The sequence below is a fragment of the Dendrobates tinctorius genome, unplaced genomic scaffold (assembly GCF_039654945.1).
Source record: "Dendrobates tinctorius isolate UK_male_01 unplaced genomic scaffold, ASM3965494v1 ptg000098l, whole genome shotgun sequence".
Lineage (NCBI taxonomy): Eukaryota > Metazoa > Chordata > Amphibia > Anura > Dendrobatidae > Dendrobates > Dendrobates tinctorius.
Genome location: NW_027361766.1, coordinates 24,556,149 through 24,700,327, shown reverse-complemented (window position 1 = coordinate 24,700,327; position 144,179 = coordinate 24,556,149). Strand labels below are relative to the sequence as shown.

The 144,179-nt window shown below is 46.0% G+C and overlaps 1 protein-coding gene across 1 annotated transcript; it reads left to right on the top strand.

Annotated features, from left to right (window-relative positions):
• The first annotated feature begins 48,346 nt into the window (after positions 1-48,346).
• On the top strand, positions 48,347-134,208 carry CTSE (cathepsin E). Its single transcript, XM_073587241.1, has 9 exons — positions 48,347-48,412; positions 95,728-95,875; positions 96,163-96,280; positions 99,625-99,743; positions 101,078-101,277; positions 106,949-107,071; positions 107,837-107,978; positions 122,365-122,466; positions 130,162-134,208. The coding sequence occupies exons 1-9, from the start codon at positions 48,348-48,350 to the stop codon at positions 130,339-130,341; spliced, it is 1,197 nt and encodes a 398-aa protein (XP_073443342.1). The 5' UTR covers position 48,347; the 3' UTR covers positions 130,342-134,208.
• Positions 134,209-144,179: the final 9,971 nt, after the last annotated feature.

The following is a 144,179-nucleotide window of genomic DNA, read 5'->3' as shown; positions in this document are numbered from 1 at the left end:
TTGTGTTTATTGTTGGTGATTTCCTAACAATGTACACAACTTTTGTTAAAAGGTGAAATACTTTGCATAAAACACAACCAGGTACACACCTGTGGCCTAAAGCTAAAATTAGAGACCATGACAAGATAGCCAACTTTGGTTGGCAAAGGTATATACTGTTGGTACAGAAGGTACACAAGTTTGGGGCACAAATCTTTCACACTCTGTCATCCTGCCAGTGTACTCTGCCTTGAGGTGACATAAAGTATAGTGCAAAATTGTCCCTCATTACTGAAACCGTCACAGAACTTCTAGTGGTAATGTCATGGTAATCTTGCAAGGTGGTTTCTTCAGAGGTGTCCTCAATGGAAATGGGTTCCTTGCAGATAACAAAATTGTGGAGTACCACGCACGCTTTGATCACCTCGTCCACAGTTTCTGTCTTGAGGTTGATCGCAGTCAATAGGACCCGCCATTTGGCTGTCAGAATACCAAAGGTACATTCAACCATTCTTCTTGCTCTTGTGAGGCGGTAATTAAAAATGCGTTTTGGTCTTGTCAATCCTCTGCTAGAGTACGGTTTCAAAAGGTGTTCTGACAGCTGGAAGGCTTCATCCCCTACACAGACAAATGGCATAGGTGGACCAGATGTTTGCGGCAGCGGTCTAGGTGGTGGGAACTGGAAGGTGTTTCCATACAGTTTACGCCCCATGGCAGACAGTTTGAAAACTTGAGAGTCATTGGAGCGGCCATAGGCCCCAATATCAACCGCAATAAATTTGTATTCCGCGCCAGCGATGGCCATGAGGACAATTGAAAAATATTTCTTGTAATTTAAATATTCCGATCCAGATCCAGCTGGCTTTACAATGCGGATATGTTTCCCGTCCACAGCGCCCAAGCAGTTTGGAAACTGACATATCTGTTGAAACTTGTCAGCAATTTCAATCCACCTCTCTGTTGTGGGCTCTGGTAAAAACTCTTCAGCTAAGGAGTCCCACAGTGCACGGCATGTGTACTTCACAATTCCAGATATGGTGGAAATCCCGAGTCTGTACTGGAAATGCAGTGACGAAAGTGATTCTCCAGTTGCAAGAAATCTGTGGGGAATTAACAAACAATAAATTAGTTTTAAATCACAGCATTACATACCAAAACTGACCTAACACTTGGAGATACAAATTACCACCAACAAGATTGCAGTGAAAGTGTGCTCTGATGCGATCATATCCAATAAATGTGGCTTACCTTAAAGTCACCATCAGATGCTCTGCGGGTGAAACGGAGAAGCGGCAATAGGTGTCCGCTTTTCTTATGAGGTGTGCAATGCGCTCCACCAAGTAATCAAAATTCTCCATTTTCATCCTAACATATCCAAAAAATTTATCCGGGTTTCGTCGAAGGTCCATGCATAGTGTAGAATAGACCCCACGCGTCATTCTCTTGGCTGTGATGGGGTGGATCCACAAACGTCGTCTACGATGCCTGATGCGCTGCTGTCTCGCTCTCTCCTTCTCCAGAACAATCACCCTCAAACGATTTGCCTCCGCTGTAAAATCCGCCAAATTCTTCAAAATATTTCCAATGACAACATCCATCTTCGCCAGTACTTGCTCTTCTCTCCAACCTGCACTTTCTCCTCTACAACCTGTCAAAGAAGGGCTGTAGGAACATGCTATATATAGTTTTCCAGTAGCCAATCCCGTTCGGAAGGCCACAAGGGTCAATTTTAAAAACCGGATCCGGCGTAATCCGTCGAAAAACGGATAGAAAAATGGATGAACCGGATGAGACGGATCCGGTTTTGTCTGTCAAGAAAAAGACGGATCCGGCAGAAAACCGGATCCGTCACATCCGGTTTTACTAAACATTTGCCGGATCCGGCGTTCCGGCACGACGCCGGATCGCGCCTGACGCCGAAAACCTGATGTGTGAAAGTAGCCTAAGGTGGGTTTGCCTGAATGTTTTTCTGGTAAAGGGCAGGAATTTTTTTCGTTTAAAAATGCATGTTGACTTTATTTTCGGCTTAGACCCAGGTCTTCAGGGGCTGAATTACAGTGTGTGGGATTGTTATGTCCTTATTCCGAGGGGAGCCGCAAGTTTGGGCAATTTCATTGCGTCCAGATGACCCTTGTTTGGTGTCAGTAGAAGCGTTTTTTTTCTGCTATGGGGTTAATATATGACGATCCGGATCGGGTCGCTACAGCCAAGGCTAACCTCAGACGGCTGATACAGGGTTCTGGTGATGCTGAGGGATATTGTACCCAGTTCAGATGATGGTCTACAGAAGTCAGCTGGAATGACCCAGCACTCAAGAGTCAGTTTTTAGCAGGTTTGAATACAGGGTTAAAGATTTACTAATTGCATACAGTGCACTTGCTACACTTGAGGCTGCCATGCAATTACAGTCATATGTTAAAGTTTGGGCACCCCTATTAATGTTAACCTTATTTCTTTATAACAATTTTGGTTTTTGCAACAGCTATTTCAGTTTCATATATCTAATAACTGATGGACTCAGTTATATTTCTGGATTCAAATGAGGTTTATTGTACTAACAGAAAATGTGCAATCTGCATTTAAACAAAATTTGACCAGTGCAAAAGTATGGGCACCCTTATCATTTTCTTGATTTGAACACTTCTAAGGCTGGAGTCACACTAACCAGCGCAAAATACGGTACGTAGTTTACATGCGTAATACGGATGAATGACCCCTAAATAGTGCTCCGTAGTGCTTGCTTTCACGAGGTGTGTTGGTGTTCTTTGTGCAACATGGCAGAGGGTCTGCGATTCAATACAACTGAGCAGGTTCTCTTTACCTGGCTTTTGTCACGGCGCTTTGGGCCACCATACCCAGTGATAGTGGATCCGCGGAGGAGGAGACGCATGTGGGTACATCCACTTTTGAGGCAACGACTCACAAGAGGTCATTTTCACTGCCTCTATTCTTCTCTGCGGGAGCATCCTGAGAGATTTTACCAATACTGTCGTATGAGCATTTCCACATTTGATCGACTCTTGGAGACCGTGCGCTCTGGGATTACCTTTCAGGACACAAGGATGCGCAAAGCGATATCTGCAGAGGAGCGACTTCTACTCACAATACGGTATGTACTACACAACCACATTCTCTATGTTCACAATGTGTGTGCTAAAGTATGTTTTTTTGCCTTCTTCGACAAAGTTTTATGCCCTCATCTTACTCCAAAAATGTTTCAACTTACACACCAGAATGTTAGATCTAATATGTCCTGCATATCACTTAGTCATTGTGCAACCAAATATGTGTGTGTAATTCTATCTCAATTCCTACCAAGTATGGTCGGCATGTAACTGATGTTTTTGGACTTTATGCATTCTAAAATTATCAATTTATGTTGTTCTACAGCTTCCTGTCCACTGGCCTGTCTTATGCTGCCCTCCACCATGAGTTTCTCATTGGAAGATCTACCATTTCTGGCATAGTGAGGTCTACATGTACAGAAATCTGGACAAGACTCCATCAAGTGGTCATGCCCGAGCCCAGGATGGAAGACTGGTTGAGGATATCAAGGGACTTTGAGGAGGACTGCCAGTTTCCAAATTGTATTGGGGCCCTGGATGGCAAACATATCCGGGTGCGTAAGCCGCCAAACTCTGGCTCCCAATTCTTCAATTATAAACAATACTTTTCTGTTGTATTGTTGGCTCTGGTAGACCCTCAATACAAGTTTATAATTGTTGACATTGGGGCCTATGGAAGGACGGGAGACTCTAGAGTCTTCAATACTTCCATAATGGCTCGGCGGCTACGCACCAACCAGTTGGATCTACCACCACCACGCCAGCTACCAGGATCCCCTGAAGAATCAGTCCCTTATGTCCTTGTGGCAGATGAGGCATTTCAGTTATCGCGCAATGTCATGAGGCCATATCCCCGACGCAACCTTGACCACAGGCGCAGAATTTTTAACTTGCGCCTATCACGTGCTAGGCGACTGGTGGAGTGTTCCTTTGGGATTCTTTGTGCCAAATGGCGGATACTCCAGTCTGCCATTTAGTTGAGTGAACAAAATGTGAATGAAGTTGTGAAAGCCTGTGTTGTTCTGCATAACTTTACCAGGATACATGATTGTTCCTCCTCTGATGGTGTTGTGCGTAGGCCGGACAATGTGCGCAGGGTGAGACCACCTATGAACCCTCAACGTAGACCGCTCTCTGGCCTCAAAGTGCGTGATATTTTCACTAATTACTTTATCTCACCTGAGGGGGCAACTTCTTGGCAAGAGCATGCTGCGTCTATGTTATAATTTGTTTCTTTAAGTGTGTCTAAATATATATTACTCAACCCCTTATGATTCTATGACTGTTTCATTGCATTGGTTAGTGTATGTTAGTATGTTGACAGGGTTTTTGAAAAATCACACAGAGACGTTAACTATAGTAGACAAATTTTTAGTTTTGCCTTTTTTTTTGGTTGCTTAAAAGGCAAACATAATATTGCCATAAGAACATTTTGGCAATGGGCAAAATGACCCTTTGTGCCTTCTTAAACTTTTTTGAAAAGTAACATTACATAACATAACCCAAAAAAACATTAGGCAATAACAACATTGCTGCATGAGAATATTAAACTAGAAAGGAAAAAAATAGGTGTCTCCATCAGCAAAATTAATGCTAAAAGATAACACTCACATTTCTTCAGAATGTTTTCCAATCATAGAAATATTCCACCATGACAGGCAAGGCTACCTCACGGCTTTCAGACAGATATTACCTGTCTGTAGAACAGAGAATATTTAACCATGCTATACTGGAAAGGATGAAAAAACAAAACTCACTTGTTAAGACATAGAGAGCGTGATATTCTGAAGGCTGGACGCCTTGATTTGTTCCTATAGATTGCTAGCAAAAAAGGTGACTACTTCACTAAGGACAGCACGCCTTTCCTAGGCATTAGCAAGTGAGTAGTGTATTTTCATCCTTTGACTTTACAGTATAGCGCGTTGAAATATTCTCTTTTGTACACACATGTAATATCTGTCTGAAAGGCGTGAGGTAGCCTTGCCTGTCATGATGGATTCTTTAATATGATTGGAAAACATTGTGAAAAAATTAGAATGTTAAATTAGGTAACAAAGTTTGGTGATGGAGAACACCTGTTTTTTCCTTTGTATTTGGAGCACCAGTTAAACCGCACTGGACATCTACGGCCATCAGACTTATAAATCCTCATAGGTTGGGGAAGGGGAACGTGGAAGAGCAGCCTGTGGGTGCTGCTGGACACTGTGGCCAACATCGCCCTGTGTGGGGCCATACTGTTGCCCATGATGCTGGAATTGTCCTGCCTCCTGGGACTGTTGGGGATACTGGCCAGAGTAATGATGATGGTGAGGGGCATCTTGTTGGCTGTGGTAGGCACGTGGCTCATACCCACCAAGATAGCCAGATCGTCCCCAACCAGGTTGGGACCAGCCTCCAACACTGGGTGGGTACAAGTGGCCATATTGGTGGGGTTGGCTAGAGGCTGACATTTGTGGCTGCTGAATAGAAGTTTGGGTAGTGGGAGGAAGGGGTTGAGGTGTAGGCCCACGTGTTAGGGGATGTTCGGACCCTGCTTGAGCAAGCATCTGTGTGGATGGTCTCATGCGCATTAGATTTCGGGGGGAGAGCTGCCACCTCTCCAGATATTCGAATAGCTCATATGGGGTATTGAGGGGGGTGCTTGCATCAAGCAGGATCTGAAAACATCCCCTAATACGGAGCCTGACCTCACGGGTAAGGGCATGGAGATAAAGGGTGAGGCTACGTGAGTAGGCCTCCTCCCCATCATCTGTAGTTACTCTTGATAAATAATCGAGCACCCCTGTGTCCACATTGGTCCTGCTCTCTTGAATAGTGACCTGGCGCCTTCTTCGTGTTCGCCGTGATGTAAGAGCAGCCTGTGGGGATGCTCTGATCTGGCCAGTTGGGCTGCTGCTCAAGTTGCCCGGCTCTTCCAGGATGGGTGATGGGGCAGCAGCAGACCGTCCTGGTGGTGTTGTGTGTTGGGCAGCCATTGGGTTGTCCTGTGATGCCTCATCTTCTGCCATCCTTCTGGTAGGGGGAGAAGATGGGCCAGCCACCTCATCCCCTACAGGATCTATTATGGGCTCTGCTTCTCAGGCCGTTCCTCGATCTGTAAGGTTGGATTGAGTTCTGTTATGAAATAGAACAGAGGCAAAAATACATCAATATTTTTGGCCCTGTAAAGTATTTGTGTAATGTGGTGTGAGGTATCTACTTACGGTCTCAGATCCAGAATTGGGGCGAGGAAGGAGAGACGGTCATAATAGATGTACTTCCTTTTAACATATCCAGCATCCCCACTCCTGGACCGCTGCTGGCGTTCCCGGCGGTACTGGTCCCGGATGCTTCGCCAGTGTTTCATCACATCTTCCACTGCAATGTGACAGGAAATATTGTCAAATTCACATATTTGAGAGGTCACATTTTCTACAAGTAGTCTAGGCATGGGGCCTTCTGGGGTGTGGTTTCTACCCATGGTGGCATATGTAATTGGGCAGATACACAGGGTCTCTTTAGCTACACTTAATAATTGTTTTGTCTAGGAGGATGAGGAGCTTGTGGCCTAACCCCAAATTATGGCTGTGTGAAGCCACGTGTCACATCCAAATCTAACGGCCTCATGAGGCAAAAAGTACATGCACAGGAAGGGGGGGGTGCTGATTCTATATTCCTTTTTTGTTGCGTGCTAAGGTTACTCATGTTTTGCGTTGTACTTACGAATTTTATGCTGTTTCTCACGTGGTCGGTCACAAAAGTCATGGTACATCTGGCGACAGATGCGACTCCATGACGCCTCCTTTCTTGCCCGGTTTGCATAATTTGCATCGCGTTGGTCCCAGATTTCGGGACGCTCCTGCACCAGGACAATGAGCATCTCCACATTTATGTACGTGGACGCCATGCTGCTGCTGTACTCCATGGAGGCGTACTTCCTGGATGTCTGGAGCGCTTTTTGAGCTCATTTGCATGTCTAGGCTTCCTGATGATGGATTGGCCCATTTCCTGTCACCAGCCAAAAGACCTGCGTATTGCTCACAGGTCACATGTCTGGTCTGTGTGTAATCTGCATTTTTTGCGCGCCCATAGACTTGCATTGGCGTACTACGGGCGTAGTACGCTGACAACCGCAGCATGCTGCGATTGGCACAGAGCGTAGGATACGGATGAGAAATATACGCCTGGTGCGAGTGACCCCATAGAGAATCATTTGTCCATGTCTAATGCGTGCTTTTAGCGCCTCTCACTCGCCCGTATTCCTCGCCAGTGTGACCCTGGCCTAACTACTTTTTACTGACCTCCTGAAGCACTGAATTGGTTTTGTAACCTCATTGAGCTTTGAACTTCATAGCCAGGTGTATCAAATCATGAGAAAAGGTATTTAAGGTGGCCACTTGCAAGTAGTTCTCCTATTTGATTCTCCTATGAAGAGTGGCATCATGGGCTCCTCAAAACGACTCTCAAATGATCTGAAAACAAAGATTATTCAACATAGCTTTTCAGGGGAAGGATACAAAAAGTTGTCTCAGAGATTTAACCTGTCAGTTTCCACTGTGAGGAACATAGTAAGGAAATGGAAGAACACAGGTACAGTTCTTGTTAAGCCCAGAAGTGGCAGGCCAAGAAAAATATCAGAAAGGCAGAGAAGAAGAATGGTGAGAACAGTCAAGGACAATCCACAGACCACCTCCAAAGACCTGCAGCATCATCTTGCTGCAGATGGTGTCACTGTGCATCGGTCAACAATACAGCGCACTTTGCACAAGGAGAAGCTGTATGGGAGAGTGATGCGAAAGAAGCCGTTTCTGCAAGCACGCAACAAACAGAGTCGCCTGAGGTATGCAAAAGCACATTTGGACAAGCCAGTTACATTTTGGAAGAAGGTCCTGTGGACTGATGAAACAAAGATTGAGTTGTTTGGTCATACAAAAAGGCGTTATGCATGGAGGCTAAAAAACACAGCATTCCAAGAAAAACACTTGCTACTCACAGTAAAATTTGGTGGAGGTTCCATCATGCTTTGGGGCATCGGGAATCTTGTTAAAGTTGAGGGTCGCATGGATTTAACTCAGTATCAGCAGATTCTTGACAATAATGTGCAAGAATCAGTGACGAAGTTGAAGTTACGCAGGGGATGGATATTTCAGCTAGACAATGATCCAAAACAACGCTCCAAATCTACTCAGGCATTCATGCAGAGGAACAATTACAATGTTCTGGAAGGGCCATCCCAGTCCCCAGACCTGAATATCATTGAACATCTGTGGGATGATTTGAAGCGGGCTCGGCGACCATCAAGCTTAACTGAACTGGAATTGTTTTGTAAACAGGAATGGTCACAAATACCTTCATCCAGGATCCAGGAACTCATTAATAGCTACAGGAAACGACTAGAGGCTGTTATTTTTGCAAAAGGCGGTTCTACAAAATATTAATGTCACATTTATGTTGAGGTGCACATACTTTTGCACGGTCAAATTTTGTTAAAATGCAGATTACACATTTTCTGTTAGTACAATAAACCTCATTTGAATCCAGAAATATAACTGAGTCCATCAGTTATTAGATATATGAAACTGAAATAGCTGTTGCAAAAACCAAAATTGTTATAAAAGGTTAACATTAATAGGGGTGCCTAAACTTTAACATATGACTGTAACTATCAGTGTGGATAGAAGATTGAGAGACAGACAGAATGAGGAGAAGGCCTCAATTTTGCTGGGTCCTTTCTCTCAAGAGACCCCTGTGGACTATGGGGAACCGATGCAACTTGGGGTGACGTACTGTCGTTCCCAGGAAAGGGAGAGAAGGTTCTCTGAGGGGCTATGCCTTTATTGTGGTAAGACTGGCCATTTTAATAAGCAATGTGAAGGTCGCATAAATCAGGAAAAGAAAAAAAAAAAGGGTCAGAGTAACCTTCCCGTTCGCATTGCATTTTTACGGTCCGCAGGAGTTTCTTTTTCTGGTAGTTCTATCTGTCATGGTCATACTATGGATTTTCAAGTGATGGTGGACTGTGGGTCTGCACTGAATTTGATAGATCAACAATTTCTAGACAAGTATAAGATTGAGTCTGTACCTTTATGATCCCCTTTTCCTGTAGTGGCGATTGATAACACTCCGCTAGAGCATGGGTGCGTTTCTGGAAAGGTCACCGGTAGAGATGAGCGACTTTGCCTTTTTTAGGGTCGATTCGGGTTTCATGAAACCCGACTTTCTCAAAAGTTGAGTTGAACGAAATCGGCCGACTATCGGGAAAAGTTGAAGGTCCAACTGAAACACGAAACCCAATGCAAGTCAATGGGGAAGCAAAGTCGGCAGGGAGTGGAGGACAGTAAACACACCTACATGCCGGACCGCTTTTTTAAAGTGCGCAAAATATCTCTCTCTTTCCCTCTCTCTCCCTGGACGAGGGCTCAATGGCTGATAAAAGTCAGGTGAAAGCATTCTGGGAAATCCAACTTTGGCGCTCGTTTTGCCGACCGCATGGCCGACTTCACACTGTGGTTGGGTTTCGGTCGGCAAAACCCGACTTTGCCATAAGTCGGCGACTTATGAATCTGGCCGACCTGTTTCGCTCAACTCTAGTCACTGGGTTTCCACTCACTGTGAATATGGAGCACCAGGAATCTTTAGATTTGTTTGTACTTGATAAATTGCCTTTTCCAGTCGTCCTGGGGTTACCCTGGTTAAAAATGCACAATCCTGTACTGGACTGGTCGTCAAGTACTATAAGATCCTGGGGTCAGGGGTGTTATGGGAAATGTTGTGATGTACACATTGCTGCTGTTGTGAAAAATGAGATACCTGAAGTCATTCAGGAATTCTGGAAAGTATTTTCTGAAGTTGAGTCACAAGCTCTACCACCGCATAGAGATTGCGATTGCGCTATTGAGTTCGTCCCAGGTGCTACTCTCCCTAAGAGTCGTTTATTTAATCTGACGATTCCCGAGAGGGAGGTCTTAAAGGAATACCTGCAGACTAGTCTTGCTGCAGGTCATATAAGACCTTCCAAGTCCCCTGTGATGGTGGGATTCTTTTTTGTAAAAAAAAAAAAGATGGGGGTCTTAGGTCATGTCTGGATTTCAGGGACATTAATAAGATCACTGTGCGCAATCCTTACCCCTTGCCGCTAATTCCAGATTTGTTTAACCAATTAGTTCGAGCCAAGTGGTTCTCTAAGATTGATCTCCGTGGGGCATATAATTTGCTGCGGATTAAAGAAGGCGATGAATGGAAGGTAGCCTTTAATACCCCAGAAAGTCATTTTGAGTGTCTAGTAATGCCTTTCGGCCTTATAAATGCTACGGCGTTCTTTCAAAATTTCATCAACGACATTCTGAGGCCGTTGATCGGTAGGAGTGTTATTGTTTATTTGGATGATATTTTGATCTACTCACCCGATCTGGAGTCGCATTGGCAGAGAGTCCGCGAGGTTCTGCAGATTCTGAGAGAAAACACACTCTTTGCTAAACTGGAGAAATGCGAGTTTGCGGTACAGAAAATTAGCTTTTTGGGGTACATTGTTTCCCAGTCACATATATCCCTGGGACAAAGAATATAAAGCTGATGCTTTGTCTCGAAGTTTCTCCCCAGCAGTTAATACTGAAAAGGAGGAATCTATTCTACAGAAAGGGGTGGTGGTGGCAGCATTAGGTTCTGAGTTGGAAAATAGCATTCTTAAAGCCCAGGATGCGGCACCAACTAACACTCCGTATGGGAAATTATTTGGGCCTAAAGCCCTGAGGAGAGCTTTGTTTACTGAATGTCATGAGTCTCTTTTGGTGGGTCATCCAGGAATTGCCGAAACTAGAAAGTCGTTCGGTCGGTTTCTGGTGGCCGGGGTGGCTTAGAGAATTCGTCAAGAGGGTGCGTCAGTGTACCGTGTGCGCTAGGTCTAAGGCTTCTCATGCTCCAGCGGCATGGTTGCTGTGTCTGTTAGAGGTTCCTAGTTCCCCATGGACGCATCTTGCAATGGATTTTATCACAGACCTGCCGGTCTCTGAGGGTTTTTCTGTTATCTGGGTTTAGTAAGATATGTCATCTGGTCCCGTTCAAAAAATTACCCGGCGCTAAGACACTTGCCAGGGTATTTGTGAAAGAGATTGTCAGACTCCATGGTGTTCCCACAGACATTGTCTCTGATAGGGGACCACAGTTTGCAGCTCGATTTTGGCGTGCCTTTTTGAACAGACTTAAGGTTCATTTGTCATTTTCTGTAACAGAAAGAAAGAGGGGAAAGAAATAAAGAACAGAGAGAGAAAGAAAGAGGAAAGAAAGAACAGAGAGAGAAAGAAAAAAAGGAAGATTAGCGAGAGAAAGAAAGAAACAGAGAAAGAAAGATTCTATAAAGATACTATAGCAGCCTGGCTCAAATTGTAATGAACCTGAGCCTCCCGATGCAGGACGTATCATGATCTGTTCACATGGCCGATATCCCCGAGTCCAAGGCGATCCCGCTGTCTGCGCTGTCGGAGGAGGACACGGTGATGAATCTGAAGCATTCCCTGAAGTGCCTCCATGGCTCTGTCACAATCTCCTCCCGAAATTACCTATTTCCGGTCAGCTTCTAGCACGTCACTTCCGGTGGAACGTTACGCGTGAATTTTAAGGTGTTCCTCGGGGCTCCGCCGTGTACTCCTGTGTCCGCGGAAAAGTAAGCTCCCAGCCGAGGCAGTGGGGCAGACTCTCAAAATTGAGACTGTCCCGCTGAATCCGGGACGGTTGGGAACTCACCATGGATGCTCCCCACCATACACCTTGTACACGCATGGCTCCGCACACCTCATACACACACGGTTCCGCTTTGTATGCCTCCTACACACACGGCTCCGCTCCGTACACCTCGCACACACATGGCTCCACTCAGTACACACATGGCTCCACTCCTTAAACCTTGTGCACATGCGACTCTGCTCCGTACACCTTGTACACACGCCACCAAGCTCTGTATACCTTGTACACACATGGCTCCACTCCGTAAACCTTGTACACATGCGGCTTTGCTCCATACACCTCTTACACATGTGGTTCTGCTCCGTACACCTCGTACACACGTGGCTCCGCTCTGTACACTCCATACACACACGGCTCTGCTCGTAAACACATGGCTCAGCTCCGTACACTTTGTACACACAGCGCTCAGTTCCGTACACCTCGTACACACACGACTCCGCCCCGTACACCTCGTACACACACGGCTCCGCACACCTCAAACACACGCGGCTCCGCTCCGTACACCTCATACACACACGACTCTGCTCCGTACACCTCGCACACACGTGACTCCGCTCTGCACATCCCGTACACACGCGGCTCCGCTCCGTACACCTCGTCTACACGCAGCTCCACTCCGTACACTTTGTATACACACGGCTCCACTCTGTACACCTCGTACACACATGTTTCCACTCCGTAAACCTCATGCACATGCAGCTCTGCTCCGTACACCTAGTACACATGCGGCCACCCTCTGTACACCTTGTACACACATGGCTCCACTCTGTAAACCTTGTACACATGCGGCTTTGCTCCATACACCTCGTACACATGCGAATCCGCTCCGTACACCTCGTACACACGCGGCTCCACTCCGTACACTCTGCTCTGTACACCTCGTACACACACAGCTCTGCTCCGCTCCGTAAACACATGGCTCAGCTCCGTACACCTCGTACAAACAGAACTCCATTCCGTACACCTCGTACAAACAGGGCTCCGCTCCGTACACCTCGTACACACATGGCTCCGCATTGTACACCTCATACACATGCGGCTCCGCTCTGTACACCTCGTACACACGTGGCTCCACTCCGTACACACACGGCTCCGCTCTGCACACCCTGTACACACACGGCTCCATTCCATAAATCTCGTACACACACAGCTCTGCTCTGTACACCTTGTACACACGCAGCTCCTCTTCAATTCATACACCTTGTACACATGGTGCACCGCTCTGTACACCTTGTACACACGCGTCTCCATGCCGTACACACACATGGCTCCGCTCCGCACACCCCGTACACACACAGCTCCGCTCCACACACCCTGTACACACACGGCTCCATTCCATAAATCTCGTACATACACGGCTCCGCTCCGTACACCTTGTACACACGAGGCTCTGCTCCGTACACCTTGTACACACGAGGCTCCACTCTGTACACCTCATACACATGCGGCTCCGCTCCGTACACCTCGTACACATGCGGCTCCACTCTGTACACCTCGTACACAGGCGGCTCCGCTCCGTACATCTAGTACACATCTCCGCTGCGTACACTTCATACACATATGGCTCCACTCCGTAAACCTCATGCACATGCCGCTCTGCTCCATACACCTTGTACACATGCGGCCACGCTCTGTACACACATGGCTCTGCTCCTTAAACCTTGTACACATGCGGCTTTGCTCCATACACCTCGTACACACACGGTTCCGCTCCGTACACCTCGTACACACACGCCTCTGCTCTGCTTCGTAAACACACGACTCAGCTCCATACACTTTGTACACATAGGGCTCTGCTCCGTACACCTCGCACACACATGGTTCGCGTCTGTGCACCTCGTACACACACGGCTCCGCACACCTCAAACACACATGACTCCGCTCTGTACACCTCGTACACACACGGCTCCGCTCCGTACACCTCGTACACACGCGGCTCTGCTCCGTAGACCTCATACACACGCGGCTCTGCTCCGTACACACATTGCTCCGCTCCGCACACCCCGCACACACACGGCTCCATTCCGTAGATCTCGTACAAACACGGCTCCGCTCCGTACACCTTGTACACACGCGGCTCCGCTTCGTACACCTCGTCCACACGCAGCTCCGCTCCGTACACCTCGTACACACACGGCTCCACTCTGTACACCTCGTACACACGCGGCTCCGCTAATTACACTTCATACACATCTCCGCTCCGTACACCTCTTAGGCTGAGTTCACACGTGGCGTTTTTTTTCGCGTTTCCGCGGCGGTTTTAACTGCGCGATTTTGCCGTGAAAACGCAAAAAATAAGCATCCCATGCATTCCTTTGGGATTCCGCAATGGTGTGCTAATGCTGCGGTTTTTACCGCGGCGGAATCGCTTTGCGGTAAAAACCGCAGCATGCTCATTAATTTTGCGGAATCGCTGCGATCCCGCACCCATAGGAATGCATTGTTCCGCTTACTTCCCGCATGTGGCTGTGCACACCATGCGGAAAGTAAGCAGAACAGTTGCGGATGGTACCCACGGTCCGGAGGAGAGGAGACTGTCCTCTGGGCTTTGGGTACCATATCCCTGTAAAAAAAGAATTTAAAATAAAAAATATTGTTATTCTCACCTTCCGGCGTCCCGCGCAGCCTTCCCGCTTCTCTCCACACTCTCGTTCCCAGTAATCCTTTGCGAAAATGCCCGCGATGGCGTCTGTTCTCGCGGGATCGCGAAGTCTCACGGTCATTTGCGCGACGTCATCGCGAATTACCGTGAGACATCGCAATCCCACGAGAACGGACGCCATCGCGGGCATTTTCGCAAAGGATTACTGGGAACGGCTGCGCGGGACATCGGAAGGTAAGAATAACACCATTTTTTTTTACATTTTATCTTTTACTACTGATGCTGCATAGGCAGCCTCAGTAGTAAAAAGTTGGTCACACTTGTCAAACACTGTGTATGACGAGTGTGACCAACCTGTCAATCAGTTCTCCAAGCGATGCTACAGATCGCTTGGAAAACGCTAGCATTTTGCAGGCTAAATACGCTTGCAAAATGCTAGTTTTTCCGCGGGAAAATCACGGGAATTTAAAATGCGATTTTCCCGCGGAATGGAATTCCGGAATTCTCGCGGTAATTTCCGCGAGAGTTCCGGTACGTGTGAACTTAGCCTTACACACGTGGCTCCCCTCCGCACACCTTGCGCACACACACAGCTCTGCTACATCCAACCTGTAAACCCCTCCTGACCCCACACATAAACTTCCCCCATCCAGCATGATGACAACCAGCACAGCAGAGTCCTGCATACACGGAAGCCCCTGATCATGTGACCCCTGACTCCTCCCCTCCTGTGACCTCATCATAGGTCCTGTGCGCAGTGCGCACAGAGTAGCCCAGTGACGTCATTGCTGGGATTTATCAGTGAGGGACTGCGGTGGCCGGTGGGTTTGTCTGGGAGAGCGAGAATGGGGTCGGTGCATGGGGGGGGCGTGCAGCTCAGTGCAATGCGGGAAAAATAAGCTCCCGGGCGGGACAATGGGGCAGGCAGTCAAAAACGGGACTGTCCCGCCAGATCTGGGACGGTTGGAAGGTATGCAGAACTGTGTGAGTACCTCGTACCTGTCACGACCAAGGGGAAACCCCGCAAACCGGCTGTGCCAGCTAAACTTACTGACTTTTATCCAAGGGACAAACTAGCTTCTCCCTCCAGTAAAATGGCCCTGCCCTCATCTGCAGCTGCCTCCCACACATCTTGCTCCTCGCTGTGAATCTGCACAGAAGGGAAGCTCCTCTGACATCCCCCTCACAGAACAAACAATGCAGAGAATGCTATCTTCATTAAGAGCATCCTTACAAGACGATTTGAGGGACATGGTAAAACACATTAAAGGAGACATTTAGGAGCTGGGGGGAGCGGACCTCACACATACACTACCGTCCAAAAGTTTGGGGTCACCCAGACAATTTTGTGTTTTGTATGAAAACTCATACTTTTATAAATCAAACGAGTTACCAAATTAATTTAAAATCTAGTCCAGGCATTGACAAGGTTCGAAGAAAAGATTTTTATTTGAAATAATAATTTTCTCCTTCAAACTTTGCTTTCGTCAAAGAATGCTCCCTTTGCAACAATTACAGCATTGCAGACATTTGGCATTCTAGCAGTTAATTTGCTGAGGTAATCTGGAGAAATTTCACCCCATGCTTCCAGAAGACCCTCCCTCAAGTTGGTTTGGCTTGATGGGTACTTTTTGCGTACCATACGATCAAGCTGCTCCCACAACAGCTCAATGGGGTTGAGATTTGGTGACTACACTGGCCACTCCATTACAGATAGAATACCAGCTGCCTGCTTCTTCCCTAAATAGTTCTTGCATAATTTGGAAGTGTGCTTTGGGTCATTGTCCTGTTGTAGGATGAAATTGGCTCCAATCAAGCGGTCCACAGGGTATGGCATGGCATTGCAAAATGGAGTGATAGCCTTCCTTATTCAAAATCCCTTTAAATCTCACACTTTACCAGCACCAAAGCAACCCCAGACCATCACATTACCTCCACCATGCTTGACAGATGGTGTCAGGCACTCTTACAGCATCTTTTCAGTTGTTCTGCGTCTCACAAATGTTCTTTTGTGTGATCCAAACACCTCAAACTTGGATTCATCTGTCCGTGACACTTTTTACCAATCTTCCTCTGTCCAATGTCTGTGTTCTTTTTCCCATATTAATCTTTTCCTTTTATTATCCAGTCTCAGATATGGCTTTTTCTTTGCCACTCTGCCCTGAAGGCCAGCATCCCGGAGTCGCCTCTTCACTGTAGACGTTGACACTGACGTTTTGTGTGTACTATTGTGAAGCTGCCAGTTGAGGACCTGTGAGGCGTTGATTTCTCAAACTACAGACTCTAATGTACTTGTCTTGTTGCTCAGATGTGCAGCGGGGCCTCGCACTTCTCTTTCTACTCTGGTTAGAGCCTGTTTGTGCTCTCCTCTGAAGGGAGTAGTACACACTGTTGTAGGAAATCTTCAGTTTCTTGGCAATTTCTCGCATGGAATAGCCTTCATTTCTAAGAACAAGAATAGACTGTCGAGTTTCACATGAAAGTTCTTTTTTTCTGGCCATTTTGAGAGTTTAATGGAACCAACAAATGTAATTCTTCAGATTCTCAACTAGCTCAAAGAAAGGTCAGGTTTATAGCTTCTCTAATCAGTCAAACTGTTTTCAGCTGTGCTAACATACTTGCACAAGGGTTTTCAAGGGTATTTTAACCATCCATTAGCCTTCTTTCACAGTTACCAAACACAAAGTACCATAAGAACACTGGAGTGATGGTTGTTGGAAATGGGCCTCTATACACCTATGAAGATATTGCATTACAAACCAGACGTTTGCAGCTAGAATAGTCATTTACCACTTTAACAATGTATAGAGTGTATTTCTGAATCATTTAATGTTAGCTTCATTGGAAAAAACTGTGCTTTTCTTTATAAAAAGGACATTTCTAAGTGACCCTAAACTTTTGAACGGTAGTGTAGAAGCTAAAATGGCACAGTATGCAGAATCATAGATGCTAATGCAGCACTAGAGGAAGAGGTCTTGCGCCTGAGTAACAAACTCTGTGCTCAAGAGGACAGAGCAAAGCGTAATAATGTTAAAATCAGGGGTATTCCTGAAGCCATTGCTGACAAAGATCTGTATGATTACCTTCAAAAGTTGCTAAAGTGGGCGCTGCCTGACTGGGATACTAGGGATCTTATTGTGGACAGGATCTAGAGGGTCCCAAAGCCCAAAAATAAAGACCCAGCTCTCCCACATGATACATTGGCAAGGATTCATTTTTTTCGGCTAAAGATGCATTCATGCAGAAATTCAAGGAGGATCATCCACCTCCAGACCCTTTCCACAACCTGAAAATCTTCCCTGATTTGTCTGCCGCTACTTTGCCCAAAAGGCAGGAATTTGCGGGGCTGTCTAGGATCCTCCGTGAAAACAATATTCCACACCGGTGGGGATTTCCAGTTAAAATGGTGGTCACCCACGATGGGAGACTGCACATATGCCACTCTCCTTTGCAGCTGGTGAAACTAATGAAAGAATGGAACCAAATTGCTCCCCAAGCCACTTCAATGGTGAGGCCTGGTCTGGGTCATTCACGGAAAAAGCTTACTCCTGACTGGTATAAAGCTTGAACTTAATCATATATGTCCTGTGCTGTAATTTCCAATTCTGGGCTAAGATAATATAACCCCCCTGCATGTTTATGGACCTAGAGCTTGTCGTCCAACCGTGGCTTACGTGGGAATATAGGGAGCTGGCATGGTAAAGATCTTGCTTATGGGGTTAATTAGTGTAGGATGGGGAGGAGTTTGAGTCATGGGTATAGGCGGGGTTTGATGTGAGGGTATAGGGACCATATAAAAGGGGTGGCCATTTTAGTGGGGCAACATCTTAGGCCCTCACCGGCCCAGTTAAGGCCTCTTTGACACTTCAGTTTTTTGGCATCAGTCAAAATGCGCCATTTCCCGGAAAAAACGGTACTGACAGATTTGCCTGGCAGATCCGTTGTTTTCCCCATTGACTTGTATTAGTGGCGGATTGTGACGGATGGCCTTCCGTTGTGTCCGTTGTGCGGCGGATCCGTCAATCCGCTGTCTGGAATTGTCGGACTTTGTAACGTTTTTTGTCTGCGTTAAAAAGGCGGACAGTGACAGATCCGCCGTCAGCCGTCGTTGGCTAGAATGGAAGCCAATGGGCAGCGGATCCGTCCCTGTCAGTGAAACAACGGAATCCGTCAGCGGATTCCGTGTTTTTACACTGAGCATGCTCCAAATCTGTCTTTAGTAGCCAATTGGCCAGACAGCCCCAAAACCTATATAAACCAGCCATGTGGCTTCAGTCCTCAATGTGTCAGCAAGACAGCAAGAAGCATAGAAGGAAGAAGACTGCCAGCAAGACTCCTGCCATCCCGAAGCCTGCCGTCCAGCCTGAAGCCTGCCACCAACCTGCCTGCAAGCCAGAAGCCTGCCAGGAACCTGTTTGCCAGCCAGTCTGCCAGCAACCTGCCTGCCAGTCAGAAGCCTGCCAGCAACCTACCAGCCATCCAGCGTGATTTGCGGTGAGTGTGTGCGTGTCCAGCCATGTTTTTTTGGATACTGTACATGTATTTTAAATAAAGTTCTGCAGTGTGTGTGGCTTTTTGCTTGTGTGATGGCAGTGTGTGTGTGTGCTTTGACTGTGGGGTTTTTTTGGTGTTTATTATTGTCATGCACTCGTATTTCAAATAAAGAGCTGTGGAGCTCCTACTTTTTTGAAGAAAAAAAAAATTATAATAAAATTTTATACCAAAAGTGTCCGTATTATCATTTCACCAAGTTAAACTTTGAAAGTGTGGTATATGAAAAACAGGAAAGCACAACATGCAATACAGCGTTGGCGGGGAAATCGCCGCGGCAGTCAGCAAGGAGTAAGTTTTCATATATATCTTTTTTTTTTTAAATTTAGATGTCTTTTGCAGTTTAGTAATTTCTTTTTTTTTTTTAACTGTCTCCACAGCGTGCTCCTGAATTGGATGTGGAGGAAGGCGGTCTGGACGTGGACCGCCTCATTGAAGAGGTACGAGAATGGGAGCCGCTGTGGAACATGGCTGACCGCAGCCATGCTGATACATATATCACTCGTCAGCTCTGGGAGCAAGTCTGTGAAATCGTGGTGGAAAACTGGGAGCACCTCGAACCTCTGCAGCAGACTCAAGCATGTAAGTATTCACAGATTTGGGTTTCAGGTTGCAGAATGGAATGTGTTATAACCCAATTGTGTTTTTACTTTACAGGTGAAAGGGTAGTCACGCGGTAGCGGTCACTTAGGGATAGCTTCAAGAGGAACTTCAACAAGGAGATGCAGGCCCCGAGTGGCTCTGGAGGACGCAGGACCAAATACAAATATTCAAGAGCCCTGTCGTTCCTCCGGGCAGCGATGGTGACCAGAAGGTAGATATTCCACAAACCATCTAGGAAGTCACAATGTTTACATCTCTAACCTTATTTTGTTTTTGCAGCCAGGGCAATGCATGAACAATATATTAATTTTTGTTTTTTTTCCTTTCACAGCACCATTTGTAGCACTCGGGAGCCTGCGGCACAGTTTGAACCGTTGGCCACGTCGAGCGACCCGACCCCTCTTACCCTTTGTCTGCCCCTTCCCTCACTTCTGGTCCCTCTGCCACATCCACCAGCGCTGGAGCATCTGGGCAGACTTCGCTACATGAAGCTGCAGGTGACGAGTTAGCTTTCCCTTTACCCCACCCTTCTGACACTGCCGCCACCTCAAGAACACCTTTGAGTTCTGGCAGCGCCTGAGGGGTCAGGAAAGGAGTTATGCTCCTGAGTTCTTACATCTGAATGCATCCTTCCAGAATGCATTTAAACTTTTTGCCGAGCAAGTTTTGGCCGAACATGTTGAAGATCAGCATCCTTGAATTTGGCAGTCGTATGGATAGGCTGCATTCTGATGCACGTAGACAGCCGAATCACCTACATTTTCAGTCGGTACTCGCGAGCATGGAACATCTAACTCCTTACCTGCAGATGCATGTAATGCAAGGCTGCCAGGCTGCTCTAGCGCAGGCAATCTCCCAATCCCCTAGACCTAACACATTTGTTCCTTAACTCCATATAGAGCTTTCAATAGACCCCACGTGTCATTCGCCTTGCATTGATTGGGTGGATCCAAAGACGTCTCTGCCGCCGCTGACACAGGATGCTCTTTCTTGCTTCTTCCTCCTTGTCATGAACAGTCACTGCCAACCGAAGGGCCTCAAAAGCAAAATCAGAATATATTCTCGCAATGTTCAACAGAACTTCCTCCATCTCTACCACTTGCTCTACAACCTTTCAAAAATGGGTTGGTGAAACAATCACGGCTGTACTTTATAAAATGTGAAGCCCTTGTGGGTTCAAAGTTCTCACCACATAGATAGATAAGTTCCTTGGGGGGTCTAGTTTCCAAAATGGGGTCACTTGTGGGGGGTTTCCACTGTTTAGGCACATCAGGGGCTCTCCAAACGTGACATGGCGTCTGACCTGAATTCCAGCCCATTTTGCATTGAAAAAGTCAAACGGCACTCCTTCCATTCTGAGCTCTGCCATACGCCAAAACAATGGTTCCCTCCCACATATCAGGTATCAGCGTACTCAGGACAAATTGCACAATAACTTTTACAGACCAATTTCTCCTGTTACCCTTGGTAAAATAAAAAAAATTGGACCTGAATAATTTTTTTGTGAAAAAAGTTAAATGTTCATTTTTTTTAAACATTCAAAAACTTCCTGTGAAGCACCTGGTTTTGAGCACCTTGAGGGGTGCAGTTTTTAGAATGGTGTCACTTTTGGGTATTTTCTATCATATAGACCCCTCAAAGTGACTTCAAATGTGATGTGGTCCGTAAAAATAAAATGGTGTTGCAAAAATGAGAAATCGCTGGTCAACTTTTAACCCTTATAACTTCCTAACAAAAAAAATTTTGGTTCCAAAATTGTGCTGATGTAAAGTAATCATATGTGAAATGTTACTTATTAAGTTTTTTGTGTGCCATATCTCTGTGATTTAAGGGCATACAAATTCAAAGTTGGAAAACTGCGAAATTTTCAAAATTTTTGCCAAATTTCCATTTTTTTCACAAATAAATACAAGTTATATGAATGAAATTTTACCACTAACATGAAGTACAATATGTCACAAGAAAACAGTGTCAGAATCAGTGGGATCCATGGAAGCATTTCAGAGTTATTACCTCATAAAGGCACAGTGGTCAGAATTGTAAAAATTGGCCCGGTCATGAACGTGCAAGCCACCCTTGGGGGTAAAGGGGTTAAAGAAGAATTTAAAGTCAGCATTTCAGTTTCTGGATGTGGTTTCTGAGAAGTTACAGAAAGAGGTCGCTTTGGGTAGGATGGCGGGCTCTTTTGCAACAGCTCCCCTCCGTAATTTGAGGGTATCGCCGCTTGGGGTGGTTCCCAAAAAAGAACCCAATAAATTCAGGCTTATTCACCATTTGCCTTTCCCTAAGAGGTCATTGGTAAATGACGGGATTGATCCACAGTTGTGTTCGGTTTCATACACATCGTTTGATGCAGCTATGGATTGGGTGCGGTTATGCGGAAAGGGGTCATTGCTTGCAAAGAAGGACATAGCCGCTGCTTTTCACTTGTTACCAGTGCACCCCAGTAGTATGCAACTGTTGGGCTGTTTTTGGGATGGGATTTTTTTTTGTTGACCGTAGTCTTCCAATGGGTTGTTTGCTATCGTGCGCTTATTTCGAGACCTTCAGTACGTTTTTGAAGTGGGTCATTAAAGATGTGTTGGGCTTGAGTTCAAGTATACATTATTTGGATGATTTCTTGTCTATTGGTCCGGCTCAAGCCTCGGATTGTTCAATTTTATTGCGGACAATGGAGAGCGTGGCAAAGAGATTTGGGGTTCTGCTAGTGGCAGAGAAGACTGTTGGGCCTGTAACTTCACTAACCTTTCTTGGTATAGAGATCGATACTGTGGCTATGGAATGTAGATTGCCTGATGACAAAGTGATTGCTTTACGAGAGGAGGTTCAAAAAGCATGCAGTTCACGGAAGATAACTCTACACGATCTGCAATCATTGTTGGGTAAACTGAATTTTGCCTGTAGGATTATGCCGATGGGGCATGTTTTTTGTGATCGGTTATCTTTGGTGACGGCGGGGGGGGGGGGGTAAAATCTCCCTTACATTTTCTCAGACTGAAAAAGGAATTGAAGGAGGATTTAAAAGTGTGGGCACTCTTTTTAGAGGATTACAATGGTAGATCCATTTGGATTCAGCCAGTAGAGAGTGCGGACACTTTGGGCTTTTCATTAATCCTGTTGCTGATGCTCTTTTTCATTCGCAGTGGGACAAGTTTTTGAAGTCAGGACTTCACACGGATTCAGTGGGCCTGGAGTTTCCAGCGAAATTATGGAACCTGCCCTTCGGGCTGTAAAAGAGCTATTTTCTAAGTCATTGTCTGATAGGTCTTGGAAGCAATATGATCAAGCCTGGGCGGCGTGGCAGGCTTGGAGGGTGTCGTTAAGCGATGGAATGGAGTACAAGAGTATGCAATTGTTGCTTGTGGCTTATTATTGGGAGGTGGGCTGGTCGGTGTCCAAGGTTAGTAAGTTTCTAGCGGGTTTATCCTTTGGTTTTAAGGTTAGAGGGATTATGGACGTGACAAAGTCGTTTTTGGTGCTTCAAGCGGTTAGGGGCTGGAAAAAAGGGTGGAGGTCAATGGATGGTAGGAGGCCGCTTTTTTACGAGGTTTTATTGGTCATTGGAAAGCAATTATTGGGGGTTTGTTCTTCTGAATGGGAGGTGGATTTGTTTCGTGCAGCTTTTGCTTTAGCGTTTTTTGGGGCATTTCGTTTAGGTGAATTGGTCAGCCCTTCCAGGGTTAAAAAGGGGGGTTTGTTGCGGGAGGATGTAGACGTTTCTGACGATAGGGTGATAGTGTTCATTCGCTCCTCCAAGACGGGTGTGACGGGCAGGGGGTGTAAAGTAGTGTTGTTTTGGGTTCAAGGTTCTCCTTTGTGTCCAGTGGTTTCTGTGAGTAATTTCATGAAGCGGGGTGGTGTTATGGGTGACCCGCTGTTAGTCCATGCAGATGGGTCTTTTCTGTTACGCTTCCAATATATCGCGATTTTCAGGCATTGTTTGGAATTGGGGGGAATTTTGTCGTCAGATTACAGTGGACATTCTTTTTGGATTGGGGCTGCAACAGAAGTTGCCAGGATGGGATTATGCGAGGAAGTGGTGAAGAGGATTGGGCGGTGGGAATCAGAGAGATTCCGGTCATATGTTCACCCGCGTTTGGCTTGAGTTAGCGGCATATGTGCTTGTCATGATTCTTAACGATGTTGTTGTTTTCTTTCTGTTGCAGAACATGGTTATCGGCTGGTGTGGATTATGGGACACTCATTCGTTTTCTGGGCCGTGCTGAGGGCAGCAGTTCGTCCGGACGGAGGACAGTTTGGTTTCCCGTGGGAATTGGTAACCCTGCATTGGATTGGTAAAAGGGGATAGTATGGAGACAGCTTTTACCAGAATTTCATCGCTTTGTGTGCTTAGATCGGGTCCCTGATATAGTCGTAATACACTTGGGAGGGAATGATTTGGGGAAGAGGCCTTGTAGGGAGTTAATAAAGGACATTAAATTTGACATGTTGAGGTTATGGGCGATGTTCCCAAAGGTTATGGTCAGACATTGTTTTTCGGAGAGTTTGGAGGGGAGCGCAGTCGGTGGAGGGGGTGAATAAGGCAAGGATCAAACTGACTAAGGTTGTTTCTCGCTTCATGGCAAGGAATGGGGCGGTAGTAGTGAGGCACATGGATTTAGAGTCAGGTGTAGGAGGTTTTTGGAGGTCAGACAGTGTGCATCTGAATGCGGTCGGTACAGACATGTGGTGCTTGGCTATACAGGAAGGCACTGAAACAGCTTTAAAAGTTTGGGGGAACATAAATGTTTGAGGGGTCAGAACATTTATGATCATGGCGGGGGGAGGTCCTCGAATTTGGTGGAATTGGAAAATGGAGGATTGGGGGGGGGATCTCAAGAGGTCCTGGACTCCCCTCGGTGAATTCAAGTGGACGGGGTATTTACAATCCCGCGGAAGGGATAATTAGGGGGCCTGTTAATGGGTTTATGGTTTTGGCCAGGTTGGTTGTTATCTACCCCCGAGCTGGTGCATAGCGGCTGGGGGTAACACTTATCCTGGGGCCAAGGTGGATTTTTGGTTATTACGGTTTACAGGGTTCGGGCTTCAAGGACCATCCCCCTTTCTGGGAGGATACTGATTAAATTGTTGTATATTAAATGTTAATAAATGGCTGCTGTGGCCAATTAATCCAATTTATAGTTGTTATGTTTTATTTGGGATCGGGGTTTAAATACGGGAGTGTATTGTTGGGATCTGGGGTTGGTAGTGAGTTATCATCAGAAGCTCGCTTGAATCACGGATACCCTTTGTCATGTTCCCTTCCTGTTGGACGATGTAAGAGTGCTGCAGAAGTTAAGCTGATGTGCTTTACCCTGATCGGGGGTTTCAAATGCGGTGCCTTTCACTGTGTGCAGGAACAGGTACATGACCAGATTGTGAATAACATTAGTCAGGGTCCAGACCACAGGAATGCTGAAGAAGGAAAAGCTCAAAAGGATGATGTGAAGAAATCCTACAAGAATGATGTAGGCCAGCTATATCCCTCGACTATTCAGCACCCATGTATTGAGATTCACCTCACTATGCGCCATCCCAACATTCATCCTGTAGCTGAGGCCTCCGCCTGTCACTGGTCTCCTGGCACAAGCTTTTAGGAACCAGTTACACTAAACGACTAGAGTTGAGCGAAACGGGTCGAAAAATTTCAAAAGTCGCCGACTTTTGGCAAAGTCGGGTTTCAGGAAACGAAACCCGACCCTAGGATGAGGTCGGCCACGAGGTCGGCGACTTAAGCGCCAAAGTCGCGTTTCAAAAGTTTGTTTTGTGCTCTTTTTCAGCCAATCAGGATCCACGGACACTGTGGGCAACGTGATGACATAGGCAGGGGTCACCACCATCTTTCAGAAGGGCATGCAAGTGATTGGCTTGCTTTGGTGGGCGTCACAGGGGGTATAAAAGGGCGTGCACGCCGACCGCCATGTTACTCATGCTGATCTCAGAATAGGGAGAGCTGCTGCTGATGATGATTTTGTAGGGAGAGCGTTAGGCAGGGAAGAAGACACCAAAAACTGCTTCTGCTGCTAGCGATTTTGCCTGTACAACACACCAGTCACTATGTGTGCACTGCAAGTGGAGGCTATATTTTGCTGGATCAGCGGTGTTGGTTGTTAGGCTGCCTTCTAAGGCTGAGTGCACACATACTTTTTGGCCCTGCGAATTTTTCCACGCAGAATGGAAGAAATCCGCAGGTCAAATGACCTGCATTTTTCCTGCGGATTTCTTCCATTTTTGATGCGGTTTTCTTGCGGTTTTTGTGCGGTTTTCCATCGCGGTTTTCCCCCTGCGGATTTGGTGACAGGGGAGATGGAAAACCGCACAAAAGTAGTAACATGCTGCGGATTTTGTACCGCGGGAAAACCGCACGGAAAAATCTGCAGCGTCTGCACAGCGTTTTTTTTTACATTGATTTTAAGGCTACTGTACATCACAATGCAGAAATGCAACGTTTCTGCGCGGTAAAATCCGCTGCGGAACCGCTGCAAATCTGCATCGTGTGCACACAGCCTTAGGCTTCCTGACGGCTGCATTGCTGTTTACCCACTGCTCTGCAAACTGCTCTTTTAAAAGCAATCCCAATTTTTTTTTTTGTCCTGGTGAGGTACTGAGCGTGCATTTTTTCACACCATACAGCGGTGCACACTCCTCACACAGTACCGTGTAACGGCTGTTATCACAGCCACAGTGAAGCTATCTGTGTGTCACTCTGTAAAGATAAGTCGAGGACATGTTCCGTTCTTACAGACCTGCACCTTCTAGTTTTGTCTAGCTTTCAAACAGTTAAATATATTTGCTGTTTGATCACATTCAAAACTATAGAGAGACAGCGTGTGTCAGTCCCTATACTTAAAAAACACGGAGCTTGACAATTTTACGTACACCGGACAGCCGTGTACGTGCACGCTCCTCTCTCAGTACCGTGTAACGGCTGTTATCACGGCCATAGTGAAGCTATCTGTGTGTCGCTCTGTAAGGATAAGTCGAGGACTTGTTCCGTTCTTACAGACCTACACTCTAGGGAGATTCCTATTCTGCCCAATTCTATATACACCTTGTAGTTTGTCATACACTAGCCAATTTCTGCCTGTGACATAGCGCTGTGATATTCAGTGGGCCTCACACAATCCAAAAGTGTCCAGTGTCCACAAGTGTGTGCAGAAATTCAAAATCTCCGTTATCCTCTAGTGACATTTTTCACACCTGCGACATCGAGCCTGTGACATAGCGCTGTGATATTCAGTGGGCCTCACACAATCCAAAAGTGTCCAGTGTCCACAAGTGTGTGCAGAAATTCAAAATCTCCGTTATCCTCTAGTGACATTTTTCACCCCTGCGACATCAAGCCTGTGACATAGCGCTGTGATATTCAGTGGGCCTCACACAATCCAAAAGTGTCCAGTGTCCACAAGTGTGTGCAGAAATTCAAAATCTCCCCTGTCCTATAGACACCTTGTACCTTGTTTTGCATTGCTATATAGTTTGTTGGATTTTGTCTACATTTCTACCAAAAATGAGGAAGGCTGGTGGAAGAGGCCGTGGAATTGGGCGGGGGTTGGCAGCTGGTAATGATGGTGTTGGTGGTGGATCTGATGGTAGTGGCAAAAGCAAAATAGGACCGAATGCAGGAGGTGTTGAGCCTGCGTCATCGTCTGGCTCCACAAGGCCTCGAAGGCTTAGTTTTCTAGGAGTTGGCAAACCGCTTTTAAAGCCAGAGCTTCAGGAAAAAGTTTTGTCTTACATTGCTGACTCAGCCTCCAGCTCTATCGCCTCCTCTTCTGAAGTTGTAAAAAATAAAAGCACTGAGTCGTCATTGGAGGCTCATGTTCATGAACCACACCTTTCCTTGTGTCCTTCGCCCCAACCAAGATTGAAGGATGACGCAGGCCATACTACTTATTACTCCATGGAGCTGTTTTCACATACCATGCCTGGATTATCAAGTGAAATGGTGAATTACCCAGGCCAAGATGAATCTGACATGGAGTGCACTGATGCACAGCCACTGATAGATGATTCTGCTGGTACATTCACTCAGAGCACTTCATTGTCCTCGCAGTGTACAGAGCCAGATTCTGACCCTGATGAGACTCAGGTGCCCCTTCCCGCACACTATACCACCATACACGGTGACACAGAGGAAGGTGCACATGACATTGAAGAGGAGGTGATGGATGACCCAGTTGTTGACCCAGATTGGCATCCATTGGGGGAAGAGGGTGCTGCTTCCAATAGCTCAGATGAGGAGGAGGAGCATCCACAGCAGACATCGACATCGCAACAGCTGTTATCTGGCAGGCCCGGAGCACTCCAAAGACAGGTTCCAAAAATCAAAACGTTGCTGGACAGCTTGTCCAAAGGGTCAAAATATCACAGCGTGCTAGGCCGCAAAATGTCTGCCAAAGTAGGAAGAGTGCAGTGTGGCACTTTTTTGAACAAAATCCTCATGATCAGGCCAAGGTTATCTGTAAGAAGTGTGCAAAGACCTTTAGCCGAGGGAAAAATCTGAAAAATTTGAATACCAGTTGCATGCTTAGACATTTAACCAGCATGCACTTGCAAGCGTGGACACAACACCAAACCTCAAGTACCACATGTGCAACTGATCACAAAGAAGGTAGTCAGCAACGCTACATTGTTTCCCCCACTGTAAGCCCACCGGTTAGCACAGCAGCAAATGTTGAGGTGTTGTTGCAAGGCCACAGCAGTCAGGGAATCCCAACTGAACTGAAAGACTGAATCTAGGCCATCAGAAAGAACACCAACTCCATCACCATCATCAACCATCTCTAAGTCCGCCGTGTCCACCGCTACTTCCACCATATGCAGCTCTCAAGTCCAGCTCACCCTCCCAGACACTATGAGTAGGTCAAGAAAGTACTCAGTCTCTCATCCGCGTACACTGGGTTTGAACGCCCACATTGCCAAACTAATCTCGTTAGAGATGATGCCCTATCGGTTGGTGGAAAGCGCAGCTTTCCGCGAACTCATGGCCTATGCAGTACCATGCTATGACCTACCCAGTTGCCACTTCTCTCACAAAGCCATCCCAGCCCTCCACCATCATGTGAAAGACCGCATTGTCCATACACTCAAGCAGTCAGTGAGTGGAAAGGTGCACCTCACAACTGATGCATGGTCCAGTCGGCATGGCCAGGGCCGTTACGTGTCCATCACTGCGCACTGGTTTAATGTGGTGGATGCAGGGTCCACAGGGGACAGCGGTGGTGGGACAGTGCTGCCTAGCCCACGGTATAGGAAACAGTTGGCTGTAGGCGTTCGACCCTCCTCCTCCTCCTCCAGAAGCGAAAGCTCATCCACAGAGCGCAGTCGTACGAGCACTCCATCTGCAGCTGCCACTGTTGCACATGAGGTTTCCCCCTATCGAGCAGCTAGTGGAAAGCGTCAGCAGGCTGTGTTGCAGATGATGTTTTTGGGCGACAGACACACCGCCGAGGTGCTGGCCGAGTACTTTCAGCGACAAACCGAGTCATGGCTGGGCAGTGTACATCTTGAGGCAGGCAAGGTAGTTAGTGATAACGGCCGTAATTTTGTAGCAGCCATAGCCCTTTCAAAACTCAGCCACATACCTTGCTTGGCTCACACCTTGAACCTGGTGGTGCAGTGCTTCCTCAATAATTATACGGAGTTAACAGCCCTGCTCCAGAAGGTGTGAAGACTGTGCGCGCACATCCACCGGTCGCCTGTACACTCCATTCGTATGCAGAAGCTGCAGCGATTGCTCCACCTTCCCAACCACCGCCTCATTATCGACATTGCAACAAGGTGGAACTCCACCCTGCACATGGTTGAGCGGCTGTGCGAGCAGAGGCAGGCCATAATGCATTTGTGGGAGGATACACGGCCAGGCACTTTGAGAGCAGACATGGAGTTGACAGGTGTGCAGTGGTCGAAGCTGAAAGACCTCTGTAAAGTCCTTCAGTGTTTTGAGGAAAGCACACGGCTGGTAAGCGCAGACGACGCCATCCTAAGCATGAGCATCCCACTTATGCGTCTGCTCATGCAAACTTTGACGCACCTTAAGGAGCAGGCGTCTGCAGCCAATGTTGACGAGGAGGAAGAGGTGGAGGGAATCCTTGATGACATTCAGCCATTGTCTGCTCAGGGACCTCTCCTGGACGAGGTGGAGGAAGAAGAGGAGGAGGAGGATGATGATGGGGATGATTACTTAGGGGAGGAGGATGCATCTCGTGGGGCAAGTGAAAATGTTGGCGTGGCAAGGTCTGGTACAGGGTTTGTGCGTGACTGGAGGGATGTGGATTTGCCAGAAAGTGCTCCTCCACCCAGCACTCGCAGTGCATCATTGACACCGGGAACATTGGCCCACATGTCAGATTATGCCTTGCAGATCCTAAAAAGGGACCCACGCATTGCCAAAATGATGAACAATGACGACTACTGGTTGGCCAGCATCCTGGATCCACGCTATAAAGGCAAATTACAAAACATCATGCCACAGGAGAACCTTGACCTAATATTGGCTACTAAACAAGCAACTCTGGTTAACCGGTTGGTTGAGGCATTCCCAGCACACAGCAGCGGTGATGGTTCTCACATAAGCCGTACGGGCAGCTTGGCAGAGGTGTTCGTGGTGCACACAGCAGAAGTGGCGTTGGAGACATGGGTTTCATGACAATGTTGTGGACTGATTTTTCAAATACCGCTCACACAACTGGTAATACTGCATCGATGGAAAGTGACAGGAGACAGCAGTTGTCAACTATGGTTAACAACTACTTTTCCTCCCATATCGATGTTCTCCCGCACAGGTCATTCCCCTTTGACTATTGGGCTGCTAAACTGGACACCTGGCCTGAATTGGCACAATATGCCTTACAGGAGCTCGCTTGCCCAGCTGCAAGTGTGCTATCGGAAAGAGTCTTCAGTGCAGCTGGATCAATCCTGACAGAAAAAAGGACCCGTCTGTCAACCCAAAATGTGGATGATCTAACCTTCATTAAAATGAACCATGCATGGGTTTCCAAGGATTTTGTCCCACCTTCCCTTGATGACACATAGGTTGCCAGAAAAATGGCTTGCTTTGGTCCTCCTCCTTTTCCGCGAACTTGACCTATTTCGCCTTTTGCAGCAGCTGAATGACCCACATCTACATATGCCACTTTGTAAACCTCCTTAAGTGGGCGGCCCCCCCCATGGCCGGGGTCACCACCTAGCACACAAAACCGTGCGAGTGCCGTTGCCCTGGACAGGTGGGTAGGCCGACTCTTGGGCGTGGGCACTGGCATAGGGTCCCTCATAGTGCAATCAAGTGTCTCTGACAGTGGTGGTGCACACCCGCCGTCAGACACACCGCCATACTATGAGGGGCCCAGTGCCAGTACTGACGCCCACGAGTGTGCCCCCCTTGCTTGGGCAGGGCCCCAGCATTTGCAATGTTTACCTCTCCCTGCTCCTCCGCTGTGTAGTCTGGGCTGTCAAATCCTTCACTGGGACTGCCACTACAAATTGATTGAACTGAAAGATGATGGTTAAGATGTAGCTATGCCCTGTCCTGCTGGCCGGGCTCTAGCTCCAGATGATCAGTGGCTTCCATTTCTTATGGACGTCGACTCACAATTACATGCAGTGGTGGTTTATCATCAGCTTTCACAGTTTTCCTACTCACAAACGTGTGACATTCCGGCGCACATTTCAAAATGTGCCCTCTCATGCCAATCATATAGAATCGCCTACGGCCTGTAGCTTCAGTCTTTTGCACTCCAAAGTTACGTGACAGATCATGATAGCCAGTGAGCACCATGTTTACATCGCTCCCTGTCATAAAAATTGGATTGAGATGAGTAACAGTGATGGAATAAACGGAAGTGCGATACAGCAAGACTTTATTCACAAAAAAATGTTTTCACTGTCTCAACACACAAATTAATTGAGGGTCAGCATCGCCTATGAGAATTGTGATGGAAGTTTTTCCCGTGAATAATAATTCCTAGATTTCTGCAATCAATAGCCTTTATGTCACTAATTGTATGCATCTCATTTCCTATTGCGGAGAGGATGGACTGTATTACTGAGGCAGAAATATATATGAAGATTTAAAAATAACACCAAAAGTATATAGTTGTGTACGCCTCAAATGCATTTCCTTTTTCCACTTTTTAGATTGCTGTGTAATCCATACTGAGAACACGGAGATTTTACATGTTTAAACTATGCTATATATACCTGCTATCCAGTGATAAAGTACCCTTTCTCAACTTTTTACAATATTGTCAAATCCATACTGGGCCTGAGAACATCTGAGTCTGCCTCCTGATCTATAGACATATATTTTTAATGTGTAAACTAGGCTACATATATACGTGTTAACCGGTGAAACTGTACCCTTTATCAACTTTCTGCAATGTTGTTGAATCCATACTGGGCCTGAGAACGGCTGCCGAGCTGTTAAGCAAGCTACATCACCTGTGGTTTGGACACGTAATTTTTTCAGGAATGACGGTTAGGCCTAACTCCGGAATTGCGGTTGACCTGAACTTACTGGGAAATCATCGTTCGCAGGGAATAATCTGAATCCCAGATCCCCATCACTAACGGAGTTCAGCAGGTTATCTGCACCTGTAAGCGACAAAAGCTGGTCCTTTCAGTGTAGCGTGCATGCAGCCCCGGACATGTACTGGAATGCTAGACCTGTTATTGTTCGATCTCACATGCCACAGCCTCGCGTATCCCTCTAGTAAGCTGAACGCGTACCGCGGGGCCATGCCGGAGTCTCGGTCGTTAACGGAATAAAGCTAAGAAATCGCTAGCACAACTACAAACGGACATACCACACCACACACAGAATCGACAAAGCTTGAAATCTGTCCATCTTTTCTGTAGCTTGTATGGTAGTGGTTTCCCGGGTGCAGTCCAATTAAGCCACAGGCTCCACTCCTGGTGGTGCCCTTTTGGACATTCCTTTAAGGTTCAGCTTTGCAATCATACTGCCCCCGAAAACCAAAAACTTTGCCTTCAGGGACGCTGTTTGGAGGTTCGTGGGAATAACGTCGCCCTGTCAGCAGTCAGCATATGGGTCGCCCTCCCAGGGCTGTGGGGTACTCGGTACCGGGCCGGAGTCAGTGGGATGTGTCACAGCAGCGGTGACCCGGACGGTGGCCCTGGGCGCCCATGTAAATGGCGTGGTATAATGGTAAAGAGTTTATATAGATAGTTTGACGCCACCTGTGGTGTTCGGCAACATAGATGTTAGGCCGACGCTGCATGCAGATCCTCTGGGACTGATTGTGTTGTGCAGCAAAGATGGTGAAGCTCCCCACAGGTGGAGCTGGAGTCCCAGGGAAGTGTACATGTAGTGATGGGGGAAAGGCACAGGTGGTGTAGGTGCTGGTACCCAGATGTAGCGGTGCTGGAATAACTGTAGGACACCAGAGCGTGCAGTTCCAAAGCTTTACTCACAGTCTGCAGGTTACACAGATGCCTGCCTCCGTGCTGTGTCCTCCGGGTCAGGACCTCTGCCAACCTCTGGGACCAGAATGGAAAGCTCCCTTCCAACACTCCGCCAACATGTACCTTCCTGAACGTCTCCTTTCTAGCGCTTGCGGGGGAAGCACTCACAGGACCGTGGTTCACTGAAACGCCTCCTGTCTAACAGATGTTCCTCAGACTTTACTTGTATGGTAGACAGCTGTAGCCTTTTCCTTCTGCCTCGCACACGTCGATGCTGGGGCCTCCGAGCCTTAGTTGGGTACAGAGCATTTATAGCTGCTACTTCCCCCGGTTTCTGCTGCAGGAACGTCAGTGTCCCTACAAACTCGGAGACCGGAATCCGGACCATGCGCTCCAGCTAGGAGTGAGCCTTAACTCTGCTCATCCTCCAGCTCCCCTTCTCACGTCCACACACTTCCCCTTCCCTGCACAGAGTGCCCTAACTTACCTCCTCCCGACGACAGAGAGCAGCTCCTCAGCAGTCAGGTTCAGAGGTCTCCCTGCTGGCCTGGAGTGGGAAATGTGTTGTGTGTTGGTTTCACTGCTAGAGAGATCCTTCGTTGCTCCCAAGCTTGACAACACACTCTCTAGGAGGAAGGCAATGCCACAGTGGCGACCGTACTCTTGGGGACACCATAAGTGCACTGAGGCCCAGCCACTGCTGGGTGATGCTGCTGGTACATTGACGCAGACGACTACATTCCCCTCGCACGCTACACAGCCAGAATCTGACCCAGAGGAAACTCAGGTTCCCCTTCCCACATACTATACCACCTTACACGGGGACAAAGAGGAAGGTACAGATGAAAGTGCAGGTTCCTTGAGCAGGTGGGGGGGGCATACTCATGGGCGATGGCACTGGCACAGGGCACCGCATAGTACGCAAAAGTGTCTCTGCCGGTGGGAGGGCCTAAACAGCCAAGTGGAGTGAGATGGAAGATGGGGACGACAAGGAGTTCAGAGTAGTGCAGGGATTCCCTAGCAAGGAGACTTATGTAATTGTTTTCTATGTTGGGACAGCAATTTTTGGGGAGCACTATACTCTGGTGAATGATATATGGGGCCCACCATACACTGGAGCATTCCAAAGGTGGACATCAGACACTGGAGCAGCATTTACAGGGCCCATTATACACTAGAGCAGTAGAAATGGGGCCCATTATATATGGAGCATTATTTGGGCCCATAAGACAGTGGAGCTTCATCCATTGGGACCAACATATACTGTAGCATTATGTGGAGCTCATCATATACGGTTTGAAACATTATATGGGAATAATGATTCCGTATGGAGAAATATATGGGCCTCATTACTCTGTATAGCGCACTAAGCGCTGGCCATAATACTGTATGGAGTTATATACTGTCCGTTTTTGGAGGTATTGGAGAATTTAAAATGGATATCAGTCATGAGATGTAAGAAGTGAAGTATTTTTCATTGTACTATACTGCTATTTCTCTGCTGTATCGGAGCATCATGAGTTGTGGTATGTGTTAAAGGGGCGCTCTTTGGCCCTAGGCCCACGAAAACCTGGAGCCAGCCCTCCCCCCCCCACAACGGTAGCAAAATAACCACCATTTTTCAGTGCGTAACTAGTATTATGAAGTTAATTAAGGTTGACAAGCTTCAGTAACAAGAATTTATGCTTTTGGCATTCAACTGGGCACTGTTGGTGTGTTTCCTGTCCTCCTTTCACTGTCGACTTTAATTCTCCATTGACTTACATTGGGTTTCGTGTTTCGGGACGACCCTGACTTTTCCCTATAGTCAGCCGATTTTGCTCGACCCGACTTTTGGAAAAGTCGGGTTTCATGAAACGAAACTCGACCCTAAAAAAACAAAAGTCGCTCAACACTATAAACGACGCACCAGCAATCCCTACAAAGATACGACCTGGTCAGGATCGCTGGTACGTCGCTACATGATCGCTGGTGAGCTGTCAAACAGGCAGACTCACCAGTAGTGTTGAGCATTCCGATACCGCAAGTATCGGGTATCGGCCGATATTAGCGGTATCGGAATTCCGATACTTAATTCCGATACTTTTGTCATATCGGATTCCGGAATCGGAATCGGAATAGGAAGTTCCCATCATGCTATGAGCCTGCTTGCTTTGATTAAGCCAATGGGAATCCTCCGAAGTGTGGGCACATCCTGTTAGGCATGTAGGCATGTTAACTATTGGCATGGCTGTGATTGGCTGCCGAAATGATGTCATGATGCACTATAAAAGCCACCGCAGCCGCCATTTCTGGTCACTCTGCTGTGAATTCAGTTAGGGACAGGCTGCTGTAGAAGACTGTGAGGGACAGTTAGAAATAGCGATTCCACCAAACATCTAGTGCTTTACCCAGGCTACATAAACCACCACTGTAGCCTTCTTTGCCCTAGCAGCAGTGTTCACAGCTGTCTGCAAGGGCTGTGTGAGTGCAGCTCACGCTGTGGAGTGGGTCCTGCAGCCACGTCAGGCTGTAGGCCACCCAGTGTGATCACTGCTGCCTCATACATCTTTTATTTTTTGAGCTGCATTTTTTACATAATTTCAATCTAGTGTGCTTCCATCCGTATCCATATACGTTGGTTGCAAACACTAGTAGTAGACAGCGGAGCCTTTCTGCAGCCTTTCAGTGCTAGTGTCCACTTTGCTGCACTGTTCACGGCTGTCTGAGAGGTCTCTGACTGTGTGTGAGTGCAGCTCACGCTGAGTAGTGTGTCCTGCAGCTACGTCTGGCTGTAGGACGCTCAGCGTGCGTCAGTGCCTCACACATATTTTTATTTGAGTGCAGCTCATTTTTTCTTCTATTAGTGTGCATCCATCCGTCTCCATCTACGGTGGTTGCAAACACTATAAAGGAGTACACAGCGGAGCCTTTCTGCAGCCTGTCAGTGCCAGTGCCCACTTAGCTGCACTGTTGACGGCTGTCTGAGAGGCCTCTGACTGTGTGTGAGTGCAGCTCACGCTGAGTAGAGTGTCCTGCAGCTACGTCTGGCTGTAGGACGCTCAACGTGCGTCACTGCCTCACACATATTTGTCTTTGAGTGCAGCTCATTTTTTCTTCTCCTATTAGTGTGCATCCATCCGTATCCATCAACATTGGTTGGTTGCAAACACTATATAGGAGTAGATAGAGGAGCCTTTTTTTCTGGCTTGTGCCCTGCCGGCGCAGCCAGATTAGTATTACCCAATTTTTTTGGAGCCTCATCTTTTGCATTGTAGGTTACCTGCCTGCATTGTAATAGCTCCAAAAAGTTGGTGATACTATCAGTTTCAATTCTTTGTTCACATACTTTGAGTTTGTTTCCAACAAAGAAACCACAAAAAAAGTTCACCAAACACTACATTTTGAACTTGTGTAGGCCACATCAGCTCCTATTAAAGTCTAGTCCACACACACACACACTTCATAAAATTAGTGTTTCTTGTACCTGTAACCAGCTGTTCAGGAATAAGCACACTAAGGCCCCCCTTTGTACTTTTTTGCCTATCTTAAGCAGTCTTGCAAGATGAAGAAGGCAGGGAGTAAGGCGCGTGGGCGTGGGCGTGGGCGTGGAGTTTCAGCAGGGAGAGGACGTGGGGATTCTGCAGGGAGAGGACGTGGGGATTCTACAGGTAGAGGACGTGGGGATTCTGGGCCTGCTGCGGGCACCAGTGGATCAGCATCCCCCAGTTTTAGCAGGCAACAGTCCTTTATGCGCAGCTTTGTAGGACCTCAACGTACCCCACTGCTGCGGGAGGAACAAATTGAAGCCGTTGTCGGATGGATGGCAGCTAACGCATCGACTTCAATTACTTCCGCATCCTCTCAGGGTCAGAGCACCGAAGAGCAACCATCTGTCTCTTCACCACCTGCCAAAGTGACCAGGCAGTCAGAGAGACATGGACAGGAGCCATCACAGTCTCTACTTCTGTTCTCGGAATCTGTTGGCTTGGAAAGAGGGGGCCAGCCAAGCAGCATTCCTGAATGTGAAGAAGAGGGAGTATGCAGTGATGCGCAACTTCTTTGTCCCTCTGAATCTGAAGAGGCGAGTGGGCCAGTGCCTATGGTCAGCACACCTCAGTACGCATCAGATGATGACGAGACTCAGTTGCCACTTTCTGGTGCGTACGGTGCTGGCGAGACAACCCCGGAGAAGCAGCTGTTTGAAGAGGGGAGGGAAGATGATGAGGTCCTTGACCCATCATGGCGTGAGCAACAGGAAGGTGGTGGGAGCAGCTCGGAGGAAGAGATTCCCCTACCGGCCAAAACAGGAGGCAGAGGGAGGGGGAAGACTTGGTTGCCTGTACCCTCCACTTCGGCACCCGTTAGGAGCATTCCTCCTTCCAAAGGCAAACCGGGCGCTCACAAGAGTTGCAGTGCGTGGTCCTTTTTTGACACAGTTGCAGATGACATTTGCTTTGTCAAATGCAAGCTGTGTCATCAGAGAGTCAAAAGAGGGAGAAATGTCAGCAACCTCAATACCACAAATATGTGGAAACATGTGCGCACCAAGCACGAGTTGGAGTTGCAGAGACACCCTGAAGACGTAGGCCAACGTACAGCACCACCTACCACCTCTTCAGTTCGTGTTGGGCCCTCTTCCTCCAGCTCACACACTGCTGGTTCGGCTTCCTCACAGGATCGCCAAGGAAGAACCTCTGCCACTGTTGTCCGGAGACCCTGTCAGATTACACCCATAGCAGCACGTTCCCATCCATCACAGCCATCGGTAGCACAGGCATGGGATAAAAGGCGCCCTTACTCGGCAAACCATCCCCGAGCACAGTCTCTGAATGCTGGCATTGCCAAACTTCTGGCAGTTGAAATGCTGTCATTCAGGCTGGTGGACACTGACACCTTCCGGGACTTAATGGCATTGGCAGTCCCCCAATACAACGTGCCCAGCCGCTTTTATTTCAGCAGGCGAGCCGTCCCTGCCCTGCAGAAACATGTTGAGGGCAAAATAAAACATGCGCTACTAAACGCCGTTAGTAGCAAGGTCCACCTGACCACCGATGCGTGGACCAGTAACCATGGACAGGGACGATACCTTTCTCTCACTGCCCACTGGGTCAATGTTGTGGAGCCGGGTACGGATCTGGAGAGTGGAGCTGTACGTGTTCTTCCAACGCCACGGATTGCAGGACTCCAGTCTGTACACATAGACTCCTCCTCCTACTCAAGTTCCTCAGAAACAGCAGAGCAGGAGCCTGTTACGACCGATATGAGCACAGCCGTGGCCAAACGTCAACAGGCTGTACTCAAATTAATTTCTTTGGGGAATCGAAGCCACACAGCGCAGGAGCTCTGGAATGCTATCAAGCTGGAGAGCGATGTGTGGTTTGGGCCAGCGAATCTCCAGCCGGGCTTGGTAGTGTGTGACAATGGCCGAAATCTGGTGGCAGCTCTTGGCCTAGGCAACCTCACACACATCCCATGTCTGGCACATGTTCTTAACTTGGTCGTGCAGAGCTTTCTGAGGGACTATCCGGATCTTGCTGCACTGTTGCACAAGGTCCGCATAGAGTGCGCTCACTTGCGACGTTCCAGCACGGCAAGATCGCGCCTCGCTGCTCTGCAGCGACGATTTGGCCTTCCGGAACATCGCATCATATGTGACCTACCCACCCGGTGGAATTCAACGTTACATATGTTGGAGCGGTTGTGTGAGCAGCAGGCAGCAGTCATGGAGTACCAGCTGCATCAGGCGCAAACAAGTCGCACTGTGCGCCGTTCACACTTCAGCACCATTGAGTGGGCCTCTATGAAGGACATCTGCCTCGTTTTGCGTGCCTTCGATGAATCCACGCGGATGGCGAGTGCAGATGATGCACTAGTCAGCATGACTGTCCCCCTTATCTGCCTGCTTCAACAAACACTGCAAGCACTAAGGGATGAGGTTTCAGAAGAGGTGGAGGATGAGGAGTCCCAAATGCCATCTGCTTCTGGACAGTCTGCGCTACGTGTTTCCTCACAAAGGCCTAGGCAGGGGACACTTTGTGAGGAGGATGAGGAGGAGTCGATGGAGGAGGAAGACATCTCTCCAGAGGAGGGAGGTACACAAACCTCTACTCAGTATGTACAGCGAGGGTGGGGTGATGCAGAGCAGGCCGAGGTCACGCCTCAAACAGGGGACAGCGGTTCTTTGGCAGTTGGGAGTCTGCAGCACATGGTTGATTTCATGCTGCAGTGCCTGAGAAACGACCGCCGCATCGCCCACATTCTCGTCTCGGCTGATTATTGGGTGTACACCCTCCTAGATCCTCGCTACCGGGATAGCATACAAAGGCTCATACCAACGTTGAACCGGGAGCGTAAAATGCGGGAGTACGAAGAGTCACTGGTGCAGTCCATAATGTTTTCCATTCCACCCGACAGCATTGTTGCTAGTGCTTTACAAAGCAGCTCTGTGCGTCGAGGCAGTGGAGGAAACTCTGCACAAAGAGGGAGCAGAGGCAGCGCCGCAGCACAAGGCAAGACCACTATGGCCCAAATGTGGCAAAGTTTTGTGTGTCCACCACAATTGTCTACACCATCAGCGACGCCTCGAGTCAGCAGGAGGCAACGCTTCCGTCAGATGGTGTCAGACTACATGTCTTGCCCTGTCGCTGTACTCCCAGATGGCTCTTCCCCCTTCAAGTTTTGGGTCTCTAAGCTGGATACATGGCCAGAGCTTAGCCAGTATGCATTGGAGGTGCTGGCTTGCCCTGCTGCCAGTGTATTATCGGAACGTGTCTTTAGTGCCGCAGGTGGTGTACTAACAGACCGTCGCACGCGACTATCTTCCGATAATGTTGACCGGCTGACTTTTCTGAAAATGAACAAGGCCTGGATCTCCAAAGACTTTGCCATTCCTCTTACAGACTAAATTAGTGGTTGGCAACTGTATCCAGGTCTGCTGGTGTGTTCATTTTTCTACCACCTGAACTATAATCCCTTTGCTTCAACACAGCCAGTTGTCGCTCAGATGTGTCGTCTGCACAGAGAAACACACTAGCTCCTGTGTTAGTGGGGTTCAGTAATGCCAGCTGATCCCCTGCTGTGTGGACGGCAAAGTCACCAGCTCCATCAACATTCAAACCACTACTGATTTTTAACCGTGCCCAACTTAGGTCTCTGGCTCCACTGTCTCTACTATTTCCCCTGACCTCCAACCCCGCCATCTACATCTCTGAAGTGGCGTCAGCACAATCTACACTTGTTCCTGTGTTCCTGTGGCTCAGTCCCATCAGTTTATCCCCTGATGTGTGTCCGGCAAGGTCTCCTGCTCTGTCCACATTCCCATAACCAGTAGTGGGAATGAGGACAGAGCTGGCGAACTTGCCGGACAAACATCAGGGGATCAACTGACGGGACTGAGCACCAGTAACACAGGAACAAGTGTAGATTGTGCTGACGCCACTTCAGAGATGTAGCTGGCGGGGTTGGAGGCCAGGGTAAATAGTAGAGACAGTGGAGCCAGAGGCCTAAGTGGAGCATGGTTAGAATCAGTAGTAGTCCACAACCTCCATAAAAACCGCTGCCCATTGGCCTCTGCATGCGGCATGCGTAATCCTGGGCTCCAACAGCTTCAGTTGGTGTTCAGAAGTGTCGTCTCCACAGAGCCAAACACATTCGTTAGAGTGTTAGTGGGGTTCAGCACTGCCAGCTGTTCCCCTGCTGTGGAGATGGCAAGTCTCCTGCTGCCTTCACCTGCCAAAATCCAGTAGGCCCCAGCCTGCTCCTCGCCTAATCCTGGGCTCCAACAGCGTCAGTTGGTGTTCAGAAGTGTCGTCTCCACAGAGCCAAACACATTCGTTAGAGTGTTAGTGGGGTTCAGCACTGCCAGCTGTTCCCCTGCTGTGGAGATGGCAAGTCTCCTGCTGCCTTCACCTGCCAAAATCCAGTAGGCCCCAGCCTGCTCCTCGCCTAATCCTGGGCTCCAACAGCGTCAGTTGGTGTTCAGAAGTGTCGTCTCCACAGAGCCTAACACCTTCGTTAGAGTGTTAGTGGGGTTCAGCACTGCCAGCTGTTCCCCTGCTGTGGAGATGGCAAGTCTCCTGCTGCCTTCACGTGCCAAAATCCAGTAGGCCCCAGCCTGCTCCTCGCCTAATCCTGGGCTCCAACAGCGTCAGTTGGTGTTCAGAAGTGTCGTCTCCACAGAGCCAAACACATTCGTTCAAGTGTTAGTGGGGTTCATCATTGCCAGCTGATCCCCTGCTGTGGAGATGGCAGTCTCTCCTGCTGTCTCCGCATTACAAAGACAGTAGGCCTCTGCCTACACCCTCCTATTTCCTGGGCTTCAACACAGCCAGTTGTAGTTCGGAAGTGCCGTCCACACGGAAAGAGATACTTGCTCCCGTGTCTCAGTGGGGTTCAGTAACGTCAGCTGATCCCCTGCTGTGTGGATGGCAGTCTCTCCTGCTGTCACCTCATTCAAAATACAGTAGGCCTCTGCCTACACCCTCCTATTTCCTGGGCTTCAACACAGCCAGTTGTAGTTCGGAAGTGCCGTCCACACGGAAAGAGATACTTGCTCCCGTGTCTCAGTGGGGTTCAGTAACGTCAGCTGATCCCCTGCTGTGTGGATGGCAGTCTCTCCTGCTGTCACCTCATTCAAAATACAGTAGGCCTCTGCCTACACCCTCCTATTTCCTGGGCTTCAACACAGCCAGTTGTAGTTCGGAAGTGCCGTCCACACGGAAAGAGATACTTGCTCCCGTGTCTCAGTGGGGTTCAGTAACGTCAGCTGATCCCCTGCTGTGTGGATGGCAGTCTCTCCTGCTGTAAACTCATTCAAAATACAGTAGGCCTCTGCCTACACCCTCCTATTTCCTGGGCTTCAACACAGCCAGTTGTAGTTCGGAAGTGCCGTCCACACGGAAAGAGATACTTGCTCCCGTGTCTCAGTGGGGTTCAGTAATGTCAGCTGATCCCCTGCTGTGTGGATGGCAGTCTCTCCTGCTGTCACCTCATTCAAAATACAGTAGGCCTCTGCCTACACCCTCCTATTTCCTGGGCTTCAACACAGCCAGTTGTAGTTCGGAAGTGCCGTCCACACGGAAAGAGATACTTGCTCCCGTGTCTCAGTGGGGTTCAGTAACGTCAGCTGATCCCCTGCTGTGTGGATGGCAGTCTCTCCTGCTGTAAACTCATTCAAAATACAGTAGGCCTCTGCCTACACCCTCCTATTTCCTGGGCTTCAACACAGCCAGTTGTAGTTCGGAATTGCCGTCCACACGGAAAGAGATACTTGCTCCCGTGTCTCAGTGGGGTTCAGTAACGTCAGCTGATCCCCTGCTGTGTGGATGGCAGTCTCTCCTGCTGTCACCTCATTCAAAATACAGTAGGCCTCTGCCTACACCCTCCTATTTCCTGGGCTTCAACACAGCCAGTTGTAGTTCGGAAGTGCCGTCCACACGGAAAGAGATACTTGCTCCCGTGTCTCAGTGGGGTTCAGTAACGTCAGCTGATCCCCTGCTGTGTGGATGGCAGTCTCTCCTGCTGTAAACTCATTCAAAATACAGTAGGCCTCTGCCTACACCCTCCTATTTCCTGGGCTTCAACACAGCCAGTTGTAGTTCGGAAGTGCCGTCCACACGGAAAGAGATACTTGCTCCCGTGTCTCAGTGGGGTTCAGTAATGTCAGCTGATCCCCTGCTGTGTGGATGGCAGTCTCTCCTGCTGTCACCTCATTCAAAATACAGTAGGCCTCTGCCTACACCCTCCTATTTCCTGGGCTTCAACACAGCCAGTTGTAGTTCGGAAGTGCCGTCCACACGGAAAGAGATACTTGCTCCCGTGTCTCAGTGGGGTTCAGTAACGTCAGCTGATCCCCTGCTGTGTGGATGGCAGTCTCTCCTGCTGTCACCTCATTCAAAATACAGTAGGCCTCTGCCTACACCCTCCTATTTCCTGGGCTTCAACACAGCCAGTTGTAGTTCGGAAGTGCCGTCCACACGGAAAGAGATACTTGCTCCCGTGTCGCAGTGGGGTTCAGTAACGTCAGCTGATCCCCTGCTGTGTGGATGGCAGTCTCTCCTGCTGTAAACTCATTCAAAATACAGTAGGCCTCTGCCTACACCCTCCTATTTCCTGGGCTTCAACACAGCCAGTTGCAGTTCGGAAGTGCCGTCCACACGGAAAGAGATACTTGCTCCCGTGTCTCAGTGGGGTTCAGTAATGTCAGCTGATCCCCTGCTGTGTGGATGGCAGTCTCTCCTGCTGTCACCTCATTCAAAATACAGTAGGCCTCTGCCTACACCCTCCTATTTCCTGGGCTTCAACACAGCCAGTTGTAGTTCGGAAGTGCCGTCCACACGGAAAGAGATACTTGCTCCCGTGTCTCAGTGGGGTTCAGTAACGTCAGCTGATCCCCTGCTGTGTGGATGGCAGTCTCTCCTGCTGTAAACTCATTCAAAATACAGTAGGCCTCTGCCTACACCCTCCTATTTCCTGGGCTTCAACACAGCCAGTTGTAGTTCGGAAGTGCCGTCCACACGGAAAGAGATACTTGCTCCCGTGTCTCAGTGGGGTTCAGTTAAGTCAGCTGATCCCCTGCTGTGTGGATGGCAGTCTCTCCTGCTGTAAACTCATTCAAAATACAGTAGGCCTCTGCCTACACCCTCCTATTTCCTGGGCTTCAACACAGCCAGTTGTAGTTCGGAAGTGCCGTCCACACGGAAAGAGATACTTGCTCCCGTGTCTCAGTGGGGTTCAGTAACGTCAGCTGATCCCCTGCTGTGTGGATGGCAGTCTCTCCTGCTGTCACCTCATTCAAAATACAGTAGGCCTCTGCCTACACCCTCCTATTTCCTGGGCTTCAACACAGCCAGTTGTAGTTCGGAAGTGCCGTCCACACGGAAAGAGATACTTGCTCCCGTGTCTCAGTGGGGTTCAGTAATGTCAGCTGATCCCCTGCTGTGTGGATGGCAAAGTCTCCTGCTGCCTACACAGTCGTACCACTACTGATTTTTAACCGTGCTCCAATTAGGCCTGTGGCTCCACTGTCTCTCGTATTTCCCCTGTCCTCCAACCCCGCTAGTTACAGCTCCGAAGTGGCGTCTGCACAATCCACACTTGTTCCTGTGTTACAGGTGTTCAGTCCGGTCAGTTAATCCCCTGATGTGTGTCCGGCAATGTCGCCTGCTCTGTCCACATTCTATGGGAATGTGGACAGAGCAGGCGACATTGCCGGACACACATCAGGGGATTAACTGACCGGACTGAACACCTGTAACACAGGAACAAGTGTGGATTGTGCAGACGCCACTTCGGAGCTGTAACTGGCGGGGTTGGAGGACAGGGGAAATACGAAAATCAGTGAAGCCACAGGCCTAAGTGGAGCTTGGTTCAAATTAGTAGTCTACAACCGATCTTAAAATTTCTTCAATGCAGCCTAAGCCTGCTCCGTGCTTGTCCCTGGGCTTCAACACAGCCAGTTGTTGCTCGGAAGTGCCGTCTTCACAGAGTAAAACACTAGCTCCTGTGTTTGTGGGGTTCAGTAACGTCAGCTGTTCCCCTGCTGTTTTGATGGCAATCTGTCCTGCTGCCTCCCAATTGACAGCACATCAGGCCTCAGCCTGCTAAGTGCTTGTCCTGGGCTCCAACATCGCCAGTTGCTGCTCATAACTGACTTTGGCACGGGTACTCCCTCCTGCCCAGCTTGGTTCCAGCCCTGCCTGCTGTTTCCGGGAAGTGTCAATGTCAGTTTGCCACCCCAAGTTGCCATGTCGTGTTGCGGTTGGGTTAGCCGAGGCTAGGGTGCCAGCAGTTTAGGTGCTTCCTATGTGGACTGCGGGTTCTGGTAAGAAAGGTTTGTTCCATAGTGCCAGTAGGACAAGCACCCCCTGTAGGACTGTGTGATTCGGTAACTACGGCCAGCTTGCGGCATGCCAACTTTGCTTTTCAGGGGTAACTTCTGATACCCCTCCGGGTTCCAGCACCGTCAGCTGGTTCTCATCAGAGCCTTTGGCCTAGGTGCCTCCATCTCGGTATCCGAGTTCCGGCAACGTCTGCTGGTCCTTGGTAGTGCTTTGTAGCACAGGTACCTCCTGCTTAGTAACCGGGTTCCAGCACCGTCAGCTGGTCCTCGGTTGTGCCATTGGCTCTTATTCCTTCTGCTGCCCCTCCGGGTGCCAGCACTGTCAGCTGGTCCTCGCTATTTCCATTTGCTCTTGCAGCTTATGCTACCCCTCCGGGTTCCAGCACCGTCAGCTGGTTCTCGTCAGAGCCTTTGGCCTAGGTGCCTCCATCTCGGTATCCGAGTTCCGGCAACGTCTGCTGGTCCTTGGTAGTGCTTTGTAGCACAGGTACCTCCTGCTTAGTAACCGGGTTCCAGCACCGTCAGCTGGTCCTCGGTTGTGCCATTGGCTCTTATTCCTTCTGCTGCCCCTCCGGGTGCCAGCACTGTCAGCTGGTCCTCGCTATTTCCATTTGCTCTTGCAGCTTATGCTATCCCTCCGGGTTCCAGCACCGTCAGCTGGTTCTCGTCAGAGCCTTTGGCCTAGGTGCCTCCATCTCGGTATCCGAGTTCCGGCAACGTCTGCTGGTCCTTGGTAGTGCTTTGTAGCACAGGTACCTCCTGCTTAGTAACCGGGTTCCAGCACCGTCAGCTGGTCCTCGGTTGTGCCATTGGCTCTTATTCCTTCTGCTGCCCCTCCGGGTGCCAGCACTGTCAGCTGGTCCTCGCTATTTCCATTTGCTCTTGCAGCTTATGCTACCCCTCCGGGTTCCAGCACCGTCAGCTGGTTCTCGTCAGAGCCTTTGGCCTAGGTGCCTCCATCTCGGTATCCGAGTTCCGGCAACGTCTGCTGGTCCTTGGTAGTGCTTTGTAGCACAGGTACCTCCTGCTTAGTAACCGGGTTCCAGCACCGTCAGCTGGTCCTTGGTAGTGCCATTGGCTCTTGTTCCTTCTGCTGCCCCTCCGGGTGCCAGTACAGTCAGCTGGTTCAAGAGGACAAAGAACAGGAAGACAACCACCAAGATGCAGAACAACAAGAGAGAGAAGACAAAGAAGCATAAAAAAAACAAAGCAGAAGAACATTAAGCATAAGACTAATACTCTGAGCAAATGATATTATCTTATTTATAAGCAGAAGAAGACTAAGCAGTGTATGGGGGTGAGTCCGTTCCTCCTCGTGGTGCCCCTGGAAAAGGCCTGCTGCTGCAGGCCAAACTGAACGCGGACAAATCCTGTTGTAAATCTTTTGTGACAGGCAGAACGGAAGGTGTAAACTTCTAACTTTTCTAGATAACAACTACAGGAATGCCTGACACAAACAAGAATATGATGAAGAAGAATAGGAAGAAGATGAAGAAGCTGAATATGTAGAATAATAATTGTTGAATAAGAAGAATATGAAGAATGTAAGAAAAGGAAGAAGAAGAAGAAGAAGAAGAAGAAGAAGAAGAAGAAGAATGTAAAAAAAGGAAGTAGAAGAAGAAGAAGAAGAATGTAAAAAAAGGAATAAGAAGAAGAATGTAAAAAAGGAAGTAGAAGAAGAAGAAGAAGAATGTAAAAAAAGGAAGTAGAAGAAGAAGAAGAAGAATGTAAAAAAAGGAAGTAGAAGAAGAAGAAGAAGAATGTAAAAAAAGGAAGTAGAAGAAGAAGACATACATGTCTGGCAAAATATAAATGAGGCTAACATAGTCAATATCTTTGTAACTCCTAACATCTTTAAAAAAAAAGTTTAATTCCTGCTATTCCATTTGATTGGGCTAAACCTCTATGGCTTTAATGTCTCCTCCACCTCCCACAATACATTCTACATTATTCTTAGTTGTTTTTCTTCATGTAGAATTAACCTACAAGGAAAGAAAGGGTTTTTTTTAATTCCGATATTTTGGCCCCATTGACTTGCATTGGTTCCCGGTATCGGAATCGGCGATACCGATACTTTTTTTAAAGATCGGCCGATCCATTCCGATCCGATATTTTCAAGTATCGGCTGGTATCGCTCAACTCTACTCACCAGTAATCAGGACAAGCGAGGACACTGGTGTAGTACTCGCAGGTATGCGGGATGCAGTGACGAGGCGGGAGACGGGATGTGCTTTAAAGGGTAACTTTTATATATAAGGATGCCTTTAGGGCTATCCTGAGCAACCAAACAAGCTAACAATAATTGCCCACGCAGGGGATCAACACGTGAACACGACTAACCTGGCAAAGGCTGGTCACTATAGGGCCACGGTATGGCAGACTACGGGTCCTTAGTTACAAAGTGTCACTTATCCTCTCTGACGTCTGGCAGGGTGCTGATCGATGGTACTTCGGCGTTGCAGCCGCTGGGCCCAGCCGACGAGGATCTGGCAAAGACTTCCGGCGTTCCTATGCCCAAGCGAGGAGGGGGCACAACAGGGCCCTGGGGAGTTCCTCTGCATAGCACCTCCCATCGGAGGAGATATGGTGTAGCCCTGGGACTGGGAGGTGTAGACAACAGCCACAGGCCGGGGACGGGCCGTGGTGGCGGCGAACAGGCCGCAGCCGCGAGGTCCGCGGGCTGGAGTGGAGCGACGGGGCCCGCGGGCGGTAGCGGACAGGCCGCAGCCACGGGCTGGAGTGAAGCAACAGTACCCACGGGCGGTAACGGGCAGGCCGCAATCCCGGGCTGGAGTGAAGGGCGGCAACCGCAGGTAGCAGTGGAGAGACCGCGGGCTGGAGTCGGCCGGTGGCGGCCGGTGGCGGCCGCGGACAGGCTGCGGCCATGAGCTGGAGGCGGGCAGTGGCAGCCGCTAGGAGCGCGGCTGAATGGTCGGCGTCTCCCTCCTGGACGGCTAGGTGCCGTCTCCCTTCTGCCTGTGGTGAGTCTCCCTGCAGTCTCTCTGGTCACTGCTCTCCCCACTCTGCTCTGGCTCTGGCTTTTGCTCTGGCTCTCTCTGGCACAGCGCTTAGTTACCCGCGGTTTACCTTGGATACCAGTTCCCAGCGTGAGCACGCTGGTATCCAGGGTACCCAGCGGGTAACTAAGCGACGCACGTGCTTAGTTACCCACTATTTACCCTGGATACCAGCTCCCAGCGTCTGCTTACAGCGCTGGGAGCTCGCTGATCGTTGGTCTCCCGCTACCACACGCAGCGATGTGTGCTGGCCAGCGGGAGACCAATGATCAAAAATGGCCCAGGACATTCCTGCAGGATCAGCGATACCCGGCGGGGGGGCCGGTCGCTGATGCATCCCACACACAGCGAGATCACTGATGCGTCACAAATCGGTGACACATCAGCGATCTCGCTTAGTGTGACATACCCCTTAACCTTGTTAACTCTGTGAAAACTTCAGAAATCAGTCATGTGTTTACTTTATGCAGCAAACAACACTATCTGTGGTATATGGGCTTGGTTCTAGAGAAAGATATAAATTGGCATCTACCCCAGCTTTGCTCTTGCTTTCGGAGCTGCGACACATGCACAAGATGAAGGCATTTCTTGTACTTATACTGTGCACAGCTATTATCCAAGGGGTAATACGGTGAGTGGACTCTTTACATTTATGATTTACTGTGGAAGAAACAAGAAAATAGTATATGTGCATACATGTATGTATAAATCTACATATCCATGGATTTATTTATGCAGAATATATATATTGACATGTATATCTATTAATATATATTGACGCTCACTCATTAGAAGGGTATATCCACATATAGATGTTGATAATACCTAAAAGTCAAACCAGTGAGGTGGCAAGGGTAGATTGACATGGTTTTTGTTGCAGAACTGTCTGTGACAGAAAGTCAGTTCCCTTTATCTACAGTAAATCAGGTCCTTTTTGTGGCAAGCACATGGATTTTTACAAGTTCCTTTCAGATAAATAGAACATTCATGACAATTTCTGCAACATAGTAGAATGTGTTGAGTGTAAATCCACTCTAAGGCTATGTTCACACGTTGCGTTTTTATGCAAATTTTCAGCTGTGTTTTGCAGTGCCAGCAAAAGCTATGAGATTTCAGCAATCTCATGCATACTCATTATTTTGTTTTTTCCTGACCGAATTGGAAAACTGCTGAGTTTTTGAATACTGCAACATGTCATTTCTTTCAGAATTTTTTTTACCCATAGAAAGCAATGAGTAAATGCAAAAGCGCAGTAAAAATTTCAGGTAATGAGTTTGGGTACAGCATGATGTGAAACCCATTTATTTTTGTGTGTTTCCCAAGTTTAAACCATAATGTCTTGGTCTCCTAACATTAGCATGACAGTTAGGATTAGTACAGTATATATACATTAGTGATTCGAGCAAAGTAAATGCTGACTGAACTAAGTGTGAAATTGAACAATACCTGATCAAATCAAAGGATGACCAAAGAATAAAACTAACCAGTATCCTACAAACTCAATGCTCTACCAATATCTTAGGTAAACTATTCACCTCCCCCACTGTTACATTTGTAATTGTGCATTTTTTTCATGAACTCGTGAACTTTTTTTGTCCAGAATAGTCACTGTTATTTCAGACATACAATCTGTTTTATGGTTTCACATATATCTTGTATTTGTGCCCTGTGTTCATGCTCCTTTGCTGGAAGCAAAGATGGACTTTGGTATCCTGAAAAATGCAGCCAAAAACACAGCTCTTTGTAAGCAGCTTCTTTACTGCAAAGAGCAGGTTTTGCCTGCAGAAAAACATAAAAAAACACGATGTGAGAACATATAGTGTCTATTACAGTGAATATCTGTCTGCTATCAATGGTATGTCTCCTGGCTGCAATACCATCATCACCCATCTTTCCTGAACCCCAATCACCCCTGTATCTGTCTGCTATCAATGCTTTATCTGTCCTTTTGTATCTATTTCCTTTTTTTCCTCTCTCTCTTCCTGACTTCTGATTAATCCCCTCCTGTGTCTGTGACCAGTCTCCTTGCTGCCCCTCCCTCCTGTTCACACCTGACCTGTTTGATGTGCATTTAACTTGTTATAAATTCAGAGTCATTGGTCTGTCTCTATTAAGGATGTCTCTTTAAGGATAACAATAGAAATATGCCAGAAGTGACCAGAAGGTAGGACTAACCACTGTGTTTAAATATACTAAATTTTTTTCTCATTCCTCCAAACTTACTCTCAACATGCTGACATTTGCTCTAACGGTTTTTGCCTCCATTACTCCTGACTCTCCTACACTATCCACAAACCCCAGCACCCTCTAACCAAGTAATAATCTCTCCTTCCCTCTTGCCCCCCCCACCTGACCTGCTCCTCAACCTCAGATCCCTCCTAATAACACACAAAACAAATTACACACACTCTCCTTCTCCCACCTGCTCTGCCTCTCTCTACTTCTCCTCACTGCTGGCAACATATCTCCCAACTATGACCCCCTCAGCTCATATCTCCCATTATTACCCCCTTCTATCGCTCCCAACCCAATATAAACACCCAAAATCTTTCCAACCTCAAATCCGTGCCCTTCACGCCCACCGCCCTGCTCCCTCTCTCTGGATCACTCTGGAATGCCCGCTCCATCTGCAATAAACTCCATGTGATTCACGATCTCTTTACCTCTCACAATTTTTCCTTCCTTGGCCTCACTGAAACATGGCTGTCACCCTCCGACACCACCTCCCCTGCTGCGCTATGCTACAGCGGCCTCCACTTCACCCACACTCCTCACCCTGGCAACAGACACGGTGGAGGAGTGGGCCTTCTCCTTTCTTCCAACTGCACCTTCAACCCAATCCAACCTCTTCCCTCCCTTATCCTCCCCTCTTTTGAAGTCCACTCTGTCCGCATTTACTCTCCCTACAACCTCCAAGTGGCTGTCATCAGCCACCTTTTGGTGTGCGACACGCGTAGGGCACTCCACAAGCTCCCCCTTGTAAGTGGCATTATATAGGGACTATGCAGGCAGGATTTAATCTTGGTCATTTTAGCCTCTTGGCTACACCATGATTGCTATACTTTTCATCTATGCTTAGTACCCTATGGTGTTTATTTTCATGGCTCAGTTGCTTACATTTGTTATCACTTGCATTCATTATTGTACTATAGTCTATTTGGATGGATTATTCAATGGATCATTATGTTTAGTATTACATCTCTGAACATTTCTTCATTGCAGGTATGCTATTGTATGTGATATATTCTAGAGCCTTTTTTATATATGTCCATTTACTGGAGGGAGCTCTTTGGGCTTTATTATAAGCCTTTGTGATAGTTTCATGTCATTGTATGACTTTTTAAATGTTTTTACATGGATGTTGTCTTTTTGTTACCAATAAAATTTGTAATTTTGCAGTGATCCCTGCATTTTGGTCAGTAGCTTTTTCTCCATTTTCTCAGTTTGTGTTTATACTGACTGCTGGTTGATCCGCATATCTTATTCAGTAGTGCCCTCCTGAGTTTTTACATATATACTTAGTTTCTACAATGCCACTCTTGCATCAGCCATCAACTCGGTCGCCCCTGTCATGCATAACAAACAACACTTGCATTCAAATCAGCTCTCACCTCTGCTAAACAGGCCTTCTTTACATCCCTTGTATCTTCCTTATCCCACAACCCTAAACAGTTGTTCAATACTTTTAACTCCCTCCTCTGCCCATCACTGCCCCCTCCAACTTCCCTAATCTCTGCTGAGGACTTCGCCACACACTTCAAAAACAAGATAGACCAAACACGGCAAGTCTTTATTATTCAACCAACACAATCCCTTTGTATACAAGACCAATGCTCTAACCCCATAACCTCCTTATCCAACATCAATGAAGGGGAGCTTGCTCATCTTCTCTCCAAATCACACCTCACCACTTGTGCACTCGACCCCATCCCATCCCACCTCCTCCCCAACCTCGCCACCACTCTTATCCCATCCCTAACCCACCTTTTCAACCTGTCTCTAACTTCCGGTACCTTCCCTTCTGCTTTCAAACATGCCACAATCACGCCTATCCTCAAAAAGCCAACCCTCAACCCAACCACTATGTCCAGCTATCGCCCAATATCGCTGCTCCCATTTGCTTCCAAACTCCTGGAGCAGCACGTCCACGCTGAACTTTCCTCTCATCTAACCTGCTCTTTGACAATCTACAATCTGGTTTCCGCCCCCATCACTCCACTGAGACAGTCCTGACCAAAATTACTAACGGCCTACTTAAAGCCAAAGCGAAAGGACAATACTCTATACTCCTGCTCCTAGACCTGTCCTCTCCCTTTGACACAGTTGACCACTGTGTCCTACTACAGATCCTCTCTTCCTTTGGCATCAAAGACCTCACCCTATCCTGGATCTCCTCATACCTCTCCACCCGCACATTCAGCATCTCCCACTTCCACACTACCTCCTCACCCCACCCTCTCTCTGTTGGAGTCCCCCAAGGTTCTGTTCTAGGACCCCTACTCTTCTCAATCTATACACTAGGCCTGGGGCAACTCATGAAGTCACACGGATTCCAGTACCACCTTTATGCCGATGATGCTCAGATCTACCTCTCTGGCCCAGACGTCACCTCTCTGCTCTCCAGAATCCCGGAGTGTCTATCAGCCATATCCTCCTTCTTCTCCTCCTGCTTCCTCAAACTGAATGTGGACAAATCTGAACTGATCATCTTTCCCCATCTCACAGATATTCTTTACCTGACCTATCTATAACAATTGACGACATCATGCTTTCCCCCGTACCGGAGGTCCGCTGCCTCGGAGTAACCCTTGACTCTGCCCTGTCCTTCTAACCGTACATCCAAGCACTCTCCACCTCCTGCCGCCTCCAGCTCAAAAATATTTCCAGAATCCGTCCCTCCCTCAAACCTCACTCTACTAAAATGCTCGTTCATGCCCTCATCATCTCCTTTCTTGATTACTGCAGCATCTTTTTCTGTGGCCTCCCTGATAACACCCTCGCATCTTTCCAGTCCATCCTTAACTCTGCTGCCCGACGAATTCATCTCTCTCCTCGCTACTCCTCCGCTTCTCCCCTCTGCCAATCTCTTCACTGGCTCCCACTCCCTCAGCGTATCCAATTCAAATTACTAATACTGACCTACAAGGCCATCTATAACCTGTCTCCTCCATATATCTCTGAACTAATCTCCTGATATCTTCCCTCACGTAATCTCCAATCCTCCCAAGACCTCTTTCGCTCCTCACCCAACCGCCTCCAAGACTTCTCCCAAATAGCCCCCATCCTCTGGAATTCTTTGCCCCAACACGTCCGGCTATCAACCACACTCGGATCCTTCAGATGGAACCTGAAAACCCACCTCTTCAGGAAAGCCTACAGCCTGCAATGATCCTGGCAGCCTTCTCACCACTACTGGAGCTACCGCCTCACCAACACCGGAGCTGCTGCAACCCCCCAACATACTGTCTCCTTCCCCACCATCCTGTAAAATGTAAGCCTGCAAGGGCAGGGTCCTCTCTCCCCTCTGTATCAGTCTGTGATTGTTAGTTTGTTTACTGTAAGTGAAATATGTCATTTGTATGTAACCCCTTCTCATGTACAGCACCATGGAATCAATGGTCCTATATAAATAAATAAATAATAATATAGCCCAAGAACTTGTTCACACAGCAGATCTGTTGCAGATTTGTGGATGGAAAATCGACAGCATCTATATATATAATTGCTTTAAATTGTTTGTCATCCACTTCTGTCTGGATGTCCCCGAATCCCACAATCCACTGCGCCGCACCGGAAGTATGCCAACCACCATTTTGGAACACCCAAGTGATGCCGCTCGGATCCAGGATGCAGCTGCGATCCCGAACGCTGCTGCGAGCCCGACCGCCGCTGGGATCCCAGCGGCTGCTCGGATCCAGGCCACCGCTGCGATTCCCAACAGCCGCTGGGATCCCAGCTGCCACTTGGATCCAGGCCACCACTGCGATCCTGAACGCCCCTGCGATCCTGACCGCCGCTCAGATCCCAGCTGCCGCTCGGATCCAGGCTGCCGCTGTGATCATGAGGCTGTGAAGGGGTGTAACGAGGGGATATAACGAGAGGGGTGTAATGAAGGGGGTATAATGAGAGGGTGTAATGAGGGGGCGTAATGAGAGGGTGTGATGAGAGGGATGCCACTGCCGGACCCCCACCAGGACCCACCGCCTGACTACACGCGCCGGATCCTGCTGCTGCTTGCCCACCCACCTCCGTGCTCTCACAGCCGGCAGGAAAGACCATGGTTTGAGGCCTGTGCTGGAGATTGAGTGCGGCCACCCTCTGGTGGCGCCACACACCATCTCCAGCACAGGCCGCAAAACACCGTCTTTCCTGCCGGCTGTGAGAGGGGTGTAACGAGATGGTGTAATGAGGGGGGAGTAATGAGAGGGATGCCGCCGCTGGACCCCCGCCAGGACACACCACCTGACTACACGCGCCGGATCCCGCTGCTGCCTGCCCACCCACCTCCGTGCAGTCACAGCCGGCAGGAAAGATCACGGCTTGAGGCCTGTGCTGGAGATTGGGTGCGGGCACCATCTCCAGCATAGGCCGCAAAACACTGTCTTTCCTGTCGGTTATGACTGCACGGAAGTGGGTGGGCCGCCACCCCCAGCGCCACAAAGCTTCCCCCATCGTGATGTTACTGCCCTCCCGATACAATAGCATCGGGCACACATCTAGTGTTATAATAACTGCAAAGTGAAAAAAAAACACAAATTCCAGCATCCAGGGAGCTCTTCATAAAAGCATCCAAGGAAAGTGGATGACATTTCTACAAAGCTTGCCGACATGATGTACCAATACTGTACCGAAATTGAACTGTGAAGCATATTTCATATCCGCAGAATGTCACTTTTTTCTATGGATTCTTTTAATGCATAAGGTGAAATCCGCAGAAAATCGGCCACAAAATCCAGATGTTGCTACAGATCTGCAACTGAATCCACAGTGGATTGTTGATCTGCTGACATCCCACCAACTTGGGTGGTTGAAGTTTCCTTTCCTAGATTTAGGATTAACGGTTGAGGTTTCAAATACTATGATTTGTTAATATGATGAGAAACTTTAACATCAAAGGGTGGTTCAAAACTAATATTTATTTAAATTCTACATGTCTGTCTATTTAATGTAATAATCTAATCTCTTTTCTAATATACTTTAACTAAAAATTTCCTATTAAGGCTCATACTCACTTGCAAGAAATACAGATGAGTGCAATCCGTTACAAAAAAAAACAATTGCACTCAGACCAATGTTATTGAATGGGCTACATCTCAGCTGCGATTTTTTTCTCAGCTGAAATCAGACTGTTATGACTGAGTCACCGTAGGAGGCAGACACAAAAATAGAAGCTACGTCCAGAAAACCGGAGAAGTTGGCAACTATCAGATTGCAGACCCCTGAACCTATCAACACAACTAGCAGTAGCCGTGGGGGGTTCCTACGATGCCCTAGACCCCTCGATCACAGCCGGAGCGCTAAATAGCCTAAAGACAGAAAAGGAAATCTAAACTGCCCCAGAACAGACCCCAAAGTAAAAGGCAGCCCCCAACATATAATGACGGTGAAGCAAGATGAAAAAACACACACAGATAGAAAGATAGGCTGAGCAAACGATGGGGCCCAAGCTAACTAAACAGAAAAGGAAAGGAAGGTTGCTGTCTGCAATCTGCCAAAACCCTATCAAAGACATAAGCCAACAGCTGATATGGAAAAAGACCCTGAAGCAGCTAGGCTTCAAAAACTAAATCAGCACTCAGGTATTTTCAGAAGACAGAGCTAAAGGAATTCAGCTCACCCCAGCAGGGAATGGCAGAAATCCAGAAAAACAAAGCAAAACAAAGTCAAAGCACCAATGCAAAAAGCCGAGCAGAAAACTTAGCTTTAGAAGAGCAGGAATTCAGACTGGTCTCCAAGGATCCCACAGAGAAATAACCCGCAGGGCAGAAGGGCGTCGGCAGCCTTATATCCAGTCAGTAACTCCACTCAGCCAGTCATCATCATCAAACTCAGGTGTTTGATAATCAGGCTCACTACCTTTCTCTACCAGAAGAGGGAGTTCCTCGGGCCTCAGTAGTGAAGGGGAAAATGAACTCACAACAGTACCTCCCCCTTGAGGAGGGGTCACCGAACCCTCAACCATGCCACCAGGGCGATCAGGGTGATCCCGATGAAAGGCACGCACCAATCTTTTGGCATGAATATCAGAGGCAGAGACCCAGGAATTATCCTCCTGACCATAACCCTTCCACTTAACCAAATACTGGAGTCTCCGTCTAGCCAGACGGGAATCCAGTACTTTCTCTACCTCATATTCCATGTTACCTTCAACCAATACGGGGTCTGGAGGTGCCACCCCCGGAACAACAGGTTCAACAAACCTCTTCAACAAAGATTTATGGAACACATTATGGATTTTAAATGTGACAGGAAGAGCCAAACGAAAAGAGACCGGATTAATAATCTCCAAAATCTTGTAAGGTCCAATGAATCTAGGCTTAAACTTAGGTGAAGCCACCTTCATAGCAATATTTTTTGATGATAACCACACCATATCACCAACCTTAAACTGGGGACCAATGGTCCTATGTCGGTTGGAAAACCGCTGGGCCTTTTCCTGGGAGAGAGATAACTTATCCACCACTTGGTCCCAGATCTGGTGCATTCTCTCCACCACAGTGTCAACACCTGGGCAGGCAGAGGGCTCCACCTGCCCTGAAGAAAATCGAGGATGAAACCCAAAGTTACAAAAAAAAGGTGACATCAAGGTGGCAGAACTAGCTCTATTATTTAAAGCAAATTCGGCCAAGGGCAAAAATGAAACCCAATCATCCTGATCAGCAGAAATAAAACATCTCAAATATGACTCCAAGGTCTGGTTTGTTCTCTCTGTCTGCCCATTGGTCTGAGGGTGAAAAGCAGAGGAGAAGGACAACAGAATTCCCAGCTTGGAACAGAAAGTTCTCCAAAATCTAGACACAAACTGGACTCCTCTGTCAGATACAATGTTCTCAGGAATCCCGTGCAAGCGAACCACCTGTTGTAAAAACAGGGTCACCAACTCAGAGGAAGACAGCAACTTAGGGAGTGGTACAAGATGAACCATCTTAGAGAACCTATCACAAATCACCCAAATAACAGTCATCCTTTGAGAGACAGGCATATCAGAGATGAAATCCATTGAAATATGGGTCCATGGCCTCTTGGGGACAGGCAAAGGCATCAACAACCCACTAGAGCGAGAACAGGATTTAGACCGGGAGCACGTCCCACAGGACTGCACAAAATTCCTGACATCACAAGACAAGGAGGGCCACCAAAAAGACCGACTCACCAGATCTCTAGTACCAAAAATTCCTGGATGACCAGCCAAAGCAGAGCAATGAACTTCAGACATCACTCTCTTCTTCCACTGGTCAGGAACATACAACTTTCCACTGGGACAACGCTCAGGTTTGTCCTCCTGGAACTCTTCCAGAGCACGTCTCAAATTGGGCGAGATGGCAGAAAGAACCACCCCTTCGCCTAAGATGGTAGCAGGCTTGGTCACCACAGGAGAATCAGCAAGGAAGCTCCTAGAGAGGGCGTCTGCCTTGACATTCTTAGTTCCAGGAAGAAAAGAAACAACAAAATCAAAACGTGTAAAAAACAAGGCCCACCTAGCCTGTCTAGGGTTCAAACGCTTAGCCGACTCTAGGTAAATCAAATTCTTGTGGTCAGTGAGGACCACGACTTGATGCTTAGCTCCCTCCAACCAATGTCTCCACTCCTCAAATGCCCATTTCATGGCCAACAGTTCCCGATTCCCCACATCATAGTTACGTTCAGATGGAGAGAACTTTCGGGAAAAGAAAGCACAGGGATTCATTTTAGATGTTACAGGATCCTTTTGGGACAAAACAGCTCCTGCCCCAATCTCAGAAGCATCCACCTCTACCTGGAACAGAAGTGAGACATCAGGTTGCCGCAAAACCGGGGCAGAGGTGAATCTTCGCTTCAGCTCCTGAAAGGAAGAAACAGCCTCCGGAGACCAATTTAACACATCAGCACCCTTCTTAGTCAAATCAGTCAATGGCTTGGCAATACTAGAAAATTTTGCTATAAATTTCCGATAAAAATTAGCAAAACCCAAAAACTTCTGGAGGGCCTTCAAAGAAGTGGGCTGAACCCAATCGTAAATGGCCTGTACCTTGGCCGGGTCCATTTCAATAGTAGACGGGGACAAAATAAATCCCAAAAAGAAATCCTCTGTACTCCAAAAAGGCATTTAGATCCTTTGACATACAGGGAATTCTCCCTCAAGATCCGGAACACAGTCCGAATATGTTCCACATGAGAATCCCAATCCTTGGAGAAGATCAAAATATCATCTAGATAGATAATCAAAAATTTATCGACAAAATCTCGGAAAATATCGTTCATGAAGCACTGGAAGACAGAAGGGGCATTAGTGAGCCCAAAAGGCATCACCAGGTACTCAAAATGTCCCTCCGGAGTATTAAACGCCGTCTTCCATTCATCCCCATGCTTAATGCGAATAAGATTATACGCCCCCCTGAGGTCAAGCTTGGTAAACCAGCAAGCACCTTTAACTCTGGAGAATAGATCAGAAATCAGGGGTAACGGATACTGATATTTAACAGTAATTTTGTTGAGGGCACGATAATCAATACAAGGTCTTAATGATCCATCCTTTTTGGCTACAAAAAAAAAAAATGGCACCTAAGGGTGACGAGGATGGTCTAATATGACCCTTCTCCAACTCCTCCTTAATATAGGATCGCATAGCCTCGTGCTCGGGTACAGATAAATTGAAGAGCCGACCCTTGGGAAATTTACACCCCGGGCTTAGTTCAATTGCACAGTCATAACTCCTATGAGGAGGCAGAGACGCAGACTCATTCTCACTAAATACATCATAAAAGTCCGCCAAATAATCAGGAGCATCATGCGACTGAGGAGAGGTGGAAAACACCGGAGCCTCACTAAAGGCACACCGACAACCCCAACTCACCACAGACACAGATTTCCAATCCAAAACTGGATTAGGAATTTGCAGCCAGGGAAACCCCAGAACAATAGTATCATGCAGATTATGCAACACCAAAAATCTGCAATTTTCTTGATGGTCTGGGGCGACCCGCATTACCACCTGGGTCCAAAACTGAGGTTTATTTTTAGCCAAAGGAGTAGCATCAATCCCCCTCAAAGGGATAGGCGTCTGCAGAGGTGTCATCGGAAATCCACAACGTTTAGCAAAATCCAAGTCCATTAGGTTTAGGGCTGCTCCCGAATCCACAAAAGCCTTGGCGGAAAATGTGGACAGGGAGCAGATCAGAGTAATAGCCAGAAGAAACTTAGGTTGAACACCACCAACAGAAAACGTGTGTGCAAAGAGTTTCTCTCGTTTAGGACAGACAGAAATAATATGCGAGGCATCTCCACAGAAAAAACACAACTTATTACGCCTTCTGAACTCCTGACGCTGCTCTCTGGAAAAAACTCTATCACATTGCATAGGTTCAGACATTTGTTCAACAGGTGGCAACACCTCTCGTGCAGCTTTTCATTCACGCAAACGCCGATCAACCTGAATGGCTAATGACATAGAATCGTCAAGACCAGAGGGAACAGGAAATCCCACCATAGTATCTTTTGCGGCTTCTGACAACCCCTTCCGAAAGAGAGCAGCCAAGGCATTATCATTCCAGGTAGTAAGTACTGCCCACTTTTGGAATTTTTGACAGTACAATTCTGCAGAATCACGACCCTGGTTCAATGCCAGCAGGGTCTTTTCAGCCTGATCAATGGCATTAGGTTCGTCATACAACAACCCCAAGGCCTGAAAAAATGCGTTCACATTAGTCAGAATAGGATCATCTGGTTTCAAAGAAAACGCCCAATCCTGGGGATCGCCACGCAGCAAAGAGATGACAATTTTAACCTGCTGCGCGGAGCTCCCTGACGAGTTAGGCTTCAAGGCAAAAAATAATTTACAATTATTTTTGAAATTCAAAAATTTAGTCCGATCCCCAAAAAATACATCAGGTGTAGGAATCTTTGGTTCAGCAGCATGTGAATGAGCAAGGTAGGCGGAAATTCCCCGCACTTCCGCAGCGAGCTGCTCCACACGATCAGACAATTGCTTTATCTCCATTGAGAGAAAAAAAAATTCCCCCTACGGCCTCAGAGATATAGAGGAAAAAATATACACTTTTTTTTTTTTTTTCAATTCTTTCCTGCTATTGAGTACCCTAGGATCTGCGGTATGGCGGGTGATTCTGTTATGACTGAGTCACCGTAGGAGGCAGACACAAAAATAGAAGCTACGTCCAGAAAACCGGAGAAGTTGGCATCTATCAGATTGCAGACCCCTGAACCTATCAACACAACTAGCAGTAGCCGTGGGGGGTTCCTACGATGCCCTAGACCCCTCGATCACAGCCGGAGCGCTAAATAGCCTAAAGACAGAAAAGGAAATCTAAACTGCCCCAGAGCAGACCCCAAAGTAAAAGGCAGCCCCCAACATATAATGACGGTGAAGCAAGATGAAAAAACACACACAGATAGAAAGATAGGCTGAGCAAACGATGGGGCCCAAGCTAACTAAACAGAAAAGGAAAGGAAGGTTGCTGTCTGCAATCTGCCAAAACCCTATCAAAGACATAAGCCAACAGCTGATATGGAAAAAGACCCTGAAGCAGCTAGGCTTCAAAAACTAAATCAGCACTCAGGTATTTTCAGAAGACAGAGCTAAAGGAATTCAGCTCACCCCAGCAGGGAATGGCAGAAATCCAGAAAAACAAAGCAAAAGAAAGTCAAAGCACCAATGCAAAAAGCCGAGCAGAAAACTTAGCTTTAGAAGAGCAGGAATTCAGACTGGTCTCCAAGGATCCCACAGAGAAATCACCCGCAGGGCAGAAGGGCGTCAGCACCCTTATATCCAGTCAGTAACTCCACTCAGCCAGTCATCATCATCAAACTCAGGTGTTTGATAATCAGGCTCACTACCTTTCTCTACCAGAAGAGGGAGTTCCTCGGGCCTCAGTAGTGAAGGGGAAAATGAACTCACAACATCAGACTGAGAAAAAAAAGCAGCATGCTGCGCATTGCTGCGTATCTCGGACGAGACTCGCCAATACAAGTCAATGGGTGCGAGAAAAAGATCGCACAACACTCGCACCATGCGAGTGCTGTCTGATTTTTACGCACCAGTGTCCTTTGAAAAGCCAGCAATTCATGTGCCGCATACAGTAAAATCACACTGACAGCTCACAAAACAATAGATATATACACATAGAATACATACATATATATACAGTATACTGTATGTCAGTGACAAACACATACACATATATATATTATATACACCAGCTGAAGAGCCCGGCGTTGCCCGGGCATAGTAACTATCTACAGTTAGTTATAACAAATTATAATGATTATATATATACTGTATATATATATAAAGCTGAGTGTAGAGCCCCGCCCACTCCACATTCACTATAATATCCCACATCATCCCGTCAGCCAGAGCTACCAGACAACAACCTCTAATATCTCACATCATCCCATCAGCCAAAGCCACCAGACTACTACTCTTACAGTAATATCCCACATCGTCCCGTCAGCCAGAGCCACCAGACTACTACCCCTAATATCCCACATCGTCCCGTCAGACAGAGCCACTGGACTACTACCCCTAATATCCCACATCATCCCATCAGCCAGAGCCACCGGACAACTACCACTAATATCCCACATCATCCCATCAGCCAGAGCCACCGGACTACTACCCCTAATAATCCACATCATCCTGTCAGCCTGGGGTCAGAACCAGAGCTCTAAGTGGAACGGTCCTAACTTCCATACCTGGGATCCCTTTAAGAGAGGCTTGGCGTCAGAACCAGAGTGCTGAGTGGATTTGCCCTGACTTCCATACCAATGATCCCTTTAATAGAAGCCTGGGGTGAGAATCAGAGCGCTGAGGGATTTACCATAACTTCCATACCGGAGATCCCTTTAAGAGAGGCCTGGGGTCAGTACCAAAGTGTAGAGTGGATTTGCATTCATTTCCATACTGGGGATCCCTTTAAGAGGGGCCTTGGGTCAGAACCAGAGCGCTGAGTGGATTTACCCTAACTTCCATACCGGGGATCCCTTTAACAGAGCCTGGGATCAGAACCAGAGCGCTGAGTGGATTTGCCCTGACTTGCATACCAATGATCCCTTTAATAGAACCCTGGGGTCAGAATCAGAGTGCTGAGGGATTTGCCCTAAATTCCATACAGGAGATCCCTTTAAGAGAGCCTAGGGTCAGTACCAGAGCATTTGAGGGCAATTGCCCTGACTTCCATACCGGAGAACCCTTTAAGAAAGGACTAGGGTCAGTACCAAAACGCAGAGTGGATTTGCCCTAAATTCCATACCAATGATCCCTTTAAGAGAAACTGGGGTCAGAACCACAGAGCTGAGTGGAACGGTCCTAACTTCCATACCAGAGATCCCTTTAAGGCTGGTTTCACATTTGCGTTTTTTTGCGCTGTATTTTAGCGCTAAAAAACGCATGTGCTTTTTTCCCTATATTTTGCATGGGATGCGCTTATGTGCGCATACACATGCGTTTGTATGCGTTTTTACGCGCATGCGTTTTTTTGTGGTGTGCGCTCGGGCGCACAAAATGCATCCTGTTGCATTTTTTGGGCATCCGACTTGCCTCAAAAAACGCATGTGCGCGCAATGCGTTTTTGTAGAGCAAGACACCCATTGTAAGTCTATGGGTGCGCATATGTGCGCATTGGCATGCTCATGTATGCATTTTTTGCGCATGCGTTTTTTTGTTGAGCATTGGTTAGACAATGGAAATTAGGGGTTTGGGTTAGAGTTAGGGTTAGTTAAGGGGGTTTAGGATTAGGGTTAGGGTTTGGGTTAGGGTTAGTATGGTTTGGTTAAGGGTTAGGGTTTAGGGTTAGTTAGGGTTAGGGTTTGGGTTAGGGTTAGTAGGGTTTGGTTAAGGGTTAGGGTTAGTATGGTTTGGTTAAGGGTTAGGGTTAGTATGGTTTGGTTAAGGGTTAGGGTTAGTATGGTTTGGTTAAGGGTTAGGGTTAGTAAAGTCATGGTTTGGGTTAGTGTTAATCCTAACCCTATCTTGATTTTTTTGGTGAGGCCAACTAATGTTGGAAAAAACCGCAAACGCGGTAAAAACGCGCTAAAAACGCATACAAACGCATAAAAACGCTGCGTTTTTTTCATGCATGCGCATAAAAATGCTTGAAAAAAAACGCAGCATTTGTATGCGTTTGTATGCATTTTTTCCGTGCGTTTTTTTGCGGGAAAAGCGCGCTGCAAAAAAAAGCAAGTGTGAAAGTAGCCTGAGAGAGGCCTGGGGTCAAAACCAAAGCACTGGATGGATTTGCTCTGACTTCCATACCAATAATTCCTTTAAGAGGGAAGATGTGCCTATATTATGGATATGTGATGGGGATATAGGCACGGGAGGGGGTAATTCATTTCTGTCATGTGCTCTCTGCTCCTTTCTGGGGGCAGGCAATGGCTGGGAGCTTATGTTCCCAGGGATGCTAGATTTCTCCCACCATGTCAGTGTCTGCTGAGGTGTTGTCAAGTGGGAAAACTTGCTCATAGCAACCAATAACAGCACAGCTTCTTTTAACCAGCTCTGGTGAAATGAGAGATGCTTAGTGATTGGTTGCAAGGAAAACTGTTGCTCATAGAAACCAATCATAGCTCAGCTTCTTTTGAACAGCTCTGTTGAAATGAAAGACGCTTCGTGATTGGTTGGTGATACACACACACACACACACACACATTCAGTTTTATATATAGAGATAATATATATACTGCTCAAAGAAATAAAGGGAACACAAACAGCCTGCTGCAAATGGAATAGTGTTCCTTTTATTTTTTTGAGCAGTATATATGTAATATATACACAGTATATACACATAATATACATATATATATATAGAATATATACACATAAATAATATATATAATATATATACTGTATATATAATGTATATATAAAATATATATGTAATATACACTGCTCAAAAAAAGTTAATGATCTTCCTATAATTTCTACCTGTTGTCTATTCCATTTGCACAACAGCAGGAGAAATTGAATCACAGTCAGTGTTGATTTCACAGAAGTTTGACTAACTTGGAGTTAAATTTTGTTGTTTAAGTGTTCCCTTTATTTTCTTGAGCAGTAAATATATATATATATATACACTCACTGGCCACTTTATTAGGTACACCATGCTAGTAACGGGTTGGACCCCCTTTTGCCTTCAGAACTGCCTCAATTCTTCGTGGCAGAGATTCAACAAGGTGCTGGAAGCATTCCTCAGAGATTTTGGACCATATTGACATGATGGCATCACACAGTTGGCGCAGATTTGTCGGCTGCACATCCCTGATGCGAATCTCCCGTTCCACCACATCCCAAAGATGCTCTATTGGATTGAGATCTGGTGACTGAGGAGGCCATTTGAGTACAGTGAACTCATTGTCATGGTCAAGAAACCAATCTGAGATGATTCGAGCTTTATGACATGGCGCATTATCCTGCTGAAAGTAGACATCAGATGTTGGGTACATTGTGGTCATAAAGGGATGGACATGGTCAGCAACAATACTCAGGTAGGCTGTGGCGTTGCAACGATGCTCAATTGGTACCAAGGGGCCCAAAGAGTGCCAAGAAAAAATTCCCCACACCATGACACCACCACCACCAGCCTGAACCGTTGATACAAGGCTGGATGGATCCATGCTTTCATGTTGTTTACGCCAAATTCTGACCCTACCATCCGAATGTCGCAGCAGAAATCGAGACTCATCAGACCAGGCAACGTTTTTCCAATCTTCTACTGTCCAATTTCGATGAGCTTGTGCAAATTGTAGCCTCAGTTTCCTGTTCTTAGCTGAGAGGAGTGGTACCCAGTGTGGTCTTCTGCTGCTGTAGCCCATCTGCCTCAAAGTTCGACGCACTGTGCGTTCAGAGATGCTCTTCTGCCTACCTTGGTTGTAACGGGTGGCAATTTGAGTCACTGTTGTCTTTCTATCAGCTCGAACCAGTCTGCCCATTCTCCTCTGACCTCTGGCATCAACATGGCATTTCCGGCCACAGAACTGCCGCTCACTGGATTTTTTTTCTTTTTCGGACCATTCTCTGTAAACCCTAGAGATGGTTGTGCGTGAAAATCCCAGTAGATCAGCAGTTTCTGAAATACTCAGACCAGCCCTTCTGGCACCAACAATCATGCCACGTTCAAAGGCACTCAAATCACCTTTCTTCCCCATACTGATGCTCGGTTTGAACTGCAGGAGATTGTCTTGACCATGTCTACATGCCTAAATGCACTGAGTTGCCGCCATGTGATTGGCTGATTAGAAATTAAGTCTTAACACACAGTTGGACAGGTGTACCTAATAAAGTGGCCAGTGAGTGTATATTGTAGATATATATAATATATATATAATATATAAAAATATATATAATATATACACAGTATATCTAAATTATATATATATATATATATATATATACATATATACTGTATACACACACATGTCAGTGGCAAATACAATTAGTATAGTGTTGGTGCAAAATTATGGACATGTATTTAATTAATAAATGATTATTTCAAGGAACAAAGTGGCGTGGAGTCCCCCTATAATTTATAGCCAGCAACACTATACTAATTGTATTTGTCACTGACATGTATATATATGTAATTTATATATATATATATATATATATATATATATATATATATGTACGGTATATATAATGTATCAATATTGCACAGAAATATAGATAGAAGAAAAGCCAGTAATTCATTTGTCGGCTTTTGTAAAATCAATGCAGGAGCCGACAGTATGGAAGACATGGTTTACATACAATAAACCATTGCAGAACATTTAGATTTATACTGTATATGTCAGTGACTAATAGTGTTAGTAGTATATGTGTGTAAAATTTGGGAGCAGTATGTGTGGTGCCCCCAGGAGTACGGTCACCATAGTGGCATTACCTCCCTCCTAGGGAGTGTGATGTCATGCTGGGAAGCAATGAAAGGGTCGCTCTGTCAGGTAGTTCCAGCACACAGCACAGTTCCTACTCCGGGCCAGCAGAGGGAGCTCTGAACCAAACTGCTGAGGAGCTGCTCTCTGTGGTCAGGAATAGGAAGTTAGTGCAGAGAGAGGGAAGAGTGTGGACGTGTGGAGACGAGCTGGGGACTAGAGCTAGAGCAGAGCTCACTCCTAAGCTGAAGCTCAGTGACCTGACGCCAGAGTCCGAGGCTGTGTGGATACTAAAGGTCCCACAGCAGAAACCGGAGGAACAAGAGGCTGTAAGTGCTCTGTTCCTGTTAGGCGTCGGATTCCTGCCACTGCACAGCAGGAATCCAGAGCCTTGCACCCAGCGGTCTCACATTCTTCTTCGGCAGCAGTGGAGCCTGCTCAGCGGATTCGTCGGTCCCGGCGCTCTGCCCAGGCCAACTCCGTGGGTTTGCTTGCTGCTGCCACCTCTGGCACAGCTATGACAATGCAGACTGCTCAGCAGCGAGATTCTCCAGGGACTAAGTCCTCATATCGGGCCACTGAGCATGCCCGTGGAGTGATCTCCCATTGGAGATCGAGGGTCACGTGCTCAGGTCCTGCTCGTGTTCGGATTGGCCCATCCGAGAAGCCAGGAAGGTCCCGGACGCCCGTGGCTATAAAAGGTTCGCATGGCCGCTCGCCCATGCGCTAGGATAGACTATTTACAGACTATAAGGTGTGAGAGATGTATACACGTATGAATGTATCTGGTGACTGACTCATTATGAAACCCCTACCCTTGGTACGCATGTGTTGTGCAGCCTAGCCTGCTAGCGTCCAGGCTTAGGTGTAGGTAGCTCAGGGTTTGAGTCAGATATTGGTCCTCACCAGTGATCCAGCATGCCTCTGTGCACGTGCTCCACACTCCACTGCCAGCGTCTTTGGCGGCGCTCGTGGCAGCGACGCCGCGTGCTCAGTGGGCCTAGAGGGACTCTAACCCCGTGTCCTTGGGGTAGCGTTCTGTGGCCGCACACTGTACGCTCTTTTAGCTGAGCTCTGTGAGCACAAACAGGCTCCGGTGTTTATGTTCAGCGGTAGTGCGGCTCTGTGAAGCAACAGAGTCCGCCCCCGTACACACCGGGTGACGATAAGCCACGTGTGTTCCTTATAGTATACCGCCATATAGCATCTGCCATTACTGAGAAGCAGGTTACCACCCCTGCACGGAGGACCCCGGGCTGCGAATGCACCTTATTACCATCTTTATTATTTGTCCACAAATTGAGAAAATAGATATCCGGCACCGTTGTGTGGAAAAATACCCTGGATGTCTGCACATATATTTTTCACATTATTAAAAAAACACCTTAATCCCACTTGGAACGGGTGCTCAATCCCATGTTGAAAAAACAGAACATTTCATTGTGAAAAGAAAGAAAAAATAGGATGGCACTCACCGTTCATGTGAATCAAATCACTTTATTTCACATACACAAGGCATCGGCATAGGCACGGGAGCAATGTGCTGAAAGACGGACAACAGCTGTTTCACGCTCAATACGCTTCAACAGGTCCTATGCTCAGAATACAGGTAATGCAAATAAAACACATGTGTGAATAATAACTCCTCCCCTTCACCTGAGCATGTCTTGTGACTCCTGTAAAAAAAACTGTTTAATGAAAAAACAAAAACAAAAAACAAGAAGATAAAAACATTTCCCTCTACAGCACTATAATACAATAAAAAAAACCTTTTTTAAATTTTTTTTCTTTTTCCTTCTTATATTAAATATTCAAAGGAATACAGCCATATCTATCTTTTCATTTAACCCTAATGGACCTGTGGCTTTAGTGCGGAGAATCCATCTAGCTTCAACCTGCAAAAGACGCTTATCATGATTCCCTCCATATTGCGGTGCAGAAACTCTTTCAATACCAGCAAAACGCAGTGCCTCCGCATTTCCACCATGGATTTTCCTCATGTGTTCTATAAATCTAGGGACTCCTTTTCCTGTGGTAATTGAATTAAAATGTTCTCTAAACCTAATGTAAAGAGGCCGAATTGTTTTGCCAATGTAGAAAAAACCGCATGGGCAAAATAGGACATAAACCACAAAGGCAGTTTTACATGAGACAAATTCTTTTACCTCGTGATACACAGATCCCATTTTTACAGTTGAGCGCGAAACGGCTGTTGTCCGTCTTCCAGCACATTGCTCCCGTGCCTATGCCGATGCCTTGTGTATGTGAAATAAAGTGATTTGATTCACATGAACGGTGAATGCCATCCTATTTTTTCTTTCTTTTCACAATGAAATATCTTTATTATTTGGTGCGTTCCGCCAGCCTCAACATTATCCTAGCGCCAGGGTCTGGCTAGTAATGGCGGATGAACAGCAACTGCTGCAGTACATCCGGCAGCTGCAGGGCAGGTTGGCGACGCTCGAGCGTTCAGCCTCAGCTGCGGATGTTACTGCGGTCGCTGTTCAGGCAGCCACAGAGGCTGTCTCCCGTGTGACCACAGCCATCCCTGCCCCGACTTTGTCCCGCCTCCCGCTGCCCGAGAAGTTCTCGGGTGATAGTGCTTCTTGTAGGGGTTTCGTAAGCCAGTGCTCTATACAGCTGGAGCTGCTGGCCGCATGATTTCCCTCTGAGCGTGCTAAAGTGGGAGTCATTATTTCCCTCTTGTCCGGCAGGGCTCTGGAGTGGGCCACACCGCTGTGGGAGCGTGGTGATCATGTGGTGCAGACTGTTTCGCGGTTCTTGGACACTCTGAAGCAGGTCTTCCTGGGACCACGAATCACCCATGACACCGCGCTCTGGCTGCTAGCATTGTCACAGGTCTCGTCCATGGTCAGCCACTTTGCCATCCAGTTCTGGATGCTGGCCTCAGAGTTAGAGTGGCCAGATAAGGTCCTCATTCTGGCATTCTGGAGAGGGTTGGCTGGCCATGTGAAGGATGCTCTGGCCACCAGGGAGATTTCCGATACACTGGAGGAGCTTATCACTGTTTCCACCCGTATTGATCTTCGCTTCGCTGAGCGAAGGTTGGAGCGGGCCCAGTGTAGGCAGAGGTTTAGGTTGGCACCTAGTTTTGCTAAACCTCTGGAATCTTCCGATCGGGCGTCCGAGCGTCAGGGGGCTTCCCGTGAGGGATCCAGGCCCCGGTCCGCTCGAGCTCCTGTGAGCTGTCATGTTTGCCGGCAGTCCGGTCACCTTGCCAACCAGTGCCCAAAGCAGCTGGGAGAACGCTCGTGCCTAGTGGTCTTAGGAGGCGGCGCACTAGAATCAGCGGCGTTTTCCTCCAAGCTGTCCTTTAAGGGGACACTTGAGTTTGATTCTTCCACTCTGGCGGTGGAGGTTTGCGTGGATTCCGGGGCAGAGGGCAATTTTATGTCGTCAGCCTTCGCTCAACGGCACACTATACCCCTGGTTATGATGTCTACACCAGTCACCGTCAGCGTGGTGAACAGCGCCACTCTACCCTCACAGATAACCCACCAGACCGCCCCCTTGTTACTCTCAGTGGCTCCATCTCATCAGGAGACGATATCCCTCCTCGTCATGCCCGAGGTTATTGACCAGGTACTTCTAGGGGTCCCCTGGTTGCGGTACCACTCCCCCCATATAGAGTGGTCCTCAGGGAGGATTATTGGGTGGAGTAAATCATGTGAGGGTAGATGTCTGAGGGAGTGCGTTCAGTTTGGCTCTACCGAGGTTCCCGCAGATCTCTCCTCGCTCCCCAAACACTATCGACAGTATGCGGATGTGTTCTCCAAAAAGGCGGCAGAGACCCTTCCCCCGCATCAACCCTATGACTGTCCTATTGACCTCTTGCCTGGTGCTGAGCCTCCCTGGGGTCGAGTCTATCCCCTATCTCTCCCGGAGACAGAGGCCATGTCTCAATACATCAGGGAGAATCTGGCAAGAGGATTCATTAGGAAGTCAGTGTCACCAGCGGGGGCGGGATTCTTCTTCGTCCAGAAGAAGAGTGTTGAACTACGTCCTTGCATTGATTACAGGGGTCTTAACGCCATCACCATTAAGAATAAGTATCCTCTGCCCCTGATATCAGAGCTGTTTGATAGGCTACGGGGAGCAAGGGTGTTTTCCAAACTTGATCTGCGGGGGCTTACAACCTGATTCGCATCCGTGATGGGGACGAATGGAAGATGGCATTTAACACCAGGGATGGGTACTATGAATACCTGGTGATGCCCTTCGGCCTCTGTAATGCCCCGGCTGTCTTCCAAGGCTTTGTGAACGATATCTTCCGGGATATGCTTACCACCTAGGTTGTAGTCTATCTGGATGATATTCTCATCTACTCTCCAGATATTGACTCCCACCGGAGAGATGTTTGCAAAGTTTTCGATCGCCTGCGGGCAAATTCCCTTTATGCCAAGTTGGAGAAGTGTGTGTTTGAGCAGGAGTCCTTGCCTTTCCTGGGCTATATCATCTCCGCCCGGGGATTGGCCATGGATCCTGCTAGCTACAGGCGGTGATGGATTGGCAGGAACCTCATTCTCTCAAAGCGGTGCAGCGCTTTATGGGGTTCATAAATTACTATCGCCAATTCATCCCCCACTTCTCGACTTTGGTAGCACCCTTGGTAGCCCTCACCAAGAAGGGTGCAAATCCCAAGTTTTGGTCGGAACCGGACTCCAAGGCCTTCTCCTCCATTAATTCCCATTTCGCTAGCGCTCCCATTCTACATCGCCCCGATGTAGATAAGCCCTTCATTCTGGAAGTGGATGCCTCTTCCGTCGGTGCTGGAGCGGTCCTGTTTCAGAAGGACACACAAGGTCGGAAGCACCCTTGCATCTTTTTCTCCAAGACCTTCACATCGGCGGAGAGGAATTATGCCATCGGGGACAGGGAGTTGCTAGCGATGAAGCTGGCCTTCTCGGAGTGGAGACACCTCCTGGAGGGGGCTCGCCACCCTTTCCAGGTGTTCACTGACCACAAAAACTTGGTGTATTTGCAAACAGCCCAGCGGCTAAATTCTCGCCAGGCCAGATGGTCTTTGTTCTTTTCCCGGTTCCACTTCACCCTCCATTTTCTCTCCGGGGAGAAGAACGTCCGGGCCGATGCTCTCTCCCGCTCCGTGGAGTCATCGGAGGAAGAGGAGGAGGTGCCTCGGCTGATCATCCCATCCAAGAGCCTGAGGACTGTGGCTCCAGTTGCCCTTGAGTCAGTACCTCTGGGCAAGACATTTGTCCCTGCCCATCTGCACCCGGAGGTCCTCTCTTGGGCTCACTCGTCCAGGGTGGGTGGACATTTTGGGACAAAACGGACCTCTGAGCTTCTGGCAAGAACTTTCTGGTGGCCGCAAATGGCCCGTGATGTCACGGACTATATTCAGGTGTGCATCTCTTGCACCCAGAAAAGCTCCTCTCGGCAGCGGCCCGCTGGGCTTCTTTATCCTCTGCCAGTAGCGGACAGGCCCTGGGAGATGGTCAGTATGGACTTTGTGGTGGGGCTACCCAAGTCCAGTGGCAGCATGGTCATTTGGGTTGTTACCAACCATTTCTCTAAGATGGTGCACCTGGTATCTCTCTCCAGGTTACCTTCTGCGCGGGGCCTGGCAGTGTTGTTCGTTAAGCACGTTTTCCGCCTGCATGGCATGCCGGACAAGATTGTCAGTGACCGGGGTCCTCAGTTTGCATCCCGGTTTTGGAGAGAGCTTTGTTCCCTGCTCTGCATTGAGCTGAATTTCTCCTCAGCCTATCATCCCGAGACGAACGTGTTGGTAAAGAGAGCCAACCAGACCCTGATCACATATCTTCGACATTTTGTCTCGGCCAGGCAGGACGACTGGGCATCCTTGCTGCCATGGGCAGAGTTCGCTTTGAACAATGCTGTGGCCGACTCCACCGGTCATACCCCATTCCTCCTAAATTACGGCCAGCATCCACGCGCCCCTGTGCCCATGCCCGTGTCATCCACCGACTCCAGGGTGGCAGACTGGGTGGTGGAGGCACGCGACATTTGGGATCGCACCCAGGATGCTATCCGGGCTTCCAAGGAGAGAATGAGTGCCTCCGCTGATGCACACCAGCTCCCTGCTCCGACTTTTGCCCCTGGCGACTTGGTGTGGCTCTCCGCCCGAAACATCAGGCTGCGGGTAGAGTCCGCTAAGTTCCCACCACGCTACATTGGCCCCTTCAAGGTCCTCGAGCAGATCAGCTCTGTGGTCTACCGTCTAGCCCTTCCACCACACTTGGCTATCTCTGATACATTCCACGTGTCCCTCCGTAAGCCTGTCCACTTGTCCCGGTTCTCCGAGTCACCTGCCGGGACATCAGACTTGTCTTCAGACGAGTTTGAGGTCAATGCCATCATGGGATGCAAGATGATGCGGGGCAAAAAGTATTATTTGGTGGATTGGAAGGGTCATGGTCCAGAGGCTCGGACCTGGGAGCCAGTGGAGAACATCCACGCTCCGCTCCTCATTGCGGCGTTTGAGCGTAGCGAGGCTCAGAGGGGAGGGGGCCCTAGAAGGGGGGGTAATATTAGGCATCGGGTTCCTGCCACTGCACAGCAGGAATCCAGAGCTTTGCACCCAGCGGTCTCACATTCTTCTTCGGCCGCAGTGGAGCCTGCTCAGCGGATTCATCGGTCCCGGCGCTCTGCCCAGTCCAACTCCGTGGGTTTGCTTGCTGCTGCCACCTCTGGCACAGCTATGACAATGCAGACTGCTCAGCAGCGAGATTCTCCAGGGACTAAGTCTTCATGTCGGGCCACTGAGCATGCCCGTGGAGTGATCTCCCATTGGGGATCGAGGGTCACATGCTCAGGTCCTGCTCGTGTTCGGATTGGCCCATCCGAGAAGCCAGGAAGGTCCCGAACGCCCGTGGCTATAAAAGGTTCGCATGGCCGCTCGCCCATGCGCTAGGATAGACTGTGTTTACAGACTATAAGGTGTGAGAGATGTATGCACATATGAATGTATCTGGTGACTGACTCATTATGAAACCCCTACCCTTGGTACGCATGTGTTGTGCAGCCTAGCCTGCTAGCGCCCAGGCTTAGGTGTAGGTGGCTCAGGGTTTGAGTCAGACATTGGTCCTCACCAGTGATCCAGCACGCCTCTGTGCACGTGCTTTACACTCCACTGCCAGCGTCTTTAGCTGCGCTCTTGGCAGCGATGCCGCGCGCTCAGTGGGCCTAGAGGGACTCTAACCCCGTGTCCTTGGGGTAGCGTTCTGTGGCCGTACACTGTGCGCTCTTTTAGCCGAGCTCTGTGAGCACAAACAGGCTCCCATGTTTATGTTCAGCGGTAGTGCGGCTCTGTGAAGCAACAGAATCCGCCCCCGTACACACCGGGTGATGATAACCCACGTGTGTTTCTTATAGTATAGCATCCACCATTACTGAGCAGCAGGTTACCACCCCTGCACGGTGGACCCCGGGCTGCGAACGCACCTTATTACCATCTTTATTATTTGGTGCGTTCCGCCAGCCTTAACAGTTCCCAACTGAGACTCGACGACACAGCAGCCACATGTGTGAGCCAGAGAGAGGGGGCTACAGCTGCCTGTCATGTGAGTGGAATTCTAGGTAACAGACAGAAAGAGGAACTTGTGTGGAGTTCAGAACCGCAAGTACTTCAGAATAGCGCTAGAAAGGAGACCTCACAACACATCTGCATAGAGACATTCCCAAGTTGCTTCCAGGCTGACTAACTCCTGTACCATCTGTAATCTGAATCCTGGACTGTACCTACAAAGCACAGTAAAAGGTAAAGGAAACTGCACTCTGTTGTGTTCTTTGAATTCTCCCTGCATCACCTGCTTAGCACTGCTACCTCTCTTGCTACCTACTACATTCCCATCTGTTCCTCAACATCTTTCTCATCTGCCCTGGGACTCATTTCTGCCTGTGGAGAGCTATTCAACCTCTGCTGCATCCCACCATCTGTCCCAGAGGATCTGCACTGCAGCGCTGGTCCCTTCTGACCAGATACCACAGGTGGCGTCACGAATACTCTTTACAAAAACTCTTATCTTCATGATCCCCTGCAAATAATCCCCTTCCATTGGACACTCAGGGCCACAGACTTGGTCACTGCCGCTGTGACACTGTCCCTTTAAGACACCGGCCCGTTACCGAGTTCCCCACTTGCCCTGGTGGGTGCTCCAATTTAGCATCACGAACAGGATATCGGAGCCCGGTACAACCGGGTATTGTGTGCCATAGACTGTATTGAGATTGTGCAAATGCCACCATTACCACTCCACACGGCGTGCGGGAAGCAGAGGAGGTGTGCCATCGTGGGCGGAGCCTGGGAGAGAGCACGAAAAGTGAGGTGCTGCACGCGAAGATATCAGCTGACGGGAAGCAAGGAGCTGAGGCCTGCAAGCCCGGCGTGCCCCATTCATCCAGCCTGCGGAGTTACAGCCTGGTAAGCCAGTGGAAATACAGAGCCTGGCTAAAGTTAGCTAGGGGGGAAGAGAATATCTGATGCAGGAGAAGATGTAGCGGTGGATGCCACCGTACCCCCCACAGTGCCGCAAGATGCAGGGACAAGTGCAGCTGCAGCCTCAACCGCACAGCAGAATCCAGCAGCCGGCGTCGCCTCCAGAGCACAGCAAGATCAAGCGACCGCCACCGCAGTCCCCATAATGCCGCTATCCATGCCATATATACCGGGAGCAGCCTGGCTACCGCAATACTCAGGGGAGTCGCATACCCTGAGCGATTTCAAAGAGAGACTGTGCAGTTTATTTGAAGTATATCCTCTGTCTGAAAGCCAAAAAGTAAACAGTCTCATTGGACAACTAACTGGTGCAGCTCAAAGAGAAGTAAAGTCCTGGCAGGACACTGATAAAAAGACTGTTAAGCAAGTTCTGGCTAAGCTGAGGAGCACCTTTGACACCCGCATGAGGTTCTTCGGGTGCAAACAAAGAGTGCAAGTCAGTGTACGGGACTATGCTCTTAACCTTCAGGAGGCGCTGCAGGCCATCAAACAGATTGACCCAGACAGCATGAGGGATGGAGACAAATTGTTGAAGGAGCAGTTTATTGAGGGACTCCTATCCAGCACCCACAGAGCACAGCTGCGCATCATAGCCCTACAGAACCGTGATCAGACAGGGCTATCCGGGTGCTGCATGAACCAAATGTCAGCTGCGCAGCGCCCCCTAGGCACCCAGCAATTACCTACCACCATGAGGCAGCATCTTTCCCTCAGAGCCCTGTGGAGGCTAACGCACAAACTCTGGATAATGATCCATCTGCAGAACTACGCCTTCAGGTCCAAGAGCTGACCAAAAATATGGCTGCACTTGCCAAAACCGTGCAGTCTATGCAAGTGTCCTCAAACGAGAAGGTCCAGCTGGTGCTCATACTTCTCTTCTGCTCTGTTTCCCGCCACCGCATCTTTCTCCGCCCACCTCCATGGGCAGCGCCTTTTCACTTTGCCGCCATACCAGACCAGGAGGCGGACCGTTTGGGTCACATAGTAGTAGATGCAGGGGACAGTCATGATTTTTCGCGCCCTGCTTCTGGTACCGCCCATGACGGAACGCCTCACTGTGCACCGTGTGGGACAGTAATGGCAGCCATCTTTACAGTTCAACAAATTCACACTTTTGCACATTCCTTTAGGCGCACAGGATCCTGGTTAAAGGGTCGGTTCATCCTGTTCATGACGCCAAGTTGGATCACCCGCTAGGGCCATGGGGTACTCAGTACCGGGCTGGTAAATTCTTAAACGGGATGTCACGGCAGCTGTGACCCGGTCTGTAACCCTGGGTGTCCAACTAACCCCTTAACGATGAAGCCATTTTGTAGGTTAAAGACCAGGCCTTAATTTTGAAATCGGACCACTGTCACTTTATGTGCTTATAACTCTGGAACACTTCAACAGATCCCGCTGATTCTAAGATTGTTTTTTTCATGACATATTGTACTTCATGTTAGTGGTAACATTTATTCAATAGTACTTGCATTTATTTAAGAAAGAAACGGAAATATGGCGAAAACTTGTAATATTTTGCAATTTTCAAACTTTTAATTTTTATGCCCTTAAATCAGAGAGATATGTCACAAAAAATAGTTAATAAATAACATTTCCCACATGTCTACTGTACATCATCACAATTTTGGAACCCAATTTTTTTTTTGGGAAGTTATAAGGGTTAAAAGTTGACCAGTGATTTCTCATTTTTGCAGCAAAATTTACAAAACCATTTTTTTTAGGGACCACATCACATTTGAAGTCATTTTGAGGGGTCAATATGACAGAAAATACCCAAAAGTGACACCATTCTAATAACTGCACCCCTCAAGGTGTTCAAAAACACATTCAAGAAGTTTATTAATCCTTTAGGTACTTCACAAGAATTGAAGCAATGTGGAAGGAAAAAATTAACATTTAACTTTTTTTTCCCTAAATTTTTCTTTGGACACTATTTTTTTAATTTTGTAACGTGTTTCAGGAGAAAATGAACCACAATATTTGTTGTGCAATTTCTCCTGAGTACACCGATACCCCATGTGTGGAGGAAGACCAATCTTTAGGCGCACGACAGTGCTCAGAAGGGAAGGAGCATCATTTGAGATTTTGAATGTCAAATTGGCTCGAATTGAGAACAGACACCATGTCGTGTTTGGAGAGCCCCTGATGTACCTAAACAGTGGAAACTCCCCATAAATGACCCCATTTTGGAAACTAGACTCGCAACAACTTCACAGAAGGTTATAACGTAGAACCGTTAAATTAAAAACTCATTTTTTTCCACAAAAATGATCTTTTCACCCCCAATTTTTATTTTCCCAAGAGTAATAGGACCTCAAAAGTTATTGTGCAATTTGTCCTGAGTACGCTGATACCCCATATGTGGGGATAAACCACTATTTAGGCGCATGGCAGACCTCGGAAGGGAAGCAGCGCCATTTGACTTTTTTGGCTGGAATTGAGATCGAACACCATGTGGCGTTTGGAGAGCCCCTGATGTGCCTAAACAGTGGAAACCCCTGACAAGTGACACCATTTTGGAACTAGAAACCCCAAGGGACTTATCTAGATGTGTGGTGAGAGCTCTGAACCCTCAAGGGCTTCACAGAAGTTTATAACATAGAGCGATAAATTTAAAAAATCATATTTTATCCGCAAAAATGATCTTTTCATCCCAAAAGTTGTTGTGCAATTTGTCCTGAGTACGCTGATACCCCATATGTTAGGGTAAACCACTGTGTGGGTGCATGGCAGAGCTTAGAAGGGAAGGAGCACCGTTTGACGTTTTCAATGCAAAATTGTCTGGAATTGAGATCGGACGCCATGACTCGTTTGGAGAGCTCCTGATGTGCCTAAACAGTTGAAACCCCCCACAAGTGACATCATTTTGGAAACTAGACCCCCCAAGGAGCTTATCTAGATGTGTGGTGAGCACTTTAAACCCCCAAGTGCTTCACAGAAGTTTATAACGTAGAGCTATGAAAATAAAAAAATTATGCGAGTATGCGGATACCCCATATGTGAGGTGGAACCACTGTTTTGGGCACATGGCAGAGCTCAGAAGGGAAGGAGCACCGTTTTGGAATGCAGACTTTGATGGAATGGTCTGCGGGTGTCATGTTGCGTTTGCAGAGCCCCGATGTGCCTAAACAGTGGAAACCCCCCTCAAATGACAACATTTTGGAAACTAGCCCCAAAAGGAGCTTAACTAGATGTGTGATGACCACTTTGAACCCGCAAATGCTTCACAGAAGTTTATAACGTAGAGCCATGAAAATAAAAAAATCATATTTTTTTTCCACAAAAATGATCTTTTTGCCCCCAAATTTTCACAAGGGTAACAGGAGACATTAGACCCCAAAAGTTGTTGTGCAATTTTTCCTGAGTACACTGATACCCCATATGTGGAAGGTAAACCACTGTGATCGCCTTACTGCGATCCTTGGGAAGCAGAATACACAAATCCACAAACGGTGAAGAATTGGTTTTATTTTTCACGTCATTCCTCATGCGGTATTAGTGATGTGGCAACTTTGTTCCTCGGGTCGGTGCGATTACAGAGATACCAGATTTATACCTTTTTTCATGTTTAGCTTCTGTCACACAATAAAAGATGCTTTTTTTGGAAGAATTTTTTGTAAGAAATTTTTGCATCGCCGTATTTTGAGAACTATAATTTTTCCATATTTCAGCCGACAGAGTCATGTGGGGGCTTGTTTTTTGTGGGACTAGCCAAAGTTTTTATTGGTACCATTTTCAGGCACATGATGTTTTTTGATCGCATTCTATCACGATTTTTGTGGAGGCAGAATGAACAAAAACCAGCAATTCAGGAATTGTTTTTTTTTTCTCCGTTCCGCGTGTGGTAAAATTAATAAGGCAGCTTTATTCTTCGGGTCACTATGATTACAGCGATACCTCATTTATATCTTTTATATGTTTTTGTGTTTTTTACACTATAAAACTTTTATAGAAAAAATAATTATTTTTGCATCACTTTATTCTGCGAGCTATAACTTCTTCATTTTTCCGCTGATGGAGCTGCATGGCGGCTTGTTTATTGCGAGACAAAATGATGGTTTCAGCGGTACCATGTTTATTTATATCTGTCTTTTTGATCGCGTGTTATTTGCTACTTTTTGTTTTATTTTTTACGGCGTTCACTGAAGGGGGTTAACTAGGGTGACACTTATAGATGGGATTTTTATGGACGCGGCGATACCAAACATGTGTATTTTTTTGTTTGTTTGTTTGTTTTTTACATAAAAGTGTGTATTTTTAGAGGAATTTTTAAGGGATTTTTTTTATTATTTTTACTATTTTTTAATACTTTTTTACATATTTTAATTTTTTTACCTTGTCCCTTTAAGGGACTTTTATTTTCACTTTCACTTTCAGGTATAATACATTGCAATGCTCCAGCATTGCAATGTATTATGCCTATGGAGAAAGCTGCTGAAACCATGTTGTGAGCTAAATGACCCGGGGGTTGTCATGACAATCATCAGGTCATCATGGCAGAGGTTGGGACCCACGATTACATCGCAGGGAACGCCAATCTGAGGCAGAAGGAGCCCCCGACCCTCTGCCTCCCCCCCTGAATGCTGCGATCGCACTTGCACCCCTTGTCATGCCTGTCGGCACTGAACTGTCACTGCGTGTTTACATGCAGTTACAGTTCAAAGGCATGACATGCACAGTCCATCCTGGTGCGGTAAGTTACAACCGCCCATGACGAACTGTGCACATCCATAGACTTTAAGGGGTTAAAGCATACCTCCCAACTTTTGAAGAAGGGAAAGAGGGACAAAGACTGCGGTGCCACGCCCCCACCACACCCATTTCACAACTAGTCACACCCATGTCCATGCCCCAAACAAACCCATTTAGCCCTGCTGATTACACTGACTGGTACCGAGGGCACAGTGGCTGGTACTGTGGGTACACTGACTGGTACTGAGGAAAAGAAAGAACAGAGAGAGATAAAAGAAAACAGAGAGAGAGAGAAAGAAAGAAAGAAAGGGGAGAAAGAAAGAACAGAGAGAAAGAAAAAAGAAATAAAGAAACAGAGAGAAGGAAAGGAAGAACAGAGAGAAAGAAAAAGGGGACGAAAAAAGGAACAGAATGAGAGAGAGATAGGAAAAATAAAGATGGGAAAGAAAGAACAGACATAGAAAGAAAGAGAGGAAAGAAAGAACAGAGAGAGAGAAAGAAAGTGGGGAAAGAAAGAACAGACAGAGAAAGAAAGAAAGAGAGGAAAGAAAGAACAGAGTGGGAAAAAGAAAGAGGGGAAAGAACAGAGAGAAAGAAGGAGAAGGATAGAAAAAGAAAGAAAGAGAAGGAAAGAAAAAGAAAGAAAGAGAAAGAAAGAGGGGAAAGAAAGAAAGAACAGAGAGAAAGAAAGAAAAGGGAAAGAAAGAACAAAGAGGGAAAGAAAGAGAACAGAGAGAAAGAAAGGAAGAACAGAAAGAGAGAAAGAAAGGTTAGAGAGGGAAAGAAAGATTAGAGAGAAAGAGGGGAAATAAAGAAAGAAAGAAAGAAAGAACAGAGCAAAAGAACAGAGAAAGAGAAAGAAAGAGGGGAAGGAAAGAAAGAAAGAACAAAGAGAAAGAAAGAACAGAGAGAGAAAGAAAGAGGGGAAAGAAATAAAGAACAGAGAAAGAAAGAAGAAAGAAAGAAAAAGAATAGAGTGAGAAAGAGTAGTCAGAAAAAAAGAACAATGAGAGAGAGAAAAAAAGAAAGAGGGGAAAGAAAGAACAGAGAGGCAGAGAGAAAGAAAGAGGGAAAAGAAATAAAGGACAGAGAGAGAAAGAAAAAAGAAAGAAAGAAAGAAAGAAAGGAAAGAAGGAAAGAACATAGGGAAAGAAAGAGGGGGAAAAAAGAAAGAAAGAAAGAAAGAAAGAAGAGAGAGATGGGAAAGAAAGAAAGATGGTACAGAAAGAACAGAGAGAGAAAGAAAAAGAAAGAAAGAGAACAGAGAGAGAGAAAGAACAGAATGAAAGAACAGAGAGAGACAGAGGAGATATCAGAGAGAGAGAAAGGAAGAACAGAGAGAAAGAAAGAACAGAGAAAGAAAGAAAGAACGAACAGAGAAAGAAAGAACAGAGAGAGAAAGAAAGATTGAAAGAAAGATTAGAGAGAGAAAGAAAGATTGAAAGAAAGATTAGAGAGAGAAAGAAAGAAAGAAAGAAAGAGAGGAAATAAAGAATGAACAGAGAAAGAAAGAGGGGAAAGAAAGAAAAGAGCAAAAGAAAGAACAGAGAGAGAGAGAAAGGAAGAGGGGAAAGAAAGAACAGAGAAAAAGAAAGAAGAGAGAAAGAGAGAGAGAAAAAAAAGAACAGAGAGAAAGAAAGATTAGAGAGAGAAAAAAAGAGGGGAAAGAAAGAACAGAGAGAGAGAAAGGAAGAGGGGAAAGAAAGGAAGAACAGAGAGAAAGAAAGAGGAAAGAAGGAACGATTATAGAGAGAAAGAAAGAAACAGAGATAGAATGAAAGATTCTATAAAGATACTATAGCAGCCCGGCTCCCATTGTAATGCCCACCTGAGCCTCCCAGTGCAGGACATATCGTGATCCATGCACAGGGCCGGCATCCATGAGTCTAAGGTGATCCCGCTGTCCCCACTATTGGAGGAGGACATGGTGATGGAACTGAAGCATTCCCTGAAGTGCCTCCATGGTTCCGTCACAATCTCCTCCCGAAATTACCTCATTTCCGGCCAGCCTCTAGCATGTCACCTCAGAGGCCCCTGATCATGTGACCCCTGACTCCTCCACTCCTGTGACCTCATCACAGGTCCTGTGCGCTCTGAACAGCCCAGCGATCGGCGATGTCATTGCTGGGATTCATCACTGTGGGGCTGTGGTGGCCGGTGGGTCTGTCTGGGAGGGCGAGGATGGATGGGGTCGGTGCATGGGGGGCGTGCGGCTCAGTGAAATGCGGGAAAAATAAGCTCCCGCCCAGATAGCGGGACATGCAATCAAAAAGGGACTATCCCGCCAAATCCGGGAAGGTTGGGAGCTTTGGTTAAAGGGATATTTACAAGGGATAATAAAGTTTGCAATAAAGCGTTCGTGACACCACCTGTGGTATTCGGTCAGGGGACCGACGCTGCTATGCAGATCCTCTGGGATGGTGACAGGGCAGCAGAGATGGTTGAGCTCTCCACAGGTAGAGCTGTATCCCAGGGCAGTTTGGATGTAGATGTTAAAGGTGAGGTTGGTGTATATGGTGCAGGGCAGGTGACGCAGGACTGATCAGAGGACACGGCTGGGTGCAGTTTTCAAAGCTTTACTCACAGTTCTGGTGCACACAAATGCCCGCTTGGTGCTGTGTCCTCCAGGTGAGGGGTCCAGCGAACTCTCAGGTAGATTGGTATGCACCTTTCCAGGACTCCTTTCTGTATGTGCCTCACCTGGCCATCTCACTGTGCTGGTTTTCCTCCCTTCCTGCCCAACACCTTACAGTCAGTGTCCTGAGACAGCAGCCGTGGACCTTGTCGGGTGATGTTCTGTCTGTGTCCCCCGGCTCCTATATGGCTGCCTTTTCAGCAAAGTTAACTGTACTGTAGCTGTGGCTGAAGCACCTAGAGGTGCCCCTGCCGCCGGCTTGCTAGCTGAGTCTGGTGATACTACATTAGTCTCGGGGGCCGGAACCCCACTGCGACCTGGTCCCTCCATCTTATGGCAGTCAGCGTGGATACGGGCCCACGGGTGGACTTCTCACTACCCCTGCTGTTGTGAGCTCTCTTGATCCGACTTTTGAGGCAAGGCTCCCTCTGGTGGATACTGCTGGTAGTGGTGCTGGTCAACATGATGTTAACCCAACAGCTGCAGAGGATAATTGGAGGAGTGGTGGTAGTGACTGGGACTACATAAGCTAGCAGACTTCTCTCAGTGACTGCCGGTGATACTCCTTTCTTTGCTTACTGAGGATTTCTGTCTCCTGCCTGATCCTGCATTTTGTCAGCTAAGTGTCATTTGTAAACCCTTTGCATCTGTTTTTGCCTTGCTGTCAGGGGTCAGCTTGCTCCTCCTGGGGCTGCTGGCTCCTGCCCTGTATTTTTGCATCTTGTGTTCGTTTGCTCAGTCCCCTGCTGTATTAGCCTGTTGCTAGCCGCCAGTTCACACCTGAGTGCTGATATAGTGGGGGCGAGGTTGTGCAAACCTCAGTACTTTTGTACATCAGTCGTGTTGGAATTATTAGAGTTTTTGCATGATTGCAGGCAGTGCCTTTTCTGTCCTGTCCTATCTAGTCAGTGTGGGCCCCATCATTTGCTCAGTCTATTTTCTGTCTGTGTTTATGCTTCATCTTGTCTCACCGACAATATATGTTTGGGGGCTGTCTATTCCTTTTGGGATCTGCTCCGGGGCAGTTTAGATTTCACCTTTCTGTCTTTAGGCTTAGTTAGTCCTCCGGCTGTGATGAAGCGTCTAGGGCAACATAGGAACGCTCCACGGTTACTGCTAGTTGTGTTGTTCAGTTCAGGGGTCTGCAATCCGCTGAGCGACCAACCTCTCTGGTGTTCTGGTGGCATAGCCTATTGCACTCTCCTCCTCGGTGACCCATTCATAACAGAATCACCGGCCAGACTGTAGATTCTAGGGTGCTCAAAAGAAGGAAAGAATTGCAAAAAAAAAAAAGTGTCAGAATTTTTTATATATTTTTTCCTCTTTTTCTCTGGGGCCATAGGAGGACTTTTTTCCTTAATGGAGACTAAGCAATTGTCCGATCATGTTGAGCAGCTCGCTGCTTATCTCTCGAATTTCTGCTTATCTCGCCCAATCATCTGTTGTAGAACCAAAGATCCCTACTCCTGATGTGTTTTCTGGGGATCGGTCTAAATTTCTGAACTTTAAGAATAATTGTATACTATTTCTTGCTTTGAAGCCTAACTCCTCGGGGAGCTCGGTGCAGCAGGTTAAAATTGTAATTTCCCCGCTGCACGGCGATCCCCAAGACTGGGCCTTTTCTCTGACACCTGGAGATCCTATTCTGGATAATGTAGATGTGTTTGTTCAAGCCCTGGGGTTATTGTATAATGAGCCTAATGCTATTGATCAAGCTGAGAAAACCTTATTGGCATTAAAACAGGGTCAAGCTGCTTCTGAGTTATATTGTCAAAACTTCCGAAAGTGGGCGGTCCTTACTAAATGGAATGATGATGCCCTAGCAGCTCTCTTTCGGAAAGGTCTGGCAGAATCCGTAAAGGATGTTATGGTGGGATTCCCTGTCCCTTCTGGTCTTGACGACTCTATGTCATTGGCCATTCAAGTTGATCGACGTTTGCGAGAACGTAAAACTACGCGAGAGGTGGTGCCACCTTTCGAACAAACCTCTGAACCCATGCAATGTGATAGGGTTTTGTCTAGGGCGCAACCTCAAGAGTTTAGAAGGCATAATAAGTTGTGCTTCTTTTGTGGAGATGCTTCTCAAGCTATTTCAACCTGCCCTAAATGAGAGAAACGTTTTGCTTACTCATTTGCAATGGGCAGGGTGCAGCCTAAGTTCCTTTTGGCTGTTACTTTGATCTGCTACTTGTCTACATTTTCCGCTAAGGCATTTGTGGATTCAGGAACAGCTTTGAATCTGATGGATTTTGACTTCGCTAAGCGTTGTGGTTTTCCTATGGTACCCCTGCAGACCCCTATTTCTTTGAGGGGTATTGATGCTACTCCTTTGGCAGAGAATAAACCCAGTTTTGGACCCAGGTGATTATGCGGGTCGCCCCGGACCACCAAGAGAATTGTAAATTTTTGGTGTTGCACAATTTACATGATATTATTGTACTAGGTTTTCCGTGGTTGCAGACCCATAATCCTGTGTTGGATTGGAAATCTGTGTCTGTGGTGAGTTGGGGTTGTCAATGTGCTCTTGGTGACACTCCTGTTTTCTCCACCTCTCCCCAGTCTCAAGATGTTCCTGACTATTTGGCTGATTTTTCTGATGTATTTAGTGAGAATAAGTCCGTGTCTTTGCCTCCTCATAGGAGTTATGATAGCGCAATTGAGTTGATGCCCGGGTGTAAATTTCCCAAAGGTCGGCTTTTCAACTTATCGGTACCTGAACATGATGCTATGCGATCTTATATCAAGGAGTCATTAGAGAAGGGTCATATAAGACCATCCTCTTCACATTTAGGTGCTGAGGTTTTTTTGTGGCCAAGAAAGATGGCTCATTAAGGCCATGTATTGACTATCGCTCCCTTAATAAGATCACTGTTAAATATCAGTACCCGTTGCCCCTGATTTCTGATATATTTTCCAGGGTCAAAAGTGCTTGTTGGTTTACCAAACTTGACCATAGGGGGGCGTATAATCTTATTCACATCAAGCACGGGGATGAATGGAAGACGGCTTTTAATACTCCGGAGGGACATTTTGAGTACCTGGTGATGCCTTTTGGGCTCACTAACGCCCCTTCCGTCTTCCAGTGTTTTATGAACGATATTTTCCGGGACTTTGTGGATAAGTTTTTGATCATTTATCTGGATGATATTTTGATTTTTTCCAGTAATTGGGATTCTCATGTGGAACATGTTCAAACTGTGTTCTGGATCTTGAGAGAAAATACTCTGTATGTTAATGGATCGAAATGTCTCTTTGGCGTACAGAGGATTTCGTTTTTGGGATTCATTTTGTCCCCGTCTGCTATTGAAATGGACCCGGCCAAGGTACATGCCATCTATGATTGTGTTCAGCCCACTTCTCTGAAGGCTCTTCAGAAGTTTTTGGGTTTTTCGAATTTCTATCGTAAATTTATAAGTATTTTTTCTGGTATTGTTAAACCACTGACGGATTTGACCAAAAAAGCCGCTGATGTGGTGAATAGGCCTCCAGAGGCAGTCTCGGCGTTTCAGGAGGTTAAGCGGAGATTCACTTCTGCTCCGGTTCTGCGGCAACCTGATGTTTCACTCCCATTTCAGGTGGAGGTAGATGCTTCTGAGATTGGTGCAGGAGCTGTTTTGTCTCAAAGGGATCCGGTAACCTCTAAGATGAATCCCTGTGCCTTCTTTTCTCGAAAATTTTCCCCATCTGAACGTAACTATGACGTGGGGAATCGGGAGTTGTTGGCCATGAAGTGGGCATTTGAAGAGTGGAGACATTGGTTGGAGGTAGCTAGACATCAAGTTGTGGTCCTTACCGACCACAAGAATTTGATTTATCTTGAATCAGCCAAGCGCTTGAATCCAAGACAAGCTAGGTGGGCCTTGTTTTTCACGCGTTTTAATTTTGTGGTCACCTTTCTTCCTGGCACTAAGAATGTTACAGCGGATGCCCTTTCTAGGAGTTTCTTTGCGGATTCTCTTGATGTGACCGAGCCTACTACCATTCTAGGTGAAGGTGTGGTTCTTTCCGCCATTTCACCCTACTTGAGACTTGCCCTGGAGGAATTTCAGGAGGACAAACCTGAACGATGCCCTGTATGGAAATTGTATGTCCCTGACCAGTGGAGGAAAAGAGTGATGGCGGAAATTCATTGCTCCGTGCTAGCTGGTCATCCGGGTATTTTTGGTACCAGAGATTTGGTGAGTCGGTCTTTTTGGTGGCCTGCCTTATCTCGTGATGTCAGGAATTTTGTGCAGTCCTGTGGGACTTGTTCCAGGTCCAAGTCCTGTTCTCGTTCTAGTGGTTTGTTGATGACCCTGCCGGTGCCCAGCAGGCCATGGACCCATAATTCAATGGATTTTATTTCTGATCTCCCTGTCTCTCAGAGAATGACTGTTATCTGGGTGATTTGTGATAGATTTTCCAAGATGGTCCATCTTGTACCACTCCCGAAGTTGCCATCTTCTTCTGAGTTGGTGCCCCTGTTTTTACAATAGGTGATTCGTTTGCACGGGATTCCTGAGAACATTGTGTCAGGCAGAGTTGTCCAGTTTGTTTCCAGATTTTGGAGGGCCTTTTGTTCTAAACTGGGAATTCAGTTATCATCTTTCTCCTCTGTATTTCATCCTCCGACCAATGGACAAACTGAGAGAACAAACCAGACTTTGGAATCCTATTTGAGATGTGTTATATCTGCTGATCAGGATGACTGGGTCTCATTTCTGCCATTGGCCGAATTCGCTCTAAACAATAGAGCTAGTTCCGCCACTTTGATGTCTCCGTTTTTCTGTAATTTTGGGTTTCATCCTCGATTTTCTTCGGGGCAGGTGGAGGCTTCTGCTTGCTCAAGTGTGGATTCTGTGGTGGACAGAATAAAGCAGATTTGGGACCAAGTAGTGGACAAGTTGTCCCACTCTCAGGAAAAGGCCCAACGGTTTTCCAACCAGCATAGGACCTTTGGTCCCCGGTTCAAAGTGGGTGATATGGTTTGGTTGTCCTCAAAAAATATTCCGATGAAGGTTGCGTCTCCAAAATTCAAGCCAAGGTTCATTGGACCTTTTAAGATTTTGGAAATCCTTAACCCCGTTTCTTTCCGTTGGCTCTTCCAGGTACGTTCAAGATTCATAATGTTTTTCACAAATCATTGTTGAAAAGGTTTGTGGAGCCAGTAGTTCCTGTGGTGGTGCCCCCTGACCCTGTATGGATTGAGGGTAATTTGGAGTATGAGGGAGAGAAAATTTTGGACTCTCGTCTGGCTAGACAGAGACTCCAGTACTTGGTCAAGTGGAAAGGTTATGGCCAGGAGGATAATTCTGGAGACAAAATGATGACACATTGGACAAAAATAGTCAATTTTTGAAGAATGTACAAAAGGAAACATATTTATTTATTCCCAATGTATAATAAATAATGATGAGTGGACCAATGGATGTTCAGATTCGCAGTGTCCAATGAACATACAGTAAAAAGCTTGGATCTGAACTTGAGCTTGAACTTGACCCCAGACCCGAATCCAATAGAAGTCAATGGGTACCCGAAGTTCGGTGCTTTCAAATGGCTTTAAAATGGTCATAGTCAGTGCTAGGGGGCTGCAAAAGGACGCTAAATGGGGGTAGGAGCAGGAAAATTCCCCTTCAAACAAATGTGGATAGGGAAACAACTTAAAATTACAGAAAAGAAAAAATTGAGTGCACACCATTGCAGCACATCTCTGATGATGCTGTTGACGGAATACAGGTGTCAACTGCTGCAGCTTCTTGCTGTGTGTACACTGGTGACGACAGGTGTGAAAACTGGGTGATTCCATGGTGCTGTACATGAGGAGGGGTTACATATAAAACACAAATAGAAATGATAACAAACAAAATGTTAATGACAAACAGGTACAGAAGGGAGAGGACCCTACCCTTGCAGCCTTAGGGTCCCGTTTCACATAGCGACGCACCAGCATTCCCGACAACGATACAACCTGGTAGGGATCACTGGTGCATCGCTACATGGTCGCTAGTAAGCTGCCAAACAGGCAGATCTCTTCAACGACGCAGCAACGATAGGGCTATCCGTATAACGACCTCGGCGGTCGTTGGTACCTTGTCACAAAGGAAATATTCTGAATGATTCCAGCCTGCGTCCCTGAGATCTGCGTCTCCAATGAGGTCGCTCGTCGGCGTCAAACACAGCGATGCATGCTGGCCAGCGGGATGCCGACGATGAAAAAATGGCCCAGGACATTCGAGCACGATCAGCGATATCCAGCAGGGGGGCGGTCACCACTATGTGTCACATGTAATGAGATTGCTGTTGCGTCACAAAATCGGTGACGCTTCAGCGATCTCGCTAGGGATCTCGCTATGTGAGACGGGGCCTTTACATTCTATAGGATAATGGGGAAGGAGACAGTTGGTTTGGGGGGCTGCAGCTGCTCTGGTGTTGGTGAAGTGGCAGCGGGGTCATTGCAGGATGTAAGCTGTTTTGAAAAATATAGCGTGGCACTACTGCAGGGTGCACAAGTAGGTTATCCAAACCAAAGAGTGAAAATAGAATAACTTTGCACTCAACTTATGGCTTTCATGAAATGGAAAAGAATTTTATTTTATTTTTGCAGTCTGCAAACGTTTCGGCCTACATGGCCTTCATCAGTCCGACTGCTTTAAATAATTTGACAAGGAGGTAATGAGGTAAGTAATGTGCCAACTCCTGTTATGGGTACTATAATGGTAGGCTATCCAGTTCACTGTCCAGGTAAAGTACTGTGTAATAACCAATATATGGTGAGCTATCCAGCGCCTTTTCCAAGCAAGATTCTTATATTTATGATCAGGGTGCCTGTACAGATGGCCCTTGTAAGGCTATTGTGTGGTATGACAAGGATTGAAGTCCTTCCTGCTGCTATATCTGAATTCCCTTTGTTTCACATGAGTGTGTCAATACAGCAGGTCCTAATGAGGCTTAGATAGTTAATAGGAGTGGGCGTTGGTCTGGATGTGGTTTCCACCACTTGTCACATCAGGTCGCTCGTCGGCGTCAAACACAGCGATGCATGCTGGCCAGCGGGATGCCGACGATGAAAAAATGGCCCAGGACATTCGAGCACGATCAGCGATATCCAGCAGGGGGGGCGGTCACCGCTATGTGTCACATGTAGCGAGATCGCTGTTGCGTCACAAAATCGGTGACGCTTCAGCGATCTCGCTAAGGATCTCGCTATGTGAGACGGGGCCTATACATTCTATAGGATAATGGGGAAGGAGACAGTTGCTCTGGTGTTGGTGAAGTGGCAGCGGGGTCATTGCAGGCTGTAAGCTGTTCTGTAGACATGGGTTTTTAAGATCTCCTTGAAAAAGTACTAAACTATTATTTACGGTATTTGGCCTAAAAATAGCAACTAGATGGCTGATGCAAATTATTTATTTGCCTCACTACTAGAAAAAACATAGCGGTCCTGAAAAATTGAAATGCTGACTTTAAATTCTTCTTTAACCCCTTTACCCCCAAGGGTGGCTTGCACGTTCATGACCGGGCCAATTTTTACAATTCTGACCACTGTCCCTTTATGAGGTAATAACTCTGAAACGCTTCCATGGATCCCAGTGATTCTGACAGTATTTTCACGTGACATATTGTACTTCATGTTAGTGGTAAAATTTCATTCATATAACTTGCGTTTATTTGTGAAAAAAACGGAAATTTGGCGAAAATTTTGAAAATTTCGCAATTTTCCAACTTTGAATTTTTATGCCCTTAAATCACAGAGATACAGCACACAAAAAACTAGATAAGTAACATTTCCCACATGTTTACTTTACATCAGCACAAATTAGGAACCAAAATTTTTTTTTGATAGGAAGTTATAAGGGTTAAAAATTGACCAGCGATTTCTCATTTTTGCAACACCATTTTATTTTTACGGACCATATCACATTTGAAGCCACTTTGAGGGGTCTATATGATACAAAATACCCAAAAGTGACACCATTCTAAAAACTGCACCCTTTAAGGTGCTCAAAACCACATTCAAGAAGTTTATTAACCCTTTAGGTGCGTCACAGGAATTTTTTTAATATTTAAAAAAAAATGAACATTTAACTTTTTTTCACAAAAAAATACTTCAGGTTCAATTTTTTTTATTTTACCAAGGGTAACAGGAGAAGTTGGACTGCAAAAGTTATTGTGAAATTTGTCCTGAGTACGATGATACCTGATATGTGGGGGGGAACCACTGTTTCGGTGCATGGCAGAGCTCAGAAGGGAAGGAGCGCCGTTTGACTTTTTCAATGCAAAATTGGCTGGAATTCAGATCTTTTCACCCCCAATTTTTATTTTCCCAAGGGTAACAGGACCTAAAAGTTATTGTGCAATTTGTCCTGAGTACGCTGATACCCCATATGTGGGTGTAAATCACTATTTGGGCGCATGGGAGAGCTCGGAAGGGAAGCAGCACCATTTCACGTTTTTGGCTGGAATTGAGATCGGACACCATGTCGCGATTGGAAAACCCCTGATGTACCAAAACAGTGGAAACCCCCCACAAATGACACCATTTTGGAAACTAGACCCCCCCAAGGAACTTATCTAGATGTGTGGTGAGAACTTTGAACCCCCAGTGCTTCACAGAAGTTTATAACGCAGGCGTGAAAATAAAAAAATCGTATTTTTTCCACAAACATGATCTTTTAGTCACCAATTTTTTTATTTTACCAAGGGTACAAGGAGAAATTAGACCCCAAAAGTTGTTGTCCAATTTGTCCTGAGTACGCTGATACCTCATATGTGGGAGAAAACTACTGTATGGGCACACGTCGGGGCTCGGAAGGGAAGTAGTGACGTTTTGGAATGCAGACTTTGATGGAATGGTCTGCAGGTGTCATGTTGCCTTTGGAGAGCCCCTAATGTACCTAAACAGTGGAAACCCCACACAAATGACCCCATTTTGGAAACTAGACCCCCTAAGGAACTTATCTAGATGTGTGGTGAGCACTTTGAACCCCCAAGGGCTTCACGGAAGTTTATAATGCCCGGGCATGAAAATAAAAAAATCTTATTTTTTCCACAAACATGATCAATTAGTCTCCAATTTTTTTAATTTCCCAAGAGTAACAGGACAAAATTGGACCCTAAACGTTGTTGTCCAATTTGTCCTGAGTACGCTGATACCTCATATGTGGGAGAAAACTACTGTATAGGCACACATCGGGGCTCGGAAGGGAAGTAGTAACGTTTTGGAATGCAGACTTTGATGGAATGGTCTGCGGGTGTCATGTGCGTTTGGAGAGCCCCTGATGTACCTAAACTATTGAAACTCCCCACAAGTGACCCCATTTTGGAAACTAGACCCCCAAGGAACTTATCTAGATGTGTGGTGAGCACTTTTAACCCCCAAGTGCTTCACAGACGTTTATAACGCCTGGGCGTGAAAATAAAAAAATCATTTTTTTCCACAAATATGATATTTTTGCCCCCAATCTTTTATTTTCCTAAGGATAACAGGAGAAATTGGACCCCAAAACTTGTTTTGCAATTTTTCCTGAGTATGCTGATACCCTATATGTGGGGGTAAAACACTGTTTGGGCGCATGGCAGAGCTTGGAAGGGAAGGAGCACCATTTGACTTTTTCAACTCAGAATTGGCTGGAATTGAGATCAGACGCCATGTTGCATTTGGAGAGCACCTGATGTGCCCAAACAGTGGAAACTCCCAATTCTAACTCCAACCCTAACCCAAACACACCCCTAACCCTAATCTCAGCCCTAACCCTAGCCCTGGCCCTAACCCTAATGGGAAAATGGAAATAAATACATTTTCTTTTAATTTTATTATTTTTCCCTTACTAAGGGGGTGACAACGGGTGGTTTGATTTACTATTTATGGCGGCTTTATGTTTGGCAGCTGTCACACGCTAAAAGATGCTTTTTATTGTAAAAATAGTTTTTACATCACCACATATTGAGAGCTATAATTTTTCCATATTTTGACCCACCGAGTCATGTGAGGTCTTATTCTTTGTGGGACGAGTTCACATTTTTATTGGTACCATTTTCGGGCACGTGACATTTTTTGATCGCTCTTTATTCCGATTTTTGGGACGCAGAATGAACAAAAACCAGCGTTTCATGAATTTCTTTTGGGGGGGTGCGTTTTCACCGTTCCTCGTGCGGTAAAATTGATAAAGTGGTTTTATTCTTCGGGTCAGTACGGTTACAGCGATACCTCATTTATGTCTTTTTTTATGTTTTGGCGCTTTTATGCAATGAAAACTATTTTATATAAAAAATAATTATTTTTGCATCGCTTTATTCTGCGAGCTATAACTTTTTTATTTTTTTGTGGATGACGCTGTGTGGCAGCTTGTTTTTTGCAGGACAAGCTGACGTTTTCAGCGGTACCATGGATATTTAAATGCGTCTTTTTGATCGCGCGTTATTGCACTTTTTGTTCAGCGGTATGATAATAAATCATTATTTTTTGCTTCGTTTTTATTTTTTAAGGGGTTCGCTAAAGGGGTTAACTAATGGGACAGTTTTATAGGGTGGGTCGTTACAGACGCGGTGATACCAAATATGTGTACTTTTATTGTTTTTTTTATTATTTTCAAAAAATGAATTTATTGGGGAATATTTTTTTTTTTTTATTAATTTATTTATCGTTTTTTTTTTAAATTATTTTTACACTTTTTTTTTTTTACTTTATTACATTGTCCCAGGTGGGACATCACTGTCCTGTGACAGATCGCTGATCTGTCACATCACAGATCACTGTGACAGATCAGCAATCTGTCACAGGCAGTACAGAAGGCATCCTCGTGCCTGCGCTTTGCAGGCACTGAGGAAGCCGGCTCCCTGCAGGCCCCCGAAGGTCCCCGTCGCCATCTTGGATTCGGGGGCCTGCAGGGATAGAGCCCCCCGCAGCAGCGCTGCACATTGCGCTGCTGTGGGAGGCTCAGGGAAGCACGGAGGGAGCCCCCTCCCTGCCGATGCTTCCCTTTAACCCCGGTACACCGCAATCGTGTTTGATCGTGGTGTACAAGGGGTAAACGTGTCAGGGGCGGTCCGTGACCGCCCCTGACACATTGTGCTGGGTGTCAGCTGTGATAATCAGCTGACACCCGGCCGCGATCAGCGGCGCTCACCATGTGAGCGCCGCTGATCACTATGACATACTATCCCGTCCCTGGGAATTAAGTCCCAGAGCACATGGACGGGATAGTACGTCATATGGGATTAAGGGGTTAAACTACTAGAAAACCCAAAGTGGTCCTGAAAAATTATTTATTTGGCCTAGAAATGGCAACTAGATGGCTGATGCTAAATATTTATTTCCCAAACTACTAAAAGACACACACCAATCCAGAAAATTTATTTGTTGGGCCTAGACATGGCGACGAGACGGCCGATGCCAATTATTTATTTCCCAGAGTACTAAAAAACATACTTCTTCCCAGAAAATAATTTGTTGGGCCTTGAAATGGCAATGAGACAGTTGATGCAAGTTATTAATTTGCCATACTACTAGAAAAGATACAGCGGTACTGGAAAACTATTTATTTTATTATTATTATTATTATTATGCATTTATATAGCGCCATTTATTCCATGGCGCTTTACTTGTGAAAAGGGGAAATATAGACAAGTATAATAAACATGTGTAAGACAAGGGACACACAAGTACATAAGGAGAGGGGACCCTGCCTGTGAGGGCTCACAGTCTACAGGGATGGGTGAGGATACAGTAGGAGAGGGTAGAGTAGGTCGTGCTGTGGTTCAGTAGACCGAGGATCATTGCAGGCTGTAGGCTTGTCGGAACAGGTGGGTCTTCAGGTTCTTCTTGAAGGTTTCCATTGATGGTGAGAGCTGATGTGTTGCGGCAGGGAGTTCCAGAGTATGGGGGAAGCACGGGAGAAGTCTTGTATGTGGTTGTGGGAAGAAGAGATAAGGGCGGAGCAGAGAAGGAGATCTTGAGATGATCGAAGGTTGCATGCGGGTAGGTACCTAAAGACCATGTCACAGATGTATGGAGGAGACAGGTTGTGGATGGCTTTGTATGTCATGGTTAGAGTTTTGAATTGTAGCCTCTGGGCAATAGGAAGTCAGTGAAGGGCCTGGCATAGGGGGGAGGCTGGGGAATAGCGGGAAGACAGGTGGATTAGTCGTGCAGCAGAGTGTAGGATGGACTGGAGCGGAGCCAGAGTGCTAGAGGGGAGGCCAGAGAGTAGGAGGTTGCAGTAGTCGAGGCGGGAGATAAGAGCATGCACTAGTGTTTTTGTGGTTTCGTGGTTGAGGAATGAGCGGATCCGGGAAATATTTTTGAGTTTGAGGCGGCAGGAGGAGGCGAGGGCTTGGATATGTGGTTTGAAAGAGAGCGCAGAGTCGAGGATTACTCCAATTTCATGGCCTACAAATGGCAACTAGATGGCTGCTGCAAATTTTTTATTGGTCACAACTACTAGAAAACACACAGTGGGTCATGAAAAATTATTTTTTTGGCCTAGAAATGAAACTAGACAGCTGATGCCAATTATTCATTTCCCAGGCTACTGAAAAACACACACTAGTACAAAAAACATTTTGTGCCTAGAAATGGCAACTAGACATCTGTACTGAAAAATAATTTATTTGGTCTACAAATGGCAACAAGATGGCTGATGCAAATTATGTATTTGACACACTACTGGAAAATACACAGTAGTTCTGAAAATGTTTTTCTTTGGACTACAAATAGCAACATGATGGATAATTCAAATTATTTATTTATCAGACTACTAGAAAAGACACACTGATACTGAAAAATGATTTCTTTGGCCTACAAATGGCAAAGAGCTACCTGATGCACATTATTTACTTGCCAGACTACTAGAAAAAACAGAGCTGTACTGAAAAATTATTTATTTGGCTTACAAATGGCAAGTAAATGGATAATGTGATGTATTTATTTTCTAAACCACTAGAAAACACACACTAGTTGAGAAAAAATATTTTTGTGGCCGAGAAATGGCAACAAGAAAGTGGATGCCTATTATTTATTTCCCAGATTTCTAAAAAACACACACTAGTCCACAAATTATATTTTTGGGACCTAAAAATGACTACTAGAAAGCACACAGTAGTTCAAAAAATTATTTTTGTAGCCTAGAAATGGCAATGAGATGGTTGATGACAATTATTTATTTTTCAGAGTACTAGAAAACATACAGCAGCAGTATTCCCACAGGCCAGGGAGGGGGTACAGAGTACACAAAAGGGCTTAAAGGACAGTACTCCCAGTGGTGGAGGGGTGCAGAATACATACAGAGGCTTAAAGAACAGTACTTCTACAGTCAAGGGGCGAGTGCAGAGTGCACACATTGGCTTAAAGAACAGTACTGGCTTAGGTGGGGGAGGGTGTAGAGTACACACTGAGGCTTTTCACACAGTAGTAGCACAGTACTGCAACATATATGGGTTTTAGAGTGCACAGTGGCTTAAAGCACAGTACTCCTACAGGCAGTGGGGTGCAGAGTACACAGAGAGGCTTAAAGTACAGTACTCCCATAGACGAGGGGGTTGCAGAGTACACAGCGGCTTAAAGGACAGTACTTCCACAGATATGGGTGCAGAGTACACACAGCGGCTTTTAGCACAGTACTAGCACAGTACTACCACAAATATGGGTTGCAGGGTACACATTGCATTTTTTTGCAGAGTATGCAGTCTCAATCTGTCCCTCACTCCAGCTGCTTCCTGTACCTACACTAATGAGAGTATAATGGTGGCTGTACATGTGATCTGGCCTTTATACAGGCTGGGTTACATGCTGTACTGGTATATCACTGCCATGCCAACACTTGTCATGGCTGTGAATGCTCCGGAAATACTCACTCTCTAAAAGCATATTGATTGGCTGAGCTGCAGCCTTTCAACAAGCGATATTAGACTGGCGAATCCGAACAGGAAACCAGACATACAGTAAAAAGCTGTGTTCGGTACAGACCCGTAACTTTCTGGCTCGAGTTCGTTCATCAGTAATCATAAACAAAATTATATGCTACCAGTGTTTTAATGAGTATATTCTTATCCTTAATAGAATACCTCTAAAGAAGCAGAAATCATTGAGGAAAACCCTCAGGGAAAGAGGGCGTCTCTCTGAAATATGGACAAGACGGGAATTTGACGTACTGCAATCGTGTAATAACCCAGAGACTGCCACTGAGCCCCTTTCCAATTATTTCGATGTATGTATGCTATATCTTTCTTTCCATATAGTATTGAATTGAAGGGTGATGTTATGCCTTTACTGTATACTGTGTCATTTAAAATTTTTTCACAATGATACTAAATAAAAAAGTACAAATAGGAAAATCCCCACCAAGCACTAGCTAAACTGGATGAATCTTACTGATTTTTTTTTAAATAATATGCATTAAATTAAGTCATATGAGGCATTTGTGTAAAATGCTCATGTAAGAAACATATATAGTTCTAGCTATGCTGAAACTTTGATTTCTTTACTTTTTTCCAGGCTCAATATTTTGGACAGATTTCTATTGGATCACCTCCCCAGGTGTTCACTGTGATCTTTGATACAGGCTCTTCTAACTTGTGGGTTCCATCTGTATACTGCACAAGCCAAGCATGCCGTAAGAATACATATCGCCCTAATGTTATATATGACTGACTACACATGTGCCTAAATACAAGGATAGTAATTTCAGGGGAATTATCCTATTTAGCCACAGATGAGTTCCAATTTATAGTTCCTTCATGACAGACTCGTAGTGCTTCTAAGGGAAAGAGCATACAAAGCAATGGTGAGCAAGAGAAACCCAGAGGCATATTGAGATACAATATTAATTCATCCATCCAACATTGATTTATAATACATGAGGTCTAAAGGCTACCTGTGGATTTGCATCCCTTACCTGATCACAAAGGTGCCCATGGACACTATAAAAAAGCCAGATGAATCTGTTAAATTCAACTAGACTGGACATCTATCATTTGTTCATGGAGTCCTTTCGATTCTATATTAGTGATGATTTTGATCCTTTTTTCTCATAGGGGTTAAAATAACATGTTACTTGCGAAAATAATTGAGTTAAATACCTTTTAAAAATCAATGAGCTCCCCTGATTCTGCCTCTCTCTTCCGTTTTGCAGGGTGTCACTCTATTGCAGAGATGTTAACATTTGTTGCTTTCGGTTTGCAATATGTGAAATCTCTGCTTGTAGGCCAACTCGGCATTTCTTCGGAGTCTTCTTTAGGGGTGTGTGCTTTCTCCTCTTCCTCCAAGATGCTGCCAATCACAGCTCGGCAGTTAAAGCCCCGTCACACACAGCGATCTCGCTAGCGACGGGGTGACGGGGATCAGTGACCGGTCCCCCCGCTGGGTATTGCTGATCGTGCAGCATCGTCCTGGGCCATTTTTTCATCATTGTTCTCCCGCTGGCCAGCGCGCATCGATCAGCGAGGCAGGCGCTGGGAGCTGGTATCTAAGGTAAATATCGGGTTACTAAGCGGCGCGCGTCACTTAGTTACCCGATGTGTACCTTAAAAACCTGCGAGCTCGCAGCTCCCGACGCAAGCACGCAAGTTTCTAAGGGTAACTAAGTGACGCGCGCCGCTTAGTAACCCAATATTTACCTTATATACCAGCGTCCTCGCTGGTGCTGATTGCTGGTGAAGCTGCCTGTTTGGCAGCTCACCAGCAATCATGTAGCAATGCACCAGTGATCCTGACAAGGTCGTATCATTGTCGGGATCACTGGTGCATCTTTAAGTGTAAGGCTGGAGTCACACTAACCTGCGCAAAATACGGTCAGTATTTTACATGCGTAATACGGATGACAGACCCCTAAACAGTGCTCCGTATGTCATCCGTAATCAAGGTGTGGTCGCGTATTTTGCGCATGTCTGCATCCGTATGTAATCCGTATGGCATCTGTATGGTGAGATTTTCTTGCAGGCTTGCAAAATGGACATATAATGGAGCCCTATGACAGTTTTAATAAAGAAATGAAAGAATAGATATACACACATAGAATGCATATATATATATGTATTCTATGTGTGTATATCTATTCTTTCATTTCTTTATTAAAACTGTCAGTGTGAGTTTACTGTATAGCGCACTGAATTGCCGGCTTTGCTAAAAGACACCGGGTCAGTATTTCTCGCAAGTCACACGTGTGGTCCGTGTGTAATCCGTATTTTTTGCGCACCCATAGACTTGCATTGGCGTATTACGGGCGTAGTACGCTGACAATCGCAGCATGCTGCGAGTGGCACGGAGCGTAGGATACTGAGGAGAAATATACGGCTGGTGCGAGTGACCCCATAGAAAATCATTGGTCCGTGTCTAATGCGTGCTTTTTGCGCCTCTCACTCTCCCGTATTCCTCGCCAGTGTGACCCCGGCCTAAGGCTAAGTGCACATGTACCGGAACTCTTGCGGAAATTACCGCGAGAATTCTGGAATTCCATTCCGCGGGAAAATCGCATTTTCAATTCCCGCGATTTTCCCGCGGAAAAACTAGCATTTTGCAAGCGTATTTAGCTTGCAAAATGCTAGCGTTTTCCAAGCGATCTGTAGCATCGCTTGGAGAACTGATTGACAGGTTGGTCACACTCGTCAAACATAGTGTTTGACGAGTGTGACCAGCTTTTTACTACTGAGGCTGCCTATGCGGCATCAGTAGTAAAAGATAGAATGTAAAAAAAAATAAAAAATTGTGTTATTCTTACCTTCCGATGTCCCGCGCATCCGTTCCCAGTAATCCTTTGCGAAAATGGCCGCGATGGCGTCCGTTCTCGCGGGATCGCGAAGTCTCGCGGTCATTCGCGCGACATCGCGAATTATCGCAATCCCGCGAGAACGGACGTCATCGCGGGCATTTTCGCAAAGGATTACTGGGAACGGATGCGCGGGACGTCGGAAGGTGAGAATAACACCATTTTTTTTTTTTTTTTACATTCTATCTTTTACTACTGATGCCGCATAGGTGGCCTCAGTAGTAAAAAGTTGGTCACACTCGTCAAACACTATGTTTGACGAGTGTGACCAACCTGTCAATCAGTTCTCCAAGCGATGCTACAGATCGCTTGGAAAACGCTAGCATTTTGCAAGCTAATTACGCTTACAAAATGCTAGTTTTTCCGCGGGAAAATCGCGGGAATTTAAAATGCGATTTTCCCGCGGAATGGAATTCCGGAATTCTCGCGGTAATTTCCGCGAGAGTTCCGGTACGTGTGCACATAACCTTATTCTAGCAGTCTATCAACCTCAGATGCTGGAGATATGTGATTGGCAGCATCTTGGACGGAAGTGTGAAAGTGCACGCTCCCAGAGAGGACTCTGAAGAAACACCCAGTTGGCCTGCAGGCCGAAATTTCCCTGCTCTCCTAAACTAATGAATGTGAATATATCTGCAATGCAGCGGCACAGCACAAAATGGAAAAGAGCGTCAGCATCAGGGGAGCTCGGGTATTTTGCAAGGTATTTCACTAATTTTTTTGAGCAAGTGACATGTGCTCTTTAATAGTGATGAGAGAGTATACTTGTTGCTCAGGTTTCCCAGAGCATGCTCAGGTGGTCTCTGAGTATTTTGGCGTGCTCGGAGATTTAGTTTTCATCGTCTCAGCTGCATGGTTTGCGACTGCTAGACAGCCTGAATACATGTGTAGAATGCTTGTTTGTTAGGGAATCCCCACATGTATTCAGCCTGTCTAGCAGCCGCAAATCTTGCAGCTGGGACTATGAAAACTAGATCACCGAGCACACCAAAATACTTGGGGATCACTCGAGCATGCTCGGGGAGACCCGAGCAACAATGCTACTTATCCATCACTTCTCTTAAAGCATCACCTCCCCCAACGCAAAGCACATGCAAGCTCAGCTTAAACAACGCTTTTAATCATTGCATTGGTTATAAAAACAATAACTCTGAAAAAAATCAATAATTCTAAAAAATATAAATTTTCCACAGTTGAACACGCCAGGTTCAAGCCGAGTCAGTCTTCCACCTATAAGACAGATGGTCAACCTTTCTTTATCCAGTATGGAACTGGCAACTTAACAGGAGTATTAGGAGTTGATCAGGTTACTGTAAGTATCTCAAACGTTTACATTCCTGGGGTCCTGGACACTTTTACACCTCTTCTTAGTACTTAAAAGTATTGTTTATGAAAAGTGAAATAATCTGCGCCAACCTTGTCTATGGCTGTGACTAGCCCAATCAGTTGAATTGCAATGGACTGCAGTAGCAGTAACAGTTCATGGACAGGGGTGGCGCTATTTATAGTAAGGAAGATCCTTTTAACTTCCTAGATATCCCCTTAAAACAGAAATATTCCCACAATGTTAAGTGCTGTCCCCTCTAAACCACATCAATGCGGAGATTTGATTTTGATTTTTGCTATGCCATCTGAGAGCAGCATGATGTAGGAGCAGATACCATGATTCCAGCAATATATTACTTATTGGGCTGCTTGCTGCCCTTTTGATAAAATCACTATTTTCTCCACTGCAGATCTAGCAGTTATCTGAACGCTGATATCTATATAACCCAGCCCACACCTCTGATTGACATATTTCTGCATAGGCAGAAACCTGCCAGTTGGCGCTGGGATGGGTTATACAGAGCTCATGAAAAATGAAGACTACCTAGCAACAGGTTTACTAGTCCTCAACTGATAATCTCCTGTGGATAAAATGCTCATTTTAACAAAATTACAGCAATAAAACGAGTAAGGCTATGTGCACACGGTGCAGATTCTGCTGCGGATGCGCAGCAGTTTTGGCCCTGCGGGTCCGCAGCAGATTTAGGTGCATTGTACAGTACCATTGTTTTCAATGGTAAACTGAAAACCGCTGTGCACATGCTGCGTTTTTTTCCGAGCGGATTTGCTGCGGGTTACAATCCGCAGCATGTCAATTCTTTGTGCGGATTCAGCTGCGGTTTCACACCTCATCCATTATGAGGTGTGAAACCGCAGGGCAAAATCGCAGACTAATCCGCAGATAAACTGCAGGACTTTTGTCCTGCGGATTTTTCAACAAAATCCGCACAACCTAAAAACTACACGTGCACATACCCTTAGTGATACATCGATGGAATCAGGGTCTCTGTCTCTACATTATGCTGCTCTCTGATTAGGGGGCAAAAACTTGGTGATCGATTCATTGTAAAATTGTAAGCTGATTTATATTTGCTTGCTATAGGAAACATAGCCAGTATTTCTGATCCAGTTTCGATAAATTATGCCCAATATGTCTACATACAATTACAAAAACGTATTTTTAGGCATTTTACTCCAAACCAACAACAATTTTTTGGCTCCCTTTCACATGTGTGGCTACACTCCTATGATTTAGCTATTTTCTCCATGTACAGACTTTTCATATCATAAAGCTGTTGCTCCATATCTTTTACCTTTTAGGTTCAAGGAATAACTGTGCAGAATCAGGTGTTTGCAGAAAGTGTGTCTGAGCCTGGAAGCACTTTCCAAGATGCAAATTTTGATGGAATTTTGGGTCTGGCGTACCCTTCCCTTGCTGTGGATGGTTGCACCCCAGTGTTTGACAATATGATTGCACAGAATTTAGTTACTCAGCCAGTATTCGGTGTCTACATGAGCAGGTAACAGCAGCAGCTCTAGGAAGAGGCCATCCTGGCAGAGCAGTCCTATTCACATCATGCTTCTTGATTACATTTATTGCGTAGGCTGGGAAAGCTCCCGATTTATGCGCTAAACAAGGTTATTTGGCTTTATAGTCAGGCAGGGGCCAAACCAATGTTCTTTTAGTCTCCATCTGGTTGGTTTACATCGTTATACCACAGAAAAACAAAAAATCATAGTAGACAATTCAGAGGAGTTCTGTGGTACAGTTGTGGCCAAAAGTATTGACACCCCTGCAATTCTGTCAGATAATACTCAGTTTCTTCCTGAAAATGATTGCAAACACAAATTCTTTGGTATTATTATCTTCATTTAATTTGTCTTAAATGAAAAAACACAAAAGAGAATGAAGCAAAAAGGAAAACATTGATCATTTCACACAAAACTCCAAAAATAGGCCAGACAAAAGTATTGGCACCCTCAGCCTAATACTTGGTTGCACAACCTTTAGCCAAAATAACTGCGACCAACCGCTTCCGGTAACCATCAATGAGTTTCTTACAATGCTCTGCTGGAATTTTAGACCAGTCTTCTTTGGCAAACTGCTCCAGGTACCTGATATTTGAAGGGTGCCTTCTCCAAACTGCCATTTTTAGATCTCTCCACAGGTGTTCTATGGGATTCAGGTCTGGACTCATTGCTGGCCACCCTAGAAGTCTCCAGTGCTTTCTCTCAAACCATTTTCTAGTGCTTTTTGATGTGTGTTTTGGGTCATTGTTCTGCTGGAAGACCCATGACCTCGGAGGGAGACCCAGCTTTCTCACACTGGGCCCTACATTATGCTGCAAAATTTGTTGGCAGTCTTCAGACTTCATAATGCCATCCACACGGTCAAGCAGTCCAGTGCCAGAAGCAGCAAAGCAACCCCAAAACATCAGGGAACCTCCGCCATGTTTGACTGTTGGGACCGTGTTCTTTTCTTTGAATGCCTCTTTTTTCTCCTGTAAACTCTATGTTGATGCCTTTGCCCAAAAAGCTCTACTTTTGTCTCATCTGACCAGAGAACATTCTTCCAAAACGTTTTAGGCTTTTTCAGGTAAGTTTTGGCAAACTCCAGCCTGGCTATTTTATGTCTCGGGGTAAGAAGTGGGGTCTTCTTTGGTCTCCTACCATACAGTCCCTTTTCATTCAGACGCCGACAGATAGTACGGGTTGACACTGTTGTACCCTCGGACTGCAGGGCAGCTTGAACTTGTTTGGATGTTAGTCGAGGTTCTTTATCCAACATCCGCACAATCTTGCGTTGAAATCTCTTGTCAATTTTTCTTTTCTGTCCACATCTAGGGAGGTTAGCCACAGTGCCATGGGCTTTAAACTTCTTGATGACACTGCGCAAGGTAGACATAGGAACATTCAGGTCTTTGGAGATGGACTTGTAGCCATGAGATTGCTCATGCTTCCTCACAATTTGGTTCCTCAAGTCCTCAGACAGTTCTTTGGTCTTCTTTCTTTTCTCCATGCTCAATGTGGTACACACAAGGACACAGGACAGAGGGTGAGTCAACTTTAATCCATGTCAACTGGCTGCAAGTGTGATTTAGTTATTGCCAACACCTGTTAGGTGCCACAGGTAAGTTACAGGTGCTGTTAATTACACAAATTAGAGAAGCATCACATGATTTTTCGAACAGTGCCAATACTTTTGTCCACCCTCTTTTTTATGTTTGGTGTGGAATTATATCCAATTTGGCTTTAGGACAATTCTTTTTGTGTTTTTTTATTTAAGACAAATTAAATGAAGATAATAATAACAAAGAATTTGAGTTTGCAATCATTTTCAGGAAGAAACTGAGTATTATCTGACAGAATTGCAGGGGTGGCAATACTTTTGGCCACAACTGTATATAGGCCCAGTTAAAGGGTATATCCGGGTCTTTAAAAAAAAATTTGCCATAGCACTAACAGACAGATAGTTGCTACCTACCTGCCTTTTATGCCCAGCACCATTCTCCGCAGTACAAAACAGGCAGAGACTTCCGCTGACATCACGCCAAAAGAGAGGCTGCTTCTTTTCCTTTTTACAGGTCAGGATTACTGGTGCCATGCAGTTGACAGTCATCTTGACACCAGCAGTCCTGCCCTGTCAACAGGAAGAGAAACCAACGCTCTGTGGACAGGGAGCAGCTGAATCTCTGGCAGGAGCGGTCAATGACAGGCGGCAGGTACAACAGACAGGTAGTTGCCTCTGTTAGCAACTACATGCCTGTTAGTGCTAAGGCACCTTTTTTTAAAGTCCCAGATATCTCCTTTAATTGAATTGAAAATTTTTATTTCACGTTTAATACTGAGGGGCATTACTTTGGAATGGAGGGGCACAGAAGTAAAACAAAATCTGTTACAGAATTAGTGGAGCAGGCAAGTTAGAAAAATCCAGTGAAAGGTCCACTTAAGAAAGGAACCATTATAGGTTATCGGTGCCTCTATTAAGGGGGTTTTCCAGACTTAATATATTCAGGACCTATCCTTTGGCTAGGGTCACACCAGTGTAAATTCTCGCATCAGAAAGAATTGGGCGGATTATGCCAATCACACTCTGATCTGAGTGTGATCATAGTGTGACCCAGTTCTGCCGGATGAGGAGAAGATGGAAAAAAACATTTCTCCATCTTCTCCAGTCTGTCAGTCCATGATTGCTAGTAAGCTGCCAAACAGGCAGATCTCTTCAGCGACGCAGCAACAATCCAGCGATCAAGCACAGCGATGCATGCTGGCCAGCGGGACGCCGACGACGAAAAAATGGCCCAGGACATTTGAGCACGATCAGCGATATCCAGCAGGGGGGCCGGTCACTGCTGCGTGTCACATGTAGCGAGATCGCTGTTCCGTCACAAAATCGGTGACGCATTAGCGATCTTGCTATGTGAGACGGGGCCTTAAGTGTTGGCCATTATTCTGTTTGCAGGTCCTGGTGGGGGGCATTATACTGTTTCTAGGGCTATGTGGGGGACATTATACTTTTTGGAGGGCAATGTGGAGTCCATTATAGTGTATACAAGAAATTATACAGCGTGAAGGTTTTGTGGGGTCCATCATATTGGAGCGCCCTGGCCAGGGCTATCGGGGGACTCGGCACCAGGCCCGTTGATCTCAATGGGAGTTGTCACGGAAGCTGTGACCCGGTCCGTTGCCCTGGGGCTTCATGGCAAAAGGGGGTGCAAGAACAATGAAGGAGAATTGTTGAATAGTTTGTGACACCACCTGTGGTGCTCGGCAAGGGAGATGTTAAGCTGACGCTGCATTCAGATCCTCTGGGACTGGTGGTGTGCTGCAGCCAAGATGGTGAAGCTCCCCTCAGGTGGAGCTGTAGTCCCAGGGCAGTGTAGATGTAGGAGTAGCTGAGAGGCGCGGGCAGTGTAGAAGTGGTACCCTGATGTAGCGGTACCAGGTGTGTTGGCACAGGAATGAATGGAGGACACCGGGGCTTGTAGTTCCAAAGCTTTACTCACAGTCTGTTGTACACACCGGTGCCTGCCTCCGTGCTGTGTCCTCCGGGTCAGAGGCTCAATCAACCTCCAGGCCAGATGGAATGCTCCCTTCCAACGCTCCGCCAACATGTACCTTTCTGAACGTCTCCTCTTATAGCGCCTTTAAGTGTGAAGATCTCCTAGTACTGAGTTACACTGGAGTTCCTCCTGACAGATGTTCCCAAGAACTCTACTTGTACGGCAGACATCTGTAGCCTGCTTCGGGGACTCCTTACTCCTGAATCCCGGCTCACTATCAATGTTGCTGTTGTGCCTCCAAGTCTTAGATGGGAGTAGTGCATTTACAGCCCACTACTCCACCGGTGTCTGCTGCAGAACCATTAGTGTCCATATAACCTCGGGGACCGGGTCCCGGCCTTGCGCTTAGAACTTCGAGGCAGGGTTCTTCCTCTAACCCACGTCCTCTGTTCCCTTTTACTCCTACATTACATACTATTCTTTCCTTCTTATGGAAGATCAGGTTTCTGCTTAACGTCTTTCTCCTTCTTTCCTTTCCTGTGCCAGCTGGCTCAGATCACTGAGGCAGCTGTAGCACTCCTTCCTCCATCCCTCTCTCCGGGATCTTCCTTCCTCACGCCTCTGAGTGACTCTCCAACTGACTGACTGACTGACATGAAATCCTACACCTTCCAGCTCTTTTATGTATTCTAAACTCCACCCGCCTCCCAGCACGTTTCATGTTCCAAGCAGGGAGCCACCAAAGGTGCTCTGCTACACTCCAAGCAGGGAGCCGCAATGTGGCTTTGCTGAACTACCGTGTTGTGTGGGATGCGAGTGTTGGAGCGTGGTTAGGAGCCTCCAACTCACCTGGATGGTGGGGTACCACACCTCAGGAGGAGGTGCAGTACCACTGTGGCAACTGAACCCTCAGGGGCACCACATTATTGTGTAGAGCAGGGTTTCCCAACTCCAGTCCTCAAGGCACACCAACAGATCATGTTTTCAGGATTTCCTTTGTATTGCACAGGTGAAGCAATTATCACCTGAGCAATACTAAGGAAATCCTGAAAACATGATCTGTTGGTGTGCCTTGAGGACTGGAGTTGGGAAACCCTGGTGTAGAGAGCTGTATAGGGGACAGTATGCTGTTTGGTTCCATTGTAACTTTCACATTGTTTAATAACCCCACTAGTCCTCCAATCATTCAGAGTGGGAGGCCCTGATGACAGGTTCTGTCACTGGGAAACTGCAACAGAGAGGGGCCAGAAGACCGCGGTGTCTGGTTTTATATACTCCTGCACTGGTTTGAAGTATTTCAACATCATATTAAACAGTGTATGTAGGTTTTTTCTTGCTAGCAGTGCAAGGGTTAATCTGTTCAGTTGAAGCTCCTGGAGCTTCCTGCTTGGATAGTCTCTGCTGTTCATTGTTAGCCATTCCCCTATGCTATATATGCTCGCTTCTGGCACTTGAGATTGCCAGTGTTAGTTCTTACTGCCAGGTTCTGAAGTTGGATGTGTAGTTTGTGATTGGAGCTGGTGTTTGGAGTTTTTCCAGGAGATTGTTGCTTAGAGTTTTGTCTGTATGCACATCCTTATTCTCTCATATTTGGTTTCACCTTCCTTTCGTGTGTGTGTATTTCATATAGTTGCTATTTTATTTATCTGTGTCCGTCTTCCCTTGATTGTCTGGTTGGTATGTTCCTATACACTGCAGCTTCCCACTACCTTGAGTGGGGGAGGGGACAGATCAGGATTGATATAGGAATATAGCAAGGCACGGGAACCCAGCATCTCCACCTTCAAGAATAAGCCGGGGGACAGTAATAGACTTGGGCTCCCCTAGCTCTAGGGACCTGGATAGTGTTTTTGCCATATGGTTACTGCTTACTCAAAATAAGTACACCGCTCCAATAGGATGCAACTGGATACCTATTCAATCGGATCATTTGCCATTCACTGCCACTGCGAAATGAAAAAAAAAGCTTCTTACATCTGCATACTATTTTTGATAGGATAGAAAACAAAGACTAATCTTTTCCATCTTAGCAAAAACAGTATGCAGATGTAAAAAAAATATGCCTCGACTGTGTGACAAAAACATAGCGTGAACTGAGCCCAATTGTTTTTCCATTCTTCACACATTCATGAGATCGCTATTTGCCATTAGGTAATCTTTCCTGTTACTAATATCTATAAATTCTCAGGGACTTCAACTCCTCAGAAGGTGGAGAGCTGGTTCTCGGTGGCTATGACACATCACGTTTCTCAGGTCAGCTGAACTGGGTGCCTGTTACTGCACAGGGATACTGGCAAATCCAAGTTGATAGGTAAGTCTTTGAAGCTTGTGGTCTTCCAAGTCATAAGGACTATAATGCCATGTTCTCACATAGTGCAAATGCTGCATTTTATTCCACTGCATTTTATTTATTTATTTTTTGCAGAAAATATTTTGTGTTTAAAGTGAATGTGATTTCATGAAAATTCATTATGTTCAATTGTGCATTTTAAGGCGCTTTTGCTGGTGCCTTTTTTTCCCTATGGCCGGAGTCACACTACAGCGAGATACGGCCGAGTCTCGCAGGTTAAAACCAAGCTCTGGCACCGGCACTCCGGAGCAGAGTGTGCAGCTCCATGTATTGCTGTGCGGCTGCATGCTCCGCTCCGGAGTGCCGGCGCCCGAGCTTGGTTTTAACCTGCGAGACTCGGCCGTATCTCGCTGTGTGTGATCCCGGCCTATAAGTTTCTATGGGGAACCTGAAAAAATACACACAAAAAAGCAATTTCCTTTTTATTTGCAGGGGTCTCAGCTTTTCAACATTAAAAATCTCTATAAAGTCTAATCTGCAACAAAATGCAGAAAAAGAAACAGTTGAAAAGCACATAAAATAATTTAAAACACAATAATCAGAGGGGGATCCCTGTTGTATATTTTGGTGAAAAGAAAATAATCAGTGGACAAAAGACGCAATTTCACATGTGGAAACATGGTGTAAGGTCAAAAATTATGTTTAATATCATATTCTATTTATATAATTATTAACTCTAATAAGGTATTATTGTAAAAAAGTAAATTAATTTCACATTTTGTTCAGCATCCTGGTAGGAGGAGAAACAGCATTTTGCTCCCAAGGATGTCAGGCCATTGTAGATACTGGAACCTCGACGATCACAGGGCCATCATCTGATATTCTGCTTCTGCAAAAGTACATTGGAGCCATTGAAACAGATGGTGATGTAAGTCTCAAATTAAAGAGAATCTTTACTGGATTTTTTAAATTTAAACTGAGTCCCTCCCAGAAATGCCATTGCTTCACTGATTCCAGGACAGTATTTATTTTTCTTCTGTAACCCCCGTTTCAAAAATATATCCCCTGATAATAATGATGCAGACTTTCCCTTCAACCAACTCGGTGTACACCACAGAACATCAATGTTAACATATGCTCTTTTCTCCTCTGACTAGTGGCTTAGCAACCCTGATCTCAGCCGTCGTCACTGTGACCAGTCCCAGTGGGTCAGGGGTCTGCCGACGCCAGCAGAAACTTCAACTGGATGTGCATCCTCGGATGCATATCCAGCTGAAGTGTATTGCACCACACAGACCAAAGGTCTCTGTGCGTGGCAATAGACACTACTAGCTATCCATAGGCCATGAGCTGCCATAGGCATGCACATGACCACAGGCGCATGGCAGTGACGTTATGCATTCCCATTTCTCACTGAAGTCAGCTGCTGGCTTCAGGAGAGGATGCGTGTGGCAGGGGAGTGGAGGGAAAGTGAGTATTTATTTTAAATTAGTGGCAATACTACTGTGTATGACTATGGGCTGTGGATTACATTACATGTATCACTATGGACTGTGCATTTACTTTACATGTATGATTATGGGCTGTGCATTATATTATATGGATTACTATGGGCTGTGCATTATTTTATATGTATGACTATGGACTGTGCATTATATTCCGTGTATGACTATGGCTGTGTATTGTATGGATGATAATAAACTGTGCATACTGTCAGAGACACCGCACTACACTTGCTCGTAGAGCCAGTGTGCATGTCCTGAGTACAGAAACAGTGCTAAAAGTTACCTGGGGAGCAGGGCAGCAGAGGTGACCAGGCGTGCTTCAAGCTAATAGTGTCAGGGTCCAGTCAGCGCTGGAAAGTAAAGAGGCACGGGACCTGCGGACACTGAAAATGATCAAGCTGGCACAGGACCTATGGTCATGTGACTGCAAGGGGGCGGGGCTTAGCATCCTGCTTACAGATATGACAGGACACCACACAACAACTCAGAGTCAGGCAAAACGGAGGTCACAACAGTACGGGCAAACGAGGTACAGGGGGGACAAACAGACGGGAGGTCAGACAAAGCCAAAGGTCATACACAAGAGGGCGATGTGGTACCAAGGGGACAAGCAGAGAGAAGTCGGGTCACAAGCAGAGAGTCATACACGAGAGGTAGTGCAGTACAAGAGGGATAGGCACAACTCGTAACAGGGACAAAACCGGATCAAAACCACACAAGCAAGCAAGATATCAGGCACACGTACGCACAAGGTCAACTAACTCAGCCGAAGGCAGGAGTATAACTGACACCGGACCCAGGTCCAGTGGGCACTAAATAGCCTCCTTCTGCCAGAGAGAGGCAGCACAATTAACCCATAGTCTAACCAGGACGGGTCAAAGCGAAATCCCGTCCTGGATCATGACACATACTAGATGTATGACTATGGGCTATGCATTATATTACATATATGACTATGGGCTGTGCATTATATTATATCTATGACTATGGGCTGTGCATTATACTATATGTATGACTATGGGTTGTGCATTATACTGCACGGATGACTATGAGATGTGCATTATACCACATGTATGACTATGGGCTCTGCATTATATTATATGTATGACTATGGGCTGTGCATTATATTACATGTATGACTATGGGCTTTGCATTATATTACATGTATGACTATGGGCTGTGCATTCTATTATATGGATGACTATAGGCTGTGCATTATACTACATTGATGATTATGGGCTGTGCATTATACTACATTGATGATTATGGGCTGTGCATTATACTACATGTAAGACTATGGACTGTGCATTACTGTTGTGTCCCACGTATGGGAACAGCTTGCAATGCATATTTTTCTGTGTTGAGTTTTTTCTCCAATCAGCAAAATTCCCTGTTGTTGCTAGGCAGTATTAGACTGTGTGAAGATTGTTCCTTTGTCCCTCCTGTAGTTGGGCTCTGGATTAGATGGCTCCTCCCTTCCTCCTCTGTTTTAGTCTACAGCAGCCATTACTCTAAACGCATGTGTACTGCCCTTTACAGAGTACTCCTTTTTACCTACTGTTTATTGTAAACTAATACAAGATTTTGGAAGAAAACAGCATAGTTTCTCCTGGCCTTTCTACAGTTGCAGTGGTGGTCGAGTTAAAACTATCTGCGGATGCCTGGTGGTGTGAGTACGAGTTATACAATTATCTAAGAAGCTGATAATTAGAACGCTTGAAATTTGCAGCCATTAGGAAGAGGCAGAATTGTAAAAAGGAGTAGCTGTGACCAGGAATAGTATACAGCTGTAATCCAAGAATAGTATTTTTTAAAAGTCTAACGTAAAGCCACAACAACAGCAGCTTACATGGTTGCAGACATTCTCTATGCTCTTCACCTTAGAAAATTGTACAGTGAAAGATTTAACCCGTTACTAAGAACAGTTCACAGCCTGTAATCCAGAGAAAGGATCATCTATAAGCTATTGAGAAGCAGCAGTTTTCATAGACTTGTAACACTTTCTCTGTGCTCTTCAGCTCATCTATTTGCAACTTTGTATTGATCTCCTTGACAGCCAGGAGCAGAACAGCCTCCACCCTTCACTTCTGCAACTATGTCCACTAAAAGAACCCTTTCACTGCCAGTCCTGCAGCAGCAAGAAATGGAAACAGAACTTCTGACAGTTCGCAGTGAAAGATCCAAACTATCAACCAATCCTACATGGAAGGTCAAGGAGAATCTAGAATCCACCAAAAGTGAATAGCTACACCACACAATTTCCCTATGGAGAAGAGTGCTGAACCAAGTGACTGTCTTAACTGTGCCTGGCTCTCACGAGTTACCACCAGAGGGAGCCCTTGAACAATTCTACTCTGCACACCAGTCTTATAAAGACACTTGTAAAAAATACATCTCTACTCTGCTGAAATTAAATACACCAGATTCTCTAAAGGAACTCCAGGACTTCCAACAGCTCATTGCTGAATGAGACTGCACCATGAGTGACATTGTGGACATTACAGAAGCAAAAATCACACAAATGTCAGAAAAGGCATCTCACAGATCCAGGTCTGCTAGGAGCTCAAAGAACTCAGTCAAGTCAAGCTCATCTAGGTACTCAACCCTCAGTGAGCAATTCATAAGAGTGCATGCCGAAGCGGAATCTACAAAATTGGAAGCCGGTTTTACCCAAAGGAAGGCAGAGAGGGAAACGGAAAGCAGAGATGGAAGCTGAATCTGCACGCAAGAAAGCAGAGATGGAAGCTGAATCTGCACGCAAGAAAGCAGAGATGGAAGCTGAATCTGCACACCACAAAGCAGAGGTGGAAGCTGAATCTGCACGCGAGAGGGCTGAAATAGAAGCCCTGGAAGAAGGAATGTGAACATGCAGCAGCCATGGCAAAGCTAAAGGTGTTCCAGCAAGCCCTAAGTGGGAGCTAAGAAGGCAGCCTCAATTTGTGCAAATTCGACACAGAAGACTCACTTTAGCGCACAAGAGACTACGTGCTGAGCCAAGCCAACGAACTTCTGACCACTAACAACATTCCCGTCAGTACCGACCCCTCTCCAAAGCATCAAGACGTCGATCCGCCTGCAGCTCCCAGCTTTCAACATCAGTCCAATGTGTTACAAACATTCAAACCCGAACCTCATTCATGCTTCAATACACAGCCAGATCCTACACCCCAGCAAAAGCCATACAGCTCCAATCACATCTGTGGCAGAAACTATTCTCAGTAAACTGGTTACTGCACTAAATGCTTATGCCGCACCATACTACCCTATGTTTCTAAGTCAAGGCGCTACACAGACCATGGACAGCACTACTTAGCCAGCAATTGTCTTCCCTAAGTCAGAGAAAATTGACATGTCTGACGTTGCAAGGTACATGGTTCGCCGTGAACTTACTAAGACCGGTCTCACAAGGTTCAATGATCAACCAGAGAACTATAGAGGTTGGAAATGTGTCTTTAAAGCCGCAATTAGTGACCTTGGCATCACTGCTGCTGAAGAGCTGGATCTGCTAATCAGGTGGCTCGGACATCAATCCACAGAGCGGGTCAAGAGGCTCAGATCTATCCACATCAGTAATCCAGTAGATAGTCTCATGGCTGCATGGGAAAGACTAGAACTGCTTTGGCAGTCCCGAAGCTATAGAGAATGCATTGTTCAAGCAACTACAGGATTTCCCTAAAATATCCGGCAAGGACAATTCAAAATTCCTAGAGCTCAGCGACCTGCTCTTAGAGCTCCAATTAGCCAAGGCAGACACGCACGTAACTGGCCTCAGCTACCTGGACACTGCTCGTGGGGTGAAACCCATAGTTGCCAAGTTACCCTACAACATACAAGAAAGATGGACCATACGAGGGTCAAACTACAAAAGACAATACCAAGTCTCTTTTCCTCCATTTTCCTATTTCTGTCACTACATCAAGGAGATTGCAAAGTGCAAAACCGACCCCAGCTTCTGCTATGAAAAACCCAGAAGCTCTGCGTCATCTCCTAAGTACGATAGTTCATGCTCTCATGACAGTAACCGCAGCGGTCCAGTGTCTGCAAAAAAGGCAGAAGTTCTGCCTACACCGATATCAGCGCCAAACAAAGGCAATGAAGGTGAGAAGGTAGAAAATCCGAACCGCCAGTGTCCAATTCACAAACTGCCACATCCCCTGAAGAAGTGCATTGGCTTCAGGAAGAAATCCCTTCAGGAACGAAAGGAGCTCTTGAAGAAGTTTGGAGTATGCTTCAGGTGCTACGCCTCTACCAAACATCTTGCTAAGGACTGTGTCATCGCCATCAAGTGTCTAGAATGCGACCGCGAAGACCACGTACAAGCGCTCCATCCATCACAGCCTGACTCTGCGTCTACACCTTCTCCCACCACAAACCATGGCGGGGAAAGTTCAGACCAAGCGACAAGCCATGTTGTGGTATCTTCCTCATGCACGGAAGTCTGTGGAGAAGGTCTTCGAGGCAAGTCCTGCACAAAGATTTTCCTAGCAAGGGTATATGTGAAGAATGGGGGTCCCGCTGCCACCAAAAGATGACAGACAGCGGACCCTGTGTCACCAATATGTCACAATCCCACCACTTACACGGGTGTATCAGCGGACGGAGGGACACGACACACTGCCGGCGGCTATCACAGGCACAGTGGGGGCTTATCTTAGTTATCCAACCACTGGCATCATGTGACAAAAATGCAGCAAGCTAACCTTGCTCTAACAATTTACCGCAGGGGGTTATTTTTGATTCCCCACCACTGCTAACAACCTTCCAAGAACTGCAGGGATTTATGTATATCCCACTTTTTCAGTTCCACTTTGAACTCGCAGCTCTCCGGCGCCCCCTTACCCTCAGGTCAGTCAGGGAACTGCACCTAGGATAATTAGTCGCCGGATGGGCTGCTTGCTGTGCACGGACAATTAGGCTACCGCAGTAAGGGAATTATCAATGCTGTGGCTGCAGCCCCTCTTTAGCAATATAAGACCCTTTTGTCCTGCCAACTAGCCTAATCAATCGCACACACCACGCTGAAACCATCCACGCTTTTCTTAATTCACAGAGTTAAATTAAGAGGGTCCGTGGCAAACCCCTGAAATCAGTAGCGATTATCTAAAAGAGGCGCATAGTTCATTTCTTAGAGCATGGAGATAAACTGATAATTTTAAGATTTATTCCCAAAAGGGCAGTGATTATACAGATAAAAGTTGCTATAAAGTTGAGACATTACATATGTACAAATACAAATATAAAACAAAGTGGATGAAAGAAGAAAGTACACTTACATGTGATCAGTTGTTGTTAGGCAACCCATGCGGCTGAGGGGGGAGGGGCGCTTAACCAAATGTCCCCACTCATGGGCACGTCTCTCTGGCATGAGGACCTCGGCTGAACATGCTAGGCAATAACTATAGACTTGGGTCTGTGACCTCATGAAATGGGCGGTCTGGAGAGGTCCAACCTCCCTCTCTCCAAGTTAGGATTTGGCTACAAAACTTAGAATAGCTATATCTAAATAAGAAAAACCCTTACCAACACACATAGGGCATCATTGTTTGTGATTTACCAAATAGAATTCGAAGACACCAAGCATGCTATACTTAGGACCCTCCATTTGGGAGCAATCCATACATCAGTTTCTGGAGAGGTTATATGTTGTAAGTTCATTTTTCCCTTCACCAGTGAGGTCTGAACTCCCTCTTCTGGCGAAGGAAGGTAGTGAGGCTGATTACCAAACAGCTGAGCAGGTAGATGATGACTGGGTCACAGGAACTGATGACTGGATATAAGGCAGCTGACGCCCTGCTGCCTTGCTGGTGATTTTCCTGCTGGATTCTTGGAGACCAGTCTGATTTCTGCTTCTCAAAGCTAAGTTTTGCTCTGCTTTTTGTATGCTTTAGTTCTGGTTTTGTTTGCCTTGTTTTTTGGAGTTCAGCCATCCCCGGCCGGGGGTGAGCCGAATTCCATTTTTGTCTCTGATCTTTTGATCTCTGGCTCTGTCTTCAGAATATACCTGATTGCTGATAGAGTCTTTTTGAAGCCTAGCGACTTCAGGGCCTGTTTTCCCTATCAGTCTGTTGGTACTTTTTTGGATAGGGTTTTTGCGGATTGCAGACAGCAGCTTTTCTATCCTGTCCTATTTAATTAGCTTGGGCCCCATCATTTGCTCAACCTATCTTTCTATCTGTGTTAGTGTTTTTCATCTTGCTTCACAGTCATTATATGTTGGGGGCTGCCTATTGCTTTGGGGTCTGCTCTGGGGCAGTTTAGATTTCCCCTTTCTGTCTTTAGGCTAATTTAGTTCTCCGGCTGTGATCGAGGGGTCTAGTGCACCGTAGGAACCCCCCACGGCTACTGCTAGTTGTTGTGGATAGGTTCAGGGGTCTGCAATCCGATAGCTGCCAACTTCTCTGGTTTTCTGGACTTAGCTATTATTTTTGTTTTTTCCTCCTTTGGTGACTCATCCATAACAGTTATAACTGTGAAAATTAGGAATTAATAAGCTGGCTTTGTGCCCTTCTCAGAAATGTGGGTTTTATATCTCTGAGGTGTATGGTTTTTTCAATATGACTTGTTTTAATACTTCCCATATACTGGCATACAGCCTGTGTTTTCAACAAAGAGATCTTTTCCCCCTAGCTGTTCTTCGAGAGGAAATGGACGGTTTCAGGTTACCAGCAAGCACAGAGCTGATAAGGACCAAAAGGAGGGGGCTGAAAGGGAGGGGGGATTGCAGATACATGACAGGCTCGTCTCCTTGATGTGTATCAATGGGAGATTCTAGAAAGTTCTAGAAACATCATACTTTAACATACAGATCTTACAGACATTTTACATTACAGTGTATACCAAGGGTCATCCAGAGAAGGCAGTCAAGGTGTACATTAGTTTGGACGACCAGAGCAACAAATCACTGGCCAGGTCAGCACTCTTTGACTCCTTTCTACAGTTGCAGTGGTGGTCGAGTTAAAACTATCTGCGGACACCTGGTGGTGTGAGTACGAGTTATACAATTATCTAAGAAGCTGATAATTAGAACTCTTGGAAATTGCAGTCATTAGAAAGAGGCAGAATAATTACACTACATGTATGACTATGGGTAATTGCATTATACTACATGATGACTATGGGCTGTGCATTATAGTACATGGATGGACTATGGGAAGTGCATTACACTACATGTATGACTATGGGCTGTGCATTACACTACATGGATGACTTTGGGTTGCGCATTATACTATACGGATGACAGTGGACAGTGGACAGTGGACAGTGGATATGTGTGTATATATATATATACAGTGGGGCAAAAAAGTATTTAGTCAGTCAGCAATAGTGCAAGTTCCACCACTTAAAAAGATGAGAGGCGTCTGTAATTTACATCATAGGTAGATCTCAACTATGGGAGACAAACTGAGAAAAAAAAATCCAGAAAATCACATTGTATGTTTTTTTTTCATTTTATTTGCATATTATGGTGGAAAATAAGTATTTGGTCAGAAACAAGCAATCAAGATTTCTGGCTCTCACAGACCTGTAACTTCTTCTTTAAGAGTCTCCTCTTTCCTCCACTCATTACCTGTAGTAATGGCACCTGTTTAAACTTGTTATCAGTATAAAAAGACACCTGTGCACACCCTCAAACAGTCTGACTCCAAACTCCACTATGGTGAAGACCAAAGAGCTGTCAAAGGACACCAGAAACAAAATTGTAGCCCTGCACCAGGCTGGGAAGACTGAATCTGCAATAGCCAACCAGCTTGGAGTGAAGAAATCAACTGTGGGAGCAATAATTAGAAAATGGAAGATATACAAGACCACTGATAATCTCCCTCGATCTGGTGCTCCACGCAAAATCCCACCCCGTGGGGTCAGAATGATCACAAGAACGGTGAGCAAAAATCCCAGAACCACGCGGGGGGACCTAGTGAATGAACTGCAGAGAGCTGGGACCAATATAACAAGGCCTACCATAAGTAACACACTACGCCACCATGGACTCAGATCCTGCAGTGCCAGACGTGTCCCACTGCTTAAGCCTGTACATGTCCGGGCCCGTCTGAAGTTTGCTAGAGAGCATTTGGATGATCCAGAGGAGTTTTGGGAGAATGTCCTATGGTCTGATGAAACCAAACTGGAACTGTTTGGTAGAAACACAACTTGTCGTGTTTGGAGGAAAAAGAATACTGAGTTGCATCCATCAAACACCATACCTACTGTAAAGCATGGTGGTGGAAACATCATGCTTTGGGGCTGTTTCTCTGCAAAGGGGCCAGGACGACTGATCCGGGTACATGAAAGAATGAATGGGGCCATGTATCGTGAGATTTTGAGTGCAAACCTCCTTCCATCAGCAAGGGCATTGAAGATGAAACGTGGCTGGGTCTTTCAACATGACAATGATCCAAAGCACACCGCCAGGGCAACGAAGGAGTGGCTTCGTAAGAAGCATTTCAAGGTCCTGGAGTGGCCTAGCCAGTCTCCAGATCTCAACCCTATAGAAAACCTTTGGAGGGAGTTGAAAGTCCGTGTTGCCAAGCGAAAAGCCAAAAACATCACTGCTCTAGAGGAGATCTGCATGGAGGAATGGGCCAACATACCAACAACAGTGTGTGGCAACCTTGTGAAGACTTACAGAAAACGTTTGACCTCTGTCATTGCCAACAAAGGATATATCACAAAGTATTGAGATTAAATTTTGTTTCTGACCAAATACTTATTTTCCACCATAATATGCAAATAAAATGAAAAAAAAACAGACAATGTGATTTTCTGGATTTTTTTTTCTCAGTTTGTCTCCCATAGTTGAGGTCTACCTATGATGTAAATTACAGACGCCTCTCATCTTTTTAAGTGGTGGAACTTGCACTATTGCTGACTGACTAAATGCTTTTTTGCCCCACTGTGTATATATATATATATATATATATATAGAGAGAGAGAGAGAGAGAGAGAGAGAGAGATAGACATAGATATATTGTGACAAACTCACTGGCAAAATGCTGAAGGGGAGATATGTTTCGCTGAGGCTAATGGCTTCAGTGATTTAAAAACCCAAAAGTTTTTCTTTCATCACATTAAGTGTTGCAAGGGGTTAACAGCCAATTTGTTTAAAAGACTGTTTTTTTGTGGACAACCATAGAGCCAGTTGGAGGTTATCCTCCTTATCTCCACCCAAGGGTGTGGTCTGGGGCTTAAGTAGCTGGCCTTCAGAGGCAGTCAGAGAGTAACACTCTCTGGCCTTGGAGAGTAACACTCCAGAGAAGTGGTTGTGTTTTGCTAATACCCGAGTGAGCTGATTGCCCGCTAACACAAGGACTGTCTTTTGTGATACTATGTTGTTTTGCAGTTTTTGCCCAGAGGGCCATGTTTATCTTGTGCATCAATTTGGTTTATGCTGCATTTAAAAAAACAAGGAAATTCTTAAAGAGACAGTGTCTACCTCCATCTACAGCTGTGTGAGCTGATCTACCACAATATATATATTCTATTCAGGATGGGGGAGGGCCCGGTCCAAATCTTGCATCGGGGTCCATTAGACTCTAGTTAGGCCACTGTCTTTGACACTGATCAATTAAAACACGGCCACATCCACGGAGTAATTTTGTGGAATAAACTCAGTTGGCTATAGGGAAAGTTTGCACCTTTTTTGCCAGGAGGGCATAATTTTGGAAAGCAGTGGGACAGAAGAAAAAGGAAAAATGTTCCAGAATCAGCAAAGTAGTTGCAACTGGAGGATGTATTTGAATTAAATAAAAAAAAAATTGCAGTGAAAAAAACCTCTTTTAAATGTCTTGACATTTTTCAACTTTTGTGAAACTAAAACAATACGTAAGATACTTAAGAAGGGGAGGGTCAGGGAGGGAAAAGGAGAAGAACTTCACTTCGATGCTCTAGGTTTAGGGTATATAGCACTGCATATAGCATACAGCAATGATGGATTTTTTTAATACTATAAAGTACACAGTTTTATAGAGCGCTTCCATTTCTATGCGGAATTCTTTTCCATCACAATAAAAATAATTCAATTTATTGATAGAGACCACATTATTTCAGATATAACTTAAAGGCTTTATACAGGACTTTTCTTTTCACTATGGACCTAAAAAAAAAAATCACAGGCAGGTAGTTACTAACTACCTGCTTGTTGTGCCTGGTGCCGATCCCTGCCGGCACAGAGTGATTCAGTGGTTTCTGCTGATGTCACACTGACAGAGCAGCATCTTCTCTTCCACTCTTCTTTGTTGACAGGGTGTCATTGCCTACATGATGCTAATTGACAGCCAGCTGTCAATCAACATGATGTTGGCAGTAACGCCCAGTTGATAGAGAGGCCCAGAAAACGAAGAGCTGCTCTTGACATTGAGCAGCTGAATCTCCGGCAGGAGTAGTCGGTGACTGACGCCAAGAAGAATAGGCAGGTAGTTAGCAACTGACTGCATATTTGTTTTTAAAACAGCAGTAAAAAAAATAGCCCTGGATAACCCCTTTTGTTTGTTCTTATGTTTCATCTTCAAGTGTGCACAGTTCCTCAGCCTCCTGAAGCTAGATAGATGTCACCAGCAGTATGGTTGTGTAAACGTGTCCGGGGTGGTAGCCCTAGGCAAGTGTCATGGATTCGGTACCCCTTCACGTTACAGAAAAAACATGAGTTCTGGATGTGTGTGTATGCTGGCAGTATTGCTCTTTGTACCTTCACCTTCAGGCCCTCCTCACCAGGTCCATTAGACTTCAAGACACTAGGTGCATTCATAAAAACAAGGCATTCTTTACTTGGCAACACACATAGGTATACAAAGCAGCATGTAGTACACTTTACAACTTCTTCTGTCTCATATAGAGGTATGTTCTTATCAGCTTCTTTTGACGGCACTTTACATGTGGATGGTAAATAAGCAGAGCAAATGAGGTAAACCTCCATCTTCCCGATGTAGGGACACACAGGTCAATATGTTACACTGTGAAGCTTGCACCCAAACAGCAGTCTGTGATCCCTTACAAGGGCCGCTCCTAGAGCCGCTTCCCTCTTCTGGGTCTTCAACTGAGCAGCACCCTTCCTTCACAGAGCCCCCACATGTGGCCAACAATGGACTCACTTCAATTCTCCCACTAATGGGTTTCACCCACTTGCCTGCTGAACTGGATTCTAGTCACTTCTACAGTTCTGTAATGGTTCTTGTTGCCTTGTGTCTCTCAGCTCCACACTGATTCTGCTCTCTCCTCAACTTAAACTCTCCCCAGAACTAGTCTCCTGTTTGTGCCCAGTCACTCCTCTCCCTCCCTGACTGGCTAGGTCTTAGCCCTCTCATTCCTGAACACAGGATGCTGCAGGCAACAGGGAAATCTAAACATATTAAAGAGAAGACAACGACTTCTTGTGGCCGGTGGTCAATACTGCAGATACGTTTCAGGTACATAACATTACTATAATACAATAATGCGAATGATGAATTCAGGGTGTAAATATGACACCCTGACCACCTCCTTACAGTTGAACTGTTGGTCCAAATTGTCTGCTCTCAGATACTGTTACAGAGTGAGATGGTAATGAATAGACTTGCAGTTTCGAGCTCCAGCCACAAGTGGTCACTGTTGCCTCCTGAGTAGACCCTAGTGCAGACTTCATGGTGTTGGACAGTTGTAGAATTATGGGCTTTTGTCAGTTGGAGCAGAGAGCTGACTGGAGAGAGAAAGAGAGGATGAGAGAGAGAAACCAACTCCCATTCTGGGAGCCCAGAGTTCGTTGTATACCAGAAACTGACCAGAGTGCTGAGGAAACGTGTGCCTGTTTCTGTGACACCTGGGAATGAATTACGGTACTTTAGGGAATGATTGCGGTTGGATGTAGAGTTGGATTCCCCCTAAGGCATCTGTTGTAACGTGGAGGTCCTCCTGTTAGCCTACCGGGCTAAAACTACACTCCAGATGGCAAGTCCAGCATCCAGTCCTCGACCTCCCAACTAACGGACGAACGGATGTTCAGCCGCCCTCTTCCGCAACTAGGTTTCAGTCAGTTAAGGCCCCTTTACATTTAGTGATACACCAGCGATCCGACCACGATACGACCTGGTCAGGATCGCTGGTGCATCGCTAAATGGTCGCTAGTGAGCTGCCAAACAGGAAGACCTCACAGCGATGTAGCGACGCAGCAGCGGTCGTTACTTACCTTTCACACGCAGCGATGCTGACGTCCTCCCGCCCGCGTCCACATGTTGCTCGTCGGCGCCAGCAGGAAGCGCCCAAGGAGAAATGGATCCGGCCGATCTCACGCGATCAGCGACAGACAGCGGGGGAGCCGGTCGGAGGTAAGTATCACACATAGCAATATCGCTAGCAATATCGCTGCTGCGTCACAAAATCGGTGACGCTTTCGCGATATTGCTAGCGATATCGCTATGTGTAAAACCCCCTTAAGTCTGGAGCGCAGGCCCCGCCACAGTGATCATGGTGAAAGAGTGCGCGCAGACTTAGGGTATGTGCACACGGTGCAGATTCTGCTGCGTTGTACAGTACCTTTATTTCCTATGGAAATAAAAAAACGCTGTGCACATGCTGCGGATTTTTCTGCGCGGTTTTGCTGCGGTTTACAATCCGCAGCATGTCAATTCTTTAGTGCAGAAACGTTGCAGTTTCACACCTCATCCATTATGAGGTGCAAAACCGTAGGCAAAACTGCAGATATAAAGTCCTGCGGATTTATCTGCAGTTTTTACTACAAAATCCGCAGAGCTAAAAAACTCCGTGTGCACATGAAAGTTTGGCACCAAACGTAGATTCTCAGCTAGATACATTGTTTGCTAGTAAAACTGTGTGAACCACAGCTAAATTCTCACCTGGTTAAGGGGAACTTATATACAAATAACGTAACAGAATTGTAATCTTAAAAAATTGTTACGTTTGTGAACCGCTGCGCTGCACCGCTTCAGGGGCTGCCTCTTGCCCCCATCTTATTACTCCCTTGCCCTTGGTTAACTCTCGATTACTGTATTATGTGGAAGCACAGATCAGGCAAATTATAGTGTATCTGATAGAACATACTGGGCCTATAGGTTGTGCAGCGCTGGGGTCTTAGCCGACCCGGGCTAGGTGTGTATGAAAGTTAAGTGTGTTTCTTTCCTGCATTGTCAAGGTAACTTGGGTTCCGTTGTCAGTAAAAAGTAGTTCCTTGACAAATTGTCTGTTAGTGTTCTTTGCCTTTTGCCCGCTGTATTCTGGGAGAGACCACCCCGGACATGGTCTACAACAGCATTGGAAGAGCGTAATGGTACTAAAACTGGCTGAATGTGTGCTCCAGTTATCCTGCCAGTTCTAAATCAGCACCTTCAAGCTCTATTAAAAAGCTCTTGTAAGCACTGTGCATACCCGGCCTACAGAATTAGTAGTAAACAATAAAACTATAAATTGTCCATTCTTGAGAGCAGAAAGGATTTTTAATTTGTTTAATATGATGTTAAGTGGCAATTTTCTACTTTTTACAAGCACTTTATAATTTTGACCATTTGTGATGTGCAGACTTAATCCTTTAAAGGAGTTGTATGATGTCAGAAAAAAGGTGAACTTTTTTTTTTTTTCCCAGAAACAGCAGCACACTTAGCCCTGAACTGTATCTGATATTACGTCTTATCTCCATGGGTCTGAGCAGTAATACTATGCACATGCCATGGCCAAAAGTTGCCTTGTTCCTGGAAAAAAAACAAACAATTTTATGCACAAGTAAGGTAATCTAAGGGGTAAAGTTTCACTTGTGGACTAGATTTCCTGCTCTCTGTGAAGATGTTATTTGCAAGTAAGGCAGTAACCTATATATTTTTTATGTTTTAGTATAGTGTCAGTTGCAGTACCCTAAGCTCCATGCCCACCGTGACGTTTGTAATCAATGGTATTAGCTACAACTTAACACCTGAACAGTATACATTACTACTGGTAAGTTCAATAAAAAGTTCAACATTAAAATGTTAATCTTCAGCTAGAGCAGGCTGCATTGTTCCTTAAAGGAAACCTGCCAGCATGATCCACCCTCCTCCACGATCCATGGTCATGTTGCTGTCTGAAAAACAATGTCATCCACACTTTTACTTCTGCAATCTGTTGCTCCCGGACTAGAGAAACATTCTGTTTTTATTCATATCCAGATCAGGTATAAAGTGTAATAATCATTTCAGGAGAACTTGCAGCAGAATATCTGGGACTGCCCTAACAACCTGCGCCTCCTTACCCCTCTCCTCTCCATAAAGTTGTCATCTCCTATCTCAGTAATGTGAAAATTTCTTATCACTGAAGACAGATTCAAATTTGAGTAAGAGGTCAAATCAGCAGGAGAAATAAAATCTGATTTATCTGATAAAAATATATTTTGAGGTTGCTTATTTTCATGTGTACTATTGATTTATGAAATAAAAATTAAAACAACGAACACTCTGGGAGTGTCAAAGCTCTGTTTCCTAGCTCATTTCCTCACTTAACCCCACCTTCCTCTGCTTGACTGACAGCTCACTGGCTTAGCTATAGAGGCAGATGCTTGAGAAGTGCTTTGACACTCCCAGAGCACTTAAGCCTCTTTGCATATGAATTAAAACAGTATTTTTTCTTTTCTGAAGCCAGAGAACAACAAATTGAACAAGTAATAGTGTAACATTATCTTTCAGAGGGCAACATGACAATATAAACAGTTTGGGGGTGGATCAGACAAATTCCTTTTAATGTCTTCCCTATTCCTTCCTTATGTACTGCATATTGTACCACTAGATTCCTTCTCCTATGGGCAATAGAAATTTCTACACTAACTTAGGATCTCCAGACAGCCCAGTGAATACAACCCTTCATATACTGAGTCAAGTGGGTTTTGTGCATTTTTCCTCTAAGAGAGACATTCCACTCATAACCTGATGAATGTACAAAACCGTTGCTATACTTCACTTTACGGTGTAATAACGTTTTTTGGATATGTTTAAGAAATTATTCCATTTTGTGCCTATTCTTGGTGTGCTATGCCTTTATACAATATTAAGTTTGATTATTATAGTCTTCATCCTGCTGTTAATTTTGCAGATAATCATTCAAATCATCAAATGTAATATGTGAATGCGCCTTTTAATGAATCGGAAGCATCTGACTCCAGCTCACCTTCTCGTAAAGACTGGTATCAAGACCACCGGTCTAGAATCGGAGCCTAAAGGCCCCGTTACACGCAACGATATTGTGAACGATATCGTTGCAACGTCACCAGTTTGGTGACGTTGCAGCGATGTCGAAACGACATTGTTGCGTGTGACAAGTAGAAACGATCAACGATTAGTTGGCTGATCGTTAATCGTTGCCTAATGGTCTGGGTCATAAATCTATCGTTGGTCTCCCGCACAGCAGACATCGCTGCGTGTGACAGCAAGAGACCAACGATCATCGAGCTCCCAGCGCCATACAGCAGACGCTGGGAGCTGGTATCCAGGGTAAACAGCGGGTATCTAAGCGCCGCGTGGCACTTAGTTACCCGCTGTTTACTCTGGATACCAGTGTGCTCGCTGGTCCTGATCGCTGGTGAGTCTGCCTATGTGACAGCTCAACTGCGATCAGCTAACTATGTCCCAGCGATCCCATCCACGTCGGATCGTAGGTGGGATCGCTGGGACATTGAAGCGTGTAACAGGGCCCTTAGTCTATAGACTGGCAGCTGATTATGAGAGAATTAGATAACATAGCTATGGGGATAAGAAAAAAAGAACTGTAGCTACTAGATTCAGCACATCAACAACAGACGCGGATATTGGACTTAAAGAGTAACCGTCATTTTTATATTTATTACATAAGTCAATAATACACATTAAAATAAGAAACTTCGTAATATATCTTATTAGAGAGTTATGTTTCTTTCTCCATCTGGATTGATCTTTTGCTCTCAATTCATGGGTAATATCCATATTCAGAGAACCGATTCTTCCTATTACTCGATAAGAAATGGCAGTTGGAGTTCTTAAAATTCTATACAGGTGGCGGGAGAGGCTAGAAACAGACAGACATTCTGCTGTAAGTTCTGAGAATGACAGTTACAGTTCTCCATAGAAATGTATGAGCACCAACTGCCATCTCCTACTCCAGTACTGTAAAAATCTGTATCAGTCAGTCCTGGAGAAGAAAAAAGCAGATTTTTTTAAATAACATATAATACAAAGTTTATTATTTTCATGTGAAGTACTGATTTATGAATAAATATTAAGTTACTCTTTAATTATTTTGGATTATTTAAACTTAATTTATTTTCAGTTTTTAGAATTAATTGACACTGCTTCATCATTGCTTGTTCATATGTGACAAATACTCTTAACATGTTCATATCTTTTAGGACTCATGCACACTAGATTATTACAGCTGCCTACATCATCCAAGCTGTTTATAGACTTTAGCGTTTGCTTTTGTTCATTACTGTAGGAAGACCATTTTCTTAGTACCACCAATTATTACTAGTGCTAGGCCATGTATAATACCGGAATTGTGATCCTTAACTAATATAGCAAACATTGTCAACTAGTCTAGCCCAACTATGTAACTGGAGTTTATCTACATACTGATAAAATTCACACGTAAAAGGTTGGGTAGTTAGGTAAATGTGTTATCTGTTGATATTTTGTGGACATTCTGTTACAAAGCTCTGTTTGTAGTAGCTTGACAGCCCTTATTCCTCAGGCAGACTTTGTACTAGCCAATCCCATTAGTATGTCATAGGACTTCACTCTTTAATATCCTATACAGGGATCTTTACTTAGCCCCTGGGTTATATTCACAGAGTGTCTGCTGGGCGGTGGAGAGAGTTGGCAGAAGACGGTCATATTAGCCAGAGAATGTTCAGCTACATAAATGGGGAGCAGGTTGTCAGACACCCAGACTTCTCATAGAGTAGACAGAACTGGTTTATTGCCATCTCTGCTTTCTTGGTGATCCCTGTATACACAGTGCTAAATGAGCATTGGGTATACAGTTTAAGAATCTTTCTTCCCTGTCCAAGCAATCATGGTGATCACCGATGATCAGTTACGTAGGATATGAGAGTGAAGCCAGGGCTTATTGACTTCAGGGATTGCGTGACATTATAATGTCACGCAAGTTCCGGGAGAGCCACTGCTAACAGGATTAGGATTCACTTAAGAAGGCCATCTTATGAGCAGTAAAGTAGCAAATCTACGCATTTCAGTGAGTAGGCTTAAGCTTGCCTTAATAGCATAATTAAGGCTATTCACCAAAGCGCATAAGTTTGCTACTTTAATGCTCATAAGATGGCGTTTTTAATTTATTCCAGTAAAGGTGAAGTTTTATAAGCTGGGGACATAGCTTTCCATGTTGGATTTCCAATTTGATGTATGTTCTTAAATCAGATAGGTATACCACACAAAATAATTATAGGGACCCTGACTGCTGATACATGCTGCTCGATCCACAGGCAACATGTATCAGGCACTGACGTTACGCTCTCAGCCGGATAAGTTTGACTTTGAAATGCGTTTCAGAGAAAAACATACTTTAAAAAACGGTCCCTGCATGCGAGTATAAGGAGAGACCTGTCACTCAGGGAAGTGAGAGGGGAGAAACCACCAGGGACCTGCCTTTATGACTAGTCTCCCGGGTGGTTTTTAAAGTATGTTTTTCTCTGAAATGCAACAATGTTTCAACGTCAAACATTCCTGGCTGAGATCACGCAGCCAGTATCTAATACATGCTACTTGTCGATGGGCATCATTTATTAGCTGTCAGCTTCTGTTTAAAGAAATAACATTTACCATATGTCTGCTTTAGATCACAATCATTTTTTAAACTTCCCTTTATTTTTGCAGGTTGTTAAAAGTCCTTAAAGTTTCACAACAATTTTTCACTTTTTTTATTTTCAACAAATTTTTCAAAACCTATTATTACATGAACCTGTTTACTTTGAAGTAGGTTGGAGACTCCCATAAGGAAAGCAAAAAAAACTAAATAAACCCAGCACCCCTCAAAGAATTCAAAATAGCATTCAGAAACTTTAACTCTTCAGGTGCTTCACAGGAATAACTATATAGTGTGATGAAAAAACTTAAATTGTATTGTTTTTCATTAAAATATTGCTTTAGTCTAATTTTTTGTAGTTTTATGGGAGGTAATAGAAGAAATTAGACCCCCAAATTTCTCTTCTATGCAGTAGTACCCAAAATGTGATCAAAAACTATTATTTAGGCGCGGAGCCGGGCTTAGAAGCAAAGTAGTGGAATTTTTCTTTTTCGATGAAATACATTGCAGACGCCATTTTGCTTTTGCAAAGCGATTCAGACGCCAAAACAGCAGAAGCCCCAACTAGTGGCCCTAATTAGGAAACTACACCCTGTAAGGCCTCATTCACACATTCATGTGTCATGTACGTATTCATACCACATTAACATTTCTACATTTTTTCATGTTACACCCACAAATTTAAATGCATTTTATTGGGATTTAAGGTGATAACCAATTCAAAGTAGAATGTAATTGTGAAGTGTAAAGGAAATTATACATGGTTGTCTAATTATTTTAAAAATATAAATCTGAAAATTGTGACGTGCATTTGTATTCAGCCCCCCTAGTCAAAACTTTGTAGGACCCCCTATCGCTCCAATTACTACTGCAATTCTTTTGGGCTATGTCTATACCAGTTTTGAACATCTAGAGGTTGAACATTTTGCCTAATCGTCTTTGTAAATTAGCTTTAGCTCAGTGAGATTGGATGGAGGCGTCTGGGAACAGCAATTTTCAAGCCTTGCCACAGATTCTCACTGGGATTTACATCTGAACTGTAACTGGGTCATTCACACACATAAATATACTTTGATTTTAACCATTACATTGTAGCTTTGACAGTATGTTTAGATTCATTGTCCATCTAGAAGGAGAACCTACGACACTGTTTCAAGTCTTTTGCAGCCTCTTAAAGGCCCCGTTACACATAACGATGTTCCAGTGATCCCACCAACGATCCGACATGGATGGGATCGCTGGGACATCGTTAGTCTGATCGCTGGTGACCTGTCACATAGACAGCCCCTCCAGCGATCAGGACCAGCGAGCAAGCTGGTTTCCAATGTAAACAGCGGGTATCTAAGAGCCGCGCGGCTCCTAGATACCCGCTGTTTACATTGGAAACCAGCGTGCAGTGTCGCTGATCGTTGCTCTCCCACTGCCTCACGCAGCGATGCGTGCTGGCCAGCGGGAGACCAACGATCAAAAAATGGCCCAGGACGATCTTGCACGATCAGCAATACTCGGCAGGGGGGCCGGTCGCTGATCCATGTCACACACAGCGATATCGTTGGCGAGATCATTGTGGCGTCACAAAATCAGCGATCTCGCTGGCGAGATCGCTGTGTGTGATGGGGCCTTAGGTTTTCCTCCAGGTTTGCCCTGTATTTAGCTTCATCCATCTTCCCAACAGCTTCCCTGTCCCTGGTGAAGAAAAGCATCCCCAAAACATGATGTTGTCACCACCATGTTTAATGATGGGGATGGTGTTTTCTGGGTGCTGTACAGTGTTAGTTTTCCTCCACACATAGGGTTTTGTATTTAGCCCAAAAAGTTGTACTTTGGTCTCCTCTAACCAGAGCACCTTCTTCCTCATGCTAGCTGTATCCCCTACATGGCTTTTTGCAAACTAGAAAAAGGATTTCTTATGGCACGCTTTCAAAACTGTCTTTTTTCTTTCCACTCTTCCATAATGGCCAGATTTGTGGTGTATACAACTAATGCCGGAGTCACACTACTGTAAATTACAGACGAGTGCTATGAGAAACAACTATGCACTCGGACTAGTGTTAATCTATGGGGCAGCGCACATCACATTATTTTTTCTCAGGCGTATTCGATGTGCATGTAAAATCGCGTTATGCAGTAATTGTACGCGTTTATCGTCCAAGACTCGCCAATGCAAGTCTATGGGTGCGCGAAAACTTGGACGCCACTCAGACCATCCATGTAGCTTGCGACAAATACGCACACATTTTCCTCATTTCAGCCCACTGAGCCATTTAATTCAATGGGGAAAATCAGTGAGAAATGTAAAGTCATACGGATGTCATACGGATACATAAGTGAGATAAAATTCCATCATCGCATTAGAAACGCATTACACATGGATGACCATACGGAGAACACAGGTGCCAATCTCGGCTGGCAGACTCGGATCGATTTTCCATACGTTTAGTGTGACGCTGGCCTAATAGTTGTCCTATGGAGCAATTCTGCGCTGTGAATCTCTGCAGTTCCTCCAGAATGACCATGCGCCTCTTGGCTACTTCTCTAATTAACGCTCTTTTTTCTTGGGATGTCAGTTTAGGTGGACAGCCATATATTGGTATGTTTGCAGTTGTTCCATACTCTTTCCATTTTTGGATGATTGATTCAACAGTGCTCTGTGATTCTTCAGAATGTCCTTTTTTTTTTTATAAAAGAGCCCTGCTTTACTTTTCTCCACAGCTTCATACCTGACCCTTTTGTCGTGTTTCTTGGTTTTCATGATGCTGTTTGAGCTCTAACGTTCTCAAACAAACCTCTGAGGCCTTCACAGAACAGCTGTAGTTATACTGAAAATAAATTGAACACAGATAGACTCAATTTACTAACTATGTGACTTCTGGATGCAATTGGTCACTCAGGATTTTATTTAGGGGTATCAGACTACAGGGGGATGAATACAAATGCACATCACAATATTCAGTTTTATATTATTTAAATATTTCGAAAACCATGTATCATTTCCTTTACACTGCACAAATACTTGCTACTTTGTGTTGGTATATCACATAAAATCATAATAAAATACATATAAGCTTGGTGCAAAGTGAAAAATATTTGGAAATGTTCATGGGGTATGAATATATTTTTAAGGCATTGTAAATACTGAGTAATACTGTTTTTTTTTTTTTAGATCATCAGGGGTACCATCACTGGCGGACAAAGACATAAAAGAGCCCCTTGTGCAAGAACAATATATGGACCCTTTGCAGCCAAGAGTTCATCATAATGTACATAGAAATGGGGCCCCTGACCTCTTGGGCTCTTGTGCAGCTGCACAGGTTGCATCACTATGTCTACCCCAGGGTATCATATATTAGTTCACCACAAATCTGATATCCATATTGATGTAAATAATAGGAAAAAAGGTACCAAGCTCTCAGTTAGGCTAGTTTCACATTTGCGTTTAAGGCCGCAGCGGCGGCCTGCGCACGGCCGCCGCTAAGCCCCGCCCCCTGCCGTGCCTCCACCAGTAGCTCCGCCTACGGGCACATGACGCTGCATGTGTCCTGCGTCCCCTATCTTTAGCACTGGTTGCGTTTGGCGCTGGTCGGCGCAGCGTCAAAAGGACACATGCGCCGCCAAACGCATACCTGCGCATGGCCTGCATCCCCAGTGCTAAAGATAGGGGACGCATGCAGCGTCATGCGCCCGTAGGCGGAGCTACTGGCGGAGTCACAGCAGGGTCGGGGCTTAGCGGCGGCCGTGCGCAGGACGCCGCTGCGGCCTTAAACGCAAATGTGAAACTAGCTTTATGGAGATTTATATAACTGGACATTTATGGAAGTATAACACAAATGGCATTATTAATATTGAATATTATTTCTCCTTGTTTGCTAGGATGGAGAAAACAACTGCAGCAGTGGCTTTGAAGGGCTCGATATAGCTCCCCCTGCAGGACCTCTGTGGATTCTGGGAGATGTCTTTATAGGGCAGTTTTATTCTGTGTTTGATCGAGGCTACAACAGAGTGGGACTTGCTCCAGTTGTTCCCTATGAATCTGTAACAAACGGGGTATAATACATTGTGCCATTCTAAGGTATCGCATTGTCAGACGTCCTAATCTAAGGATGATAGTAGAATCCCTGTATACATTCCTTTTTTACAGCATTATTAACCATAAATCAGATGTTTTAACAAATTAATATTCTTACATTCCTGCAATCCAGATTTACCGGAGTTATAATGTACAATATACAAACATACAGTATTAACTATAATACTATAATTAAGCTGTTGGTGATTGCTAATTACTGTATGAGGCGACATTCAGACGTCCGTTTTTCACATACCTGCTCTATCTCTGTTTTTAACGGATAGAACATGAACCCTTTAAATCTATGAAGCTGTTCACATGTATCATACTTGTGCACTTTCTGCAGACTGTGTGTTTGCAAAAAAAATCACGGATCAATTTATTTATTTTTACAAATGTGAATATCACTGATGGAACTCTGATGGTAAAACATGACACTGAGCAAAAACTGATGAAAGCCGGGTCCAAAACACTGATGACATTCCTACCATATTTTTGTGTACGTGAAAAACCCTGATGTCTGAATGAGGCCTAATGTGGATTTAAAATGAGTGTCCACCATTTAACACTTTGCTCTTTGACCTCTAACTCACTTCTAGTGTGAATTAGGTTGATCCCTAAGCTAGGAATTTCTTTTCCTTTGGTGTATAACATTTTGTGGCGCTACTATATACATTTTTGGCGCCGCAAGTCTATGGGTGCATGTAAAATATCAGACTGCGCTCGGATTTGATCCGAGCACAGTCCGACATATGTGGCCTCAGACAATGGAGAAGATGGAGAAATTAAGTTCTCCGTCTTCTCCGTACCTGTTAACCTGTATAGGATTTTCTCATGCAAGAGAATCGGATCACAGTAAACTGACGCTCTGATCAGAGTTTGAGCTGAGTGTCATTGCCGTAATCGATCTGATTCTCTTGGAAGAGAGAATTATCGCTCGTGCGAGTGAGCCCTGATACAGAGCTACTAATCCAGTGCATTACCATAAAATTGCATAATAAAATGCTGGTACCCCAAGAGAGAGTTTATCAGCTTAAGGCTGTGTACCCACATGTTTTTTAAGTGGTTTTCCTGGCAAAAACGCTTCAAAAATGCATACAAGAAGCATCCCATTCTTTTTAATGAATTCCGCAATTTTTGTGCACATGATGCGTTTTTCCGCGAAAAAAACGCAGCATGTTCATTAATTTTGCGGAAAAAACGCATTTCCAACTATATTCTATGAGCATGTGGATGCTCCTGTAAAAACGCTTAAAAAACGCAAACGTGCAAAAAACATGCGTTTTTCCTGGAAAGGAGTCCGTTTTTTCTGCATACGTGGGTACATAGCCTAAAGGGAATCTGTCACCAGGTTTTGCTATCCCATCTGAGAGCAGCATAATGTAGACAGAGAACCTGATTTAAGCGATGTGTGCATTACTGGGCTGCTTGCTACAGTTATAAAATTACAGTTTTATCTGCTGTAGATCCACCAGTTCTCTGAATGCTGAGCTCAGTATAACCCGCCCACATTACTGAATGGCAGCTTTCTGTGTACACTGTGCATAGGCAGAAAGCTGCCAATCGGTGGTAGAGAGTGGTATTATACATGAATATGGAGGACTACATGGCATGACTATCTCCTGCTGATAAAACAGGGATTTTATCAAAATTACAGCTAGCAGCCCAGTAAGTGATCCATCCCTGGAATTGGTCTCTACATTATGCTGTTCTCAAATTAGTTGGAAAAAGAACTGGTGACAGATTTCCTTTAAAGGAAACCTGTCATATCAAAAAACACAATTAACCTGAATATATGGGGTTAATTTGCAGGTTAGCAACATTCTAAAGCTGTGCAGCAGCACTGAAATGTTGGCTTCTGGGAGAAAATGAACTTTTTTCTTGCTGGCAGCCGCCGGCTTTCAGTCATAGAGGTGCGAGTGGCGTATAGGGAGCGGGGACTGTAACCACATCCCAGCACTGACTGACAGCCTGCTCGGCAGTACTTCATTGCTAAGCCGACTATCAGTCAGTGCTGGTGCGCAGTTACAGCTGCCTTTCATAATATACTGAGCGTTGATGGAAACCGCGTTTCATTCCTTTCTGGCTGCCGGTCATTCAGTGCGGTGGTCACATGACTTTAGAACTCTATTACCCTGCAGATTAGCCCTATGTCTGAAGGTTTGGGGACATGACAGGTTCTCTTTATACAAACTATTTACAGGAAATATGTCACCGGGATTTTATCGCCTTGTCTAAAGGACACAAAGGACCCGATTCATTATTGCATTTGCACTTGTTTTTTTGTCGAGTTTTTGTGATTGGCACCTTTTTTTTTTTAACCAAATCCATCTTTACATTTGTGCATTTCTTGAAGGCTATATATTCAGTATTCCCAAGTTTTGTTTTTTTTAGTTTGTGAGTAGAGTTTAGGATTTGCAGATGTTTTCGCCTGATTCATCATTTGCAAATCGCTAAATTTTCAGTTTCTCCTGATGTGATTTTAAGTACTCCAGTATTTTTTGCAACATTTTGCCAAACATGCAACTTTTTGTGAAAAACGTGGTTTCAAAAACAGCTAGAGACCGAAAAAAAAGCATTTTTGACTAATAGAAATTCATCAACTACGTGCTCCATTTTTAGTAACATGTCAGCGTAAATGATGAATCAAGCCTGAGACCATGATTATTGCAGTTTATTACTTACTTGGTGCTGTTGAAGAGTTGAAGAGGGAGCCACGCCACGAGTCCTCTTAATGATGTGCACGTGCAGTAGAGTCCTCCATATCCATGACTTGCAGTCTCCCCCTAAACGCCCAGTGCTCGTGAATATCTTGATTTCTGAATCGCCTTGCTATGCAGCTTTCTTCATTAAGATTTTATCAAAACTACTTCACATGGACAAGTAAACGACAAATTGGTGTAGAGAGGGTCGCTATCACTCTTTTATACTGACCTTAGACAGGGCAGCATAAACCTGGTGACAGGTTCCTTTAAATTCACAAGTCCAATATGAAGTATACTGTAAGATACTAAACTAGTGACGACAAACAAGCAGCGGTTCCTATTCCAGTTTTAGGTTTTTATTATCTGTCTAAGCAGAGGATTCGGAGCGCTATATATTTAAAAGCAAACAAACATATGTTGCGGTGTGAACAAGTACTCTGATTTACTGTACAATTCATTGTTTATTGTTTGTTCTACTCATTGGACCCCATCAACCACACAAGTTCCCTATAAATACTTTGAACTTTCCAGAACAATCACTTTGTGATTTTTCTGCGTCATGTAACTTCTCCAATACACTAACGTTTTTCCAGAAAATTTCACACACGCTTGTACACTTCTCATTTCCTATTATATTTTTGTGGTCACTTTCAAAAATCCTTATTTAAAGGTAAATAGATTGCTTTTCTGTAGAATCAGGTTGGAAGACTTTTTAGGCAAAAAACTATTATGAAATTATCTGTTTTGCATTCATAGAAAATGTAAAAAGGGGATGGCCAGTAAAAACAAGTTTCAACCTATCCACAATGGGTGGTGATTAGTGATGAGCTAACATGCTCGCCACTACTCGTTACTCGCCCGAGTATCACGGTACTCGGTGTGCTCGGCGAGCACCGAGCATTTTAGTGCACGCCCATCACTAGTGGTGATCTAATCACTGGGACCAACACAACTGGGAAATTTTATCTTCAATGGGACACTTTTATCCTCAGTAGGAAATAAATTCTACATCAGTTTTTCGGGTTTTTTTAAGTCACACCTGCTGTGGTTTTGAAATTTGTTTCTAAGGCTTAATAACATCTTTTATAATGATGTCTAGAAATAAGCAAATAACTGTAATCTTTTAATAAAAAGTTATAAAATGGGTCTACGTCTATTATTGTATTGCATTCTCTGAACTTCAATGTGAAATACCGAACGCCACAACAACTACCACCTACACCTAATGGCTCCTTACAGTCTGTAGACCGTTCCTTATGCCATTACTGGCAACCACTTAGCTGTCCAAAAATACCAAATAGATTAACATACCTATGCTTGCTAATATTTGTTTTTCCAGACTTTTTAGAATAGATAAATGGTAAATACTGATGAGTGTATGTGCTGGGACAAGGTGGTATCCAAGCATGCTCAGGTGCTAACCAAGTGCCTTTGACGTTCTCGAAAAATATGTTTAAGTCCCCGCTCCTGCATATCTTGTGGCTGTTCCACAGACGCAACGTGTAAAGGGATTGCGTAACAAACAGATACTCCCTACATGTGTCGAGGCTGTTCAACAGCCAGGAGATATGTAGGTGCGGGGACTAGAACATATTCATCAAGCACGACAAAGACAATCGGTTAGCACACGGGCATGCTCGGATAACACCTGATCTGAGCACTTTTGCTAATAGTGAACATTCTGATTTCGGTATAGATTTTCTCAGTCTTCCAAAAGGCACATTTTCATTATTAGCTACATTATCCAATTGTAAATAGCGGCCTAGGAGGGGAGACACTAATAAACTTAGGATCAACTTGAACATTGTTTTCAACATGACCTAAAGGCCAAATGTGGATCATATTTCAAATAACTATGGTTTGTTCCACTCTATCCATAATATTATGGCTATTCCTTAAAGCCATTATCATGTTAATTGGTTAAATGTAATCTTGTATATACTTTTCATTCTTCTTTAGAATATATCCTCGATTCGTTACCACTGGTGATTTGCACAGCCTCAGCCTTAATGAAGGGAGCAATGGAGTTAGAATTGACAAACTTTGTTAAGAGTTGCCTTTAAATGATTTTGCCGCATCTTACAACAGCAGAAATGTTCCAGCGAGGCGTGCCAAAAATTATGATGAATTTGTCATTCTCTATTCCATCCCTGCTCCTCCTACTTTGGTAGAACTAAACTGGTGTAATAAAAGTGGCAACATTTTTGCAGAATTTCAAATTGCGCATAAAAGTTGAGACATTTTAAGGGTACACGTTACGGATTGCTGTGCGGAATTTTCCACGCAGAATCTGCATCTTTTGGCAGAATCCGAAGGTCAATATCCGTGCATTTTTTATGCGGATTTCCCCCGGATTTATTGAGGATTTGGCATGCATTTTTACACCTGCGGATTCCTATAATGGAATGGGTGTAAAAACGCTGCGGAATCCGCAAAAAGAATTGACATGCTGCAGAAAAAAAACGCTGCATTTCCCCGTGGATTTTTCCACAGCATGTGCACAGCGTTTTTTTTTCCAGATAGAATAACATTGTACTGTAAATCACTTGCGAATCCGCAGCAAATCAGCAACGTGTGCACATACCCTAAAAGGTTTTATGCCTCAATGCTGGCGAAAACTCCTTTATGATTTGGGGTGACAATTAACTATTCACTAAAAAACTATCTGCTGAACATCTTCTGGAGGAAAATGGTGGGTTGGCTCATGTGATGAACAGTGAAAACCATTTTCTCTATGACTCTTGCTTCATACAACTACTTCCTAACGATGCAAAGGACCTTTCTTTGGAAACGCTTCTATTACTACATATGGATGGTCACTCTAATAACCACTAACAATTATAACTGTTCCTTCTTTAAAATAACCCAGTCAGAGCTTTAAAAAAGGAGAAGTCAGGTTGCGTTTGACTCACAGATGTTTGTGGTGTAATGCCACCACAAACCCAATGATTTTCACATGCTTGGCATTCTCTTAGATGGGTACACTGGTCATGGGACAACCTGGTGTCATGGAAAGCATTATACCACTAATTATACAGAAAAAAAGAAAATAATTGTAACACATGATTAGAGGATGACTTCTAGCAATGTGCCCTATGTACATAGAATCTGTATGTACTGTATGTTTCTGTCTCAGAGGTCAAGGAATTGATACAATCAGCATTTTACAAGCTTCTCTATAAGAAGTGACATGATCGTTTGGATTTTTGCCTAAGGGTACCGTTACACTAAGCGATGCACCAGCGATCCCGACAATGATATGGAGCGCTGGTGCTTCGCTAAGTGGTCGCTAGTGAGCTGCCACACAGGCAGATCTCACCAGCGACATAGCAGCGGTCGGGGGTCGCTACTTACCTGTCAGACGCGGCGATCCCGACGTCCTCCGCCTGCGTCCACGCGTCGCTCGTCAGCGCCACAGGAAGCCCAGCAGGAAGCGCCCGACGAGAAATGATCCAGGACGTTTTTGCGCGATCAGCGACAGACAGCGGGGGAGCCGGTCGCAGGTAAGTATCACATGTTGCGATATCGCTACTACGTCACAAAACCAGTGACGTTACAGCGATATTGCTAACGATATCGCTTTGTGTAACGGGCCCTTAAAGCCCTGGTGAATACAACTACAAGTATAGGGATGAGCAGCAGCTATACACGTTATAAATAGTCAGTTTGAAGATTAAAAGGGACCATGGCGCACCACCAAAATAATAGCATAAATGCCCTGGTTGTAGATCCATATCGCCCTTTCAGGAAATATCTCCTTCTTCCACAGTAGACAGTAAATTTGGGTGAGACTTATTATGTATGCACAAATTTTAGCAAACATAAATAGTTTATTCAAACCAGTATAAACACATATACCTGCCGGACGCTATAGAAAAAGGACCATTCGGAAAGACACGAATACCAAAGAGCAAAAACCCAATTAATTGGTCCAAAATCATGAGTGACAATATATAAAATATCTATCTGCAAAATCACAGTAAATTGATACAACAAGCATGTACAGTACATTGCAAAGTACTACACTGCAGAGTACCATACTACAGACCAAGTACAACTCATAGTAATGAGGAGGAAGTAAGATTTTGATAATTGAAAATGTATAAAGAATGGTAGCAATCATGTGAGTACATATATACCCCCCAAAAGAGCATGAATTTATCCTGTCTGTGCAGTCCACATGGTAGCTTCCCTGTTATGAGCCAGATTGCGTCTATAGCGAATTAAGTAAATAGGAAGAGCATTGATGGTACCGCGTCAAATCTGCGGGCAGCAAGAAATATAACATGCTTGAAAACCGAAAGTATAATATCTGTGGGTCCAGTAAATGCGTGTGGCACCCACACCGACGCATGTTTCTGTTTAAAGCTTCATCAGTGGGTGGCGTCAAGCTGGGGGTTTGAGGTATAAAACGAAGCCATAGCCAATATAGACAGACCGGATGCATGATGATGCATCCATCACCAGGGGAAGCCCAGAAGTAAGCCAGTACCCGTGTCATGTGACCCGCCACATCAGGCCATGAGAGAGTCACACGACCCGTGCATGCGACCAATCTTGATTGGAGTTGATATTTTGAGGATCTCACTGCAGCCACTCTACTCTAGACAGTTCAGTACTCAGGTGACTTGAATGGAGCTGATATTTTAAGGACCTCATTTTAGCCACTGTACTCTAGACAGTTGAGTGCTGAGGTGACTAGAATGGAGTTGCTGGAGCGAGGTCCTCATAAAATCAGATCCAATGTCGATAATCTACCTATGAGATGACTAGATTGGAGTTAATTCCAAGAGCTTCTCATAGACTCCACACGAGTGGTCTCATCTGGCTTTTTAATTTTTTTGTAATTTTTTTAGGTAATTGCTAAAGTTTTTAATGGAGCTAACATCAAAAGTCATACATGAATTTTTTTACACTATCAAATTTATTATGTATTTCTATAGAGCAAAATTCTTTTTTTTGTCGAGTAATAAAACTTGTATTCGTCACAACGCTTGTCGGGTGCCTTGGGACCAGGGGCTCCTTCCCTGTCCCTAATGCTAGTGACTCCCTGGCTCGCCCTGTTCCCAGGATTACTTCTCATGGTGACGACACCAGGGTCACTTACCCTGCCTTAGCTCCTGAATCGGCCCTCAGTCTGTACCCTTCCCCCACCCAGGGAAGAGGGGAGTAGTAGTGTACTGTAATACATTAACCAGACTAACGAGATAATATGAACAGGGATAAAGGAAAATACCAATCATACAAATGTACACACATAAACAACAGAGGTAAACACTGGGGAGTGGAGAATCGGGTTAAACCACAGTAGGAGAAGCAAGGGAATTATCACACACTCAAAGCCAATTAACAGTCACAGATAAATCCACCAAATGTCTTCTCCAATAACAACCATCAACAACTTCCAGAAATGCAGCAACAGCTATCTGACTATGAGTGCTTGCCATGGCCCAGATTATATAGGAGATGGGAATGGTTAAAAGTGCACAGCTGAGAGCCTTAACACAAGAAAGCTTTCAGGAGCTCTCAAATGAGCAGATTAAACCCCTGCACTGTTAAAAGAAACACACCATTTCATATGAAGGCAAAGTGCTTCTATTCAGTGCAGGACTAGGAGAAATCAGATGCTGCGGTCTTCCGGCTCCTCTCTGTCGCGGTAAACCTGTGACAGACAGGAGTGACATTGCTGCTGCAGTGTATAGAGCTAAGCTGTCATAAGAGAGGTCACATGAGTTCATCAGTGTCACGTCTCCGTCAGATTTGGGGCCTGCTGTTCCGGTCGCAGCCACTAGGAGGCGCCGGACCGCCACTTCGTCGTCAGACTCGGGGACGGCTGTTCCTGCCTCGGCCACTGGGAGGCGCCGTGGTTCTATTACGTCGCTGTCAGACTCAGGGCCTATGGTCCCAGCTTTAGCCACTAGGAGGCGCCGGTCTGTCACGTCACCGTTGGATTCGGGGACTGCTGTTCCGGTCACGGCCACTAGGAGGCGCCGGACCGCCACTTCACCGTCAGACTCGGGGACGGCTGTTCCTGCCTCGGCCACTGGGAGGCGCCGTGGTTCGCCCGTGAGTTATGGTGGTGACAGAGAAGTGGCTCCTGCGCAGGCATCTGGTGGGCGCAGGCTCCGCCCCTCTGTCAGTCGTCAGGGGGTTACTGCATCACCATCTAGCCTGGTCCTGGGGGCGGCCCTAATGACATCACCAGTCCAGGAACCTGTGAGGGATGACCTGATCCCTCAAATACCTTGGGACTGGTCTTGCAAGCCGCTGGATATATTCTTGGTTCCCCTGTGTGCTACTTAGTGATTGATTTCTGTTTGACTCTGACCTCAGCCTGGATTTCTGACCCCTCTATTGCCTGATGATTTTGTACTTCTGCTACTCTCCTGGTTTGTGACCTTGGCCTGGATATTCTGACTCTGCTACTTCCTAACCATTCTGTACCTCTGCCGCCCTCCTGGTTTTTGACTCTGACCTTGGCCTGAATTTGACTATTGCCTGCCGTTTTTGTACTTCCCTCTGACGACCGTCCTGCTCTGGCCACTGCTCATATCAAGATAGCTACCTCCTGGGCTCTGTTGTAAATCCAGATCCCTGTATAGGGGTAAAGGGTATCAGTGTTTCTTGGGGTGTTGTCTGGCTGCAGCCCAGAACCGCAGACGGACGTTACATTATATCCGGCCATAAAATTAACTGCTTCTTGTGTATATACCCAACATATACAAAAGCAGTCTCCCTGAATTTTTTTTTTCCATCTTCTGACTGAGCTGATTTTTGGCCTGAACATCTGGTGCACTGCACAGCCTGGAAGATCACTCTCATTTTTCTGCACAACTATGCGGCAGTCTGGAGTCTTCAGGGAGAGAGCTGCACCTCAGAGATCCATGCTCCTGGGACGTCGGCCTCTGAGCAACTACTCTGGCTATGGTTGCCCAGGGGCTCAGGTATTGCCCGCAGATGCGGCTAAAGTTTTATTGCCAATTTCAGTTTCATGTTGTCAGAAAACGCTGTGTTTAAACGCGTATGTGGATAGTGGCTCTGAAGGAAATTTTATGGATTCTTTGACTGCTAGGAATCTGGGTGTAACACTACTAAAACTTAATGCCCCTATTAAAACCACGGCTATTAATGGCACATCCATTATTCAGGAGGGGGTTAAGTTTGTTACTGCCAAGGTTGCTATGTCTGTGGGAGCCTTACACACTGAGCTTGTGTCATTTTTTGTGATGGACAATTTATCCTCTGCAGTTATTCTGGGTATGCCGTGGTTACGCCAGCACAATCCTGGCATGGACAGGCACTTGGGTGACGTTGTACGCTGGAGCCCACAGTGTCAGGAAAATTGCATATCCCTAGCAGTAAACCAAGTTAAGGTTAAAACCCTCCGCATACTGTTTGCTTTCAGAGATTTTGAGGCTGTCTTTTCTATCATAGAATCGGAAAAGCTACCCCCTCACAGAGAGTATGATTGCCCTATTGATCTGATTCCGGATGCCCGTCTCCCTAAGGGAACAATATTTAATCTCTCTGGCCCAGAGAGTCAGGCCATGAATGACTATATTGCAGACAGCTTAAGAAAAGGGTTTATCAGACCGTCCATTTCTCCAGTTGGGGCCGGGTTCTTCTTTGTGGAAAAGAAGGATGGTGGTCTCAGACCCTGCATTGATTATCGGGAGTTGAATGCAATCACTATAAAAAAACAGTATCCGCTTCCACTCATCCCTGATCTTTTTAATCAGCTAACAGGAGCCCGTTGGTTTACTAAACTTGACCTCCGGGGGGCATATAATCTGGTCCGCATAAGAAAGGGAGATGAGTGGAAAACGGCCTTTAATACACCCCTTGGCCATTTTGACTACCTGGTAATGCCGTTCGGACTCAGTAACGCACCTGCTGTATTCCAGCACTTTGTTAATGATATTTTTAGAGACATTTGCGGGGTGTATGTCGTGGTGTATTTAGATGACATTCTGATTTACTCTGCTGACCCTGTGACACACTCTCAACACGTCTGTTCTGTGCTACAGAGACTACGTGAACACTCCTTGTTTGCTAAACTGGAGAAATGTGTCTTTTTTGCTGAGGAGGTACAGTTTTTAGGATACATGGTTTCAGGTAAAGGCTTCCGCATGGATCCTGCCAAGGTCCAGCCTATTAAGGCTTGGGTGCAACCCAAATCGCTGAAAGCGCTGCAGCGATTTTTGGGGTTTGCTAATTATTACCGCAAGTTTATTAGAGGTTTCTCAGAGATTGCCAAGCCACTCACGGATCTGACCCGGAAAGGGGTGGACGTGGCCAATTGGAATCCTGAGGCAATTCAGGCGTTTTCTACGTTAAAAGAGTGCTTTGTGGCCAACCCGGTTTTGGTTCAGCCGGATCTGGACCGTCCATTTATTGTGGAGGTGGATGCCTCTGAAGTCGGAGTGGGAGCAGTGCTATCACAAGGCACTACATCCCTCACTCAGCTTCGTCCATGTGCGTTTTTTTTCCCGCAAATTCTCTCCCACGGAGAAAAACTATGATATAGGGAATTGGGAGCTATTGGCAATTAAATGGGCCTTCAAGGAATGGCGTCACTTCCTCGAGGGCGCCAAACATAAGATCACGGTAATTACCGATCATAAGAACCTGACATACCTGGAATCAGCAAAAAGTTTAAATCCTAGAGAAGCAAAGTGGGCATTGTTTTTCTCTAGGTTTAATTTTATAATCACCTTCCGCCCTGGTACAAAAAATGTGAGGGCCGATGCCCTCTCTCGCAGTTTCTGCCCCTCACAAGCTGAGGACTGTGAACCAGTTCCGATATTGGCCACTGGGATCGTTGTGTCCGCAGTGTCTTTGGACCTTCTGGAGGAGATCCGTAAATCCCCAGAACAAGCCCCTGACACTACGCCACCCAACAAATTGTTCGTTCCACCTGCGTTTCGCCTACAAGTGCTTAGAGAATCACATGACTCTGTCTTGGCAGGCCATCCTGGTCTCAATAATACCGCCAGATAGATAACTAGGAATTTTTGGTGGCCGACGGTGGTTAAGGACTGCAAAGAATATGTTTTAGCATGTGAGGTCTGTGCCCGCACCAAGTCCTCCCATAATCGCCCTGCCGGCTGGCTCCAGTCCTTGCCCATCCCCGAGAGTCCATGGACCCACGTCTCCATGGACTTCATTACGGACCTGCCGTCCTCAGATGGAAAAAACATGTATCTGGGTGGTGGTGGACAGGTTCAGTAAACAATGTCATTTTGTCCCCCTGTCGGGGTTACCTAACTCGGAAACGCTGAGTAAACTGTTTATTGTACATGTGGTACGTTTACACAGTGCCACGGTCAATATTGTGTCTGACAGGGGTACCCAATTCATGTCAAAGTTCTGGAGGGCGTTCGGTAAACGCGTCGGTATTGAGCTATCTTTTTCATCGGCTTACCACCCTGAAACCAATGGTCAAACCGAACGTGTCAACCAGGCTCTGGAGCAATACCTTCGCTGCTACGTCTCAGAACACCAGTCCGATTGGGAAGAACATCTGCCACTAGCCGAGTTTGCCCTAAGTAATCAGTATCAGGATTCCATTAAGTCTACCCCCTTTTTCTGCAACCACGGGCTGCATCCGCGCTTTGGCTCATTCTCTGCCAGAATGTCGGAGCTTCCTGGGGTAGAGGAAAATATACATCATTTAAAAACCATTTGGTCTGAGGTAAACTCGAACTTGAAAGGGGCCCAGGTTAGACAGACCTCGGCAGCGAACAAACGGCGATCCAAAGGACCACACCTGGGAGTTGGAGACAAGGTTTGGCTCTCCACCAAAAACATCAAGCTCAAAGTACCATCTGCCAAACTGGGTCCCAGATTTATTGGTCCATACGAGATTATAGAGGTGATTAACCCGGTGGCCTTCCGTTTAAAACTCCCTCAGTCTTTGAAATTACCCAATGTCTTCCACAAGTCTCTCCTCAAGTTGTATCACTCCCCAATTCACCCTGTCCCGTCCCCTCCTCCTCCCGTTTCGGTCGGAGGGTCCTTGGAGTATGAAGTCCAGGGTGTCCTTGACTCCCGCCTTGTAAGAGGGTCCGTACAGTATCTGGTACACTGGAGGGGCTACAGCCCGGAGGAGAGGTCCTGGGTCCCTGCGAGGGACATCCATGCCAAAGCACTAATTAGAAGGTTTCACCTCCTTCACCCTGACAAACCAGGTTTTGAGGGTCCGGAGGCCCCTCTTGGAAGGGGGGGTACTGTCACGTCTCCGTCAGATTTGGGGCCTGCTGTTCCGGTCACAGCCATTAGGAGGCGCCGGACCGCCACTTCGCCGTCAGACTCGGGGACGGCTGTTCCTGCCTCGGCCACTGGGAGGCGCCGTGGTTCTATTACGTCGTCGTCAGACTCAGGGCCTATGGTCCCAGCTTTAGCCACTAGGAGGCGCCGGTCTGTCACGTCACCGTTGGATTCGGGGCCTGCTGTTCCGGTCACGGCCACTAGGAGACGCCGGACCGCCACTTCACCATCAGACTCGGGGAAGGCTGTTCCTGCCTCGGCCACTGGGAGGCTCCGTGGTTCGCCTGTGAGATATGGTGGTGACAGAGAAGTGGCTCCTGTGCAGGCATCTGGTGGGTGCAGGCTCCGCCCCTCTGTCAGTCGTCAGGGGGTTACTGCATCACCATCTAGCCTGGTCCTGGAGGCGGCCCTAATGACATCACCAGTCCAGGAACCTGTGAGGGATGACCTGATCCCTCAAATACCTTGGGACTGGTCTTGCAAGCCGTCGGATATATTCTTGGTTCCCCTGTGTGCTACTTAGTGATTGATTTCTGTTTGACTCTGACCTCAGCCTGGATTTCTGACCCCTCTATTGCCTGATGATTTTGTACTTCTGCTACTCTCCTGGTTTGTGACCTTGGCCTGGATATTCTGACTCTGCTACTTCCTAACGATTCTGTACCTCTGCCGCCCTCCTGGTTTTTGACTCTGACCTTGGCCTGAATTTGACTCTGCTATTGCCTGCCGTTTTTGTACTTCCCTCTGACGACCGTCCTGCTCTGGCCGCTGCTCATATTAAGACAGCTACCTCCTGGGCTCTGTTGTAAATCCAGATCCCTGTATAGGGGTAAAGGGTATCAGTGTTT

Coding starts and splice junctions, on each gene's coding strand:
- CTSE (XM_073587241.1), top strand. CDS start 48,348: ATGCACAAGATGAAGGCATTTCTTGTACTTATACTGTGCACAGCTATT. Junction 101,278..106,948: donor TTCGGTGTCTACATGAGCAG/GTAACAGCAGCA, acceptor ATAAATTCTCAG/GGACTTCAACTCCTCAGAAG. Junction 107,979..122,364: donor CCATTGAAACAGATGGTGAT/GTAAGTCTCAAA, acceptor TTTATGTTTTAG/TATAGTGTCAGTTGCAGTAC.